This window comes from Passer domesticus, chromosome 9 (assembly GCF_036417665.1).
Source record: "Passer domesticus isolate bPasDom1 chromosome 9, bPasDom1.hap1, whole genome shotgun sequence".
Taxonomy (NCBI): Eukaryota; Metazoa; Chordata; class Aves; order Passeriformes; family Passeridae; genus Passer; species Passer domesticus.
Window position 1 is genome coordinate 32,131,346 of NC_087482.1, and position 107,167 is coordinate 32,238,512.

Consider the following 107,167-nt stretch of genomic DNA (forward strand, 5'->3'; position numbering starts at 1 on the left):
GTTAACCCTTCTGTCCCCGTGCCCCCCGAGCGGCTCTCCCGCCCCAAAGCCAGGCCTGACCCTGGGGCTGCCCCTCCTGCTGTGCTCCTGCCTGCCCCTCCTGCTGTGCTCCTCCTGCCTGCACGCAGGGGAGGGACAGGAGCCTGTCCCCAAAAGCAGCCAGGAAGGCAGGGGCCAGCCTCCAGGGACCCAGCTCTGAGACCAAGGCCTCCGAAGGTGTGTGAAGGTGATGGGCAGGGATGAAGGGCAGGGATGGAGCAGCAAAGACAGCCACGTATGCTGGTCATATTGGTGCTGAAAGATGAAAGAGGGATGGTGGAGGAAAGGGTGGAGAGGAAGAGAAAAAGGCAAGAAGGAAGCATGAGAGGGTGAGGAGAGAGATGCTGAGCTCTGATCTCTGCTTCCCGCACCTGGGAGCAATTAGAGCTACTCTGCCTGTGCCCCGCAGAGACACTGAAGGGATGAAGATGTGACAAAGACCAGGCTATTTTTTGCTGAGGTTACTGTCACTAATAAATGGAAACTCTCCCTTGACACGTGTTCCTGTTCCTTCCAGCGTCTGGGCATTTTGCATCCTCCTCCAAAGGCAGCCTTGCCGGTAGCAGCCTCACTCGGAGCTGACCCACACTCCCTCCAGGGAGGCCAGACTCATAAACAATTCTGTGAAATACAGCTGAAAGGCGTTGGGGGGATGGAGAGGCTCTGCAGGCACCCCATCCCTCTCCCCACACCATTAATCCAGCTCCAGTGAGGCAGCAGCAAGGCAGGGAGCTCCGTCCATAACCTGGGATGGAGGCTGGGGAGCGCAGCCAGCGTTCTGGGGGCTGCCTTTCCTGAGCCTCTCTCTGCCTGCACCACTGTGGCAGGAGATGGGGGAAAGGGAGCTGAAGGGGAGGCAGGGAGAGAGCTGGGTCCTTGCATCCCCACTGTGATCTCTCAGCACTGAGATAATTGTCTGCCGATGACAGCTGAGGTCAGGCATGACAGATACCTTGGGAAGAGCTCCTGGCTCCAAGACCTCCCTGCAGCAGCCCAGTTCAATACTGGGGTTCAGAGGTAATTTTCCCCATCTTCCCTAGCACAGGCTGTCTCTGGGTGGAGCCAGGTTGAGGCGATGACCCTTCCATCATCCCTGCCTTCAAAGGGCACAGGGCCCCATCAAACAGCCCCACTGGGCTGTGATCCCTGGAGAGGGACAGGGAGTGGTTGGGTACCAAGCCTGAAGGCTTGGAGCTCCCATGGGGTGTGATGAGAGCACCCAGGCAGGAGCAGTGCCCACCTGGGGGTCAGTGGGGTGCAGATGGATCTGGTTTTGCTGTCTACCCTCCCACAGCCCCAAAGGAGGCCTTTTCACCTTCCTCTCCCTGCTCCTTGCCACCCCATCCTGATGCACCAGGGATGCCTGGAGCACCAGGCAGCCCCACTTCATCTGCCACGGGAAAGGGGCTGGGCTGGGGGGTCCTGCAGCCCCCTCGGGTGGCTGGGAGGCCGGTGGGCACATCCTGGGGCTGGTGACTCATCCCCCATTCCCTCTGCAGTGGGGCTTGGCTCACCTGTGTCCCTGCTGCAGCGCTGAGTGGGGCAGGGCGGGAGAGCTGAATGCTGGGCATGGAGGGGCCGGGATAAGACATGGAGCCTGATGCCACCAACTTGGCACCTGCAGCAGCGAGCAGTGCCCAGGCAGGGAAGCAGGCTCTGCAGCACCCCCGGCTCCCGTCTCCGCGGTGCCGGCGAGGCTGACAGGATCATTACAGCCGCTATCTGGGCTCACGGGCTCATCCCTCTCCCTTTCGCCTTTTGCATAATGGATAGGCTGTGAGTAATGGGAAATGGCAGCCCAGCCGCGCTTGCTGGCAGCCCCTTAATGAAGAATATGGAAATCTCATCAGTCCAATCAGGCCAGCAAATGAAACTGCTTTCCCCCGCCGATGTGAGCAGAAGGCTAACGACCCGCGCTCCCCGGCTCCATCCCGCTCCCAGGAAGCCCCCCCTTCCCTTCTCCATGTTGACAAGTGAGCTGTGAACTTCATTTTTCTGGCAAGCAGAGCCCCAGCTCATCATCCCTGCTCCCCTTCCCCGGGCTTGGGCCAGCAGGAATACCTGTCCTGAGCCTTCCTCCTGCTCCTCAAGGGCATCACTCCTCACTCATGGTGGCCACCAGCTGGGTAGCACCATCTGCAGGGTCACCCATCCCAGCTCCTGGTCCTCCCTCGCATCCTCCTGCTGTGCCTGAGCCTCCCAGCATCAGCTTTGCCACAGGTGTATCAAGTCAGTATCCCGTGGCGGGGATGTGGCTGGTCCCCCAGCTGCAGTCACCTGGCACCACTGTGTCCCTACAAGCACTGAGGTCTGTTGGGCTCATGTCCATAGAATCCCAGCACAACTGAGCTTCATGGACTTGTGTCTTCTCCTGGAGTGACACCTGCAAAGAGCGACAGTGTGAAGAAACCACTGTTTCCTCTCTTGCCTCCCTTGTCCATCACCCACAGCCTTGGGCCTGGTATAGAGCACAGGTCCATCTCCACTCACCTCTTGCAGTGTGAACCACCTCTGAGCAAGACCTTCAGTCATGACAGCTGCACAGTGACACCTCTAGTTGAGTCAGAATTGGAGCATCTTCTAAGAAACTCTAACCCCCAGTCACACAGGGGCCACCCTGCCGAGCTGGCACCAGCACCCCCTACTCCAAACCCATCCCACTTTGGTGTCATCTGCAGATTTGTGGATGTGCCTTTTATCTCCTCCTCCTCATAAGCACCATCCTGGTCCTGAGCAGCCTACAAGTGCCTCCACATCAGGTCCCACAGGTTTTGCTGTTGCTCTGGGCTTCTAAGCTGTTGTCTACATGGAGCTATGAAACGCTGTCAGCTTGGCTACCATGGTGGCCTAGAACTTTGACTTGTGTGTCTGAGAAAGCCTGACCTTGTTCATAGTGGGGCACAAGACACGGTCAGTGCTGGGATCTCAGTCCACACTGGGATCTGTGCAAGGATGGTCACCATGGATAAGGACCTGAGGGATGCAGGTTCAGCTTTGCTTTGGACTCACTGCACAGGCTGTTTGCCCCAAATCTGCACCAAGACTTCATAGCTGGACTTGCCGAGTCCAAAATGTGGAAAAACTAGATGTTTGCACAGCAGCTCACACCAGCAGGTCCTGACCTCCCGGGCAGCATCCTCTGGCCTTTGCAGCTCTCCAGGCAGGGGAGAGCAGCAGCATCCTCCCCTGCATCTGTCTGCTCCATGGGCAAAGGCAGAAGGCTGGCAGGGAAACGGCCGCTCGCTGGTTTGGGGGAATGTTTAATTACTGCTTTTCACAGCCAGTGTGCAGCTCCTGAGCTGACGGTGTGCCTTGGCTATGAATTTGCCCAGAAACACCGAGGTGGGTATAGGCTTTAATAGAATCCCCAGCCATGTGCACACCCAGGGCATTCAGCCATGCACAAATCCCTTCCGTAGCATATGCTTGTGCTACAGCAGAGGATGCTAACTCAGGGCTGGAGGAAACCATTCGTTTCCATGAGTTATAAGATCATATCTGGAAAGAACTCTCGCAAGCCAAGATCAGCGCAGCGGCGGAGCTGGCGCTGGTCCCCGGCGCGGGCTGTTTGCACACACCAGTAATGATGTGAACGAGCGGCTGTTCAAGGGGCTGATCAACATCAAACCATTGAAATTAAAGGCTGAGGAGAAGCAGAGCCATAAACATTTATTGCAACACTCTGCATATCATCAGCTGCTGATTTGGAGGCAGTGGGAATGTGCAGCTGAAATAATAGGATTTATCGGAGCCTGAGATGAACTGTCCTTGATGGATGGTTGGAGAAGGGAAACAATGTGCCATCTCCAGCACAAGGCCATTCCTAAAATACAGCAAGGAGGTGGGGGGGCTGTTGCCTTTATTAACGCTAATCTCTCTCCATTTTAGAGCCCACACCAGCCATCAGACCCAACTGCAGCTGAATGAGGAAGCCAGCTTGAAGACAATGCGCTGGAATATCCCAGAGGACTGGAAATCAGAGTTGCGGTCTCTCAACGCTGAGTGTGTAATTTGCTGGAAAGTTGACACCCTTTCTGCTTTGTCTTGATGCCTTTTCCATTGGTTTGATCCCTTTTACATTTTTGTCTCTGTTCTTCAGACAGAAAAAGCAAATCTAGGAATTTTTTCACCTGCTCCCCCTTTGCTTCCCATTTTTTTTCTGTTGCTTCACTAACACTACTCAAGTTCATTAATAATGACACTGACAGTTTGCCTTTTAAAGCAAACTCCATCTCCTGTCACCCACCAAGGCAATGGAACCCCACCTTTGGAGGGGAAACACAGCTGCTGTGCTCCCCCAAAACAGCAGGGTAAGGCAGGAACCGATGGCACTCAGAGCTCAGCTGCTGTAATCAAATTGTCTCCTGTCACCTTGAGCACCCTGTAATGCTCCTACAGCTAACAGGCTGGGAGGAGGAGAGGGCTGAGAAAAGCAGTGTCAGAAGAATGTAGGAAGAGAATAATTTTATAGATTTTTTTAGTTTGGTGGGTTTGGTTTGGATTTTTTTTTTTTTTTTACATTGATCTGAAAATTGAAGTTATGGATTGTTTTTTAAAAGGGAACTTCAGAAAAAAAATCTCTCTTCCTCCCCCTCTCTCTCTCTTCTTGAAGTGATCCCAGGGAAATATTTGCAGGTAAAAGTCTCTGACTTAAAGATCATTCAAGGTGTTTGTGCACATCAAAGTATCTAAGAGGTAACAGGAAACAGGAGAAACAGGAGAAAAACCCAACTTGACTTCATCAAATTTACAAGCAAGATAGCTCTGGCTGCATTGAACATCTGCTGCAGGCCCCATGGAGAGGAACTGCCTCGTACCTCTCCTGGGAACTTTTGGACAAGGCAGGATGCAGAAAGTCCACTGCTGTGACAAACTGGCCCTAATTTGCCCTCTAAAAAGAATGGGGCAGCATTACAGCTAACCTTTTGTCAATACTCTGTGGCACTGACAGGACAAACCCAGCTGGATCAAGGCAAGAGGAAATGCAATGCTGTCACTGTCCCATCTGAGACATCCCTGAGAGCCCCAAATTTAGAGCACCATTCATACTTCACTGGTCTCTATACTACCCCCTCAGCACCAGCATCTCTGATAAAACAAGCCTCCCAGGAGCCTCTAACTTATTTTTCTTGCTCAAATGGGTTGCAGAAGGGACTTGCTTTTGTTTCCACCAACACAAAGCCGAAAAAAACCCTCAAAGCTACATCCGTATGGAATGTGGGTGGTTGGAGAAAAATGGGTTTCCTGCTGCTTTGTATGTCCTAAAGCCTATTAACTGGTACTCTGTCTCTACCACTTCTTGTTTTGCCTGACAGGTTAAGCCCGCGTTGGCTTGATGAGATATTCGTGGCAGAACTTTTCCTGTGCCAGCCTGACACAATTCCCACTCCCACAGTTCCGATGTCCCCCACGAGCTGCTCTTGAAGGCACCATTTGAAGATGTTGCACCACATCTTCTCACTGAGACCTCGAAGGGAGCCTGTAACCCTCTGAAGAGAGCTGTGAAAGACGTAGAAACAAAACTAGTTTCCTCAGGGTTGGTGCAGCGAGTGATGAAGGCAGGGGAGCAGGGACACCTAGGCAGAGATTTTCTCCCTGTTCAGCTGCTTTGGGCATTTGGCTTCTTGTTGCCCAAGTTCCTCTATCCTCAGTTGTGAGAACTGCAGTCCTCATTCCTGCTCGTGGTCCACAAGCAGCTCTCTTCTGCTGCACCTCCTAGCAGAGACCTGTTTGTAAGTGCACCTAAGCTAGCAGAGACCTGTTTGTAAGTGCACCTAAGCCTGCTTCCCCTACCTGCCCTGACCTCCTCTGTCCCACGACACAGAAACATTAAAAACATGAATGCTAACACTCCTGCAAATCCAAAAAAAGGGACGTTTTCAGCGTGGCTTCACATCTTGGGGTTGCTCAGGAGCCATTTTCAGCACTTCAAGTTGAAGTGCTTTTGAAAAGGAAAATCAATGCTGAGGCAGCATGCCCAAAAACGAGGGGTCAGTAGGCTGGCGTGGGGGAGGTGCAGGTGATGGAGGAGCAACGGGAGAGTGCCTCCAGTGTGTGATCCCTCATTGTGGCTGAGTCACTAACCCTAAACACATAAATCAAGGCCAGCTTGGGGATCACGCCTGCAGGCACGCTCTGTTTGATCCAGGAAGGCTCACTTCAGCAGCAGCTTTAGGAAAGACTGTGCCAAGGCTGCACAATGGGAAGGGCTGCTGTGTGTTTCTGTTAGCATTGACACATTTGCCCCATTATTCATGGCTGGTCTGCATTTTGCTTCCTCTTGGTTCCCAGCCTACTTTTTCACTGGGTTTTCATGCCTTTGAGGCAAGCAGCACTGAAATGGTGCCAGTCCTTTGTCAAGAGCCAACTGGGCATACCCTGGGCTTTAGTTTTTGCTGGCGACAGTCCCAGGAGAAGGTGCCTTGTGGTCCTCCATCGTATGTGTTGCCTCTCCTCTCTGCTGTCCAGCTCACTAATCAATTTTTAAATCTATTAGCTGATTTTTTTTAAGTAGACATGATGGAAGAGTAGGGGTCTCAAAGACAAGTGTTAGGAAAACTGGTGTCCGGACCTTTTTCCTCCATCTTCTTGCAGTGCCAGCTGAAGTGAAAGGCTATGATGCATGAGCTCACTTTTAATCAGGTAATCCAGCTGGGAGAGAGCAATACCATAACAATCCATTCAGGATTAAAGAAAAGCTTCTGGCAGTCCCTCTCACCATCCATAAGACATTCATTGTCTCTGCTATGAGCTGCAGGCTCTTCTCTGCTGGGCAGAGTCCCTCAGGATGGCCAAGCACTGGGACACTGCCCACAGCAGGAGCCACTCACTTCTCAAGGGGTCCTTATCCACTCAAACAACACCAGCTTGGGATTTATCTTCTGTTTATGCCCCCAGCAGAACTGAACAAAACCCAGTGGCCATCCTTCCCAGCATCCCATCTCTGCCCATGCCTTTGGCTTTGCTCAGGTGCCCTGAAAGCAGAGCAGGGTAACTGGGAAACACAACTGCGTTGCCAGGAACAGGTCCTCAGAGTCTTCTGCCCAAATTGTGGGTTGATTTGACTGCTCACAAGACACTATGAAGTTTGAAGGCCAGGAAGAGAGTGGTGCTATGGGGTTCTCCTCTGAAATGAGCTACCTGAACCCAGGCACACGTTTGGTCAAGTCAGGCTAGAGTTTCTCCAGGGTGGTTTGGCCACTGCTGAAGCTGCCAGCTGTGCAGGGGGAAAAAGGGAAAGATTTGCTTGCCTTTCCTCCATAAAGGCACCACTTGGTGTGTGTCTGCACTGCTTCTTCCCTGAAATGCAGTGCCAGGAAGGTGCTGCTGCTCTCCCAGTCACTGGCACGAGGAAAGCAAACTGGCTGTCCTTGGCATTTGATATAAGGCTTTCCACAAACACCAGCTAATGGGAATTCCTCACTGGTGTCCCTGGGAGTTTCAATATTGGATGTCAAGGCAGACTTTTGTCTTCTCAGCAGGCAGTTGGACCTGATGTGCTTAACCCTTTCCAGCCCAAACCAGAGGGCAAGGGACTGAGCATGGCAGGGCTTCAGAGTGGGCTGGGGTCCTGCTCCAGCTCCCTGCTGTGCTTGGCTGCTCCATGCCCTGGCCTCAGCTGCACAGCACTGCTGCTCCTGCAAACTCAGTGCACGTCCAGCTTTGTTTTATTGTCAAGGTGCCTCGGAGGACAGGGATCCAGGAGGATTACTGAATGCCTTGCAACTTGGAGCTGGCAGGCACACGGGGCACGCTGAAGGGTTTTGTTTGTGCCTGGTGAGAGCAGCTGTGGGCAGGAGTGGGTGAGCAGGGAAGTTACCAAAAGAGAAATAAGGAAACAAAAGGCGAGTTGGGGCAGGGGGGGTATGTTTGCATGGGGGAGGGCAGGAATTTCTTTTCTTTGTCGGAAAGTCTAAAGTGCCTTTCTTTAGTGCCTCGGTCGCTGCATGGGGCCTTGGTCAATAACATTCCTCCCTCACCCTGCGGAAGGAGACGGGCCAAGCAAGACACGGCTGAATGAAATTCCTCTCACCTCACCCCGTAAACATCCCAAGAGTCTGGCCCCATTATGGCTGGGTACAAAAGTCTGGGTCCGAGGCCGAACAAAAGGATGGGGAAGAAAGTGCAGGTTGCCAGGGCAACGCTGTCCAGGCTGCCTGGTTTTATCAGCAAGGGGCCTGGGTTTTCTGCCTGAGTTACGGGAATATGAGGCAATTTATTTCCACCACAAGACAGAGGCTTTAGAGGGCAGCGTGGTGAGGTCTGGCTTCGCTTTTGGTGCTCGCAGCAGGGCAGGTGAGGTGGGAGCAGCCGGGCAGTCTCCAGGGAAGCCCGGTACCCTGACAGCAAGCAGCATCCTGGGGAGCACAGCCATGCCCAGGGAGTGTCCTGCAAAGGTTAACACGCAGTGGTGACCCTCCAGGGGGTCTGTCCAGTCTGCTTTGCAGGGTGTGGGCTCTGTCCCAGCCTCCTCTGCAACACAGGGAGGCTGCTCATCCCTCTGTTCAGAGTCCATTCATCTCCCTTGACTGAGGATGGACTTCTCCCTGCTTGGGAATCCCAGTACTCTGGCAGGCTGGGTTAAATTGGGGAAAGCTGTTTTTTTAGTAGCTTGACAGAGAGGGTTTTACGGTTTAATTCAGACAGGTTTTGTTATTTGCCTTCCAGATGAAGGCATGGAAAACATGCCTTATTTCTAGGCCTAGTGTTGTCTGCACCAGAGAGGATCTGGTCCACGCCCAGAGAGCATCAAAGTTGCCTCTGACAGGTCTGGATTGCAGTGGGAACATCTGGAAGCCAGTGCCTGAGGGTCAGAAGAAGCAGGACTGCCAGGTCCCCCGGCACAGCATTTAGCAAAGCTAATGCAAAGCCTTAAAGCTCCCCGAGCCCATGAGGACTGGATCTGGGATGTGTTGGCCTCACGTTGAGTTCACCTCAGGGAAATTCAGTTCCAACTGGATTCATGTCCTCTCCTACCAGTTTTGAAACAGAAAACACAAGAAACAGAATACTCTAGAGACTAGGAAGCAGTATGGACAACACAGCAAACTGGCTGACCTAAATCTTAACAAAGGGTGTTCTGACACTAGGGAAAATATAATTCAGGCATCCACTTAGTACAGCAGCTCTACTGGGTAGCAGAGGTGTTCATGATGTGGCTCCCAGTCAGTCTGGAGAGGATGATAATGCTGGGTGTGGGGTCAACATGCAAGATAATAACAGTACAAAGCCTGAATGGTATAACAAAATGAGATACAGGAGTCAGACACATTGATGTGTTACAGCCAGGACAAGCAGGTATTTGCTTGGTTTCCAAACAAACCAAAAAGCCAAAAGGCAGGTGTGATGGCAAGGTTTCCAGAGGCAGAACCTCTTGCAGAAGAGTAAAAACCACACTGAATGCTGTGAATGTAGTGGCCATTCCTGGTTTGTTTGATGTTTTTACTGTGGGGCGTGGGGAGTGTGCAGAATGGGTCAGCAGCATGCAGAGACCTGGGACAAAACTTGCAGGCCAGCTCGGTTAAAGGGCTGGAGCAGAACCAGCTCGGCAGGCCGTGGAAAGCATTCGGCCGAGACAGCCTGCTCATCTCAATTCATCTAGACAAATTTCTAGACAAATGCGCCAAGCTGTGCTCAATGGAGTGACAGGGAAATTACTAATTAAACTGAAGATGATGGGATTAGTGGGAAGAAATAGAAGTCGGGCACAGAAGCTGTACCTCTGGACAGAGGCAGTAGCAGGCTGGACAGAGTTCACCACTGGAGTTTCTCTGGAATCGATCCTGGGATTGATCTTGTTTATTCTCTCCATGAATGATGTTGTCATAAGAAGTGGAAGCGCTTAGGTTAAGCCAGCTGATGACGCAGAAGGGGGAGGCATTGTGAATGCAGAGGAGACAGGAGATCAAACAGAAAGCAGCAGACAACCTTGAGCACGGAGACGCAGGAACGAGTTGAAATTCAAGAGCACGAAATGCAAGACTAATCACAGGGTTGGGGTTTTTTGTGCTAGACAGGGAGTGTGTCAGTTGGACATGACTGAGGAGGAGGTGAACTTCGTTGTAGCAGTCATGGGTGATTATGAACCACCAATGAGCTAAAGGCACAAAAAGGCGAACGAGACCCGAGGGGTTTGGGATATTGCCAGTAGAAGCAGGAAATTATTAATAGCATTTGCGAAGTACTGACAAGACCTCATCTAGCATTGGGTAGGAGTCCTGGACAGGTAGGCTGAATTGTTGCCAGAAGCAGTGCAGAAAAATTCTCCGAATATGATCAAGAGACCGGAGATCCTGTTTCACAAATAAAACAAAAGATGGAAGGAGTTATCTTCTCCATCAGTTTGCTGGTGATATCAAAGCACACCAGAAAACCTCAGTAATTAGAAAGCAAGGATCCTGACAACCCCAGACACCCCACGTCCTGTGTGTCCCGCCCATCTGAAACCACCTGAGCTCTTGCCCTCCACAGGATCTCTTTTGCAGAGAGACCCTTTGCAAGCTGCTCTTCCCCCTCCTCGCCTTCGTGCCTGGAAACTGATCCCCACTTCAACTCTAAATAGGCAAAAAGAAAAGGAAAGCCAGCAGACTGGGGCTTTTGTACAGCAAGGCAGATTAGGGGCCTCCCAGGGACTTGCAGCTTGTAAGAGGGAAGGGCTGGGAAATGAAGGGAGGTAGGGGGGTGATTCTGCTCTCCTCCACAGACAGTGAAACTCAGACCTGCCTTTGGTCTGCTCCTTGCAAAGTCTTTTTTGTCCACCTTCCTTCCTTTCCCCTCCCCGCATGACATTGTGGATCAGCTTTTGGGGGACTAGGATCTTTTCAGTTCCTGCAATGGATTTAATTCCTGAAACGTGTGTCCTGTTCCCCATTCCCATGCTGAATCAGCAAAGCATTCACCCAAACAAAAGCCAAATCTCCCTCCTAAGGGCAATCAGGAAAAGGGGTCCCTGCAGTGGTCTCAGGTTTGAAGACAAAAGGTTCCTTGGACTATAGACAAGCGGGTTAGTGCCACCATGGATTATAGAAACAGCTGTGGAAAAAGGATTAGCCACCACCTGTGTGACAAAGGCTACAGGTCTCCAGTCCCGGGGCCAGCAGGACCCATGCTTTGTGCTACCTGTCTGCCTGAGCTTGACTCTCAAGGTGCTTTCTTTATTCTCAACTTGCCCCCCTGAAACGCAAAGCGCTTAGGCTAGGATGAGCCAGACTTGCCTAGACCCAGGTTTGGACAATCTCAGCCTCTTTTAATTTGAATTGACCCATTCCCTCTTTCCTACAGCCCAAAGCCTCTTTGCCTGTGGGCTGCTGAGCACACCAAGGCAGAGCAATGCTGGGTGCAGGGCAAGCACAGACCCTGCCACTGCCACCCAGGCACTGAGCTGCCCCTCATGCAGCAGCTTGGCCTGCCATGGGACACTGGCTTTATTAAAGCTTCTTGACCTGAAGGGAAGTTGCTACACCTTTTAAGTGCTCTGTAATATCCTACTTGTTGGTGTGTCCATGCAGCACCCCATCCCTTTAGCCCTTCTGGGCTCAAGCTTTGTCCTCTGTAAAACAGCCATAGCATAGATCCATCCTCTGGTAGGGAACTTGCAAAGCTAAAATCATTACCAGTTTGGAAACATTCAGCTATTTTAGTGAACTCAATTGAAAAGCTTTTTAGGAGACTAATAATCCTACCTCCCTAGCAGAGATTGAATAATGTGCAGGAAATCCTGCCTCAGGCTTCGTGCACTGAACAACACCGTGGAAAACCTTGTGAGACTTTTGGCTAACAGGGAAAAGTCTGTCCAGTGCGTGGGATGGACGAGGGTCCTCTGGAAAATAGCTCAGCTGTGGAATTAACACAAAACTTGCTGCAACCAGATTGTTTTGGGCAGTTTCATGTGTATATGCATGTGTTGTTCTATAACAGTCACTTATACAGTCCTTTTTGTCAAAGAGTTTTTGAGTTAAACTTTAAACAAAAAGCCTCACCAGAAGGGTAATCCAACACTGGAACTGTCTGCCCAGGGAGGCTGAGAGGTCTCCATCCTTGGAGGCACTCAAAACCTGATGAGATGTGCTACAAATCAACCTGCTTGAGCTGGCTCTTCTTTGAGCCAGGTGGTCGGATGAGGTCTCCAGAGGCTCCTGCCAACTTCAACTGTTCCTTAATTTTTAAAAAGCTGTAGGAGGATGATTTAGCCTCTAAATTTCAGGACACAAGGTTTGCCATGGGAACTGACCATCCAGATGCAAAAGCACAGAGCCTGCAACCCCTTGAGCTGAGGGCAAGGAGACACCCTGCTACCCACAGAGCATGAAAAGCCTCTCCTCTTTGCTTCTTCCATTCAGCCAAGAGAAAAAGACAGCAGTGGTGGCCTGAATTATGGCACTTGTGGGTTTTTCCTGTTGCTGACAATAACGAGGGGCAGCATTAGTTTCCAGGCAACTGATTTGGTGTCCTTCCAAAGGCCTCTGGCAGTGGGGTTTCTCACTGAGGACCCTGTTTTCTTCCCTTCGCTTTGTAAGTATTACACGTTCACCTAAATTGTACTCCACTCTCCTGGTTGCAGGTTTTTTGACATCCTTGCCTTCGATTTTCAGATCCTCACAGTTCTTTTTTAAACACAGGCTCCCCTTGTGGAAACCCCCAAAGGGGGTGGATCTGCAGGGGCAGCAAGTGAGTGTGGCAGAGATTAAAAACTGGGCTGGTGAGGGTGGCAGAAGACACAGTGGTAAGGCACAGCCACAGAGAAGGGCATCTGAACTTGGTGCTTCTTGTAATCTGGAATGACAAGACTGAAGAAGAAAGACTGGGAAACTGGGATCAGCACACAACTTTGACAGTCTTCACGTCTACAAACCTAAAAATGCTACAAACCACTCAAAACAGCTTTATCTGAACATAAACAAGTCCTCACCTTGGATTGTGGTGCTACTGCAGCAGGACCTAAGGCAAGAGGTACCCACGAAGCTGCTAAATGACACAGCACATTCCCTGCTAAAACTGGGGCTACCTCACTGCTGAGCCTGAGACTCCTGAAGGAGAATAAAAACACTGGTCTTTACCAGATAAAGCTCAATAAAGCTGGGTATTTCCAAGAACAAAGGAAATTAAATTCTCCAGACTGCACTGTTGAAGTGACCCATAATGTTCTGTGGCCCAAGCCCGTGTAGAATTGTAGATATAATTCTTTTAGGCATAGAGACTTGATTTTTAGAATCAGAATATTTTTCCTGGAACTTTACTTTTAGTCTTTGAAATGGAATATTCCAGAAGAGAAAGGAGAACTTACAGGTTTCTAGGAATATCAGGGATCAACTGTTTCCTAGCAGAAGGCAAGCCAGGAGCCAAAGGTGACCCCAGTACAGGCTCTGCCCTCTCCAGTCAGGGGTTACACTCACATCCTGGGAAGAGGGGGAACTGGAGCTGGGAATCAGAATGTTCAGACCAAAACAGGGAAGCAGGAAACATACCATGTCATACAAAATGAAATGAGATCCAACAGGGAAGAGGAGAGGGAAGGTGGAGGGGGATCCATTATTCATGAAGGCAACAGTAGTACAACAGAGCTTGCACAGACCCATGCAGAGCTGGATAAGGTTACTGCAGAAACAAGGGTTGGTAATGGCATGCCAAAGCTCTGCTTCTTGGGTGTAGAAAGCAGAGAGGCATTGAGTCCTTCATTTTCCTTTCTTTTCCCTTCTTTTCTCTTTCTTTCCCTTCCTTCCTTTCCCATCAGACAATGCTCTCCTGGGGTATATGACATCAGAAACAAGCTTCCTTGGAAAGCTCTACTCATGGTCCTTTGAGGAAGATTTGGGAAGTTAGAAACCTGTACAGCACAGGAGGAGGGAGAAGCAGACCCCAGAAAGATGGCAGACAAGTGAGATCAAGGTTCTCCACCTCCCACCAAGGCTGATCCTGATTTCCTCAACAGGGAAACCTATCAGGGCTTGGTGCTTGTCTCAAATGACAGCACGTGTTTGCTATGGCTCTGTGGTTTCCCACAAAGCAATGATTTTTTTTTTTCTTCTGTTTGCTGCTTTCTTTCTTCTCCTTGCAACCAGAGCTGCTGGCTCCTGTCTGGCAGGCTGGCTGTAGGACACCATTTGCAGATGGATGGGGGAGCAGGTGCCTGTGTAATGCTGACTGATACAACATGGAGAACATATCCCAGCAGCTGTCCTGAGGAATTACACATCTCTGGCTGCTTGCACAGGGCTCTGGCTTTGCTCTGTTTGGCTTGGAAGCATCCTGAGAGTAAAGAGAGTGAGCCACAGAGCAGGACTGATTTGCAGAGGAAGGGCTGTAGCCTTTATAGCTTGTAGTGGCATCACCTGCAGTGGTTTCTGGGCTACTTAAACTGGGTATGATGGGCTCACTCTAGCCCTTCTTTCAGGCAACAGTAGTGGCTGTTACCTGCATCACTGTTACTGCTGGAACTCAATCAGGTGTGTGGGGCAAGGAGGGGATTGTTTCCTGGGCACTTGGTGCTGTGTATATACAACACAGGTGGTGGGTAGGACAAACAGTGGGGGCATTTTGCTTAAACTGGTACATTCCTGCTCACCTTTTGGTTGATGTGTAGGGGAGAGGCAATGGGGAGAGGATTATCTATTAAAAACACAATCAGATGTGGAATGTGAATATGGACTGTGGGCTATGATCCAGGGGGAAAAAAAATCCACCACTCACTGCAATGCTTTTGTTTTGCCTTGAGTAGAAGCAGATCTGAAATCCTGGAGGTGGTAGAAAATGAAGTATTTCCTACCCTGGGCAGCTTGTGCGAGGCAGAAATGTGTGCAGGCTTGTGCAGTGAAGGTGATCCCTGCACAGGCAACAGCAGCTGTAAGCTCATGCCAGCAGCGTGGTGGCCCTGGGATTGTGGCACCCTTGTAGGGCCACCTTGATGGACTAGAGCATGGGCTGAATCAGGCCCTTGTGCAAGAAGAGCTCTTCCTCAGCTGAGGGAGGCTTTGCAGGATCAGAGCCTGCTGGTGCTGCAGGAGGTGCTGACACCAGATCAGTGCATGTCATCACCAGGCTGTGCCTGCAGGGATGTATGGCTTGGGCACACTGGCTTGGATCACGTCCCGTGTGTGGTACTAGGGCTGCCAGGCACTGCAGCCAGAACATTTAGTGCTCACCTGGAATACATTGCACGATATATTTAGAAAGCCTTTTTTTTTTTTTCATTGTTTTTAATTGCATTCAGCTTTTTTGATATTTCTGCCGGTGGTCGGCCACATGGTTTTGCAAAAAAAAAAAAGCCACCACTGAGCAGCGTGTGGGCCCTGTGTCTGCCTGTGAGCCAGGTCCCATCTGGCTGTAATTACTAGCTTCACATCAGCAGAAGAGTGTAATATTTAAACACAAATGTTTGATGTTTGCATAGCAAACCTCAGGATGGAAAGCTCTTGATAATCAGCCTGCAGGGAGGAGGTGGGCTTGCTGCAGGTGAGCACTGAGGTGTGTGGGATGTAGCAAGACTTTGTGGGGTTTTATGGGGATAGAGAGAAGAGCAGCACTGAATTCAGAAGCCCTTCTTGCCTCGCTCTGGGCAGAAGCTCCACACAGCATTGCAATCCTCATTCTTAGGCTTTGGGCTACGAGCCACACTGAGCAGTGTGGGGCAGGGCAGATGACCCTGCCAGGGATCTCCCATCTCCTCCCACTCAGAAGATGTCAGGAGGTCACTGAAGCCTGACAAATGGTAGAGGAGTTCCTGAAATCAATACAGGCTCCTTGAGTAGTAGCCATCAGGATGAATAACAACCCTTGTTAGGTTTCAGCAGCTCAGGCACCAGCTATGCCTGGAGAGCAGGGAGCTGGAGCCAAACCCACAGAAACATGGACAATCTATTGCACTGGCCCCCAAAAATTGAGACCACAGCAAACGTTAGCCACCTTCTCTAGCAGAGATAAGATCCAACCCAGAGTACCCTTCCAAAGAACCTTCCCCTGCTTGTAGTGGACACAGCGTGACATCTCGTGTGTGTGGCACTTTGCCTCCCTGCCCTTCAGTCCCAATCCTTGGGGAAGGAAAACAACAAGCTTGTACTTCACCCTGCTCCAATTGGGACGACAAGTGAGAAAACGGCTTCGTCTGCTCCCAGGCACCTCTGGAAGGTGACAGACACATGTGCTGCCTGCAGCATCCTCTGTTTAGCATTAAGGTCCGTGCACACTCAGCCAAATGAGAGTCCTGGAGCTGCTGGCCCCTGTGCCACCTCCTGTAGGGTACACAGCACCCTTGCTTTGTTCCTGACAGAGAAGAAAATCCATGCCTGGAGATGCCTTTTGTTCATAATGCTATCATGGGGCTAGCAGCTGGCTCTTCCTGAGCTTGTCCAGACAAAGTTCAACCTGTCACAACTTGTCATTTTATAAGTGCAAGAGGCTAGAGCCTAGGATAACAGGATAATAATAGGATAACAAATGCCTCCTCACTGTCTCAGGGGGTTTGGGGACCTATTCTCTGCAGCTTGCACACCCAAGGTGAGCCAGCCCTACTGTCGTCACTGCCTCCAAGAAGCATTGCTCATCTCAACAAACTTTAAAGCTGCATCCTGACAGACCAAAATAAATCAATCAATAAATAAATCGTCCGTCTCGTCTACTGGATCCTGCAGTTTATTTCCTCGGCGCTGATGAAAAATAGTTGGATGCTTAGTAGCTTCATGAGACTAATTATGATAAACGGCCCCATCGCTGCTAATATCCGGACATTAATTCCCAGATGGAGCTGCAGAAAATGTCAGGAATGGAAATGTCAGCTCTCTAAAAGGACCTGGCAGGTATTGAAGTGGGGACTGGAACGTCAGCAGAGGAGGGAGCAGGGGGAGATCTGGGAATTAGCAGGATGTCGGTACACATTTGGAAGCTATAACTCCTCTCACTTGGTTGCCCAGTTCCTCACAGCAATGCCACAACCACAGCTTTCTTCACATTTTGCCTTCTCTGAGCTCTGCTCCCTGTACCGAGGCAAGAGATTGGCACTCACTAAGCAGGTAACAATTTCTTTGGGCAGAAGAAGCTCAGCCTTAAGCTTCAGGAATCTCCTTCCCACTGAGATCCCCAGAAATGTCACCTGCTCTGCAGGATGGACACGGGGTGTGAGGCAGACAGGCTGAGAGACAACAAAAGGTCACACCCAAACTCTGCTCCCATTCTCCTCTGGGTTTCATACCTGCATTCATATTTACATTCCTACAATTACCAGTTGAATACAAAAATATGATGGAAAACAGCAAAAAACTCTCTTGGGGTTTTTGTTCTGGTTTTTGGGGGGTTGTTTTTTTCTTTGTTTCTTTGGAGGGGGTTTGTTTGTTTCTGGTTTTTTGTTCATTTTCCACCAATGGTTTAAAATTGTTTCTTGTATTTAAAAGAGATTTTTTTTAGCTTGTATTTTTTATATTCCCTGCCAAGCGAAAGGTACTTCAAGGTAGATGGACCAGCCAGACAAATGGTATGAAAGCTCAACTACTGACAGCACTGTGTCAATGATGGCAGGAAGTCAGGCTGGCACCTGGTACAATAAATCAGCTGATGAACAAATTCAAGAAACTCTGTTTTGAAGCCATTTTGAATAAAAAAATGTTAGGTTGTCCTCTCATGGTGCAAAGACATGCATTGGTTTTGCTGCTGTGTTCGGCCTCAGTTGGCTCAGGCCTGTTCTGTACAGCATGTGAAACAGCGGCGTTCACATGATGATCTATTCCAGCTTTTGGCACATGCTTCCTAGTGGAAAAAATCTGAACAGGTTGGGGATTCCTTGATCAGATGCCAGTTGGTTGAAAGAAAGGCTTTTCACAGGAGTCTGTTGCTGTTTGTCAGCAAAGGCTGGAATTTTTGCTCAAAGCCAGATGATTTCAACATTTACCTGCTGAGAGGAGATTTAACATTGATCCTGACAGGTCTGGTTCAGACTGCAGACTTGAACCAGAACTCTCCACAGCCCCCCAGCAAGTTCTCTTGTAGTAGGGAGCCAAGATACCTCTGTCTCTCATGAAAAGCTTGAAGTTCCTCTGGAGGCTTCAGGAAAATTTTCCAGCCTTTCTATAAGGAGGCAAGTAATGGGGAAGTAGCTGCACCATATTTGCTGTGGAGCTACAAAGCTACAAACCTCCTGTGTATGTTCTGACAGATGACCTGTCATCTGCATGAAATCTGGCCATTGATCTGGTGGGACTTCTGAGGAATGTAAGGGTCTAGCTCCAGGGGGTTTGGGAGCCAGAGGATGGGATACTTGGGAGCACGATCCCTCTCTGGAATCAAGGTGCCTCTAAAGTACATTTGGGCTCTTCTTGGAAAAATCTCCCAACTTACTGGGAGCTTCCTGCTGACAAGCTCTTTCTGTCAGCAGCCCCATGGAGAACAAGAACATTGCATTTGAGGCACTTCTGGCCAAATCAGCTGAGACAATTGTGTGAAAATGGCTGCTGCAAGCCCCTCTGCCCACCACTGCTGAGATCTCATCACCGAGGCTTGTTTATCTTCTCCATCCCCACTGCTCCCTGCCTGCTCAGGCTTGGCCCTGGTGATCTTCACTGTCATCTTCCTCCTTCTGGACAGCCCCACGCTTTTTGTGTGTCTTTCCTGGGGCAGTAACCTCTGCCTGCAGATTCCCAGGGGAAGCCTTCTGGCTGGGTTAATGGTGTGATCCCCAACGTGAGGGAGCACACACTGGGGAGATGATGTACTGTGGCACAGTGGTGGAGGTGAAGGATAAAGTTAGCTAACAAGAATGTCACTATCAGAGCCAAAGTCTCTTTTGCTTTCTGAAGCAAAAACTGGCTGGAAAGTACAGAACCTGCAGCTACAAACTGTTCCCTGGTCCCAGCCTGACTGAATTCAAGGTAACAGCCTTGTGTCAAGAGAGCTGCTGAAAGCAGCAGGAATATAAAGGGAGTCTGGGTTGATATCACCTCCCCAGAATCAACCTGCCCCTTCAGGAGAAGTGCTGAGGCAACAAGAAGCCAGACCTTGTCCTGGCTCTCCCTGCTTTATGAGTTTCTCAGGGGTTTGTGTCTTGGGGTTTGATTTGAGGACTTTCTGTCAAATGTACTGTTAGCATTGTCAACATGTGGTGCTTTACTCCAGATTAATGCTGTGTCTTGTGTGTGGGAACACATGTAGGTGTGGAGACAGAGAAATCTAGGGCCTTATTCTCTAGTGGCCTTGTGCTTTAAAGATCATTTACACCTTCAGCAAAATGTGTGTGGGGTGGGTATGGAAACACTGCTAAATCTGATGGGGCCTGCCACCCACGGTAGGGGTAGGTGCAAGTGATGGAACAAAACAACCAGCACATCATCTCCAAGGTCCACAGAAGTCAGGATTTTTGCTATTTTATTCTTCCTCCCTTAACTAAGGGAAGGCTGTTTGTAGAGGCGAGTTTTGGTGTGATATGGGGATTTCTGGGCTATTGGATTGGGATAGATGCAGGAGAGCCAAATGAGTGAAAGTGCAGAGCAGGAAAAGTGGCTCCAACAGCTCAGACCACGTACAAGAAAAGCTGGGCTCTTCAATCAGAAAAGAGCCTCAGAGGCAGAACGAGCCACTAGCATGTTTCACATATGTCTCCTTTCCAGTGCCAGCTCACATCCTAGCACCTACTGAAACTGGTTTGAGTCTCATGTCTGGTAACCATGTGAGAGTTCTCTCCCTCCCTGTGAGTCCAGCCTCTGCCAACCTTTGCTCATGCTTTCACTCCAGTGGGGTGACAGGAGACAGGGAGAATAGTGTATTCCTTGTCCCAAAACAGCCTTGCACTAAGGAAAATACTGGGTCAGTCACTGACCAGTGTGTTTCAGCAGGGACTCAGGAACCTCCTCTTCCCAAGAACTGTTTTCTTGGGAACTCAGCATCAAATCTGTGGCCTCAAAAGAGCCCATGGAAGAAAAGGAGCAGTAAGAGGAACTGTCAGAAGAAAGACAACACTAAACCTTTCGTGCTGGCCCAGCTGGGGACAGGATCTCAGCTCAGACTGATATGAGAAGGTGAAAGCACAGAGATGCTCAGCTGTGCCATCACCACTGCCACTTTGAACCTGCCCTTTGCAAGTGGGTAAGTAACACATTCACCTGCCTGGTCTTCCTGGCCAAAAGGGGCACCCATGGAAGCACATCCTGCTGCAACACCTGGGAGCAAGGCTCTGGAGAACCACACAGGCCTTTAGAAGGCAGGTCAGGGAGGGGACCAGAGGCGGCAGTGCATGGACGGAGAGCAGGTGGCTCACACACCTGTTTGCTTTCTGTTCTGGCCTGGTGGGTTTGTGAAGGCCCAGCCAGTTGAATCAGTGGGGTTTTCACCTCCTGACCTGCTGAAGCATTTTGTGGTGAAAATTGAAAGCCCGGTCCAAAATGAAGCCCAGCTGACCACAGGAAGGGCAAGACCTGCTGTGAATCCCAGCCCACTGCAGGGGGTGAAGCCAGCATGAAACAGATGCATGTTTTTCCCATGCAAAGGACAACGGGGCTCCACCATTGTTTCCTCTCAATCAGAGAAGCCATCTGGGATGTGACTCCAGGGAACTCCAGCAAGAGCTGTAATTATATCAAACATAATTGAGGCAAGCCAGCAGCACTCCTTACTTAAGTAAAGCTATGAGGCCAGCAATATGACAGAGGACTTACACCTGGGAGTTTCTCCAGCATCCACTGCTTTCAGTGGGGCTGGGAGCAGCTCAGCACAGAGTGCAAACCCACCCAGAGACCTCCTTGCTGCATGGGGCTGATCCTCTGAACACCCTGGCAGCAGCTGAGCATTGCTGTGAGGGAGCCTGCTTATCTGGAGAAGCTTGTGTTTCTTGCCTGAGGCTCTGCCTGCCCCACCTTTCTCTGTCCAAACGTCACATCCCCTCACTTGCAAATTTTCGGATGGCACAAGTGCCTTGCCACCCTCAGCTACCAGGCCCCTTACCCCCAGCAGGTACCCAGGCAGGGAGAGGAGCCAGTGCTCTTGACCTGGCTCTGCTGCCTCCCATGCCATGTCCCCCATCCTGGTGCCTCTTTGCCTAATTCTCTGCCCCCACACAGGGTCTAGTGGGCATCCCTTGGGCCAGCCTGCCAGCTGTGATGTCCTGCTCCTCTGGCCCTGCTTTCTAGGACTTGCAGCTCTCCCAGGTGCACAGCTGGGAAGCAGCAGGATTTACTGTCAGCCTGGACCAGGCCAGCAGGCATTGGGGGTCTCAAAGGAGCTACGAAGCAGCCCCTGCCCACCCGCCTGCCACAGCTCTCCTCCTGCAGGAGCCTCCGCTCATCTCCTGTGTCATCCTTTCCTCCTCCTCCTCTGCCCTTTATACTCCTTCAGAGTAGATGTCTCATGGCTTGGGTTTTTTCCTCTGTAAATCTTTTCCTCTCTGCTTTTCCACCTCCTTCCTCTCCCCCAAAATAATCCAAACCTGTTCTTCCTCACTCCCCCACAGGGCTGGCACTGCTTGTCCCTTCCCCACCATCCCCTCTGTGGGGGACCAGCTTGTCAGGGCCTGTTCAATAAGGACTCAGTGCCACTTTTCCTTCTGTAGGGATGACATGTTCTCCAGGGCCAGCAGTCCCCCATCCCCACCCAACATGATCTTTTAGCTCAAGACTTTTATGGGTACACAAGGTTGATTTAAACAAGCCAAGGTGCAGCTCTACATCAGCACCCTGGCTGCCTCCACTCATTTTGGGGATGGGACAGAGGAAGGATCTGCTGGCCCTGCCTGGTCAGTGGCCGGCAGGGTTGGCAGGCAGCTGGTGTGGGAGGTGGCACGGGGACAGCAGTCACCCACCCCTCGCCTTCCCCCACTGGGGCTGTCCCCAGTATTTCCTTGCTGGGATGCCGAGCGCCCGGGGCTGGCAGCCCTGCAAGGCACGGCTTGCTGCTGGCTCGGTGGCACTGCTCCACAGCCGTGGCCTCTGGTGGCAGCTGCGCCTCGGCCCCAGCGCGGTGACTCAGTGGTGACTCTGAAGTGGCAGCGGCGGCTCTGTGCTGTCCCCGTGGGGGCAACTCCGCAGCGGTGACTCTCAGGTTGCTCCAGGCGCTCTGCGATGTCCGTGCGGTGGCAGCTGAAGCGGCACCGGGAGCTTTGCGGTGTCCCTGCGGTGGCTCTGGGGCGGCACCGGGGGCTCGGCACAGCCCCGCGCTGGCAGCTGCAGCCAGGCCGCGCTTCGCTCCCCCCCGCCTCGGGCGTGGCGTGGCCCGCGGCTCGGGCCCGCGCTGCCCCGCGGACCAGCCCAACGGCCCGCGCGGGGGGAGCGGCCGGAGCCTTCTGCCCGCCCCTGCTCCCGTGGCAACGCCTGCGGCGTCGGGGCGGACTCGGGCCGGTCGGGGCGGACTGGGGTCGGTCGGGGCGGACTGGGGTGGGTCGGGGCGGACTGGGGTCGGTCGGGGCTGACTCGGGCCGGTCGGTGCGCACCGCCCGCAGGCAGCGCTCCCGGAGCGGAGCTGAGGCTGCGGGCTCCGAGGAGGGGCTCGGGCGCTGCGCCGGAGGGCGGACGGGCGCAGGGTGGGTCGTGAGGGAGCCCCGCCGTGCGTTCAGCGCCCTGAGCGGCGGGCAGGGCCCGGGCTCCTCGGGGCACTGGGAGCGGGGTGTGCCCGGGCTGGTGCCCGGGGTGGGGCTCCCTGCGCTGCCCCACCCCCTCAGGCCGCCCGTTAACAGCCCCTGCGCTGCTGCTGCCGCACCCGCGGCCTTTCACACACCGAACCTACAGCAGCGTTTGTACACCCGCGCTGTGCTCCGCCAGTGACCGAACCGTGTTGGAGCCGGGGTGTAAATGCCTGGCGGGGTGTCCCGCGGCACCCAGGGCGGCTGCAGCCCCGGCCGTGCCGCCGAGCCCCCGGGTACCGAGCGGCACCGGCGGCCCCGCCTGTGCGGGCCTGCTCGCGGTGCTCTCCCGGCGGGAGGAGATGCGCTTCAAAACCCAGAGGAAAATCAATTTTAAAGCTCCGCAAATTGTTGGAGGGAATGGGGTGCTATAAAACTCGAAATTACTTTCGACTCTCTTTTTAAAGTGGAAGGGGTTTGAAGTGGGGGATAATGTTTAAAGCAGTTTGTTGAGAGCGCATCACCTTGTCTGAGCTTATATTGTAGGGCTTAAATTATAGGAAGAGGGAATTTCTGCATGTTGGTGTCCAGATGGTCTAGAAGCTGGGATTCTGGCTATGCACACAGATAGATGGATTTTAGATAAATGCTAGATTTCAATCTGCGGTTTTGCCTAGGGGTTAGATGATATTTAAAGTACTATTCTCTAGTTCTGTTGCATTTTTTAGCCATTTTAAACCTTATTTGAAAGAAAAGAGTCCCATTTTGTCAAAGCTTTGGATCAAAGAATTGAAGTAGAGGCAACAGATCAAAAAGCTCATACCAGACGTTGAGCAAGACATGTGGGAGTTTGACTCTTGGATGTGTAAAGCCTGGATTTACCAAGAAATTGTAATTATAGTTTTGCCACAATGACACACAGACGCTGTAACTAATGTTGTGTCAGCAGTGCCATAAGAATATGCTCTCACTTTGAATAGTTCAATTTAGCATAATACATCGTACCTGGTATATCTAGGAAACATGCTTTTCAGGTGTGAGGGAGCATGACTGAACTGGTGCAGGGATAGGTGTCTCAGCAGTCAGGAAAAGATTTTATAGCTAAAGCTGGGACAGCTTGGTGCCAGCCTGATGTTTGCCAGCAAAGAACAGGGAGATGCTCCCGGGTGTGCAAGGGGGGGAGAAGGGTTACTGAGGGGGGCAGAGAAGCTGCTTTCAGGAACACATCTCCCCTACTTGCAATGAGCTGGGCTCCTATTTCCTCCACCTTTGTGCTCCTCCTTGTCAAAGCAGAGCTTCAGTCCTGAGGAGAGTGCTCCAAGGAGGAAAGGACTGAAGGCTGTGAATGTGGCAGCTGTCTGGCCTCCTGCCCCCAGCTGGAGTGTGAGGGGGCACTGGGCAGTGTCACTGCTCTTCCTCAGGATCCCTCAGGGAATCCTCGAGCACAAGCTTTGTGGTCCCATCAGCAACTGCTGTAGCAGAGCTGGCTGAAAGCTCCAACTGCCCTTGTGTGCTCGCTGCAGGATGGAAGGTGTTCTCACACCATGCCAAGCTCTGCTGGCCTGGGATGAGGGTCTGGGGTCAGCCCTGGGTGGAGGGAGGGGAGGGCAGCCCTAGGTCTGCATGCTGCGCATTCTTTCAAGGCAGTTGGTGTTGGAAGCTTGGAAAGAGGGAACTTCTCTGCAGTAAACTTCTTGGCTCAGCAGTTAGGCTGAGTAAAAGAGAGAGGGTCTCTTCTCATCTTTGAAACCAGCCTGGAGACCATTCCTGAGAGGTGGATGGGGGCAGCCAAACCTCCTAGCTGGAGGCTTGCACTGAAGTAAGCCCCCCACCATGCTCTGGGAACCTCCTTGTTGGAAAACCCAGACACATCCCAGCAGCTGGGGTGGCAGGAGAGTAGGATTCCCTTTGTGCTTAGCAATTCTCCCATACCCACATCAGCTTTAGTGCTCTCAGACAAGCTGTTTTACTGATTTGTTTGGGGAATTGCCGGGAGAACTTTGGATGCCTGGTTTTGTTCTTTATTTTAAGTGGTGTGTGTCAGTTTTTTTTGCAATTGCAAACACCTTCCCTCTGAGCAGCTGGGAGAGCATGACGGATGTTTCTGATCTGGACACTGAGTAGGGGTTTGTTTTATTTTGACATAAGTGCTCAGGATGGACTTTACAGAGGTGTGAGTGGGCACACAGCAAGCAAAGTAGCAAAGAATTAGTCCTGCTGTGGGCCATGGGGAATGGATGCCCAAGATGGAAACTTGTCCATCATGGGCAGCAGCTATGTTATTTTGGCTCTAGGCAGAGATTGCCAGTCCTGCTAAATTGGAAATGTGCTCAGTCTCTCACCCCTGCTAAAGGTTCAGATGAACCTTGTGTCCTGGAGCTGGCTTCTTTAATTGGATGGTTTTAGGATTCTGGTGGTGAGAGGCAAAAGTGCAGCGAGTCGTGTTGGCACGCTGGCCCTGCTGCCAAGGAGAGGATGCTCAGGTGACACATCAGGAGAGGCACCGCAGGGGCGTTCCGCCTTGCTGCTGTTCTCCAAGCCAGTGCAGCAGGCACCAAAGAGTCCAGCAGTGATTCATCAGGAATCCTTGGATCTTGGCTGATTCCAATCAGTCCTGCTGGGCTGCTAAAATAGATATGGCCAGAGCATAAAATAGCTAATAAAAACAAAATCCTCCATGGAAAATTCATTCTTCAGGGTGTGAGGTTCCAGTTGCCATGCCAAAGCAAAGCTGAGAGGAGAGAGATTGGAGATTTTCTAGCTTGAAGGAGGGGAGGGGGTATTATTGATCTCATCTCCCAGGCCTTTCCAATCTGTTCGTTTACTCCATTTCACTTAAAAGATTCGCATCATGGTAACCTTGATTTATTATCTGATTTCTTTTTTGATTCAACCTCTCAAAATTGTGCACTGGCTTGAACCTGCAGTAATAAACCAGCACAGTTATTCCCTCTTATCTCCGGCATGCATGTAACGCTTTCTCTGCTGTACCCGATTCGTTCTCACAGACAGGCAGCAAGGTGAAATTCTGAAAAGATTGCCCTCTCTCACCAGGAGTATAGGGCGAGCAGAGTTTTCACTCCATTCAAGAGCAGAGCAGAGAGGGCATGGCAGGAAGGGATCTGGTGGCGTTGTCTCCAGGTCAGGATGAGACTCCAGACAAGTTCTGTGCCAGCTGTGGCCTTCAAGACCAGGCAAGGTCTTCCCAGAACTTATCTGTGGAAAGCTGGAAGACTCCTACTGCAGAGGCTTGGCTACCAGAAGTAAGAAAGGTCCTAGCAAGGGTGCAGGAGACAAACCACTAGCCAGGTAGGGCTGGATGAGGAGCCTGGGTCTAGCCCTGAGCAGGAATTGATCAGTAAGCTGTATTGGCCTTGGAGTACCTTTGAGAGATGCCATGGAAAGCTTTGACTCATAATTTATAGGAATAAGCTGCACAGGTATGTGTACATCATTATATCAGTGCATGCATGTGCAGGCTGGAGGGTTTTGTGTCACTTTAGCTGTTCTAATTAGTTACAATAGTCATCTCTGTGTTTAGACAAGCCTAAAACCAAGGGTTGCATTATCCTCCTGCCAGAAGTCTGAGAGCTGTTCTTAATTGGTATCTCTCAGTGCACAAAGGTTTTTATGAAATAAAGCTGTACAGCTGTGATATTTGCCTGGACTTGTGTCTCCCAAGGTGGAAGAGCAGAAATTATTTGTGAGCTGAGCAAAAATATCCCCTGCAGGAGGAGAAAGAGGGGAGCTTCTGGCAATATTTTAATATGTGTTAGGTGATGCTTAAACATCTGTCATGAATTATTTAAATGAAAGAGGCAGACTTACACCTGGGAGTAGCTGTGTTGATATCCTAGGCTGTAGCCTACTCCCACTGGAGTCAAGTGTGACAAGGTTTTTAAGGGATTTGGGTGCAGCAAAAGTAGTACTTCTCTCATAGTCCCAGTTTACTCAAATTCTCCTGGCAGCCTTTTGTACACTGCCACAGATCCAGGAAGCCCCTGCTGCTTAAGGAAAGCAGCTTTTCTTGTGTATACTGCTGGTTTTCCCACTCCAAAACCCATCTGGAATAATAAAGCGATCTGTTTCTCCAGGGTTAGTGAGCCATTGAGGCAGCCACATGAGTCTGATGGCCCCCAGGTCATGAAGGCAGCGGTTGGTATGGAACCAGGGGATGGAACTTTCGTGTTACCCACTCATTGTAGCAAGTCAAGGATATCCAGCACTGTGGGAGGGTGTGGAGGAGTGCCAAAGATACAGAGTGTGACAGGCTCAATGTCTTTCCACTCACAGGAAGTCCAGGGTTACGTCACAGCGTTGTTCTCCTGAGAAGATGGAGAAAGCAAGGAAGGAATTGAGGAATTTTCTGAGTAGGAGCCATCCTGGCACCAGCAGTGAGGCTTCTGCTGATGTCCCTACTCCAGGAACCTCCAGTAGCTCAGGGGTAAGTGCAAAGAGCAGTCCTTCCTCCAGCACTGTCCTGAAAGGAAAAGACTGATGATACAGCTGGAGTGGACATGTAGAGGCTTCACCCCAGGTCCTAGCCCTTCCTTTGCTCAGAGGCCTTTGTGCAAGACCTTGATCTTTACAAAGTGAGGCCATGAGGCTCATCCCGGTCAGAGTTGTGCTGCCTTCCTCTGTAGCAGTGACAGCACTGTCACGACTGCCTGGGTTTAGGATGCCAGTGTGGCAGGGCAGGCTTGTGGTTGTGGTGATATATGGCAGTAAAACCCTAATGACTGGCAGCCTAATCAGCTCCCAGACAGCATCTTAAGCTGACATCAGGCCACATGCTACTGGGAGATCCCCTGCCCCTGTGCACTGGGCTGAACTTTTCAGGTATTTGTGTCTCTGAGTCTTTTCTGACCATTACTCACAGTCTCAGTTGTCTCTAAAGATCTCTAAAGTCAGTCTTACAGTAACACTTGGTACCTCTATGATCCCCACTCACACTATGCCACCACTGTGTTCTGACACTTCCCTCACATTCCAGGGTGCTTCTGCTGGCCCCCAGGTGTCCCAGTCTTTGGTGAACCAGGCAGAGCAGGAGCAGCACACCCCTAAAGGTAAATACACTGAGAGGGAGGGAGGTGGGGCAGAAAACTGGGCCAAAACTGTTAAGTGGGCATGCTGGGAATTAGGCTGCTGCCTCTGGGTTCCTGCTCTGCTTTCATTTTCAGTGCTCAGGAATGGTACTGAGCTGCTTGAATATCCCATGAAAAGTGAATTTCATTTTGAGGTGCAGCAAAGTGATCTGAGTGGGTGGTAAAACCCTGCTTCCTTTTCTGCTGGATAGATCCACTTCCCCCAGGGTTCAGGGTGGACTATGCTGGTGCCTGTGGGAGTTCTGGTCCTGCTGCCAGGAGAACACTGAATTTGCATGTGTTCTTACTCTGCATGGAGCCAGCAGTGTCCCTTTCCTGTGAAAATCATGGAGTATACTGAGTTAGAAAGGACCCACAAGTATCATCAAGTTAAACTGCTGGTCCAGCACATGACAACCCCAAAAACGGGACCCGCCTGTGAAAGCTGTATTCAGAATTTAGCTATAGCCAAAATCATGGCCTTCCCTCATTTATTTATTCTGCACCCAGCTGCACCCCAGAGCAGATTGTTCTCCCTAGATGCAAGGGCTCTGTGTGTACAGAGCTGCTGGTGCCACCTGCTTACAAAAACTTGTGTCATGGATGCTCAAATATAGGAACAGAGAATGGTTGAAGTTTTGCCAGCACTCTCCTGGCCCCTAGAGCACTCCTGGGGATATGGATCATAGACTGGCAGTGGGTGGGAAGAAAGTGTGTGTGTGAGAGGATTTTAGAGAAAGATGGGAACTGTATATACCACCCTCCTGTGCTTAGATGTGACATTTATTTTCATGAGTGAGGACAAATGACTGCTTCCTCAAGTGAATCTTGACAAGCTAGACTCATCTTTAACAAGTGGAGACAGAACTCTATTTATGATCTGCTGCTTCTTCAAGGGGGAAGAAGCCATCAGGTTGGAAATGTAAATGCAAATGAAACACTAAGTATTGACATAAATAGTTGATAGTGCACAAAGTGCCATAATGGATGGTGCCACGGATTTGGCAACAATAAAGTGACTAAATTGGAACAGCTGTGCTCCTTGACAGCAAATACAAATCAGGGCCATTCTGTAAAGACCCCAAGCAAGACATGTACACAAGGCTAAAGAGCTGCATTTTAGGGATTCCTCAAAATTACTTTAAGAACCATGCAAGTGCTTAAAAGCACATTCATGCCAGGCTAGCTGCCCTTCCTGAGGGAGGGAAGCAGAGAGAGAGGAGCCAGTTAGTGCTTATTTCCTGTAGTCTCTAAGCAGACAATGTACAGCTACAAGGGTTGAGCCAGGGGCCATTTTAGAAGGACAAGGGAATGACCTCTTAGAGAACCCTTCCTGTACCTAACCATCCTGAAACATGCCTGGCTTTAGCATTATTGACTGCTCTGCACAATTGCTTTGAAACCTAGGGTCACATCCATAGCTCCAGAAGCACATGCAGCACAGTGAACAATTGGGTTCAAAGCTTGACATTCAAAATACCCAATTCCAAACCAGAACCTTAAGTTTCTCCTTGATGGAGTGTGAAAGTTCATCAAAGGAAAATCTCTCACTCCACTAAAATCTATTTTTAGTTCAATGCTTAGCTCTGTCTAGGGAATTGTGCTTTTTAAAGCTTGCATGCAATTACTTAATTTAGGTTAAGCTTCAAATTCCCAGTTTGCTGCTGTTCTATTATTTGCAACTTGTTTAGCAATATAAACAGTTTGGTTTATTTATGGGGTAAATGACATGGTTTAATTTCTGCCAGTTCTTGGAAATGTATACTTTTTTCTTAGTCCAAATTTCTCTTGAAATCGTTTGGCCAAATGGTGAGATTGTTGGCTGTTTAACTCAATTTTTCTCTCACACCATTACTGATGTGAGTGGGTGGTTTGATTGAGCAAAAGCTGAGAAGAGAGAGGTTTGTCCCTAAGTGTGAATAGGCACTTCAGGAGACAAAGATGACCTGTGCATCTTCTTTTCCCCTGTAATATTCATAAACCCTTTATCACCACCTTGACCAAATTCCTTTCAGCTGTGACTGACTCTTAGTCTCAGGGACCCCAGAGAGGCAGGGGGATCCCATCCCTTTCTGAGGATGATGGAGGCTGTGCATTAGAGACAGAAATTGCCCACTGTCATGTAGAGAGTCTGCAGCAAAGCTGGGAACAAAACAGAGCTCCTTAGAGCCAGGTCAGTCCCTTGGCTCCCAAAAATCTGCATGACAGTAATTCTGACTGGAGTTTTCCTCTATGCCATTATTTTCATACTGGAAAACCATAATCACATATTGTAGCAGGGAAAAAAAGGTCTTTCTTTCTGTTTCTAATTTGATGTCTGCTTGATTTCTCTTACAAATCTAGTGAAGTGACTTCTGCAGACAACCCAGTAGACAGCAAAGTCCTCCTTTGTGTGTGAATATAAAGCAAATTGATGCCTGGTGGTTTCAGGTGTGTTTCTCTCTGTTTCTTAGTCACTAAATTAAAGATGCCTGGAAACTTAAAAAGTCTCATGGAGAAGGAAATGGTTGGACCATCCACTGAGATCCTTGCTGAGTCAGATTTCCCTGAACAATCATTTAAGCCCAAGGTGCAGATGCCTTTCAAACGTGTTCCAGGGCAAAACCCTCGTAAGGTTGAAGTAGAGAGGTAAGTAACCAGAAGGTGGCTAGAGGCATCACTGTGGAATGGACACAGCAGATTGGGGTGTTCACTTTTGCTCTCGAGGCATAACATGTCAAAAATCCTTAAGAAAACCTTATCCTGTAAGGCAGCAGTCTCCAAAGTGGGGCATACATGAATTGCAGAGGATGCAGAAGACAATTCACTGGGATACAGGAAGAAAACATTGTTTTTAAATAGTGCTTATATTATCTTTTTGTCATCCTTTTTTAAATTTCTGGGTTTGTGTATGCTCTATAATGTATTAGTACCGTAGTACAGTATATAATTTATAGATTGGAGTAACTGATCTTTCTAGGTCACCTCCACTGAATTATTTTGTACTATAAATGAAGAAATAGACATGGATGCAATGTGTACTAAAAATGTTTTTACTGATGGGGTGCACAGTGAAAAAGTGGAGTTGTAGGCATGGGAATGCTCATAGGCACATTGAGTGGTTATTTCCTCTTCTGATGTAAACCAGGAGGAGACGGCTGTATCTCACCTTTGACATTGCTGAGCTCCTGGCCAGCAAGGGGATAGACTCCAATCAGCTGGTGCCAAGGCACTATGACCCTGACAATATGCCACCTATTGAGGAGAAAAAAGATACTGTGTTTCCCATCTACCTCCCATTAAAGGTAAGAGAGCACGTTTGGAACTTGTCATCTGTCTCATTGCTTATACCATAGGAGGTTTCTGAGGACACTTAGCCAGTATTGACACAACAAGCAGCAAAACAAGGAAATGCTTTGGAGCTGGCTCAGGCACTGAAGGGTCTCTACAAGATGCTGAGCATCTTTTGAAATGTGCCCACAACTTCTATCAAAACTGATAGTCCTTGAGAGTGCTCCTCACTGGCCTTTGTATGTCCAAAGGAAAGGTGTCTCACATTTCCTTCTGAATGCAGTATTCAGCAGTATTGCTGCAGGAAACCTCTCCAGGAGTTGGTCTGTTCTCCCTAGGAAAGGGCTGGAGGTACAAATACTGCTGTTTGGGGGAAAATTGTCAGCCAAATATCAGCACAGCTTTTGCAGCTGGACTGATTTTCATATTTTGTAGCCCATTTAGGAACTGCATGTTAATGTTTTCCTCTCATGAAATTTTTTGTTGGGTGTTTTCTTGTTTCTGGAGTAAATCTTAATTTCCCTCATGTCTTTGCTTTTTAGGTATTTGACAATGATGAATTTGACTGTCGAACTCCAGAAGAGTGGATGTCACTAGGACTGGAGCCAGGATCTTCTGATAGAAAGCCAGTGCCTGGAAAAGCACTTTTACCTACAGATGATGTACTTGGACATGGTAAAACTTGAATCAGTTCCTGCTCAAGCAGGGCAACACTAATGGTTACAGGCCCTTTCAGCAGAAGGGAACATGTAGATTCTGATGAGTGTAGCTCTGAAAAGCCATATCTCATTTTGGCCAGGCTCAGGCAGCCAGAGCCAGAGACCAGAGTTCTCACTGACTGCCAGTCCTGCCCTGGACTGTTTCCACTTTGTTAAAAGTTGCCTTTGCCTTTTGAATTTCTGTCAGCACAGACAAAATTTCTCTTTATTGGTGCATAGCTATCTTCATGGAGTTAGGGTGTTCTAACTCCTAGGGCACAGTATGTTCTGCCTGGATTTCTCGGCAAGTGCAGGATCAGAAGATGAGTTCAGACTACAGTGAACATACAAGTAGTAAACCTGGGCCAAATTAAGTGACATGGACATTGTTTTCCAGTCATTTGGAGCCTTCTCAATGAGAAGGCATTACTAGGTACAGTTGTACTGGTGTCCAGCTGTGGCTGCAGCTCACGTTAACACGTAATCTGCAGTAGCTTTAAAGCATGGGAACTGGCATCTGCAGCTCTGGAGCAGCCTCCAGAGGCTTGACTGTCTGCAGAACTGAAGCATAAAACATAAGCTCTGTGTATCCTTGGGCAGCCAGCACATGATGGCTGAGTTCTGCCTGCAGCTTTCTTGGGGAATACCACACCTGATCACTCCTCAGGTTGAATGAACAGCATAATGCTGTCCTGACCTGTATTGATATCAATATAAATACATACCTGTCTGGTGTGTGCAAAACTTTGAAAATTCTAAGGTGTAAGACCTAAGTTCATTATTCAATTGGTCGCAGCAGAAACTGTGAGATTGACTAAGATTCAAACAAGCAAATGGGTTTGACTGTAGCATCACCACTTGGATCAGGAAAGTCCATTTGCTGTAGCCTCCAGGAGAATGCACTAATCCTGTTTTAATCCTTGTCTCTCTCAGAGGACCCCAAAAGCCAGAAGCTGATCTACAAGTGGATTGATGTTGGTGTTCTGGATTATGACAAGGAGACAGACCTCTACTTGGTCCATAAAACAGATGAGAAAGGTCTGGTGCGTGACGAAGAAGGGAAACCCATCATCAATGGAGGAATAACTGCAGAAGGTGTGTTTCAAATAAGGTCTTTTGGGACATGTCATATAGTCTGAGAGCAAGTTCATTACCCATGCTTGTCCTAGCTGGAGATGGGAAGGACACCAAGAAGTCATTTAATGCCTTTCACTGTTATCTCTCTTGATATGTGTCTGTTAAACTTATCTGAAAAAACCTCCAGGGAAGAGAACTCCACATCTTAATTTGATCCTATTTGAGGTTTTCCCTTTGTAGACACCTTTCTTTTTATTCCTTCTCTCATCCTTCCTGCCTTCAAGAAAAGTAAAATGTTGGGCTTTCTGGGTCAATGCCATTTTGAAAGGGAATGTGGACAGATTAAAATGAAGTACCCTTGTCCTGAAAGCTTTAGAGATGCTCCTTATCTCTTGCTGTCCTCAGCTTTGGTCCTTCATTTTGATCTCCTTCAAGCAACCCAATTATCCTGTCTATCAAAAAGCTGCTGACAGCACTGCAAGCCATTCTGAGTTTTGTTTTCCCAGGAAGAGCTCCGTTGTTGCCGTGTCAGTACTGGGTGCCTCGAGTTTGCCTGCAGTTCCTGGCCGAGGACCCGCAGGTGTTTGCGGAGCGCGTGGCGTGCGCCGACAACCTGCGCAAGAAGACGCAGGGGCTGCTCATGTACCACCTGTACGTGGACTGCATGCCCACGGAGGGGCAGAACACCATCAGCGAGAAAAGCCTGCAGAGGATGAAGCGCCTGGCCATACAGACTCCCAAGCTGAAGGATGAGAAGAGGTAAAGCGTCGTGTTCGTGTCTGGGGGCTTAGCCTTCAGTCCATGAACATTGTGGGACTTTGGGGGCTACAGAAAAAGTGGCAGTGGAGGCAGGTCTTGAGCAGCCAGCTCACAGAGCATGGATCTCACCTGCCTTCCATCCTGTGCACAAGCACACCGCTCTGTTGCCCAGAGTGGCATCAGAAGGAGGCAGATGGCAGCCCCAGGGACACGTGTACAGGAGGGGTGGTCTGTCAGTGTTCCCAGCTGAAGTAGTTTCCATATGCAGACCTACCAAGCCATGCTTACACCTGCAGTTAAGTGGCCTTCAACAGCAAGAAGGTTGACAAAAATGGCATGGCTGACCTTGCTGTCCCCCTGTGCTTTTGAGGAACAGATCAGTCATTGCTGTACTGATCTGCAGACCACCCGTTATCTCCAGAGACCTGGCTGTTGTCTGCTGGTGACCCTTCTACTTATTAACAGCTGCTAAAACAAATCAAAAGAAGATCTGCACAGGGGAAGGCAAACAGAACAGGAGATCTCCACCTGAATATAATGGAGTGTCTCTTTGTGATGCAGTTCATATTGGGGAGGCATTTTAATGTCCCTGGCCTGATGAATCATGAGCCACTGATGGTCTTGCTGGGAATCAGCCGTGACTGATTGCCTTGCTCAGAAATAGGAAGGTGTGAGGTGCTGCATGGTCTGCTGGTCTGAACTGGAAAGTAGGAGAGTAATTAGTCTCTGTGAGCAGAACTATAGGGATAAAGAAAAGTACCCTGCCTGCTCGAGGTAAAGGATGATGATTTCCTAAGGCAAATGCAGCAGGGTTTTAGCACTTATGTGAGTGTTCTGGGTGAGGAAATGGACAACAAGAGGCATTCAGCAGGAGGCAAATGGGAGGCCAGCTTGGATAGCCCAACTTTTCCAGAACTGCCAGCTACTTTCTTTAGTTGGTGGTTATTTCTCCTTCCCTCTGTAATGTTTCTGCCCAGTGGAGATGTTGCTTTGGACTGAAAAGACACGTACAAAGGCTGCAGTCCTAGTCCTCACTCCCTGCTTGCCTCTGTCTTTAAAAGTCCAGTTGATACCTTTGCTGGCTGCTTCATTGTCTGCACAATCGCCTGATGTGTTGAGTGGCAGGTGGGCTTCTGGATTAGCAAATTTGGGTGGGAGGAAGAGAGAGGTGGAGTTTGCAGTAAAGCTACAGACATCCACATGCTCAAACGCCATGGGTTCTCACTGTTTCTGTGTCTTGTAACAGCATGTTAGACCAAATAAGCAGCCTGGAGAAAGAAGTGGAATTAGACTATAAGCACACCATGAACATGATCAGCTTTGACAGAGTCGTCGCTTCCAAACCCGATATGTTTTCTTTTGTTACCCTTCCAGACAAGGAGGAGAAGGAAGCACCAGAGAAAGGTAGGGGACACAGTGAAGCAGTTTGCATTTTTGTCTTTGATGGGATTCATGGTTTGCTGTAGGAACTCTCAGGTTCATGGTAATGATTAGAGCTCAAAAGGGGAGCAACAGGAGATTTTGTGAGACTTTTTGTATGTCTCCTCTTTTTTATGGTATATTTGCATGTTCATGTTACCTCAGTATAATATATTAGAACTCATCAGCTAAGCTGCAGTAACTCTGCAAGTGTGTACCCTTAATGGCACTGAATGTTTGGCAGTGTGATTGGCTTACCACTGTGCTGGAGCTGACTGCCTTGCCTTTGCTGAGCCCAGCTGGGAAATGCCTCAGATGTGGAAGAGGGCTCAGGCTCCTTTAGAGTCCCAAACCGGAGGAAAATGGCCCCAGTAAAAGATGGTGGGGGGGAGGGGAGCATATTTTGTGCATTTCAATCTTCCAAAAGCAGGAAGGCCTTGAGGTGCTTCACAAGTGGCCTCTCACAGATGAGATGACTCAGCTGTGCCTTGGAGCCTCAGTGGGAAGTTTCTTGAGTTCCAATGTTCTATCCCATGGAGACTTCATGAGCCAAAGCCTTGGGAAGGTCAGGCACCAAGGCAGCACCTCAGCCCCTAATGGGAGGCTGCAGAAGGTCTCTGCAGTGGAGCAGAGACTCCCTCTTTCATCCAGCCCTCTGCTGAAGCTGCTGCATGATAAGGCCTGTGCATTAGAGTAGTGTCCTTTTCACAAGTGCTTCCCAAAGGGACCTGTGCTCTAAAAACAGAAGCTGAAGTGGCTGTTGCAGGCAATGACATTATTTCTTTTTTTGGTGCTAGGGATCGTCTCTGTCCCAGACTATCCTTTCCATAAACGACAGAGAGAATTCAACTTTCTCTCACTCCTGACCAGGCCAGAAGCCATCCATCTCCTTGCACAGGTACAAGATGAGTGCAACAAGGCAGCTGTCCTGTCTCTGTTTAGCACAAACATAACCAAACTTGTCTCTCTGGAAGAATTTGAAGAGATCCAGACTCAGACCTTCACTCAGGTGAGCAGAGGAGGTGTGAGGGATGAACACATGGAGCAGGCAGCAGTGCTGTCAGTGTGTATTAGACAGATGCAGCAGCTGCAGATTGATCTTCTGGAAACGGATGAGCTGTCAAAGGAGACATCATGTTTGGGGCAGGAAGGAATTTTCATGTGCCTGTCAAATTTATTGGGATATGGGGAGAATGGGCTGAAAGAGTCATAGTGCCCTGGTTAGGATCAGCCAATGCTGACCATGGTCTTAGTCATGTGTTAAACAGGTGGCCATACAGGGCTGCAGCCCTTCTTTCCTCCACCTGGTTTATACAGAGACAGGGGTCCTGACTGGCACTCAAGTTTCTTTTTAAGTTTTTTTCCTTTTATTTCTTTTTCTTCATTTCCCCATCCATCTATCCAGCTGCAAGGCACAAGATTCTTGATTTCTCCTGAAACATTCAGAGAGATAATGCTTTTCTACACTCTATGTTCTTTATACACTTAATTAAATTACTCTGTTTGCAATGCCAATAGAGAGAGTAGGACAAAAATTTGCAGCTCCGTGGTAATTCCCACCTGAGGATCTTCACATCCTCTGATTGAGGGCAGCACATTGCACCCTGGACGTGGCCACATGGAGTAACTTGCACAGGGTTGCACACTAAATCAGTGGCAGAGAATGTGCTGGTCCTTCCCAGTCCTGTGCTGTTTCAGCTAGGCAGTGTTGTCATCCACTCAGTGACTAAGGTTCTTTTAGTACACACAAACAGCAAGCTGCCTGTGGAGCAGAAGTGACACTTGGTGGTATTTTAATAAATTAAAATACTGCAAACTGCTGCTGCCCTTGGCTTCTTCTGCTCTTTCTTCTCACTTGTCAAGAGAAGACAACATTCTGTCCTTTACGTGCTCATCATACTGTCTACACATCTTTTTGTGAGGGACCCTGACACAGGCAGCTCCAGGGATACCACTCTATAGAAAAGAGGAAGGAAAGGAAACACTGTGAGTAAAACAGAGAATAGAGCACTCCCACTTTTTAATATCAGGCTTTCTTTTTGTGGGTCTTCTGTCAATGCAGGAGGTATATGACCAGGTTTAGATGCCACATGTGTGTGGGGGTGGGGGGGGGTTGAGAGCTACTTTTAGCTGCCACAACCCTGAGAGAACAGTTTCCTTTCCCAGCAGAGAAGGCTCCAGCAGCCCCAGTTAGCAGCTCACCTTGCCATACTGTTTTCCCATCAGCGCGCAGAGGATTATCCAGCTTGCTTTTTTCTTTGCCCTAGGTTCAGGAGTTTCTCAAGGATACTTGGATCAATACCATAAAGACTGCGATTAAGAGCAGCCTTGAAGGTGCAGGCAAATGTTTCAACCTGGAGGAGAGTGACTGGGATGCCTACCAGGGCTCCAAGCTGTGCAAGCTGATGGAGCGCATCCGATTCATGCTTCAGGACTCCCTGCGCTACCTGGTCCAGAACTCCCTCCTCAGCTTCACCAAGTTTGTGCTGGATGTTTGCCAGAGTGTCCTGAATTGCTCAGAGGACATGGAATGGGGAGATGACATCACCAACAGTCCCTACGTGTAAGAAAAAAAGAAAAATAAGGGTTGGGAAGAGCAGAAAAGTGTAGTGTTGTTGTCTTTTTAACTACTGTTCTGCAAGCAAGCTTTGCTCTGTGTGGGGCCTTTAAGCTGGGCAGTTTTCCCTAATCCTCCACCTGACATGTTCACTGGAGTATGGAAGAAGGACACAGAGCTGGCTGCTCTGTTAGCACAGCTTTCCAGCTGCAGTTAGTGTTATGGAGCAGCCCATCAGAACCAAGGTCTGCTGTTTTGATGTACTGTTCTAAAAATCAGCCACCTCCAGCGTTCTTGGGGGAGCAAATTGTTGCTGCTAATTTTTTTCTGGATGCTAGGAAAAATACCAGGAGCATGGCTGTTTAATTCCATTCTTAGATGAAACCTCAGAATTAGAATCTGGCCTGGAATCTCTTACGAATACCAAATTTAGGTTATCACAGTGCCTAAAATTCATTCCATTGGATATTGATTTAAGGATTTTTGCTTTTTCTGGTATTAAAGAAGGAACATTTAGAAATGGAAAGTCAGAAGAAAAGGAAAAAACCCTGCCACTCACATGAGGCCTCTTACCTTTAAATCAGTGGAAGTCTTGACACTGACTTCAGTTAATCCTCAGCCAGGCTGGTCACATGCAAGATTAGAAATACTAATATAACTTCCAGAAGGTGCATTTTAGGAGTATATTGGAAATACTGAATGCCTAGTTTGAAAAAGACCTGAAGTTTTTCTGTAAAGCAGCTCCAATTCTCAAGATAAGGTTATGACTTTTGGGGATCCTGATATGTCATGATTGATGGTTCCTTCACCTTTGATAAAAAAGAGTTCTCAATGTCTTTACTGTTAAATTGAGAACACAGTGTTTTATATCTTCATCTGCATGAGACAGTCCTCTTCTCTGCTTTCCTTTCCTGTCCAGGAGGCATTTCAGTATCAGCACCAGAGCAATACAGTTGTGTATCATATTCTCAAAAAGCATCCCTGTTCTTTCTTATCTCTTCCCACCACAGGTCCCAGAGGAATCCACTTTTTGTGACAGACATTGAGCTAGGCAGCAGTGGTGTCCTCTTCAGGCCCTCTGTGGAGAATGTTGAGACATCTCTCATTTCTCTGTTTGACAACGGGATCCTGGTGACCCACAGTATCCCCCAGCTGGAGCAGGTGAGCACTTCTGCCCCACCAGGGATACAGCTGTGCACTGCCAGTGCATTGCAGCTCAGCACAGACACCCCTGAGCTTGTACTGAGGGAGGGAGGGAGGAGCAGCAGTGGGTACTTGGGAATTCAGTTAAATTACTCTGGGCACAGCACTGTGCTAATGCAGTTCAGTTCTAACAGGGTTTCTTCAATCTCCCCAGCCTTGTAGCTCTTTTGTCTGGTGGTTGTTTCTGAATTGGTTCTGCAGGTTCTGTGGACACATGGACACTCTGGTTGCCCTGAGTGTGTGGTGGCTGGTAAAAGCAGACTCAAAAAGGAAATAGCACTGTTTCCAATTCTGTTTGATGCAAGTCTCTTCTGCATATGCATCCTTCTGTCTGCTGCTGTGAAAGCCCTGTCTCCCTAGATCCTCATTCTTTGGGGAGGAGGGTGCATAATACTGATCAAACAATTCTTGACACAATGTAGGAGTGTGGACTGCAAGAGTTCCCGAAGGTGCCACCAGAGATTGCCTTGCCCCTCTCCTGAGGAGGCACAGTTAGCTCTGTTTGTCCTGAAAGACCTCTCTCCTTCCTCTTGCAGTATGTGTTGGAGAACATGGATATCACAGGCACCCCCATGCTGGAATCAGTGGGTTTGCAGGAGCCAAGAGTAGAAGAGCTGCGTGAGGCTCTGCGCTCGGCCATTCGAAAGGCTGGCATCCCCCTCCAAGCCTATGGCAGGAGATACGAGAAGTTCTTAGAGATAAATAACAATGACATCAAGTACTTCCTAAAGTGAGTGGCTTCTGACAAAACCCCTGTGACCCCAAAGACAAGCCTTTGTGGAAGCTGCTGTGTGGATGTGCTGATGTGAGAGTGTGGGGCTGTTCTGAGACACGTGCCTCAGATGCGAGATCAGGCCCCTGTCAGAGGCTGCCTCCAGTCATGGGTGACAGTCCATCCTTTTAGAGGACACTGGTGGTGGCACTGGGAATGTCTTCCTGTCTCTGACAGCAGTCACATTCCTGTCATGCTCGTCAGTGTAATTGGAGATATTAATGGCCCTAAAAATGAATCATCCTGTTTGAGAATCCAGTTAGCATACTTGACTCTGACCTCCTTCCCATAGTGTCTGCTCAGGCTGATAGCATTCTGTAGAAAGTAATGTTTTCTTTTGTTTCATCCTCATTGTTTTCATTGCCAAAACTCTTTGCACCTATTCTGTCTTTTGGCCTCTGTTACTTTAATGGACTTCTGTTTAGGTCTTACATTTTCTCCAAACAGTGGGAATGAAGCCCTTTTCTTTTTTCTTATTCCAGCTTAATCAATTTACAAATCCATTTGACAAATTCCTGTCTCTCCCCAGAATATACTGAAGTGCCTACCCTCCCCTGAAGTGCCTCCTGATCTTGCCCTGTTTACACTAGTGCTTTTATTTTGTCTCTCCCTCTCTTCTTTGGGTTTCCTCTTTCATCTTTTTTTTCTACTCCTTTTCTGCAGCTAAAATATCTGTGCTCTTATGCCACTCTGCACCTATTGTGTAAATATATGCCTTATTAATTTCATGTCTTGATCCTTTGAATGGACACAAACAGCCTGGATGCTCGAATATTCTTAAGGTCTACATGGCTATTTTTTTGTTGGTGTTTTAATTTACAGAGACTATGAAGAGCAATTTCCACCTACCCCGGAGGTGACAAAGATAGTAGACACATATTTGTCTGAAAAGGAGAGCCTGGACCACCTTCTACCTAGTTCTATTATCATTGGCCCCTTTCGAGTCAGGATAGAACATGTTAGGCTTAGTCTGTCTGATAAACACAAAGCCCTTGCCACTGCCATGTTGGACATGCTGGCTAAAACCCTCCATTCACAGGTGCAGAAAGTAAGTTAACTGGTTCAATGTATTATGTGTCTCTGTCTTGTCCTGTCCTGCTTTTGGAGTTGCTGTGTTTTTGTGAAATGACTAGAAGGCCATATTAATGGGGATATTTTAAAGGTCACACTGGGCTGATTATTTAAAACTGAAATTATCGAGGACATATGCAAACTCAACCAAATGAAGAATTAAATATATTTCATAAATTACATGCCTGAAAGCTGTAGCTCTTGGGATTAAATTCTTCAAGACCTTGCCATTTTACAGAGTATGTTGGTGGATTGAAAAGATCTGTCTAGTAGACAACTGAAAAGTCCTTCTGTTTCCTCTGAGGATAACTGGAATATAGACAACTGCCTCTGCCAGCTGATTGTCTAAATCTGTTATTAGCATCATTTTCACTACATACCTGCAGTTCCTCTTCCTCTTTGTTGGCAGTCTCATTCAGTTTGAGCTGCAATGAGATGATGGAAAAAGAAAAACCAGAACAGGACTGTGTACTCGTCACTTAGACACCTTCAGAATGGGAAGTGGGTGGATCAGGGCAGGTTTCCCTGTGTGTCTATTAGGAATTGGTGACTCTTTGATGGTCCTTGCTGTGTCCTGCTGCAGATCTGTGACGCATATGAAGTCATCAGCACCAAAATGCATGAGAGACCAGAGAACATTGAGGAGCTGGTTGAGCTGCGGGACTGGCTGAAGGGAGTGCCCGAGCAGCTGGCAGTGCAGGAGGTAGGGCAGGCTCTCCTTGGGACAGGACATCAGGGGAAGTGAGGAGGAAATTTGTCAATGCAATGTGTGGTGTCTCAGAAGCAGAACTCCAGTTTTTTACTTGCATGTCTTTGCGTGCAGTGCCACGAGATTCTTGGCTTTGTATTTTTATAATTCCTAAGATTTGTATTTTTAAATATACATATCATAAATTTAAATCTCTTTGCAAAACAAAATAGCAGTTAAAAATCTTGCCTAAAATACTTATATATGCATTTTGCTGCATTCATGATCCATTCTGCATTTGTGTACTGAATGGCTATCTTCTAAAAATGAATCCTCTTTTCAAGAAAATCTTTCTGCTACCCAGTGCTCAAATTGCTGTTAATATATTTTTTCTAATAGGACATTTTAGCACCGAGTTATTTCAAAGTTATTTGAAGTGTATGCCTTTTCCCAGCTGAACAAATGGGGAACAAAGGCATCAAGCTGTAAGCTGACTCGTCCATGCCAATGAGGGAACCTGGAGGATAACCTAAAACACTCAATTTCTGTCCAGCACTTTATCCACTAGGTCACACTTCTTTTCATTCCCATAGAACAGAGGATGATGATGGCATGATCATTCACAGAACAAGGGGTTGTAAATCCATTCCCACTGTTCACACGGCACAGAAGCAGCCCACATCACTTTAAGCTTGTGTGACTAACGCTCTTCAAAGGCACCTCATGAAAATGAGGTGTACACCAGAGACTTGGAATCAGCATGGTCTAAAGGTGTCTACTTTTTTTCTCTTTCTCTCACCCTGTGCAGCAACTGATTGAGGAAGTCATGGAAGATTACAAGGTCATGGAAGACTTCCTTTACAATCTTACCGAAGAAGATTTCACTGACAAGTGAGCACAAGGCATTTCTCCCACTGTCAAAGTGGGACTCTTCAGCAATTACCATTCTCAGTGCTTCAGGGGCCATGTGTCTATCAAGGGCTCCTGCAGAACTTTTAAGTGTCTCTCAGGCTATATGAGCACTGAATTCTTGAAATGAAGTTTGTAGACAAGAAGTGTGAGTTCATGCTGCCTTCTGGCCTGGGGCAAGGCAAACTGGTAGCTATTAACCTGTTTAACATACTAAAGCCCTTTTCTCTGGGTGGATTTTTTTTTTAAATTTTATTTTTGGGGTTTTTTTAGATACTTGCAAGGTCTCAAAGTGCACAGTTTAGGCTGTGCCTGAAACTAAATGAACGCTTCCAAGATAGGAACACTCCCAGGGTTTTCTTAAGACTAGGAAGAAATTTGAACCATTGTTGTTGCTGCAGTTCTTCTCCAAGCATCTTCCTTTTTGTTTTATTATTCAATTGTCGCCTGACTATGCCCTAATAGCAGAGTCAGCTCACAAACACAGCTACAAGACTTCTACAGCTTGCTCAGCCCAGGAAGCACTTCTCTTATGACATGTACTTGGTCCAGTATGTCTGCAACCTGAGTCTCTGCAGAGTGTTCCTAAAAGTAGAAACATGGGGTGCAAGGTGCAAAAGCCCCACAGAAGCTGCAGGAAAGCAGCTCAGCCCCAAGCCAGCTTGGAACAGGTATTCCCACTGCCACAGGCAGGACTGGTAGGAGATGGCTGCATCCCCAGGGGCCGGAGGGGTGTGACCTCCTGTGAGTGTAGTGTGCAAGGCTTGTACCTGGCATTGCACACAGGCTGAGGGTCCAAATGGAAGCAGTAGTAGGTGGGCTATGGCTGAGCAAGAGCTGAGAAACCTGCCTTGGCGTGAGCAGCCAATTTGTGCAGCCTTTCCTGGATCTACAGCACTCTCCCCAGGGCACTCTGCAGAATCCAGGGCTTCCCTGTATCTGGGTTACACTGGCCCCTCACTGCCCTGCTTTACAGGAGACTGGCTTTTTCAGTAGCCCTGAAAAGCCATAAGCCGAGACTCTGACCCCATTTTTTTCAGTTCCTTGCAAATACATTCAAAGACAGACATTCCCTCTGGATGCCAACTGTTATTTTGCTGTCTCCTAGCTTTTCAGCAGTGTAGTGGATTTGTTCCTTTTAAAAAGGCCCTCCACTTTTCCCCAGCTCTCTCCAGCTGAATAGCCTAGTCACAAGGACTGCATATCAACAAGACAAGCTGGAAAAAAATGTTTTGTTGAAACCACATGTGTTTCTGTTGTTGTAAAGCCTCCTTGTTTGGTGGGATTTGGCTTTCTCATTCTGTGATTTTCAGCATTTCAAACATATGCTCAAAAAGCTTGTCTCTTTGTATCATGTGAGTGCAGGTGGACTGCCATTTACTGGCCAGTGAAAATGTCTATGGACTCGGAGTCCGTTCGGCTCCAGCACATAGACGATGAGGAAAGATTTCGCAAAACGCAGATTTCGGATCAGAAGGCATTTCAAGAAAAACTGGAGGAAATGCAGGTATTAAACCCCTGACAGTGAACTGTCCATAGAAGGGCATCTTGAAGCTCTTGTGGTCAGCCAGGTGGGAAACTTTCAGATGAGATTTTACTCAGATGAGTTTTGGTGTAAATGTGTTGTTACCACCCGCCCTTGTTTTTTTCTGTTGGCTTTTTATTAAGAGTTTCCTTTTTGTGTGAAAGACAAGACTCTGCAGAAATACTCATTTTTCATTGATAAAGTGTTTATACAGTGTTCCAATTCTTGGTGCTCAAGCAACATGGGCACCTCCTTTTTCTTTTTTGTGTACTCAGCTCCCTGCAGAGCATCTCCTGTGATGCGCTGCCATCAAGGGGGAAAATACAGCATTCAGCCATGGAACTCATCTTGTGGGAAAAGACCCTGAAATAACTGCAGAGTTTTGGAGCTGCGATATCTCTGGTGCCTGCTAAAACAGTCTGAATTTTATTTTTTCCTCACAAACTCTTAAATTCAGGGGGAAAAAGCCATTTTAGAAAGGTGTAATCACTGACCTAGATTTTCTTGGAAACAGGTTACCAAAATTATAATACCCCAACACTGGATAAAAAGACCCAAACAAATAAAAAACAAACCCACACAAAATACTAAAGCAAAATCCAAACCAAACAAACAAACCCAGCCCATCAAAACAAAACACGAAATTTATTAGAGAAGCTCTCGTTATGTGTTGTTAAACAATTCTTGGAAACAAACTGAGTGACTAGTACAGCTATCATTTGCACTTTACTGGTTCTGTAGCAAATATCAGTGTAAATTCATCATCAAATTTGGGCACAGACTTATGTTCCTATTCCTTGGGCATTAAATATTGTCACAAAAAAGAGAAGCAGCTGGTCATCACATTTGCAGTTTCCTCCACCTGACCAGTGGTTATTGCTTCTCCTCACCACTTTCATCATGGTCTAAACAGAAATTAAATTGGTTAGGGGGAGGTGAAATCACGAGCATAAAAATCTTGCCTTTGAATGTAACAAAGAGCACACCAGGAAGCTGTTATCTCTAGAAGCAGCACTCAGCTTCAGAGTCCCAACTTGTGCCTGCCTTTTCCCTTCCAGCTGACTGTAGGTGGATTTTCTGTCCAGTCAGACGTTAACCAAGCCCACGAGCTGGCTGCAGATGCAAGGGATGTCCGGAAGCAGCTGAAGGAGCTCCAGGATATGGCAGTTCTCTACAACAACAGGGAAAGGCTCTTTGGCATCAAAGTCACTGATGTAAGTGTCAGGTCCTGTACCCACAGGACTCTGTTGGGATTTCTAGGTGGTAGGTAGAGCAAATAACGAGACATAGTTCCTCAGGAAGGAATGCTTCATGCTGTTTTGGTTTATCTGGGGAACTGCTCCTCGGTCCTGTACATTGGCTACACTGCTTCATCACTCCACTGGGCTGCAGAAGAGCTGATCCCAGGCAAACCTGGAAGGCTGCTCAGGGTCTGATATTTCCATTGTTTCTGTAAGAGACTCTAGATGCCCACAGTGAGATCTGAGGAATGTTCATGAGGAGAAATTGGTTGGGGAAGGTCTTGAAGCAGCAGTTAGGATGCATCCATTTCTCTAAGGCTGGAGGTCTATAGGTGTGAATGCAAGTGATTGCAGAGTGGGTGCTGGCAGCTGGCTGGGCTTGGAGCGTGGTGTTCTCCTAAAGCAACAGTTTATATAGTTGTAAACACTCATTTTGCTTGTAGCTACTCAGCTGCCAATGAGTCATTGTCATCCACATCCAGCCAAGTCTGGCTGCAGACCAGAAGTGGAGTTCACATGATGATCCTTTCCTACCCTTCAGTCTGTGGTTACTTCTCCTTCCCTGTAAGGAGCCAAGTTTTAATATGCTGATGGCGTGTGCTTTCACTGATGGTGTGTGGCCTATCCATCAAAATCTCCTCATTCTGCAGGAGAGCTTTGTAGAGGCGAGTGGAAAGAGTGCTTTCCATGCCACACACATGGTGCAGGCACAGCTCCACTGGATGTATGATGGCCTGAATGTGTCTAGCCCAGCTCTGCTGGTTGCTCTCCCTTGGAATACACATTATTGGCCCAGGAGAAGGTAGTCTGATATATCCTCTTGGAATACATGTTTTCTCATTGCTGGCTTCAGATTAAAAAAAGAGGTGGGGTTTTTTTGGCCTTTTGACATGTAGCTGTTGTTTGAAGGTAAATACACTTGTTGTTTACGTTGTTTTTAATTTCTTTCTAAAGTACAGTGGGCTGAACAAGATGCTTAAGGACTTCCAGCCATACTATGATCTCTGGACTACGGTGTCAGACTGGATAAAGTGGAATGAGAGCTGGATGAATGATTCTCTTCTTAAAATTGAGGCAGAAGAGCTAGAAAAGAATGTCAATGACTCTGTTAAGAGCATGCAGAGATGTGTGAAGCAGTTCAAGGATTCACCAGGTAGATGTACAGTCTGGGGAAAGGAAGTTGGTGCATATCAGCATTTTGATGTGAAGCATGTCACAGAGTGCTCTAAACAGGGGTTATCAGGATGTCACACATGTGTTAGAGACAGCTGGGAAAATGCTAACAAAGTTATTTTCTGCTTTTTTTTTCCTGAAACTGTGATGATTCACATCTAGATACTACTTAGAGGCTTGAAGTACCAGCCACCCTCTGATGTTGCAGTTAGTATTTACTAAGTGTGCATATATATATATATATATATATATGTGTGTGTGTGAAGTGCAATAATCCAGGCTAGTCACAGAGAGTTACTATATAGCCCACTGGCTAGACATGTGGGTTTAAGCCCTCATGCAAGTCAGGCAGCAAGGGAACTTGAATCTGGGTCTTGCAGGTGCTGTTTTCTTGGCCAATCTTATTTTCTTTATTGGCCAATGCATTTAATGGAAAGCCAGAAGAGGTCTTGATTTTGTTATGAATAAAATGAAATTGCAAAATCTGGAAATGATCTCTGCAATATAATAACAATTTTCCTTCTTGCCTGAATGTGTATGAAGTTTAGATGATTGCACTCACCCCTTGCAATTCACATGAAGGTCTTTTGACCATTTCTCCTAATAAAGCTGAAATTGAGATTTCAGTCATAGCTTAACTTGCCATTCCCTGATTCTCAGAGATGTGTTGGTCATTCTGTAGAGCTAATTCTAAAATCTCCTGCCAGATGGCTTAGATGGAAATACATTTTGCTGTGGGTGATTTTTGATTCATCCTTTTTAACTTGAACTTGCTCTTAAACAATGCCATGAATCAGCCCCAATGGAGGAGGTGATGAGTGGATGCATGAGTAACTATGAATCATTATGATAAACAGAAATACTAAGAATACCTGCTTGTGTTCGTTGCAATATTCTCTGCTACCTGGATATTTGTTTTGTCCTTGCATATCCCCAGCAGGGATCATGAGGTGATCACATCTTGCTGCAAGCACGCAGTGCAACCATGCAGGGTGCAATAAAAGGAGGCACATACTAATGCCAGATTTTGGAAAGGAGACAAGTCCCATATGCTTTACCTACCCATTGTCTTACTCACAGTAGCACAGCCAAAAATAAAAAGGCAGGATGTGAACAGTGTAGAGACTTTCTAGGATGCCCTGAGAGAGAAAAGCCCTCCTCCCTCACTTTGTCCTTCCTATGAGGTGGAAGTACATTTGTCTCTAGCATGGCCACAGGCTGGTAGGGCCTCTCCTGCACACTTTCCATGTCCAGGCTGGGATCCCAGCCTGCTTCTAGCTCCTTAGTGTCCATCTTCTACTGAGGGTGACCTGAGCTGTGCTGTGAGATAACTTAAAATGCAGGTTTATTAAGTGAATGTCTTGAAATGATGACTGGAACTTCCAAAATATCTACTGGCAGATGATCATGCTTCAGTCCATATCAAGAAGTTAAATTTGTCTGCCTCTCTTCTTCTGGTGAGCTCTAGCCTAAGGCACACTTCAGCTTAGCATGGGCTTGCCTGTAACAGGCTTTTTGTGGTGGGCAGATCTGCTTCTTGGGAGCAGGCTTGAATCCTGGCTTAGTGGCCACATAGAGAGCCTTCATATCCTCCTTACTCCAACCTGCCTTTTCCAGTGCTCTCACCTGCTGCTTACCTACCCCATACCATGTGACTACGTGCACATCAGGCTTCAGACAGCTTCTAGGAGTTCCTTAAGGCAACTTCCTCACACACTGCTGTTGCTGATTTTCTCCCTGTTGTTGTGTTTTTCTCCCTGAAAGACTGCCAGAGTGTCGCCATGGACTTCCGAGATAAGATGACTGATTTCAAGCAGTACGTGCCCTTAATCCAGGGGCTGCGCAATCCTGGCATGAGGAGCCGGCACTGGGAGATGCTCTCAGACCAGGTCAAGGCTGAGGTCCAGCTGGAGCCCAGCATGACATTTGGTCGCTGCCTGGAACTGAACCTGCAGGACCACATGGAGACTGTTCTCAAAGTAGCTGAGACAGCCAGCAAGGAATACGCCATCGAAAATGTGAGAAGAGAGGACTTGTTGTGTCTCTGCTTGCTTCTCAAATAGGTTTCTGTTGAGCTGGCAGTGATGGTGATGTGCCCTGGGTGATGTTCCTGTTGTCCCAGAGTGTTAGACACATTCTGCAGCACAAGTAAAAAAGGTTGCTGTCCTTACAGAAGGGAGCAGTGGCCACACAACTTCCACACGGTAGAAGAACTTATTCTGTCTTGTGCAGAATTTCAGTTGTGGCATTAACAGTACTGCTTTATGGTTATGTTGATCCACTGCTAGGGTCTCACTCCTCACTGTGGGATTAGTAACTGGTTAAGTTAAAATAAATTGATTGTCTGCACTCTGCCATTCAATGCAGAGGGATTAGCTGTGACTGGAAACAGAGATGGCAAATCCTTTAAACCAGTAAACGTGCAAGGAAACCTTTCTAGCTCTGAAGATTCATAGATTAAATAGTCTTTCAGCTTCAGTTCATCAGTTCAGATGTGATCTAAGATGGTCTTGACCTTCTGGCAGCTCTTGTTCTCTGAAATCTCAGGCAAGTTCCCAATGGATAGTTCCCCTTTTGTCAAAGCTGTCATTAATCATAGTCATTAATAAGCCCTTTTCTGGCAGCCTCTGTGCATCTAGAGCATGAACAGGCCTGGAGGTGAAATTGCCATTTTTTCCCCTTAAGGTGTTTGTTTCAGCACTGGTGTAGAGGTGTTGAACCTGTGGGCAATGCAGAGGAAATGTGCTGTTGCTGACTGTGTCGTGTATAAAATACAGAGCTGCAGTTTCCAGTGCATTCCAGGAGTGAAAATATGTAATTTTCTACAATGTGGCATTAAGAGAGTTGTGGAAACTGGGATAACCATTTGCAGAGGTTGTATCTGAAACTTAAATTGCTTGTCCCTCTGTTCCAGGCACTCAACAAGATAGAGGCTGAATGGAAATCTGTTTCATTCATTGTGGTGCTTTACAAAAACACCAAAACCTATATTCTGAAAAGCACCGATGACATTTCTCAGCTCCTAGATGATCATATTGTCCTGGTTCAGAGCATGTCTTTCTCACCCTTCAAGAAACCTTTTGAGGAAAGAATGAACTTGTGGGAAACTAAGCTGAAGATGACACAGGTACTGGTTTTTACCCACACACGTGTGGTGGAGGCAGGCAGCTGGGCCATGCTTGGACATGGACACTGTGCACTTGCTGCTGGGAACTGGGAGGGCAATTGTCAAGACAGTGTCAGTCTTTAGGGAAGAATAGGGCCTCTGAAAGTCCTCTGACTCTAGGAAAGTAATGCAGCCCTTTTGCTGCCTATTGCAACGTGTTTTGGTGGGGCCAGAGCTTGCCTATTGCTGTGAGAGATGTTACTGGTCTCTCTAATCATACTGTACCAAGTGGACCGTAGAGATTCTTACAGACCCTGTGAAATCCATGCTAATCATCCACATCTCAGTGTAGGAAAGCACATGGGAGACTGCTGTTTAAGCAGGATATGCCAGACTGTGCCAGCACTTGCTCATCAAACCAGGAGCACCCAGCAGGACTGTGACAGCAAAATAGCGGTGCTGCAGGAGGAAAGTTCCAAAACTTTTGGAAATGGGAGTGCTAGGAAATTGTTAATGATTTGGAAAGGAAATTTCAGCTCCTGAGCCTGTACGTAGATTTTAGAAGTATGGAAGGTGTAAGTACTGCATTGTCTCTTTTTTTCTTTCTTTCTTGTTTTTTTAAAACATGTTCCGGTGCACAGTTTGAATGGTTTTGTTCAACAGGTTCATAGCATGGTGTCCTGATATGCTTTTCTTGCTTCCCACTAGGATGTCCTAGAGGAGTGGCTGAACTGTCAGCGTTCTTGGCTTTACTTGGAGCCAATCTTTAGCTCAGAGGACATCAAAAGACAGCTCCCCTTGGAAAGCCAGCGCTACAACATTGTGGATAAGGATTGGAGGCTTGTCATGAGCAAGGCTAATGCAAACCCTGAGGTATGTGCCTTGATGAAAGCCAGCGCAGGTATCTCAAACACCTTGGAGCTATGCTCACACAAGGACTGTGTCTTTGAGTCATTGTTTTCATATTGGTGTGGACATGAGCAGCACTGTGTTAACTGTATAGCCTTGCCCAGGGCATTGTGCTGGGTCCCTTCTCTTGGAACTTGGCCTTTTTTTCTGGTGTCTGAATGGACAGAGCCATTCCCTGTAGTGCCTTCTACCAAGTCTCCACCCCATCAGGTTCCTCCTCGTCAACACACAGACTCCCTGCCTCTTAATGACTCTTGTAACCTGCAGTGGTTGTAATCCATAAGGTAACTCCTTCAATTCCTCCTCAAGGCTGATTCTCTACGTTGTTTAGAACAATTGTTTTTGCCTATTTTTGTGTCCTGGTGGCCGTGCTCTGCTCTCTTCTGTTCTCTAGTCTCCACTTCACAGGACTCCTTCACTTCTTGTATTCCATATTACAAATGCTGGTATTTAGGGGAACCCAGAAATGCTTGTCTCCATAAGGGCTGTTTACCCTCCTTACCCACAAAGCTTGCATCTCTCCAGATCCCTGAGAATTCCTGTGAATGAGTCATTTAAATCCCATCAGTAACATCACTGGGCTACCCAATTATCTCCATTGCCTTATCTCCCACATGCTCAGAATACTGATGCTTCCTCTGTTACACATTCTGTTGTAGGTGATTTCTCTGTGCCCGGATCCAGAGCTACTGAAGATGCTGCAAAAGTGTAATGAACTACTTGAACTTGTGCAGAAAGGGCTGAGTGAATATCTGGAGACAAAGAGAGCCGCTTTTCCCAGGTAACCCCAAATTTCACTGGCCTAGATTGCACTCCCCTCTTTCAGAAAATATGAAAGGAGGGGCTCACTGCACTTCATTCTGCAAAAACCACCTAGGCTTAGGATTTATGCATGGCCTGCAAGCATAAGCAAAGCTGTGCCTTTCAGTGCTGCCATCTCATGGGGAGAAAACAGGCACACACAAATGTGGTGAGTTAAGGGCAGTCTGGTAGCATTGTTGCATATCTGTGCCTCAGGATTTATGTAGAAAGGGTGGGGTAAAATTAAAACCCCCAAGTAACTTTGTCTCTTATTCCCTGAAGGAAGACTTCTATTCTTTGATACTCATATAAACCCTCTTTGCTTGGAAATAACTGACTTCTGCAGAGGGAGAAGTCTGTCTCTGCAGAAAGGGAGAGGGCTGGATGGTGGCTGCTCATCTACACAAATACAAAGAGATCAGTGAGCAGTCAGAAATTGTCTTCAGCAAAACTTGTTCCCCATCATGCCAGCACTTAGCTCTTGCTGCTGCAGTAAACAGAGCCTCTCCTCATACTTCCCTCTGTGTTTGTAGGTTCTACTTCCTTTCAGATGATGAGCTGCTGGAAATCCTGTCCCAGACAAAAGATCCCACTGCTGTACAACCTCACCTCCACAAGTGCTTTGAGAACATTGCACGGGTAGGCACAGCAAGCACACGAGTGGCTTGGCCCACCTTTGGGAAGCTGTGTTGTGGGAGCTTGGAGGCCTTCTGAGTTCTGGAGGAATGTTCACATTCTGCTCTCTGGAAATGTGTCTCCTGGGAACCTTTACCTGTACATAGGCATTGGAAGGTGCTGCCTGTTCTGAGTTGGGATTCCAGCAACCTCACTTTAAACATTTCAAAACTAGGAATCTGCCCATGAACTGGGTACCCTTGGTTGTCCTTCACACAATGGGGGGAAACAGGCATCTGCAAAGGGTGACTTACAGAAATTCACTTAGATAGCCATCCTAGGAGGGGAGGACACTCTCTCTGGAGATGTGTGTCCATCTCACTATGAAGGCCAGGAGAAATAGCTCTGACTTAGCTTTCTACTCACAGGCACCTTGTTAGGATAGAATCCCACTCCTGCTGACAGCCCCAGAAGGGACAAGGACTGAACAAGACTGAGCTGATTTAAGTTTCTGCCTTCATCCCTGCTTAGGAGCTGGAGTTAACCTGGCTATTTTTCCTTTTTGTTATTCCTAATAGACTTCAGACTCCATAGCTAGTCACAGCTCGAACCACCACAATACTCAAACAGTAAAACCAATCTCCTAGTCATTAGTTTGGAAAAATAGAAAGGAAATTGAACTGGAAACATGGTGCAAAGCCATTGGAATAAATAAGGGGACTTTCAGTGATATGCTGGGGCACCGGAGAAGCTGTTAAATTTTTACTCTTAAAACCAGGCACTGTGACATCAAGGGAAATTATTTGAATCTACAAAATTGAGCAGGAGTCAAGGGTCTGAATCCTAGACAGGCAATGAGAAATGTTCATCCTACCTATAATTTGATTTGCTTCACTCAAGTCACACCAGCAATGTGAATCTCTTGTTTTCGTACAATCGTTTTCCATTATTTGGAGAGGTCATTTTACACGTCTGTCTCACACTTTATTATCACTACTGGCAACCAAGTTTGGCACTAGGTTTATAATGAGCAAACACTGGTGTAGGCTGGCTGTCCCCCAGGGGCAGGAAGGCAGGGATAGAAAAGAAATCCTCCACTCATATCTCCTGTTGTGCTTCTTCCATTAGCTGAAGTTCCAGGAAAACCTACAGATCACACACATGTACTCTGGTGAAGGAGAAGAGGTGAAGATGTTTTCTGCCATCACTCCCACTGAGAATGTGGAGGACTGGCTGGTGGAAGTGGAGAAATCCATGAAGGCCAGTGTTCGGGACAACATAGAAAAATCAATTGGTGTTTATCCAGAGGTAAGAGTTCTATCACAGACTGGCAGGTCTCTGATGTGTTGGTCCCAGGCTTGCCATAGAGGTCACCAGAGGTGGGGCTGATGAACTTGGGATCTATTCTATTCTATTCTATTCTATTCTATTCTATTCTATTCTATTCTATTCTATTCTATTCTGTTCTGTTCTGTTCTATTCTATTCTATTCTATTCTATTCTATTCTATTCTATTCCACTTTCAAAACACAGCCTTTAACAGAGTTTTGTGCCTGTAAGTGCAGAATGGGCAGCTAGGCAAAAAGCTAATGCTCCAGCAGAATGCAAACCCTGCACAGTTCCTCACAGCTTTCCTACAGCGTGGAACAGCCCTGTATGAATCCATATCTCTTCATCTCTCCAGACTACTTCCTTTTTGTAAGGATCTTCTGCTTCAGCTCTCATGTCTCATGCAGTGTGCCAGGGGCTGGTACAAGTAATCAGGGCACATGAACTGTTGGTTTCAGTCAGTGCATAGGGGATACATCATGGCTCTGGTTTCTGTATAAAAGCTATGCTGGTGTAAAATTGAAATTTCTAATCTAGGTAGGGAGAAAGGCTGAAAAATAAAGAGGCCTCAGATATTTCTGTTACTTTTTCTTATTCAGACTGAAAATTTGAAAGGAGGAAAGTTAGAATAGGTCAGAGGAGGGGAAACATTCTTTTGGGTCTCACAGTTTTCTGCTCTTCACCTGCTAATGGTTACTTGTAACTGGTTACTGCAAGTGGCATAGTGGAGAGAAGGTACATGCTGTACCCAGTGCCTGAAGGTGATTTCTTCGCAGCAAGTGAAAGGGAAAGAAAAGGAAATCCTCTTACACAAGAATTCAGTGCTGATTTGTTAATCATGCCTCTCAGAGCAAGAGGACATATAAATAAATAAACAAATAAACAAATAAATAAATAAATAATTGTCTTACCACCTTTTCTCCCCTTTCTCACACCTATTTTTTTCTTTTTTAAGACTCCACGTACCAAATGGGTCTTGGAATGGCCTGGCCAAGTGGTCATTGCTGGCTGCCAGATTTTCTGGACAAAGGAAGTGTCTGAAGCTCTGGAGGCTGGAGATTTGTCCAGCAGGCTTTACCCACAGCTGAGTGCTCAGGTATGAAAATGAATGTAAGGGTGAGATTTTTCCAGAGGGAGACTTTTCAGTCATCAGACCTCAGACAAGTAATAAATACAGCCAGGACAATACTGGTGAGGAAACAGAGACACGGTTTTGCATAGCACTGTTCAAAACAAGTGATAAAACAGGTTGTCTACTTAATTATTAGGGTATTTGTCATAATAAACCTCAAATATTATACAGGAGTGATAATATGATCACCACCTGAACCCTATAACAAGGTGAAATATAACTTCTCTGGGGTTACCCAAGAAGCCAAAGGTGAAGAACTGAAGTGATGGACAGTGGAGAAAACTGCATCCTTCATATCTAATCACACCTAATACCTGAGACTTATTAGCTCTGCACTTCATAGTGGCTCCAACTCTTTCTTTTCACCTGACCATCGTAATGGTGTAGGCAAAACTCAGCTCTGAGCCAGCCCTGAGTAATATTTGCTTTCTGAGCAACCATTTGTATTTCTAAAAAGAGGTAGAAGTTGCCTGAGCACAGCATATGATCTGAGACTCAGCACGCCCTGAGTTCGATTGTGTTGTGGTACAGAGGATTGCTTCAGGGTACTTTCCTTTTGTTCCCCAGCTGGGAGATTTGGTGGCCCTGGTGCGTGGGAAGCTGTCCAAGATGCAGCGAGCAGTGCTGTCAGCTCTCATTGTGATCGAGGTCCACGCCAAGGACGTGGCAGCAAAGCTGGTTGAGGAGAATGTAACGAGCATGAACGACTTTGAGTGGATCTCCCAGCTCAGGTGAGAGAGCACAGCTGCTGAACCTCACCTGGCCTCCCTGGCCAGGCTCCATTCTCCTTACCCCTCAGCTGTGTCCATGGCAAATGGAAACAGGCGTATGAGACAGATCTAGCTTTGCTGGCATTTTCTTTGTAAGGCAATGTGAACTAACCCATGTATGTTTCACTGTGAAAGGCCGTGCTCCTGCCCAAGGGGTGCAATGCTTCATCCCAGGTCTTGTAAGAACTCCAGACCACCCTGTGGTGGTACTTTATCCTTCCTGCTCTCAAGAGGGAAATCCCTTGACAATCAGCTCTCCAAACCTGCAGGCTGTAATCTCATGAGCTGCTGCTTTGTCTGCCAGGCAGTGTTTATCTTTCTGATGCCATGTTCACTCACCATTAGATACTACTGGACAAGGGGAGACCTGTACATCAGAGCAGTCAATGCTGAGTTTATCTATGGCTATGAGTATCTGGGCAACACTGGCCGTCTGGTTATCACACCCCTCACTGACAGGTAAAGAGATATTGCTTTCTGGTTTTCTGGGTAACAAATGCACTTCTTTTTTTTTCTTTTCTTTTCTTTTTTCTTTTTCTGGATGAAGGGGATTAAACCAAGGATCTGACCATGCAGGTCCTACATCTTAATGTATGTAAATAGAATCCATTTGTACAGTAAAGGACTACTTGAGACAAGTGCACAGGAGCACCCTGGCAGTGGTTGCTACTGTATTCTGTGTGGTCAGTGCTCAGACTGATTGCTTGCACTCTCCTAATTCTTAATGTAGTGCTCTCATTAAAATGCCCACCTGATAGCTAAGGAGCTCTTCTAGAAACCAGGCAGTACTCTAGAATATGCAGCAGAAATAATAGTTTTACCCTTTTGTAACTGTCCTTTTTCTGCAGAATGAATTTGTAGCCAGTGGCAGAAGGATTTATCCATGCAGACCCCCGTGAATACTAATCAAGGCCGCATAGCTCTAACTCCTTTGCAGAATGCTGCATATCTAAGCAGTTTTGTAGAATAATGAATGATGGATTCCTCCTTGTCTCCAGCTGTATAGATCATATGTCTCCTTGCTGAAATCAGTAGTACAAATACTTTTCTTTGTCATCTGGTCTCTTCTTTGTTGTAGGTGTTATCTGACACTTACAGGAGCTCTGCACCTGAAATTTGGAGGAGCACCTGCAGGACCAGCAGGAACAGGCAAAACAGAAACAACAAAAGATCTGGGCAAAGCACTGGCAATCCAAACTGTAGTGTTCAACTGCTCTGACCAACTTGACTTTATGGCAATGGGCAAGTTTTTTAAGGGACTAGCCAGGTACAGTGAAATGCTGAGTGTCATTATTGAGGGATGCTGTACACTGGGAATTGGTGGGTGTTTTTCATAGCACCCCAAAAAAAAACAAGAAAAGACCTAGCAAGGGGGTTACTGAGTTCCAGAATAAGCAAGGTTAAAATTCCAGCCAGAAAGGAGGAACAGTTGATCCAATTATAAAAAAAGAGATAAAAGGAGATCCTTGTTCATTTAAGGCAAAATTGAAATGCTTTGCACTAATCCACAATGCACTAATCCACCTGTGCAAATGTTTGCAGCTTTGGCCTTTATTTTAATATCATCCATGTTGGACTGAGATTCAGCCCACAAGCTGCTTAATCTTAAGAAGAAGAGAATCTGCTGAGAGTATTCAAAATTGAGCAGCCAAGAGAGACTGTTCTAAGCCCTGAGGGATCCTCTCAGAGAGGCTTCTCTCTTCTCTACATTTCAAACAGAGCTGGTCCAATTAGTCTGTTGCACACTGGTGAATCTGAATTAGTTACTCCAACAAAAGCTGATATTCTTTTCTCAGATGTTTTCTTTGTAAGTAATTTAACTTCTTTCTTAAGGCTTGCCTTGTGGCAAGATCACCTTCCTTATATGCATACTTCCAGCTTTATATATAGTTTTCCAAACTCTGAAAAATGGACTTAAGCATTGTCTAAACTGTATCTGCTACACTTAGAGCTCAGGTACAAACCAGTAATTCAACATGATATCTCTTTAAAGCTCAAATGTGTAACATGGAGAATTTGTCCCAGGATAAATATAGGATTGGATACTGCCATGGGCACTCATCACATGGCCTGGGATGCACAGTCAGGGTGTCCACTGAACCAGGACACAGTGGCTGTGTCACTGTTTGCCATGGGACATCAGGGCCCTTTTGTGGTCACTACCCAGTATGTGGATATATACCTTCTAGATCTAGCTGAACTTTTGACTGCAAGTTTGCTCCTGTGTGGTGTTCCTGACTCCCCTCATTCTTCCTTCCCTGCCCAGCTCTGGTGCCTGGGCTTGCTTTGATGAGTTCAACCGCATCGATATCGAGGTGCTGTCTGTGGTGGCCCAGCAGATCACAACCATCCAGAAAGCACAGCAGCAGAGGGTATGTAAGGAACATGTGGATGCAAAGGCAGGCAAAAAAATCTCCACTTGAGCTAGTTCAGGCAAGCCCTTGTCTCTCCACACACCTTCAAGCTTCACTACTCAGGGGCAGCTCTTAACAGGCATCCTTGAGCAGAGGTTTGAACAATGTCCTAACTATGGCACATCATATCAGTCCATTACAGTCAACATCCTCAGGGGAATTTTTAACTTCACCTTAGTCTATGCTGCCAGAGTTGCCCACACTCTCACAGGCTGAAGTACCTCTCAGCTTGAGCTGTAGTGCCAGCAGACTTCGGTGTGGGAGACACTCTGATACAGATCCACTGAGCTCATCTAAACTGGAGCTGTGATAAAGGCAGTCAATGTTCTGACATGAATTGCTCAGCACCAAATTTGTCCAAATGCGTTAACCAAGCTTTGGTGGATTCACAAAACCCAGGATGTGCAGAAAAACACGTATTGGTGCACACAGAGTTGCACTGTAAAGTGAATTGTTGTGAACTGTTGGCTTTAATGGAGATTCAGCTGTCAGCCAGTCTAGCAGCCAGCCTCTGCTTTGTTCTCTGGAGGCTCAGAAGGTTTAAGACCTGAATCTCCTTGACTTTGGCTTGGAATTAGAAACTTGCTCTCCGTAAATTCTTCTGCATTACTTTATCCCCCATCTGAAATCACTACCTACACAGCTTTAAAAAGGATTTAGGTTTCTCTTTGCCCTCTTTGCCATGAATTAATTCAGGTCTGATCTCTAGTGCAAAATAAATGGGAAGACGTTTGTTTACAGCTGAAGGGATAGAAGTCTGTTCAAGAGTTTAAAGGAAAAAAAAAGGAAAATTTAACCTATCAGTAAATCTTCCACAAGCCCAGTCTTTTATACAGGAAAAAATATTGGTGGTAATACTGGGTTCCTGCAGTGGGACCAGATTGAGTCACTACTGTTGTGGGCAGCTGTGTGTGTTTGTGCTTTATAATTTAACAACTTAAAGCTATTGTTCTCCTCTTGGAAGATTCTGCTACATTATTTAGTTTGCAGGTCAGACTCTGTTCTTTGAGGATGATCATACTTTTAATTTTCCAGGTGGAAACCTTCATATTTGAAGGCACAGAGATCCCACTGGTCCCATCCTGTGCAGTCTTCATCACAATGAACCCAGGGTACGCTGGGCGCACTGAGCTGCCTGATAACCTGAAGGTAAGGAGGGCAGGCTGCACAGAAAGAAAGAGGGGCAATAAAGGTGCTGGGTGCTACCTGGACCCACCAGTGTGTCCATGACAAGAGTTAGGGTGTGATCCTTTTGAAGAGTCTCCAGAATCACTGTGAGATTTGAACCACATGTGTAAGGAAATGGCACTGTTCAGATTGCAGTCTGCAGGGATGCTGCAGTGACAGCTGCCAGGCACACTCATGTTGTGTCCTCTAAACAGTCTGGAATGGATACTCAGCCTTTTCAGTTTGCTGGGAAAAAAACCAAGAAACTGCAGTGTTTTGAACATTGTGTTGGATTCATACGTTCCAGGCTCTCTTTCGTCCTGTGGCTATGATGGTCCCAGATTACTCCATGATTGCTGAGATCTCACTCTACTCCTTCGGGTTTAATGAAGCCAAAGTCCTTGCAAAGAAGATCACCACAACATTCAAACTACTGTCAGAACAGCTCAGCTCCCAGGTAGATGTCTTAATGTCCAAGACTGTTTTTTAAATGTGAGACTTTCTCAGCCTAGGCATGAAGTACCCGGATGGTTTTCTTGGTGCCTTGTGACAGCATATCTCAGAAAGGTCACTACACCCGTTCTTCATCTTACTTCTTTCTTTCTTTCTAACTCTTGTTTCTGCTCCTGTGGCTGGGCTTGGATTCACCTTAAATCCTATTTAGGATTACAGTGGCAGGACAGTTGAGCTAAACAGCCCTGCCTGCTTTTCCTTCCATCTAGGATTTTTCATTGTGTACTTATTGTCATCTTCCTCATGCATAGACTGTACAGCTGAGGACTAATTAGTTGTTTGAAGGATACTGAAAATAGGATTGGATGAAGAAAGAATTGTTCTGAAGGCATAACTCTCATTTTTCTTTTCTCGCCTGCTAGCTGAGTGCATGCCTAAGTTTACTTTTTTAGGTGGTGCTCCTCTACTTGATGATATTGTTTCCTCTGCCTTTTTCAGGACCACTATGACTTTGGGATGAGAGCTGTGAAGACTGTAATCTCAACAGCTGGCAATCTCAAAAGAGAGAATCCTGATATGGATGAGGTAAACTTGCTTGTACTTTACACTGCCATAGACTTATGGGGCCTTTTCTGCAGCCTCATACAAGAGGAAATATCTCTGAAGTCCTGAGTTCTCAAACCCTTGCAGGAGCTGATCTGCCTGCGAGCTATTAGGGATGCCAACGTACCCAAATTCCTGCAGGATGACCTCAAGCTCTTCAATGGTATTGTCTCAGATTTATTTCCGAATATCAAAGAAACCCCTGTTGATTATGGCATCCTGGAAGAAGCCATCCGCAAATCCTGCATCCAGGCAAATCTGAAGGATGTTGATGGTGAGGGGAAAGTCTCTCCACAAGCTCCCTCTGGACCTGGGCTTTTAGTCCAGCATACTGCCCTGAGAAAGAGATATATTCCCAGACCCACTCTGCATCATCTTCCTGTACAGGTTTTGTGACTAAATGCATCCAGCTGTACGAGACCACCGTAGTTCGTCACGGCCTCATGCTGGTGGGACCAACAGGTTCTGGGAAGACAAAGGTATGGGTGAGACACTGTGCTGGCCCCACCTACCTAGTGATGCAGGGGTTAAGTTTTACAAAAGATCCATACTGGCATTTAAAGCTTCTCTCCCTAGAAGTGAGGGCACAGAGATGCTGCCTGTAATAATTTATAGTCATGGGGAGGTATATTACTGGTTCATTTTTGAGCTGTGGGATTAGAGTGAAGCTCATTAGTTCTGCTGCACATGTCTAAGGCTGAGACATACTTTGACCTCTCTAGGTGCTTCAGGCCTCTTGCACACAAGATCTAACTTCCTCCTCCACTGCATATAGAGTACTTAATTTCTGTGCTTTTATTTCAGCCAGGCATCTCCATACTATGATATTACCCTTCACTATGTCTCTTTTCTCACTGCATTTGAATGCAGTTGCTATGAGAGCAAGTGGCTTTGTTGTTTTGGAGCCATGGCAGTGAACTCTCTGGCTGTCCTGCCTTTGCAGAGTTATGAAGTCCTGGCAGCTGCAATGACATCACTGAAAGGTCAGCCTGCAGCCAGTGGTGGGAATTACGAAGCAGTCCAGTACTTTGTACTGAATCCCAAATCCATCACAATGGGCCAGCTTTATGGAGAATTCAACTTGCTAACGCATGAATGGTAAAGTACAAAACCTTCTTTCCTTTCTTCCAGACAGAAAAGACTTTTCTGGTCTTGAGCGTCTTCTCTCCAAGGCTGAGAACCATTTAAGGGTGGTGGCATAAAACCAGAAGTGATCAAGTCCTTATCCCCACCAAGCTACAGCAGCCAGTCACGGCGATTTAAGCTGACATCCCTCATTGTGCACTTGGCCTGTCTGCCAGCACATGCCCAGACAGTTCCTGCAGCTCAGCTCGCAGCATTAACTGCAGAACAATAATTCAATAGCTTTGGAGCACATGTCCCTGCTCCTAAGATACAGCAGCTTAAAAACACTTGCTTTGCTTCTGAAGAAAAGTGACCTCTGTACTGCGCACTTGAATTGTTCTGTATAAATACTCTGGTATCCTTGAGTGATGAGGAATGACTTTGAGGCATAAAGAGGAATTTCATTCCTGTTGCCAGGGCTCCTGCTTGCTTACATGGTTTGGAAACAAGAACCAATAGCCCACTTGCCCTCTTTATAGCCTGGTCCTACTGCTTATGTTTCCATATGTGACCTGAGGTTGACTTTGCAGCTCACTTTATCCATGAGCTAGGATGTGAGAAGCAGTGTGAATCTCCCTTTGGCCCTGTCAGCCAGAACTTGTCTCAGGGCAAAGCTAAAGACTGTGTTCTGTAAAATGAGGGAAACTAAACATATATAAAACTAACTACGCCTGGGAAAAGTGCAAGCCAGTAAACATCACTGATGCTGTGACCAGAGCTTCCCAGCTTAGGATGTGGTACATATTTACTGAAGGACATTTTATAGGAGCTGCAATTAAGCTCAACAGTTTATTTATGATGTGACTCTACACGGGCATGTCAATGTGACAAAAAAGAAAAATACAGCAATTGTGTAAAATATATTTACAGACAAATCCATCTGCTTTAATCAGCTGAGCTTTAGAACAGACTGTTTTCCCTTGATCTCAGTAACAATACCCTGGAATTCACTAGTAGGACTATAAAAATAACAAATAATTATTTAATAGCAGGAGTCAAGTCCAGGATCTGAATGGAAACTGTGCTCAAGGTTTCCATGTACAGATTAAATTCTTGCTGTCAACAGCCAGCATTCCTTGTGTCTGTTCTCCTGGTCACCAGCTCCAGCACCACCCGGGTTCACAGGCAGCTGAGGATGGGGAACTTCAGTTATAAAGAGGGTAGGGTCATGCTCTTTAGCCTGGATTTATCCTTTTAACCTTGAGAAAAAGAGAAAAAGAGGCACCTCCAGAGAGCAGATAATCTGCCTGTGGCTTGAACTGGATGCTAGCAAGGCCTCTTTACTCTTCACTGAGGACAGAGATGTTAAAGGGAAGCTTGACATTTTATAGTTAAATGGCACAAATTCCAGATCCTGATGCTCAAAGAAATTGTTTTGTGGTGTCACTCAGGCTGAGATGTGTCTCAGTAAAAAAAGGAATGAGGTGGACCTTTCTGCAGCTCATAGATAAGGGAGACACGTGAAGCAGGATAAGATTGCCTTTTGTGGTGGGAACTTGCCATTTATTTCAGCAAAAGCAGAATGGGCCAAGCCCTGCCTTCCTCCTGCCTTTCAGGACAGACGGGATCTTTTCCACACTCATGCGTCGGGGAACCGTGGCCGCTGACTCCAACAAGAAGTGGTACATGTTTGATGGGCCAGTGGATGCTTTGTGGATTGAGAACATGAACACAGTACTTGACGACAATAAGAAGCTGTGCCTCAGCTCAGGGGAAATCATCAAGATGACTGAGGTAACTCATCCCTCCCACTTTTGCTGCCTGTTGTCTATACTCCTTCCTCCCTGCTCTGAAATACATTTCAAAACTGAGCAGGTCCTTATCCTTTCTTTTCTCTTCTAATTTCCAGGGCATGACCATGATGTTTGAAGTCCAGGATTTGGCTGTTGCCTCCCCTGCCACAGTCTCCCGCTGTGGCATGGTTTATCTGGAACCCAGCATTTTGGGGCTGGACCCTTTCATTGAATGCTGGCTGAAAAATATGCCAGAAGTCATGCAGCGCTTCGCACAGCAGCTGGCATCTCTCTTCAAGAGATTCCTCCAGGTGAGCTGTTCCAGCCTTTCCATGTCATCTTGAACATCAACCAGCCCAGTCTTGTCAAGGCCTGGATCTAAATGCCATTGTGGGAACATTTCCTACCATAATATCTATCATGGAAACTTCTCTGTGAATTTTGTGGCTTTAATAGAGGTTACTCACTGATCTCTGTAGATGTGACTAAGTCTTATTGGTCATTATAGTTGGTTTTATTTCATTTTAAAATTATCTTCTGGACAAAACCATCCCTAGTGCAGTTCCACAGCTTAGAGTGGAGCCCCTCCAGGGAGACGGTTGTACAAACAAGTCTTGTTATTTTTACTCTGCTGATAAGCCATTATTTTAATGAAGAACCTGGAGCTACAAAGGAAGGCTCTAAAGGGAGCAAACCATTTAACAGCAGTGATAGCACAAGATACATGTAACTATTGCACAGAACCAAAAGGGAGGCCCAGAGGTTTCTTGGTGTTAAGACTGAACCAAGGAACTTGTCTTGCTTTTCTCCAGTAAAAAATGGTGGTACTTGGGATGCAGTTGGAAATGGCAGCATTCTCAGTCATGGTCTCCCTGCTAAACATAACATGATGGAGGTGAACAATAAGATATAACCAAAGACAGCTGTGCTGGATGCTGACACTGAGCTGTCCCTGCCTGTCTTTCCAGGAGGCCATCGACTTTTTACGAAGCTCTGTGAAGGAGATAATTACTTCTACAGACAGTAACCTCACAATGAGCCTCCTCGTGCTCTTGGAATGTCAGTATCAGCCCTTCGTTCCCATTAAGGTAGATTTTGCTACCTCTATCACTGTTACTTGTGTCTGTAACTCTTAAGAATGCTAAGTCATGGAAAGGGTTAGTCACCAGAGAACAAGATGTTGGTGCAGAAAGGTCATGCTGTAGCTCATCTGTGTGGCAGCAGGTAATACAGCATCCAGCAAATCACAGGTAAACCTGGAAGGATTATGCTCTGCCCACTGAAGGAACACAAGATAAGCTCCATGCCTACCAGGCTGGAGGGCAGAGGTTCACTTTTATTTATAGCAGAGGGAATTGGAGAATGAGGGGAAAGCAGAGATCAGAGCTGAGCAATGATGCACTTCAGATTGCAGGTCCTTTGAGGATTAGTATTGAAGAAGGCTGGACAATTTTCAAATTAAAAACATAAGACTAAATTCTTCTCCCATCTCCTGTTGAGGAACGTTAGTTCAGCAAAGGGAGTCTCTCAAGTACACCAATGAAACAACAAATTTTAATCCACATAAGATATTAACAAGGCCTGTGAAAAACTGGCTAGAAAAAACTACCTAGAAGCTGAATAGAATTATGAGCAAATTAAGAAGAGTCTGGGGTTTGTGTGCTGTAATTATACCTGAGAATTTTTCTTCTGCTTGTCTCTGGTTCTAAGGGATTGAAGACAATTCCCCGGGAGAAGACTGCTCGTATGGGAGAGCTGATTGAACCTTGGTTTATATTTGCCTTGATCTGGAGTGTGGGTGCTACTGGAGATTCTCTAGGTCGTGAGGCCTTTAGCTCATGGCTCAGGAAGAAGATGGCAAAGGAAAGGGTGAGTAAAGGAAAAGCAGATCTTCTCTCATTATAGAGAAATTAGTAGTGAGGAATGGCAATCAGAGCTGAATGCCTGGAGGCTTTGGATGGACTTCCTGTTGCCATCTGGTGTGCCGCTCTCTCAAAGGGACCCCTGGAGCTGGAAGTTCTGGGAGAGACCTGAGCCCCCTGGCCTGGGTAATATCCCATTATTAAAGTCTTCCTTGAAGTAGTGCAAATCCTCCTGTGAATTCAGCTGAGTGGCAGCCAGGTTCACCACAGCTTTATTCTCACAGATCCGGTTGCTGTTCCCAGAGGAAGGACTGGTTTATGACTATAGACTGGATGATGCTGGCCTTAGCGGTACTGAAGAGGATCTGGATGAGGAAGTCCGTAAAGAGGTGAAATATTTAACTTTTAATTCGAAGCTGGGTAATTTAGGAGGAGGGACCAGGAAGCAGCACAGTCCTACAGGATTTGGTAGGGTTCTCTCATTAAGGGCAAAGAAGAAAGGCCTATAGGAAGCAAACAGAAATGTTTAAATCAAAATTAAGCTTTTCCTTGAATCAAGAGGGCAGTTTCTTGCCTTCAGAGCTGTGAACCAGCTCTTTCAAAGCTGAGCCAAGAGCTGGTCAGTTGAGACCTGGGTGTCTCTGTCAGTGCTCAGAAAAGTGAGGCATGGCACAGGTGTGGCTGCTGGAGGACAGGGAGGAAATCATATGGATAGATCTGTCTGTGTTAGAAAGCAGTGAACAACAGCAGAAGAGCTATGTGCAGCAGAGTCTGGAATAGCAGCAAGGCAGATAAATATTCCACCTTTTTCACAAGAGACAGCAGTGTAGGGCATGTCAGGGTCATCTTGACTGACAGTCACCAGACTCTGGGCTAAAAGGAATTTTAAAAGGAGGGAAAATGCTTCCCCTTCCCGAAATGAAACAAAGAACCCTAGATGACTGTCAGGTGCTTAACAGAAAGTGCCAGTGTGGTCTCAGTGGGAGGGCAACATGGGGTGGTCAGGAAAGTAGATTTTCTCCTGTGTTCTCCAGCACTGCCCTGGCAGAAGCTCTATCTCATTTGGTATAGTGGCCTCTGGGAGGCTCATCTGCAGCTTCAGTCTAGCACAAAAGATCCATATCTTTTACAAGTAGAAAACCTCATGTGCCTCTGAGTGCAACGTGGGTGATGGCACGGAACAGGAAGACAGGAGCCCAGATAAGCCCCCTTTGGCCCTCTGCCATGGGCAGAATTCCTATTCTTGCAGATATCACAAGTGCTCCATCCCACTTTGATCCCAGTTCTCAGAAGGGAGGGCAGGTGTGTTGCTGCTGGGGCAATGACCTCTAAGTCTCTGGCTCTGTCTTTCCCAAAAGTAATGAGTCAAACACTCCCAGCATTTCCATACAGAAAGGTAAGGGTGGCAAGACTTAACAGAGGGGCTGGAAACCTGAATTTCTCATCAGAATCTGAGCTATTACACAAGGAACAGTGACAGGGAAAATAGCAGACATAGTTTTCCTTTTCTTAGAAGGGATGGATGCCTGCTCTAAGCAGACTTCAATCTTTCAGGTGCACTGGGAGGTGTGGCTGGATGCTACAGCAAAGTTCACCATGGTTCCAGACACCAACTTCTGTGACATTATTGTGCCCACGATGAACACAGTCCGAATGGCCTATCTGCTGCAGCTGTTGCTCACCAACTATAAGCCGGTACGTGCCCAGCCTTGTTTTTGAATTTTTTATTCAACCTCTTCTTCTCCCAGTGCAGTCAGAACTTAACAGCTACCTAATACTATGAGATTATTTCCCACTTCTATGGATTTGTACTTCTCTGCTCCAGATCTGTGCTTAAGCACTAAGAGTTATCCATTCAGTCCCCAGGCACCATGCCAGCACCCCAAAGGGATATCAACACTCAGTTGTTAAATCAAAATGCAGCAATTGCTAGATAGCCCATCACCATCCCTCTCTACCTGTTTCCTACAGTTCCATTTCGTACTTGGTTGGATTCCATCTGGTTGGATTCCATCCACACCAAGAGATTTTGGTGTTGGGCAGCTGACTTTATTGAAGAAGCAAGTCCAAGAGTCCTCTCCCAACCTTCAAATGCGTAAAAGAGCAGTAACCTGCCTTTCCTCCAGTCAGTGTCAGAGTTCTGGGAAACACAGGCTGCTTGCCCATGATTATGCTGCATTGCTGATTGTGGTTCTAGGTTCTCTGCATTGGTCCCACTGGCACTGGGAAGACTCTCACAATTGCAGACAAGCTTTTGAAGAACTTGCCTAACAAATACATCGCCCACTTCCTGATGTTTTCAGCACGCACCTCTTCTAACCAAACCCAGGATCTCATCGACAGCAAACTGGATAAGAGGCAAGATTCCTTCTGTGTGTGCAAAGGCAGTATCCCTGAGCTCAGTGTTTCTATCAACCTGACTATTTACTTTTACCCCAAGATCTGAAGGGGCTCTGAGCATGTATAGCTGTGGATAACATGTAGGACACACAGCACATCTGAGCTAGGATTGTGAGAACCAATAATAGCTTGTTATAATGGGAAGAAATTGAGAAGGATTAGTGAGGGTCGGTAAAAATTGCTCCAATTCTAGTTATTCCAGAAATACTACATTTCACAGCACAGGTGTTTGCAAACCCTGGTGTGGGATCTTTACAGAAAGTGATGAAGGGAGAAAATGTGGCTGCCCACCCGCAATCCCACTCCCCACAGTAAACAGCTTCCATTTCACCTCCCTGGTCAGCCACTGAAGTTTCCAACAGATTCATGGGCTCAAGCTTTGCTTTTATTTGCACCCATTTACTCCTTGGCGTTGTGAATAAGTAGACAAAATTTCATTTGGAGAGAAGCCTGCCTCGAACATTGCTCCAGATCTTTTTGGTGCAAAGGCCCATACAAAGTAGTGTATCAAGTGTAAGAAACAGCTGAAACTGTTGACTCAGGAAGCACCCAGAGGAAAAAAACCATGCATTTGAATCAAATTAGAAGTGCCTTTCCTGTGTCCTGACACGGGTTCTGTCCTTGCAGGCGGAAGGGAGTGTTTGGGCCTCCAGTTGGTCGGTATTTCATATTTTTTATCGATGACTTGAACATGCCCATGCTGGAGCAGTATGGAGCTCAGCCACCCATCGAGCTGCTGCGGCAGTGGATGGACCACCACGGCTGGTACGACCGGAAACAGATCGGTATGACCCAGATCCTTGGCCAGAGCTCTTGGCAAGGGCTGGCCTGTTAGATATGTGTACCTGCCGTGGAGATTTGGGGTGAGGGTTTTTAGCTACACCTCAGCACTCATTCCTGATTTTGCACTCTCAAAGGTACTTTTAAGAAGCTGGTAGATATTAATTTTGTGTGTGCCATGGGACCTCCTGGAGGGGGAAGGAATCCTGTCACTCCACGCCTCACTCGCCATTTCAACTACCTCTCCTTCACTGAATTGGATGACAACAGCAAGAGGAAGATCTTCTCCACCATCCTTGGCAGCTGGATGGGTAAGTCCTGCAGAAAACTTCCATCTTCTCCTCATGTTGAAAGTCACCTTGATGGCATTGGAGTTTGGAAGGGAAACAATTAATACTGATGATCTGATCAAAGTGTTGAATGCGTGAACTTGCAGAAGTCACTCGAAGATACTTTAGGGAAAGTGTTTTATGAGGCTTAGCAAACAGAGAGCTCATACCCTATTTAGTCTCAGGGCCAAACTCTGCTGGTGCAAAACAGCAAACTTCAGCTTTGGCTTTCACAGTTGCAATATGCTGTCCTATAGCCTGGGCCTTTCAGAGAGGATTTTGTTTGTGATGGGTGATGCAGATATTCTTAACCTCAGCAGGTAAAGCTGGAACTAATTTTTTTGTCTTTTTTTTAGATGGATTGCTAGGAGAAAAAAGTTACAGAAATCCAGTGCGTAAGTAAGAGCAGAAATATGAGAGAGACTGTGAACAGAACACGCTGGTGAGCACAGCATGGCACAGCTTACCTGTGCATTCAGCAGACAGACACTTGTCCAGACAACAGCCTTCTGTGGAAGCAGAGCCTTCTGTTACTCTCCATCTGCTGCAGCCTGTGGACAGCTGAGCAGGGTGGATCTGAGCATGGTGCTACAGCCACCATGAAAAAAGGGTTCATTTGGAGTGAAATGAGTCCTCTTATACTTGACAGGGTGGGAATTGAGGATCATCTTTGCAAATATGCCCTCATCTGCAAATCTGCCAGTAGAAAGGAGTGAGAATAGTCAGCTATGGGAGAAGCAAAGCAGAGCTCTCTGAGTGCTTACAATATTCAGAAGCACCAGTACCTGACTGTGATCTCAGGGGCACACTGAAACAGCTAGCTGTGATTTAGAAAGAAATTAAAGGATTTTTGAAAACATGCAAAAAAGTGCAAAATGCTGGGGTGTCATAGGGCTCTACTTCTCCAGGAGTGTTTGTAATAAACTTCATTGGGAGAAAAAAATAATTATGCTCTAAAACTGGCAGTTGTGTTTAAATCTTGCCAGACTATTGCATAAGAAATTATTCTCAGTGGCTTTGCATTTGCTGAGCATAATGAATTGCAGGGGGTTTAGCTAAGAGGGCACTCACACCTTCTAGCTTAAAACTAGCTGAGATTTCACTGCGGGAGTGCAAGGAAGGAGAAGGAAAGCCTGTCTGGAATATTTCAGGTAGGCATCAATTACCTGTCTGGCAGTGCCTGCTCTGTTCCTGGGAGGCATAAAGTCTTCACACCACAGAATGACTGTAAAGCATTCTTCCACCCCCAAATCTGGTTCACATTAGTTGATAAACCCATTGGCAGCTGTCCACTGCAGTGAGCAGGTGCTTGGACAGGTCCCTCACTGTCTCTCAGAAAAAAGCAGAAAAAAGTGTGTTCCTGCCCAAGTGCTAGCCAGCACCTCTGCCACTCAGTGCCACCTTCCTGCACTGCAAAGACCTTCTCAGCCCAGAGTTACCATCTTGACATCCTCTCCAACTACTTGTGTCTCTGCAGCGGGAGCAGATGCAGTGAAGGACCTGAACGAGCCCTTAGTCAATGCCACCATCTCCGTGTATATGACCATCACATCCCAGCTGCTGCCCACACCAGCAAAGTCACATTACACCTTCAACCTGAGAGACCTCTCAAAGGTGTTCCAGGGCATGCTCATGGCTGAGCCTGGCAAGGTTGAGGTAAGTACTCCCATCAGCACAGCCCTGCCACCCAGGGCAAGACCAGAACTCACAGAATCACAGAATCACTGGGTTGGAAGAGACCTTCAAGATCAAATCCAACACAGCCCCAACACCTCAACTAAACCATGGCACCAAGTGCCACATCCAGTCTTCTTTTAAACACATCCAGGGATGGGGACTCCACTTGTCCCCAGCCAGATCATTCCAGTACTTTATCACCCTTTCTGTAAAAATTTTTTTCCTAATATCCAACCTATATTTCCCTTGGCACAGCTTAAGACTGTGTCCTCTGGTTCTGTCAGTGCTGCCTGGAGAAAGAGACCAACCTCACCTGAGTACAGCCACTTTTCAGGAAGTTGTAGAGATTGATAAGGTCACCCCCGAGTCTTCTTTCCTCCAGCCTAAACACCCCCAGCTCCCTCAGTGGTTCCTCACAGGGTTTGTGTTCCCAGCCCCTCTCCAGCCTCGTTGTCCCCTCTGGATGTGCTTGAGTGTCCCAACATCTTTCCCAAACTGAGGGGCCAGAACTGGACACAGCACTCGAGGTGTGACCCCACCAGTGCCAGGTACAGGGACAGAATGACCTCCCTGCTCCTGCTGCCCACACTGTTCCTGACACAGGCCAGGAGCCATTGGCCTTCTTGGCCACCAGGGCACACTGCTGGCTCATGTTCAGCCGGCTGTGACCAGCACCCCCAGGTCCCTTTCTGCCTGGGCACTGTCCAGCCACTCTGTCCCCAGCCTGTAGCATTGCAGGGGGTTATTGTGACCAAAGTGCAGGACTGGGCACTTGGACTTACTAAACTTCATCCTGTTGGACTCTGCCCATCCATCCAACCATTCCAGATCTCTCTGCAGAGCCCTCCTATCTTCCAACAGATGGACACACGCTCCCAGCCTAGTGTCATCTGCAAATTTATTAATTTACTCAATGCCCTCATCCATGTCATCAGTAAAAATATTAGATAGGACTGGCCCTAGCACAGACCCCTGAGGGACACCACTGGTGACTGAAATGTTCTAGGTGAGGCCTCATTCACAGGCCTGCAAACAGGCTGCAATTTCCCATTGAAGATGCATTTTGGTATTGCTCAAGGGGTGTGGTAGCCTCCCCTTTGGCTATTGCCTGGTACCAGTAGCAGGCAGATGTCCCCTTCATCACAGTCCTTCCTTGGCAGGTGAGTGGCCACAGGGAGTCAGTAGGACACAGACCATCCATTCAGGGCTAGATGGAGCCATGGGGGATCAGACAGGGACCAAGTAGGGGCAGAGGTGTTGTCCTGTTATCTGCTTCTACCCCTTCAGCTCTCCTGAGGACCTTGCTGTGGCTCCAGTCTGGCTAGTATAGAGACTGAATTATGACAGGAAGTACTTAGGATCCTAAGTTCTGTAGGTTCTGTGCTATCAGCCAAATGAAAGGATCTTTCAAAAAACACACAAGAAAATGGTACAAATTAAATCAAACTTGTGAAAGATAAGAACAAATAACATAAAATTTAAATATCTCAAAGAAAGCCCGACATATGGACAAATAGAGGGGGATAAACTGATGCTGTAATGAGCTCTCTGCAAAGCAGCTGTTTTGACAAGAGTTATTTTTGAGAGGAGAAGGGAAAGCAGCTTCCTCCACCCAGTTCTTTCTCTGCTCTAGTTGCCTTGTAATGGGAGTGGAGCTGGCCACATGCTGGGCAGGAACCAGCTTTGCTGACAACAATGCTCATAACACTTCTCTGCTTCTCTCATGGGGGCTGTTTTGCTGGGATTTCCTACCAGAACAAAGAGCAGCTGCTGAGATTGTGGTACCACGAGAGCTGCCGGGTCTTCCGTGATCGCTTGGTCAGTGACGAGGACCGCACCTGGTTTGACAACCTGATGACAGAGAAGATGGAGGAGTTTGGCACCACTTTTGAGGAGGTCGTTCCCACCCAGCTAGTTCTGTTTGGAGACTTCATGGAGCCACGTGCCAGTGTCAAAGTGTACCAAGCAATCGACAGCCAGGATAAGGTAAGGACCCTGGGAATCACGTTGGGAACTACGTTCACATCTTCTCAGTCTTCTACAAACAAGGGAAAACAGTAATAGTAACAATAGTGGTGCTTTAATTAGAGGCGTCTGAAACTACAAACCATCCCAGGGGTCTCCTGTGGAATCCTACCACATATATGAATAGTGGCTGTATTTGTTGTGATGGGCAGTTGAGGTGGAACAAGCTGTCTCTGCATTGCAATGCTAGAGGCAGCCTGCTATACCAAATCTCCCAAATGAGTCACACTTGGGACTGAAAAGTGAAATTTGCTGGAAAGAAATGGCACATTACCCCCAAACAATACTACTTTCACCATTAAAGACTTCACAATTGACCTTTACAAGTAATTAATGTTACTGCCAGACTCCCTGTTGGAGAAGATACTGGGAGTACTTGGATAGTGGTAATTAAGCAAAGGCAATGAGTGGTGCGTTTTGCACTCATTATCAGAAACAGATGATTATTCTGTTGTCTCTCCTCTTGTGATAGCTGTGTGACAAGGGCTGGTAATTAACTGAGCTTTCCAACCCGTTTTGTAGAGTAGGTAGGTCTGTCCCCCACCAAGGTGAGCACAGCTGAGACAGCCAGACAGAGAGGCAGCTGCACAGTTCCCAGTGATACACACAGGACTTAGGCAGGGATCTCAGTGCTGTATGAATTCCAGCTGGTGTTACTTTCCCAGCTTCACAGTGATATTGCTGAGGGGGTAGGATCCAATCCCAGATGTCTTCATGCATCATCTCCTTCTCTGGTCTGAGGGTGCTGTTGAAGAGAGCTCTGGGAAGGGCAAGAGAAACTGCTCCTGCAGCTATTCCATGTGATGGCTGGACTGGGAGAGGAGTGTACTCATCTACAGTCAGTGTTGTTTTCTTCCCCAGCACCTATGCTTTCCAGCCAGAATCCTAACCACAGGATTCAGCAGCAGGCAGTGGCCAGCTGTAGAGCAAGGAAACTAGCCCAGAGGGAGGCCCTGGAGCAGTATGGATCAGGCAGCCATAAGCTCTTTTATTTTGAACTACACCCTGCTGTTTCTCGAGGTAAACAGCACAGTTGGGAAACAGCAGACTGTAGTCACTTGCCTGAGTTAGTTTAAGGTCACCATTGAGCAGCTGCTGCCACCACCACTAACTAAATTCAGCCCATCCAATGGCAGTTCCTTAGGAGCCCAGAGGAGAGCTGCTCCCAGACTCTGATAAGCACCAGGCTCTGCCCTGCCCTGCTCCTGGCTGTGCCGGCAGACAGTAACCACACACACACAATTGCTTTTGTCTGGTAGCCACAACTGAGTGTTTCTGCCCACAGCTGAAGCTGGTGATTGAGGAATACCTGGAGGAGTACAATCAGAGCAAGACCCCAGAGCTGAAGCTTGTGCTGTTCATGGATGCCATTCAGCACATCTGCCGAATCAGCCGGATCCTGCGGCAGGCTCCGGGGAATGCTCTTCTCCTGGGGGTTGGGGGAAGTGGGAGACAGTCGCTCACCAGACTGGCATCTCACATGTAAGTAAAGCACTCCCACCTATGCATGTAATGGGGAGCAGCTCCATTGGGGCTGCCTTCACAGAATCTCTGCCCTTCTCACTGCCAGTTACATGTTTTTCTGGCTGCTGACTCCTCAAATGAGTCAAGAGCTAGGACTCAGTTAACATGCACATCTGCACTGGGTTTCTGGCTAGCTCAGGTATCTCTGCTTTGTGTGAAACATGCTCCTGGGTTGGTGGCTGTCCTTGGTGCACAAGGACAAACGTGTGCTCGGGATTCACTGTAGAACAACTTGCTTGAGTCCTTTCACCCTGAGTCCACAAGACATACTGGGAATTGACAGAAGAGAATGTTTTAATTTGATCTAACTCCGCAGGTTTCTTTTTCCATTAGGGCAGAATATGAATGTTTCCAGATTGAACTGTCCAAAAATTATGGCATGACTGAATGGCGAGAGGATGTGAGGAAGATCATGATGATGGCAGGCCTTCAAAATCTACCCAAGACCTTCCTCTTTGTAGACACACAGGTACAGGACTATTAGCATGGTGGATTCCATCTCAAAAGGAGTAAGAAACACATCTCTGAGGTCAATAAATTCCCCTACAGGGTATTAAGGAACTTGACAAAACCAGACACAACTTGAATTTCTTCAGTAGCCCATATTCATCATCTTATAAAATAGCCCCAGGGAAACTAGAGGTGGTGCATTTATTGCTAGAGGGTCTGTAGAGCTGTCTGTGAGTGGGTGGATTCTTCTCTTGCTGAAGGAAGCTTCCTTCAGCTCCATCCAAAGGTTTGGTGGGTACATAGATTTTAGCTGTCTGAAACTAAGCAGTACTGGCCACTGATATTGGAAGTCCTAAGTAAAATGATTCTTTCCCTTTTCAAAAAGAGAGTAGATTTAGGACCTTACACCTGCTGGTTCCACAGGATAATGCTGGCTGTAAACTGTAACTTGCTAATGAGTAGGCCAATTTCCACTTCTGGAATCACAGTTATGTTCCCCATAGGCTTTTTTACTGCCTTCATTATCATAGGAACCATTCCCTTGTGGCAGAGCCCTAAGCAGTGAGATGAGCATCCGTCAAATGCTACTTGTTCTTGCAGCCTTTTGCCTGCAGTGAGAAGCATATGTGGGAGCAAAGGGGCCCAAGAGGATGCATTTAGTCAAGGAGATGGATGCTGTGTGTTTCTGATGTAGCAAAGGTGGAGAGGTGAATGTAGCACTGGAGGGAGATCATCCCACAGCCTGTGACACATCCCTACAATTACTCTGTCTCCCACATTGATAAGCTTTATTTTAATAATGAAGTGTTCTGTGCTGGAGGAATGAAGACCTGGAGCAACCAAGGTGTCTGGGGTCTTGCTGCAGAGGCAGGAAAAAAGAGCCTGAGCTCAATTTGTCTGTAAGGAGATGGGGAATGGACAGAAGGATGTTTGTTCTCAAACACATCCTCCTACCCCCAAAATGGCTGAAATATGGCTGTTTAATTGGAAGTGCTGGACAAGAATCAGGATGTGCCTTTCTGGAGCCAAATCATCACAAAAATTGTTTCTTATAACTGAGGCTGAGGGCTGTATTTATGCAGAAATTATCTCCATATCATGTGAGACATGACTGCCTTCTGACTTAAGAAACTGCTGTTTTTTGTGTTTGTTTTTTTTTTTACCATTCATTTTTAGATTAAAAATGAATCCTTCCTCGAAGATATCAACAACTTGCTCAACTCTGGTGACATTCCCAACATTTACAGTCCTGAGGAGCAAGACCAGATCATGACAGCTATGAAGCCCATTGTTCGAGACCTGGGGCAGCAGCCCACCAAAGCCAATTTGATGGCTGCATACGTGGCACGGGTTCGCAGCAATATCCACATGGTCCTGTGCATGAGGTACACTTCAGGCCTACACCTCCGTGCTTTTAATGCTAATTATTCCCTCCTTATCCTTTCCCTTCCATCACTGTGTAATGGGATCTTTATTTCCAAGCCCCAGTCCTTGGAGAAGGAGGGAGAATTGGAGTGTGGTTTGCATAACACCTTCCCCTAGGACTAGAATTTTTTTTTTTAACACTTTGCTGGTCTCAAGATGAAGTTTGCATTTTTAAAGGGTATGATTATGTGTGATTCAGATTAAACACAAGGTACCTCCTCCTCTCTGCACCACTGAGCCATTTGTTACAGACATATCTGGCTTGAATTTGGGGCTCAGTTGCTCATGTTTACTCGTTAATCCAATGCATAGTCCATAACCAGCTTGCTCCCTTGCAGGAGGGATACCAGAAGGTACAGGGCATTCTCAGTGCAAGAACAAGTAGAAAAATCAGGGCTATGGTTATAGTTTGGTGATGGAATCTCTGCACACACCTGCTTGAAATAAACTTCAGAGCACATTTATTTGTTATCCCTAGAGAAGCACCCATAAAATGTCACCCTACTACCCTCTTAATACTTCCAGAATATCCCAAGCCAAGGAAAGAGCTCAGACATGCACCTTTGGGCTCACAGCTCACTGCCTGAACTGCCATTCCCCTTTTCCTTCCTTCCCTGGGTGTATTTCTGTCCCTCTTGCTCCACAAAGTATCAGGGTGGCTCTGTGGAAGGAAAGGTATTGCGTCCTGTATGCAGAGCCAGCTGTAACACGTGTTCTGTGCACGCCTTGCCCTCAGCCCCATCGGAGAAGTGTTCCGTGCTCGCCTGAGGCAGTTCCCCTCTCTCGTGAACTGCTGCACCATTGACTGGTTCAATGAGTGGCCTGCTGAAGCCCTGCAGAGCGTTGCCTCCTCCTTCCTGAGTGAGCTCCCACTCCTTGGCAGCGGCAATGAGGACATCAGCGGGATGGTACGTGCCACACGCGGGAATGCTCTGCTCCCGTGTGTTCAGTGTGCTGTGTCTCTGCATGCACCAAGACAACAGCGCAGGGCACGCCTTCAGAATTGTCCTACCCTGCAGCAGAAATGTTCCACGGCAGGATCATTCAAATGCAGAGCTGCATTTGAACTGTCTTGGCCATTTGTCAGCCCTCTGTGGCACTAAAGCCCCCACACACATAAGCTCTGCTGTGACTGTATAGTTTGGTTCTTCATAAGCACCTTGTGCACTCTCTGGGCATCACATAGATTTGCCTTTCACATGTTAAGTACTGAATGTTTCTTTCCTTTGTTTCCTTTCCCCTTGTAGATTCAAGTGTGTGTAGCAATCCACCTGAGTGTGGCAAAGAAGTGCCAGTTGTTCCTAGCAGAACTGGGCAGACACAATTATATCACTCCCAAAAGCTACCTGGAGTTCCTCAGCATCTTCAGTTCCCTCATTGGAAAGAAGCAACAGGAACTGAAGACAGCCAAGAACAGGATGCAAAGTGGCCTAGACAAGGTTTGTCCCTTATACCCAAGAAAGTTTTGGGGCCACCCCTTACACATTCTGAGCAGCATATTTATAGGTGCAAAGGTGCAGTGAGATGTCCTACACATGTCCTGTGCAACAGGAAAAAACTCAGGCTAAAATAAGTGAGAACTATGCTTTCTGCCAGAGCCAGGCTTTCTGAAGGTCTGAGTCTGTAACAGCTCTAAAAGAATAATGATCCCCAGTCTTTGGGGACCACAGACCTCTGTGTAGCTCAGCTCTCAGGATGTTTCTTATTAACCTTGAAATTGAAAGCCCTCTAACAGAAACATTGTTCTGCTGCCTCATTGCCACGAGCTTATGAAGTAATGCCCAACATGTGCAGGCAACATTAGCACTGCTGGTTATAAGCACACCACAGTGTCAGATTGTTGCTTAAGCAGGAACCAGGGCTAGACCTGTGCTTTGCACAGCCCAATGCTTGGCAGAGAGCACCCTGCAGAGCAGCACAGCCCTTTCCCAGGGCTTTCCATGGCTGCTGCCCCTGCCCTTAACTCTGCTTTGCTCCCATAGCTCCTGCGAACAGCAGAGGATGTAGCGAAGATGCAGGAGGAGCTGGAGTCCTCCCGCCCTCTCCTGGCACAGGCAGCCAAGGACACCGAGGCAACCATCGAACAGATAAAGGTACTGCTGCTGGGCAGCCCTGCACTGTCTAACTCTGCTCAGACTGGACACAGGCTGAAGGGGCCAGGGATTGTGCAAAATCCTGCTTGATCAGAGGTGAAAAGGGCTCAGATTGGCACGGCAGATATTTGTGCAGAGCTGCAGTGACAGCACAAGCTGCCTCCGGCTGGGGTCCTGCTCTGCTGCTGGTGAGCACCAGTTGTTGCAGAGGCAATGGCTCCCACTGTCTGAAAGCACCACCCAGGGTCAGTCAGCCGAGCTCCCAGACCCTTGCATGCACAGTCCAGCAACACTAACACAATCCTGAGGTGGCCTGAGCAGCTCCTTGTTGTGTTGAACAGGATCATTCCTCCACATCCCATCCCCAGGGAGCTGATCCAGCTGCAAACTGCCCCCCAAACCTCAAGAACCATCACACAGTCACTCAAGCCACTTCAGAAGAAGGAACTGTTCTGTGTTGGCTGTCACTGCCTTCTCTCCTTGTGTTCCTCCCTGCCTGTCTCCTGCTGTGGGGTGGCCACATGGGGACAGTGAACAGGGACACTAATATACAGCTCTGCATGCAGAGTGGAAAGAGTCTGCAACCACCTCAATTCCCACACAGCAGATAAGGATTTGATTATATTCCACATTATGCCTCCTGGTAGTGTTTTAACCCTTGGGGTATGCAGAAGTGGCAGTTTTAGAAACAAACCCCTAAGCATATCTATCTTTCTGTTCCTCCATCTCCCTACAAATTTGCATACCTATGCATCCTCTACTTGTGCCAATAGGAAAATGGGCAGAGCAGCTAATTCCTGCAAGACTAACATCATTTCAGGCACAGCCAGAGCTGGAGCTTGTGGATGGTTTATACAAAAACCTTCTCCCAGTATGGTGCAGGAAGGGCATCCCCTGCAGCAGTTAGGTCCCTGAGGTCTGCTGGAAGAAGACACACAAGCTGCCAGGACAGCTGTAATCTTTCCTAGCAGTGCCAAGCCAAGCTCTGCCTCCAGCACCCTTCTGAGGCTGTTTCTGTTGCAGGTGGACACAGCTGTGGCTGAGAAGACAAGAAGTGCTGTGCAGGCTGAGGAGGCAAAGGCCAATGAGAAAGCTCAGACAGCCCAAGCCATTGCAGATGATGCTCAGAAGGACTTGGCTGAAGCCCTCCCAGCCCTGGATGCTGCTCTTGCCAGCCTGAAGAACCTCAACAGAAATGATGTTACAGAGGTAACTGTGTCAAGGGAGAGGGTGGCAGAGGTTGGTCTGGTCAAGGACAGCATCTCCTTGCAGCAATTCCCTTTCAATAGGCTTGCAATATCCCCAGTCTTTTCCTCCATCCATCCCCTGGGCAGCTTCTCACCTGGGAGCTTCTCACCTTCACTCCTTCAGATGCAAATTGAAGGGCAGAAAGGCAGTGAGTGGCCCCTGGGTGTTTCCAGCATGTCCTGGAGAAGCTGTGGAGGAGGGCTCAGTCCACATACCTGTCCACAGGGGTAGGCAGCAGGTACAAGCAACCCCAGGTAGTGACTGTACAACCCAGGGACAGAGCTGGCAGCACCCTGAACCTGCAGGCTCTTTGAAAAGGGATCCACCACAGGCAGAGAAGAGGCAGCAGGCTGAATTCAAGGAACACTGGCTTGAAATAGGTAGTGAGAGAAAGAAAGGTGATTCTGAACCTGCAAGCATCACAGCCAAGACAGCACACTCAACAGATTTCACCACACAGGGAGAGGCTTATTGCTCTGCAGTTGTGAGTAACAGACCTTTTTATTCTCCCAAAAACACACCAAACCCCTTTCCTCAGAAAGTGGGGAAAGACACAGACAGTGTTGGTCCACTTGCCCCCAGCACCCATCCTCTTGTAGAGCTGCCACAAGAAGTGTCTTGTCTGTGCAAGGCTTCCAATGCCACAAGGTGCATAAATTTCTTACACATCATCTAAACCGGCCTCCAGAAACTCTGTATTTAAGGATTAAGTCCCTAGTTTCTTTTAAATCCAGCTGCCAGGTCATGACCCAAGTAACATGTCACCAGAGCAGAGACCACCAGGATGTGCTCCGAGTCCAGCATTAAGGACCCAGCCCAACCAAAAGAGGACACCACTACTGTGGCAGGGAGCAAGGATCCTTTTGACCTACTCCTTTCCATAGGGCAGCTCCCTCTGGGGTCCCTTGGAGGAAGCTGCTGCCTGCTTCTCCAGCCCCTCCACCTCCTCCCTCAGCCGGGCCTCATGGCAGTAAAAATTCACGTAAAGGCTGCGCTCTGCCTGCAGGCCGGGGCTCTCCAGAGACCTGCGCTTCACCTCCAGGTCACTCAGGAGGTCTGCCAGCTTCTGGTAGAGGTCATCCTCCATGACAGACAATTGGTTCATCAGCTCAGAGAGCTCCTAAGGGGCAGAGCCCAAACTCATGTGAACATGGAGAAATAAGGGGATCTTCCTAATGCCTGTGGAACAGCTCAGCCCCCCAGCTCTGGCCTCCAAACCCTCCCAATCCAAGGAGCAGAGGTGGCTTAATGGGACACCTTGCCTAAGGCACCCTAGTCTCAACACTGAGCAGCACATTTGAGACACAGTGAGAATCACCTTTGTCCCACAGCCAGCCACTGCCTCACTGGAGGGTTTTTGGGACAAGGCAAGGATCAGGCCAAGCTCCCCTCCCGCCCTGTGGCTGAGGGGCAGCGAGGTGTCCCCCCTGCACCCAGGGAGGATGGCAGAGGGCCCCAGTGCTGACCTGCTGCCACCCAGCAGGGCCCAGGGGAGGGGAGCGCTGCCTTACCGGCAAGGAGAGCTGCAGCTGGTTGGAGCTGCTGTACACCTGGTGATAGAGCACTTCCATGGAGGACTCCAGGCCAGACACCTGGGGCATAGGAGCTTCCAGCTGGGCTTCCAGTGCCCTCTTGTCCTGAACCAGCTGGGACCACTTGGATGCCAAGGCTGCATAGCTGCGGAAGGGCTGCTTCTTCTGATCTTTCCCCATCAGCATGTCCCAGAACCTGTGAGAGGGGACAACCAGCCAGAGCTGTGAGGCAGCACCAGTAGTGAGCAAGAACAGGGCTCTGAGGCTGTTGTGCACTGTAAGACTGGGATGCAAGCTGATGTGTGTCAGCAATGAGAAGACAGCCACTCCTGGTGAGTATCCCATGTCATGGAGCTCTAGGAGGGTACCATAAAGGAGCAGGCTGGCTCAAGAGCCAGTGTGGGATTTCTCTTTGGCAGACACCAGCACCAGCTATTCCAAAACTGTGTGGGGAAGACTGAGAAGACCCAGTCAATGCATGACACCTAGTCAGAGAAAGGTTTTGCTCTAAGGAGCTTGTGGTTTCTTGTGGCCCAGTGCCCCTTCTCCATGGCTGAGGACTTGTCTCTGCACTCTCTACCTTAATATTCTAGAAAAAACTTCTGTTCTCTGTACTCATTCCATTCTCCAAGCCCATACTATGCTTCATCAGAAAGAAGCAGATCTTGGGAATTTCACACCACCATGGAGTCACAGTGGCTCTGCACCAGCAGAAGAGCACTGCTAGTCTATCTGGTAGCTTGGGTCTGCTGCCTGTCTCGGCCATTCCCACACCACTGTCCCCACCTAGTTTGTTCTTCAAGCTTAGGCGCTTACCGTACAGCAGTGACGTCTTTGGGTTCTATCCATTTGTGTGGATGAACCTTCTGGGAGGGCCTGGCACCTCTGAAGTGGATCTGCTGCTTCTGCAGCCTGGTCTGGGATTCCCTCGTGACTGTTTTGATCTTCTCCAGCCAAGCAACCTTCTGTTCCAGCTCCTTTCTCTCCCATTTTAGCTGGAGCTCCAGCAGGTCCAGGTGCCTTTGCTGGCTCAAGAGACATGCAGCCACCTGCTCCTGCCTCCTGGCAGTGTTCTGGAGCCGGGCGACTTCCAGGCTGAAGAGCTTGTGCAGGATGGGCAGGCAGAGGCAGCGGGCCTCTGCCTGCAGCAGGGGCAGCAGCTGGTGTGTCAGAGCGTGGCTGATGTCAGACTGCAGGGCGTGAACCTCCCTCTGCAGCACGGCATCCTGGCTCTGGAGCTTGGCCTCCACGGCCTGCTGTGCAGGGGACACAGACAGCCTGGTGACACGGCGCTGCCTGGCTCTGCCACCCCCTCCCAGCTTGTCAGCTGTGCTCCTGTGGTCAGCAGGACCACATAGGATGGTGGAGGAATGGGGGCACTGGCCTATCTGCTTATCCTCAAGAGCTTCCAGAGTCCTCTGGGCGCACTCCAGCGCAGCACGGGCACCTTCCACTTTTGCTGCTGTGACTATAACCTCCCTCTGGGCACAGATATGTGCTGTCTCTATTTGGCCCAGCTCCTTCCAGAAGCTGTCTTGGTCCTCCAGCAGCTCATCTTCATCAGTCCCAAGACTTTTTGGCATTGTTGTTTTCTTGGTGTCCCTTCTCTCTGTGACTTTCTGGCTGCCATCTCTCTCCTCACTCTCCATGCTCAACATGTCTTTCTCATTCCCTCCCTCCACTAGGAGCTCTGCCTTTGAGCCTTGGACCAATTTTCCCTGGATTGGTGGTGCCACTCCCCGCAGTGTTTTTGTGCATTCTTGATAAGGAGCTCCTCTTCTTTCTTCTGGTATTTCACAGTACGAGTCCATTTGTGTCTCAGCCTCCAGCCCTTCCTTCAGGGTGCTCTCTCCCTCTGCACTTGCTTCCCAAACATCTGGAGCCTGACCACTCTCTGGTAGGACGTGGTGGATGAAGCTCTCACATGCATCAGTGATCTGTTGTTGTTGCTTCAGATAAGGAGCAAGATCCATCTGGCACAGCAGTGTTGGCAGCTGGCCCATCCCCATGTTCTCAGGACACTCTGACACCTCCTTTGCAGCCTTGCTGACCTGGCTCAAGACAGCTGTGGTTTTGAGTATCTTTGCTTTCAAGTCCGTATGAGCCACCTTCAACTCCTGCTTCACCACTTTCTCCTCCTCCTCCAAATACTTCTGCTCCTGCTGCAGCTTGTTTGTCCAAGCCAACAGCTTCCTGTACCTCCAGAGCTGGAGGTCACGATGGTGCTTCAGCTCCTGGAGCTGCTGATGCAGGGCCTCTTCAGAGGGCCCCTCATCCACTATCGAGCTCGGGAGCTGCAGGACCGGGCAGCACTTCTGCAGGGCCTCCTCCGAGGCATCACCTTCCAGGATGGGTTTGCCTGCAGCCAGCAGGGCCTCGTAGGCCTCCACTTCAGCTGGGCTCAGCACGTTCTCCTCACCCACCGTGCTGCAGAACCACTCGAGGAACTGCTTTGCCTCAGGACAGTCAAAGAGCCACTCAAAGTCCTTCTCACAGAGGGTGTCTGCGTGGGGGTAGATCAGCCTCAGCTTTGCCATGAAGTCTGCTGCTCTGTTGACAGCGTCCAGTGGGAAGGCCTGGGAATACCTCCAGCTGAATATGGCAAGGATGGTCAGTATAGAAGGGAAAAAGCAGGAGTCATCCTCAGAGCTCCTGACACCCACAGTCATCCCAAGGGTGCTGCAGCAGCACTCCTAGGTGCCTGTTTGAGGGGAGACTCGAGCAGTCCCTCCACAAGTGCTGAAGACAGCTCATTGCTGTGGTGGGGTACAAGACAAATGGGAGACCACAGAACAAGGGAGAAAGCCTGCCTGTGTCCCATTTCCATACAGCCTTCTCCCTAGGACCATACAGATTTATCTCCTTTGCCAAAACATATTCAGCCCACAGGCACACTATTACTACAGTAGCAGAGCATGCTTTTTCAGCCTATGTTTAGTTTGCTCCGTGCCCTTTCTGATAACCAGTTCTGATGAATTTCCCCTTCAAATACCTCTTGTCCTTCCTGCCTCTGGTCCCAGTCTCCTCTGGCCCAGCTGAGGGAGGGATGAGCACCCCATCTCCCAGAGAATCAGGTTAATCCCCTGTTTTCCATTTGGGCTTTGCAGGTACGAGCCCTGCAACGGCCTCCCCCTGGTGTGAAGATTGTGATTGAAGCTGTCTGCATTATGCATGGAAAAAAGCCCAAAAAGGTGGCAGGAGAAAAGATAGGCACCAAGGTGGATGATTACTGGGAGCCAGGCAGGGCCCTTCTCCAGGACCCAGTGCAGTTCCTGAACAGCCTGTATGATTATGATAAGGTAAGCAGTGGCAGAAGGGAGCTGTGATTGGGATCAAGTATTGCCTCACAGATATTCTTCTCACAGCAGTGACAAATTGAGCTCCTTGTGGGCAACACCCTTCAGCACCACCAAGGACAAGAGTATATTTGGGCTGGAAGCCCTCATGTGAGTTGGGTGCACTGTATTGCCTTGGGCAATGGGCCCCAGACACACAAGTCTTCACATTCTGTCCCCCTGCTCTTTTGTGGGGAGGAGCTAGATAGAAGTGGGAAAGGATATACCCAATCCCACAGTTGTGGGAAAGGATTTACCCAATCCCACAGTTGTGGCTCCAAGACCTCAACATGCAGTGATTTGATTCCTTTTGCTCCAGTGTGATGCCTTGACCATCCTGTCACATCCTGGGATGCTGCTACCTTTGAGGGAAGCCCTTAGGAGATAATTGATGAGCATGCTAGAGATCTGACTGAGGACAGTCTCCTTCTCTCGCACTGTTCTCTGCAGGACAACATTCCAGACAGTGTGATCAAGGCCATCCAGCCCTACATTGACAATGACGAGTTTCAGCCAGCTGCCATTGCCAAGGTCTCCAAAGCCTGTACCTCCATCTGCCAGTGGGTGCGTGCCATGCACAAGTACCACTTTGTGGCCAAGGTCGTGGAGCCCAAGCGGGTAAGGAACTGTGTGACCCAGCTGCCTTTGGTGTTCAGGAACACAGTACCAGCAGCTCCCTTCTGCAGGAGGTGCTGGGAATCACTGCATTCTGCAGGTCAGGATGTAATACCTTTGTCATCCAGGGATTGGATTGACCGAGATATTGAGATATCAGTAGCTAGCACTTATCAGCAAGAGCTTTTATGGGAAACCAACTCTTGCTTCAAGATCTCTGCCTTTTGGGGGAAGAGCCTGACCACATGCCCAACATACTCACTGTTTCCTTGTGCATCTCCCCAGCAAGCCTTGCGGGAGGCAGAGGAGGACCTGCGTGCCACCCAACTGATCCTTGACGAAGCTAAGCAACGCCTGAAGGAGGTTGAAGATGGCATTGCCACGCTGCAAGCCAAGTACGAGGCCTGCAAAGCCAATAAGGAGGAGCTGGAGAGGAAGTGTGAGCAGTGCCTGGAGAGATTGGCCCGTGCTGACGTGGTAAGGGACAGTGCTAGCTTCTGTCTGCTTATATGAGGAAACTCAGTTCCAGATCAAGCAGCACAGTGGTGAAAACATCCATGTGCCTGCAGCTCATAACAATCCTAGGCTGAAGATACTTGGCCTGATCTCAGCAGCTCAACAGGACTGGAAAGCTAAGCTAGCCAGGCACTGATGTAAAAAGCTGCTGTCCTCCTGTGCACAGCTTTCTCAGTTAACAATGGGTCTCCAGGACATCTGAGAGCAGCTCAGTAATCCTGGGCTTGAGTTCTTAAAGCCAAACAGAATTCAGAATATGTCAGGGGCCACCCCAACTTCTGGTCACTAAAGTCACCTGCAGCATTACCCAGAGAGCAGCAGGTCCAGGACACAAGGTTAGACCTCACAGCAGCTCTCACATGTGCATCTGATCCCACAGCTCATCAACAGCTTGGCTGATGAGAAGGTGCGCTGGCAGGACACTGTGGAGAGCCTGGATGACAAAATCAACAACAGCTCTGGGGACGTGCTGGTTGCAGCTGGCTTTGTGGCCTACCTGGGCCCTTTCACAGTAAGTGTGCAGTGGTCAGCACTCAGTTTGCAGCTCTGCTGTCCTGGCCAGGGAGAAAGGAATAGGACACAAGGGTGCAAGATCCCTCCAGGATCTCTCTCCACTTGTGCAAGAGGCTGCAGAGGGCCCATTTAAATGGGAACAGGAGGGTTTAGATACTCACAGCAGACTAGCTGCAACTTAAAGAAAGGCTGTGATGGTGTTTCTCATGGCAGGGAAACTACCGTGCAGCACTGTCCACGGAGTGGATGGAGGAGCTGGCTAAAAATGACATTCCTCACAGTGAGGATGCAAGCCTCATTAACACCCTTGGAGACCCCGTGGAAATCCGTTCCTGGCAGGCAAGTTTCAAAAAAACCCAAACCAAACAATACTTGAGGAAGAAGGGGCCTCAGGTGAAGACTAAAACAGTCAGCTCAGCACTCACCAGGATCCCCTGGACCAAAGGGGCAGGCCCCCACACCAAGCAGCTGGATAAAGGCCAAGTATTTCCACACTGCAGAACTGGAATTGCTGCCAGGACTGGGCAGCAGCAAAAAGGGCATCAGCCTTGATCTGTAAGGCTCGTCCTTTACAAACACCAGGCCCAGATCCAAGCTCTGGCCATAGCCTGCCCAAGCCTGACCCCACATCACAGCCCCATCCCAGGGCTTGGCTGCTGGCAGAGGTACCTTCACCACCATCCCCTGTCCACCCGCTGGGAGCTCTCAGGGGCCAGGGCAGCCAGGGTTTCTCTCTGGTCACCTATGTGCACTACCAGGTGTCCCAACAACTTTTTCTGCCCTGTTAGATTGCTGGTTTACCCAACGATGCCCTGTCTGTGGAGAATGGGGTAATAACCCGATTCTCCCTGCGCTGGAATCACTACATAGACCCACAAGGACAAGCAAACAAGTGGATCAAGAATCTGGTAAGAGCTGTGAGGAGGAAAGCCAGGTATGCCAAGATAGGGGAAACAGCTTTCTGTCAGGAGCTGTGCAGAGCAACCTCAGGCTTGGGGCTCTAGAGCTGCAAAGCCCCATGCTGTGCCAGCCCAACCTAAGCAGCACCAGACAGTCTCCACATCCACCTTCACCCCAGGTGGATTTCCCTTCTCAGGGAAAGCAGCACAGGGCAGGAAGAGCCCTCATGTAAGCAAGCAAGGCAGCAAGCAAACACATTCCCACTCTGATGGGTGTCCACTAACATTCTGGGAGCCTTCACCTCACAAAACAACACCAGCATCTCCCATAATGGTTTTCAGGTTTCAAGGACAGAGGGATCAGGGTGTCATTACCTGGCTGCTGAGTGCATTCCCTCCTGCCAAAGGGCTGAAAACACTGACCACCACCTTTAAAGGATCAGGCAGAAGCTGAGGCAGCTGCTTCTGCTTTTCTCCCTGAGAGCTTTTCCCACCCACCTGTTCTCACTTTGTAGGCTCTGCCCTGAATTAGCAGTGTGGGGCTCCAGAGAGGTGTGGCTCTGTGAAGGAGATTGTCCCTATTTACCCCCCCTTTTCTGCTACCTCATTGAGCTGTCTCTAGTGCCTGCTGATGTGGGATAAATTTGCCAAAATACCCAAAATCTAGCTGAGCAAGAAAAGATATTATTTCTGCTGTCCCAAGGAGCTAAATCAGACCAGTGAGAGGTGTACTGTGGACCAGAGCTGGATATGAAGGTGGCAGGACACCACAGAAACCCTGCCCTCACCTGCTGCCTTTCAGGAGAGAGAAAACAGCCTGGAGGTGGCCAAGCTGAATGACCGGGACTTCCTCTCCACTCTGGAAAACACCATTAGCTTTGGGAAGCCCTTCCTGCTGGAGAATGTCGGCGAGGAGCTGGATCCAGTCCTTGAGCCTGTGCTGCTGAAAGAGGTCTGGTGTCTCCCCTTGGCAGGGAGGGCAGTGGGTGCCTGGCTGAGCTGTAAGGGGCCAGCTGGCCAGGGTGCCATGGGGTGGGGTGTGCTTGTAGGTCTGCATGGACACGTAGAACTCACATGGATGAGTGAGTCCCATGCCTTGGCCAGGGCTCCAGCACCCTGACAGCCTCCTGCATGTGCTGGTCTTCTGCCAGCAGGCATCTCTGCCTGGGAGGCAGGGCCATGAAATACAGCTGCTGTCTTCATTTCAGACACTTAGTTCCACAGGGAAGCTTGGAGCTCCTCTGTCCTGAGAGCCTTCTGACTCTCCTGACTGCAGAGCCCAGGGCAGAGCAGGATGCCTTCCCTCACAAGAGGAGCCATCCCAACCTTCCTGTATTTGTCCTTCTTTGGTGCAGACCTTCAAACAGCAAGGCAGCACCGTGCTGAAGCTGGGGGATACAGTGATCCCCTACCATGAGGATTTCAAGATGTACATCACCACCAAGCTGCCCAACCCTCACTACAGCCCTGAGGTCTCCACAAAGCTCACCCTCATCAACTTCACCCTCTCACCCAGGTACCTGCTTTTACCCCATTAGTTGCCCATGCTGCTCAGCCTCATCCTGCAGTCCTCAGACCCTCGGGCATGTTGTCCCCTCACCTGCCACCCTCACTTGCATGGCTTTTGTTGTAGTGGCTTGGAAGACCAACTGCTGGGAGAAGTGGTGGCTGCAGAGCGGCCTGACTTAGAGGAAGATAGAAACCAGCTGATTGTTAGCAACGCCCAGATGCGTCAGGAGCTAAAGGTGATAGAAGACCAGATCCTCTATCGGCTCAGCACTTCCGAAGGAAACCCTGTAGATGACTTGGAGCTCATCAAAGTGTTGGAGGCATCCAAGCTGAAGGCAGGAGAGATCCAGGTCAGAAGTGAAACGTGCTGTCCCCCCTGCAGCTGGGCATTCTCTGCCAGCACTCCAGTAACCATGACATTGCTTCTGTGCTCCAGGCCAAGGTGGCAGTGGCAGAGCAGACAGAGAAGGACATCAACATCACCCGCATGCAGTATGTGCCTGTGGCTGTCCGCTCGCAGATCCTCTACTTCTGTGTCTCAGACCTGTCCAACGTGGACCCCATGTACCAGTATTCACTCGAGTGGTTCCTCAACATCTTCCTCTTGGGGATCCGTAACTCTGAGAAAGCAGGTGCCTGCCCAGAGCAATCCTCTCCTCTCCTCTCCTCTCCTCTCCTCTCCTCTCCTCTCCTCTCCTCTCCTCTCCTCTCCTCTCCTCTTCTCTCCTCTCCCTCAGCCCACATCTGCACCCAGTCTGCATGTGACAGCAGCATCTGTCCTTCCCAGGCAGGGTGTGGGTGTGCCTCTGTGACCAGGAACCCAGAGGTGACACCCTCCACATCCCCATGGCACCTGCCATCCTTGTCTGGTTGTTGCCTTTTTTTCAGAGGAGGTGACACAGCGGGTGGAGAACATCAACAACTACATCACCTTCAGTCTCTACTGCAACGTGTGCCGCAGCCTCTTCGAGAAGCACAAGCTCATGTTTGCCTTCCTGGTCAGCGCCAGGATCCTGATGAATGAGGGGAAGATTGATATGGTGAGCAAGTCACCTCAGTCCTGGAGGGGATCCCATCAGGGCAGCTCAAGCACAGCCTCTTCAGCCCCTAGAACTGTGTGCTGAGTGGAAATGGAGCCTTGATCCCTGGGGTTAGCAACAGGCTTGGCAGCCTGCTGGACAAACACAGGGCCTCTGTCTTTATTCAGCTTTCAAACTGTTCTCTGTGTCTACATGCAGAGCTGCCTGAATCCCCTGCAGCTTTTGCCAGTTTGCTGCCAGACTGCTGCAAAGGTTAATGAGTTCAGAGGGAGCAGGCAGGGGTTAGCAGAGAGTGGCAGCTGAGCAGTCGCTATGTTGATCTCACCAGACCCTCCAGCTCAGCTACTCCTTGACATACGCATCTGGCAGGAGAGCAGCCAGAAGGATACTATGGGATTTTAATGGGATATGGCACCCTGTGCCATGGGCTCAGGTGGATAGGCTATTATCCATGACCAAATCCTATCCTGCTCCCAGGATGAGTGGCGGTACCTGCTTTCAGGAGGGGCCATAAAGGAGATGAAGGACAACCCAGCTCCAACCTGGCTGAACGAGAGAGCGTGGGGAGACATCCTGGCCTTGAGCAGCTTGAAGAATTTCTCTGGCTTTGACAATGATTTTGCAGACAGCCTTGAAGGGTTCAGGACCATTTTTGACAGCCAGAGCCCTCACAGGCAAGTGTCCCCTGCTTTGTCAACTTAGGTCTACTGCACAGGACATCCCTGGGAGAGCAAGAGGAGCTGATACAGCCACAGTGCCAGCTCTGCTCCCAGTGCAATGCCATGCAAGGGAAAGGATGAGGCACTGCCTTGCCTCCTCAGGGGTGACCATTGCCTGAGGCAGAGCCTTATCCCAATGCCTTATTCCAGCAGCATTTCCTGCTTCCCTAATGGAAGCAATTCTGGCTTGCCTGCTGATGGTTTCAGAGCTACAGACAACCTCAGCTAAGGGACTGGAAGGTCCTTGTCCCTTATGAATCCCCAATGGCTGCTGCAGACAACTTGGGTACTTCTTGTGGAATGTGGGATCTGGCACATTCCCCCAGAATGCACCTAATTGATTTGCAGAGAGCCTTTGCCTGGGAAGTGGGAAGATGAGCTTGATGCCTTCCAGAAGCTGCTGGTTCTGCGGTGTCTGCGTGGAGACAAGGTCACCAACGCCATGCAGGACTTTGTGGTGCAGAACCTGGACCAGCGCTTCATCGAGCCACAGGTGACCCCCCAAAGCAGGTGCTGCTGGGACAGGAATGGAGCAGGAGGCCTCAGGCTTGTGACAAATGGGCCACCAATTGCAGTGAGGGTGTTCGTGCCCCTCTACAGCCACAGTGTTCCTCCCACAGCTGGGAAATACCTATGTCTGGGTTGAGGGATTGCCTTTCTGATGCCCACCAGTTAAACCACACTAGGAGGGGGCAGATACTGCACGTGTACAAGGGAAGGGTTTGAATGACAAATGGGAAAGTGGTTTATGACCTGACCATAATGCAGCAAGAGGAGAGCTGTACGTGGTTCTCACTGATCATGTTCCTGGCCTTGGCATCCAAGAGGACACTGGAGCCTTGGAGGAGAGCTGGAGGCCAGGAAGGTTGAGGAGGTGCTGAGGTGTGCTCTACTACAGCCTCTCCACTCTAACCAACTCTCTATTGCAGACCACAGACCTCTCAGTGGTGTTTAAGGAGTCCACTGCCACCACCCCCCTGGTGTTCGTGCTGTCCCCAGGCACTGACCCAGCTGCTGACCTCTACAAGTTTGCTGAAGAAATGAAGTTCTCACAAAAGCTCTCTGCCATTTCTCTGGGCCAAGGGCAGGTAAGCTGTCAGTGCATACCTGGAACAGCAGTGTCCTGGCACGTGTATCAACCTCGCCAAGCTCCAAGTAGGTCAAACACTTGCAGCACTATGAAAATACCCTCATGCCCCAGGGCCCTTACTCACCAACCTTCTGCTTGTTACAACCACCAGCCTTGGGGTGGGAGCTGCAGCAGCTCCCACTACAGTGCCCTCTAATTTCCCAAATTCATCTGCAGTTCTTCTATTCCCTCCAGCCTTCCTCACAGGCTTGTAAAAGCTGTAAAAAACATTGCTGTGCCATCAAACAGCAAAGGTCCAGCTGAGCCATGGGGGCAAAGCCAGGCCATAGCTCTGGAGAGATGTCCTTCCAGCCAGCTGCAGGGAGCTGCCTCTGTCCTGCTCAGCAGAACACAACGTGCCATGGGAAGGGTCTCTGAGCTCTCCCCTGCTGCCTCTGCAGGGCCCCCGTGCTGAAGCCATGTTGAACACTGCCATGGAGCAGGGCAACTGGGTCTTCTTCCAGAACTGCCACCTGGCCCCCAGCTGGATGCCTTCATTGGAGAGGCTCATCGAGGCCATTGACCCCAGCAAGGTGAGATGTTTCACTGAGCCCACTCTGAGGATAGCAGGCAGGAGGCTGGAGCCTGGGAGGAGCCCAGCTCTAGGCTCATCCATAGGCTCCTTATAGGACCAGAGGGTCACTGCAGGGGCAGCTGCAGGGGCTGTGCCTGCACCCTCTGAGCACTTGCTGCCTTCTGGACCTCCAGGTGCATCCAGACTTCCGCCTCTGGCTCACCAGTCTGCCAAGCAACAACTTCCCTGTGTCCATTCTCCAGAATGGCTCCAAGATGACCATCGAGCCCCCCCGTGGGGTCAAGGCCAACCTGCTCAAGTCCTACATTAGTTTCAGTGATGACTTCTTGAATTCTTGCTCCAAGGTAAGACCCAGATTGTGCTTTGGCTTGCTGCCCCCATTCTGTGCCTGCTGCAATGTATGCTTTCCACCTGGATGTTGCTCCTGTCCAGGTATAGATCTTCCTCCCCATTAGAGAATCCATCTGCTAAAGGAGGTGTTTCTCATAAATTCACATCGGTGAAGAGCCACTTGGAAGTTTTACTTTGAGAAACAGAAGCAACAGTATTTCAGAGTCCTGGCATAAGGCACTTGCAGCTCTCTTTAAAGCAAGGAGTGAGCCATGGCCTTCCCCAGCACAGCAGCACTGACTGAGGTTTCCCCCTCTCCAAGCTCCAGCTGGCACTCCTGAACATTTGCTCTACCAGGTCCCAGTGGGACCCGACTCTCTCCAAGGACATCTCCTCCCAAGCTGAGCAACTCTCCCTGCTTCCCACAGGTCACAGAGTTTAAATCCTTGTTGCTGTCACTCTGCTTCTTCCATGGGAACATGCTGGAGAGGAGAAAGTTTGGGCCTCTGGGGTTCAATATCCCCTATGAGTTCACAGACGGAGACCTCCGCATCTGCATCAGTCAGCTGCAAATGTTCTTGAACGAATATGCAGAAATTCCCTACAAGGTGAGAGCTGCCCCTCCTGAGGGAACAGGCTCATGATGCAGACATGGATCAGAACCATGGTGGGGTCTCTTGCAGGTTCTGAAATACACAGCTGGGGAGATCAACTACGGCGGCCGCGTGACTGACGACTGGGACCGGCGCTGCATCATGAGCATTTTGGAAGATTTCTACAAACCTGAGGTTTTAAGTCCTGACTTTTCCTATTCCGAATCAGGTATCTACAAGCAGATCAGTACCTCTTCTGATCTCAATGTAAGTACTCAAGTCACAAATTGCAGCTCATAGATCCACGGGGATTGTCACAGTGGAAAGGGGGGGTCTCTCCTCTCTGAAACTCACTGCATTTTCAGGTCCTTGGGGGAATATAAGTTTGTAAGAACCTAGGGATTTTCAGCTGGTCTTGGTCTCAAAGTCTGTGTGGATTCCTCTCCAGGGCTACCTCCAATATGTCAAGGGCCTGCCTCTCAATGACATCCCAGAGCTCTTTGGTTTACATGACAATGCTGACATCACCTTCGCTCAGAACGAGACCTTTGCACTGCTGGGGGCCATTGCACAGCTGCAGCCCAAGACCATCACACTGGGAGGCCGCAGCAGGGAAGAGGTGGGTGCCCCAGTGCTGACAGTGCTCTGGCAGCCAGTGCCCAGTGTGGGCAGTGACCACAAGCACCAGCTCTCAGCAGGTGCCACCCTGGGTGCCAGCGATGGCACTGCCGTGCTGGCGTTAGCTCTCCCTCTTCTCAGCGGCCATGGGGCTGGATTAGAAGGATTCTGCCACTTGCTGCTTTCCTTCCAGATTGTGGAGGAGACCTCCAAGGACATCCTGGCAAAGCTGCCTGAGCCCATGAATTTGCAGGAAGTGATCCAGAAATACCCGCTGCTCTATGAAGAATCCATGAACACAGTGCTGGTGCAGGAGGTGATCAGGTAAAACCCCTGTGGGATCACGTCCCAGGAAACAGCAGAGATGTGCAGGCCCCTGCTGCCACCCCACTTTGGGGAACCTCAGTACTGAGCACAACAGTGGGGCTGGCAGTCACACTAACAACTGTGTTGTCCCAGCCAGGACCTTTGGCTGATTCTGTCTCCATCTGTAACAGTCAGCAGTTTAGGGCTGGAGGAGCAGCTGTGAGACCCTGTTGGAGAGGATTGGGGCTGGGAGTTACATGGAGGAGCTTCACTTGTGTATAAAGATCCACATCCCCTCTGGGCTGGCAATGGGTGATAAACCACTGCATGGAGTCACTCTGCTCCCTCTGCCCTTTCTCTGTAGGTACAACAAGCTCTTGGAGGAGGTTGCCTTAAGTCTGAAGGATTTGCTGAAAGCTCTCAAAGGCCTGGTCGTGATGTCCTCTCGGCTGGAGCTGATGGCCAGCAGTTTGTACAACAACACTGTTCCTGAAATATGGAATGCCAAGGTATGTGTCCCAGCCAGCCCAGCTGCCTGCCAGAGCTCACCCAAACCAGAGGAATGGGTTATCAGCTGCTGCTGGACTGGGCTGTCTCCCATGGAGCTGGCTCTTGGTCCCCTGGCACAGAGGTGTCTCCTGCCTAGTGCAGCTCCCAGTTGTTGCCAGCCCCTGGGCCCTGGGCAGCTCCCAGCAGCTGGGGCACAAGGTCTGGGCTGTCCCTGACTGCATTCAGCACCTCTCTCTGTGGTGCCCCACAGGCCTATCCCTCCCTGAAGCCGTTGGCCTCGTGGGTGAACGACTTGGTGCAGCGGATTGAATTCCTGCAGAACTGGATCAGCCACGGGATCCCCTCTGTGTTCTGGATCAGTGGATTCTTCTTCCCCCAAGCATTCCTCACTGGGACACTGCAGAACTTTGCCAGGAAGTCTGTCATCTCCATCGACACCATCTCCTTTAGCTTCAAGGTCAGTAAATCAGGTGGAGAGTCTGAATTTATTTGGAATCTCCTGCTAGAAAGCCACAAAGGCCCTGACCTGCCCAAGAGGTGAAGCCACCAGGCTACCCAGCTGCCTATGGCTCCATCATGCTCTCTGTGCTTGGATACACTACCCACCCACATTGCCAGACACCTGCCCAAGGCTGGCAGAGGCTTCTGCTCCCAGACCTGCTCACTTCCCCCTCCATCAGCTCTGTCCCTGCTGCCCCTCTGAGAGCTGTGGCACGCTCTCCTTTGGCAGCGCTGGCTTAACCAAGAGCTGCCTAAGAGGCTTCTTGGGGCTGAGCCGCCAGGGACACGCCCTGAGCAGGGCCCGGCGGCCCCTCCCCACGGCAGGTCATGAAGGAGTCGGTGAAGGAGCTGACGCGCCAGCCCAGCGTGGGCTGCTACATCCATGGCTTGTTCCTGGAGGGCGCCCGCTGGGACGCCGCTGCGGGTAAGCTGGAGGAGTCACGCCCCAAGGAGCTCTACACGGATATGGCTGTCATCTGGCTGGTGCCTGAAGCCAACCGCAAGCCTCCAGAATCGGGCTCCTACCTGTGCCCCATCTACAAGACTCTCACTCGCGCAGGTACGTGCCCTAAAGGCAGACTTCCAGAAGCAGGGCAGCTGCAGAGCAGCCAGGAGGGGCAGTAGGGAGTTCCTCCTGCCATACACGGGCACAGAGAAGGCACTGTTGGCAGTGGCCGGCCAGGGAGAAGATTTCTCCTGCTGTGGTTGAAGAGATGGAGCAGCCAGGCACCGTGGCTCTGCAGCAATGCCCATGGCCAGGCTCTGCTCAAGCCCACAAGCCCACTTCCCCCAGTGATCTGGCTTGGGGTGGGGACAAGGGCGCCTGCATGGGGTCACTTGCCTGGTCAGTGGCAGCAGCAGCACCCTTTCACCCTTGCCTCCCCCATCACAGGCACGTTGTCAACAACGGGCCACTCCACCAACTACGTGATTGCCGTGGAGATCCCTACGGACAAGCCGGAGAAGCACTGGATCAAACGGGGCACGGCCCTGATCTGTGCCCTGGACTTTTAGCCAGAAACACAGGGCTAGCCCAGGAACCCACTGCAGCTGAGGGCCTGAGCCAGGCTGCTGCCTTCCTCTCCTCCTTCTGTTGAGGTGAGTCCTGCCCTTCCCCCATTGAGGTGTGTCAATAAATGGAGCCTGGTATTGTTGCACTCCCCATGATTACTTCAAATCTCTACACCAGAGAAGAGCTGCCAGCAGGGATAACAGGGCTTGGAGCTGGCACGTGGTGCTCCCAGCCCCACTGCCTCCCACCCCCTTCCTCACACGCCTCTTCCATGGCTGGCCATTACAGGATAGCTTTATTCCTTCAGACAGATCCATTATTTACAGCACTTGATATTACACACAGCAAGAGACAGAAGGATTTTCTTTCCTTCAACAAATACCAAAAGAACTGTTTCATTTCATAGTCAAGATCTGCACACATATTGAAAAAATTCAGTCCTCTCCTGTGGCAGCTCCACCCCAGGACAGTGCTGGGGAGCAGTGCTCACCTCTGATATCTCAGAGCTCCTGGGGGCTGGCAGGAGGCAGTCAGGCTGTACCAGCAAGCTCTGGTTAGCAGCCAGCCAGGGGAAAGAGATCTGGGCTCCCTCTACTGCTGCCCCCCTCCCATTGCAGCAACCAGCCACATCTTCCCCTGGCAAGAGGCTTTACCAAGCCACAGAGTGCACCCTTGTACCATGCCCAGCATCACCAAGGCCCCCATATGCACCTAGTCTGTTCATAATTCATGGGGTTTCTCTGGGGCCTGGGCCTGGTGCAATTCTGTGTGACCCACAGGCATGGCCAGAGCCACAGAGCTGGTCCCAAGGAGAGCAGCCAGGGAAGCAAGAAGCACAGGCCAGCCCCAGCACTGCCACAGAGGGCTGGGGACAAGGTCCAGCTCCACAGACGAGCCTCATCCAGCAACAGAGCTGCCATGGCCCTCTGGGGAGCCAAGCTACATGGAGAAGGTGTCACCACCCCCAGGAGCTCAGCCAGCACCGGGCACTGGGCAGTGCAGTGTGGGTTGGTTGCAGAAGCAGCTCTGTCCTGGAGCCACCTTGCTAAGAATGGCCAAAGTCTGGGTTAGGACCAAAAATCAGTTTGGGGAAAGGAGGGAGAAGATAGAAAACACACATGAACAGCCCAGGGAAGCACAGAGCTGAAGGCCCAGACACAGGAGGACACAAGCCACAGCCAGCTGCAGCCAGCCCCGCCTCACAGGGGCATTGCCAGTGCTCCCACAACGCCAGCCCCAGCCACGTGGGCTCCTTCCCTCCGGTCACAGTCCTCAGCCAGGGCACTGAGACAGAGGTGACGACGTCTGGCTGCTGCCATGGCATGGGCAGGCAGCTGAGCACTCCACCCTCCCTTCTGCTGCAGGGACTCCTCCAGACAGGTTCTTGCCTTTCACAGCTTAGGCGCAGAGAAAAACCCGATTTCCCTTTGTCCCAGGCTCCGCCTGGGCAGAGGGCTTGTCACTGTGGTCCCTCTTCCTTGGGCAAAAGGTAACATAGATCCAAGTGCCAGTGCCCAAAGCCACAAAGCCCAAGTGCTGTTTGCCAGTCTTGGCTCTCTGGCTACTGGCGCTTGGCTTTGTAGGGGCGGGAGCGTTTCCGGCGGTCCGGCTTCCTCTGCTTGTGCAGGCGGCCGATGCTGACGCCCTGCCGCCGCCGCACCGAGATGTTCTGCTCCACGAGGCTGGCCAGCATGCCTGCAGGACAGCACACACACGGGCCTGGAGTGCTGGCATCACCCGTGCCAGAGGGCAGCCCTGCCCCTCTCACTCAAAAGCCATCAACGGGCACCTTTTGGGACTATAAACTGGAAGGAGAAAGAAATCTGTGGCTCCCCAGATGGAGCGTCAGCCTGTGCCCCAGGCCTGGCTTAAACAGGGAGCCAGGCAAGGTGAGCAGCCCAGGCTCCCAGCTGCTGCTCCATCACACTCAGTGCAGCTTCCCCAGCTGACCCACACCCTCTGCCCCATGAGGGCAGCTCACCTTCCTGGGCCAGCATGGATATGAAGGTACAAATGAACTCGTCATAGTTGTGGGTTCTCCTCTGGTCATCAATCTACAAAGAGACAAATCCATGAATAATCCACAAGCAGAGGGCAGGGAGAAGGGAGAGTTCAAGGTTAACAGGGGACAAAGAACTGGCATGCCTGGCCCAGCACAGACTAGGGAGACTGAAGCAGGAAGGGATCTCCTCCCAGCCTATCTTGGGCCAGTGTAAAACTGGGACTGTCTACATCCCAGTTCAGATGCCAGTATGTTCCACGAAGAGCAGCTGGGAAAAGGTGAAGGTGGGCAGGGAAGGTATCTCTGCTGACTCTCCTGTGCTGAACATCAGTGCTGATGTTCATGCCAGCACTGTATCACCCTCCCCCAGGCTGCCAGTGCTGGCCCAGGGCTGTGCTCTGTCCTGGTAACAGCTCTGCCCCAGTGGGCTGTTTGGTAACAGGGAAGAGACTCTGAATGCTCCTCATTGCCATTCTCAGCTGGACCACTCTCCCTCCATTTTTACATAAAACCATCCCAAACAAAAGCCTTTGGGCAGCTGAATCAGTGCAAACAAGCCAGCAGCACACCTTGAATTTCTTCCTCTTCTCTACCTCCTCCTTCAGGCAGGCCTCATAGTTTGCAATCTCTGCTTCCACACACTTGAGCAGTGCCAGCAGCTCCTACCAGGATCAAAGAGACCAAACATGAGCACAGACCCAACCACAGTCCAGGAGCCAGCAGGGTAAGCTGGCATGTGCTCATCTCTGTGTTAGGAGAGGGATGATGCATCAAAGGAAAAACACTTGCCAGGGGAAAACAAGGAGATCAGTTCATTGTAGGGGATTCACTATGGCTAATCCAAGGGGAGGTGGGTTCTGCCCCAGCCCTGAGGTTCTGGGACAGGGGAAGGGCTGTCTGTGTCTCAGAATCCACCCACCCCAAGGGCCTGATTCCCCTCAAAAACAAAATCTGAAGACTTCCCTTTGGAATAGCAGTTTCTACCCAGCTCTCCTCCAGGCAGCCCTTGGTGCCCTTGTGCTGCCTGAGCCTGCTCCTGCCCCTAGCTGGAGGGCACAGACAGGCTGTGAAGGTACCAGTGGTCTGGGACTAGGGGTGCAGGGTGTCACCAGCTCCTGGCCCAGAAGGGAGCACAGCAAGCTAGAGACAGGGTCTGTGCCCACTACCAAGGGAAAGGTCCCCGAGATGACGCAAGGCACAAAACCTGCACTGCCCTGTGCCTCGAGGCACGGCTGCGACGACACGCGAGGGGACACCGTGCACATGCAGTTCAGTCACTGCCAGCGCTGCTGCGCCTCCGGTGAGCTCCACGTTCCCAGGGCTGTCGCAGCACAAAACTCACCTTGGGAGAATACTTTTCCCCCCCAGGGTGATCACTGGTCCTGCCAAGTCCCACCTTCTCTTTGCTGTCACTGGCCTCACTGCCCTCCTTCTCCTCCAGTTTGATCGCGACCGGGGCTTCTTCACCGGGTTTGATGGAAGAGGGGGAGTTTTTCCCATCTACACACAGGGGAAGAAGTGTTAGCAGCCACCACAAAGGACTGGCATCACCCCCAAAGCCAAAGGACACTAAAGCAGGCACTTGCCTACAGCAGCCAGCGGGCAGAAGACGCCGTCCTCAGTGAGGTGCAGCAGCCCAGAGCTGACGATGGGCCCCAGGTCCCTGACGGCGCGGTTGTAGCGCATGCAGTCGACGCGCAGCAGCCCGTCCTCCTCCCCGAAGAGCACCTTGGAGATGTGCGAGGTGACGGGGCTGGAGGGGCGCGTGGCGCTGGCCGAGCGGATGGGGGAGCGCAGCGGCGAGTTGAAGGCGCTGCCGATCTCGGAGGCCGTGTCCGTGCTCTCGTTGCTGGGGGTGGGCGAGGGCTGCGAGTGGGTGACCACAGCCACGGCGGCACCCCCGCCGCTCGTCTTGATGGACAGGGGAATGGAAAGGTCCTTTTGAGATTCCTTCAGCTTCTCAGCCAGGACATTGATGGTGTTGGGCTGCAGGACAGAGAGCTGGCCATCTGCAGCCCCTGCCACGTGCTCTTGCTTCACTTGCCCTTTCCTCTTGTACCTGCCCAGAAACACAGCAGGGAAGGTGAGTAGATGGTGGAAAGAGGTGGGTGCCCGCCAAGGGCACTGCCAGCTCTGTGCTCAGCAGTCCAGGCTGCCTGCTGGCATGAAACAAGGTCTGAAACACTTCAACATCACCCCTAGCACCACTGAGCCACTCAGCCCCAGGGACCCCTACACTGCTGGGGGGCACAGGGTACTGTGTACCCCCTGCTCTTCTTCCAAAGCCCCCAAAGCTCCTTTGCTGTGACTCCAACTTCCTGGCCTCAGCACTGTGGAACCAAGGTTCCTCAAAGCCCCAAAGCCTGCTGCCAATACACAGTTACTCTCAGGGCAGCTGAAATTCAGTTGGCTGTAAAGAGCTACAGAAGGACATTACAAAACCCAGTGAATGAAAAGTAAAATAGCAGGTGAAGAGAAGAATGCAACTATCAAGATCTAAGGAAGGAGGTTAGAGAATCCTCACTGACAGTTCTGCAAATGTCAGCACCCAGCCCTCCACCCACAGCTCAAGCTGTCACCTGATGGCTGAGTTGGTGTTACGAACTTCCTCCTCATCATCTTCATCATAGTCATCCTCATCATCCGAGTACTGCTGGTGCTGTCGGACTGGGACCCGGTTGCGACCCACTCCTGCTGCAAGGTCTTCCTCCTCCTGCAACACACCACTGCTGAAGGCCTGCTGGCAGCAGGGCAAGGAGGAAGAACCCAGTGGACTCATCCTGGGTCCAGCCCAACACCAGGACTTGGCTCTTTTGAGAGGAAACAGGGACCCTTCCCCATTTTTGTTCGGCTTGCCCACATTAAGGTAAACCTCCTTTGTCAGGTCAGTCTTTATTTACCCTCTCCCCTCCCAGCCTGGGTTGGTGCTGGGCCAGGCTGGCTGCATGGCAGGGCCAGGCTTAGGCCAGCTGACAGCTGTGGTCCCACAGAGGGGATGGAGTGCAGGCAAACAGCTCAGCTTGAATCAGGTGTGCTGCTAGCCTGGTGCTCCAGCCTACCTGCATGGGGGACTTGGCGTAGTTGTGGTTGTCCAGGAAGGCTGGCAGTCTCTGCACAATGGGGTTGGGGTTTGCTGGAGGGGCCCCATTGATGCCGCTCGCTGCTGTCTTTGGCACCGGTTTGGATTTGCTGGGTGGGCTCTGCGTGGCCGTGGGGTGGCCCTGGCTGGTGGGTTCATCAGTGCCATCTGCCACACAAGCACAGCACAGCCTTTCATCACCAGCACTGTCACCTTTTACTCCATGTCCTCTACCACCCCTTACTCACCCAGGTGAGAGAAGAGCTCTTGCACTCTCCCAGACCACAACCACCTCCACCTGTCACCGGTGTTCCCAGGCTCCAGCCCTCCCATTTTCAAGCTTTGCACCTCCAACACAGCCCCAGGCACACAGGCATCACCATACTCCAGCACAGTGCACGTGGAGCAGGGCTCACAGAAAAGAAAGTGAAGCTGACAAGAAGACAGTCCCAAGCCCCAGGTCAGCCAGCTGTTGTCACCACCCTGTGCTCACTCCATGGCAGGCTAGGCTGGCAACACTGCTGGTACAAGGTCCTACCTGCATGAGCACTCTCTGGAGTCACGGTCTTGCTGCTGGCTGGCTTTGCCTCTTCAGCAGGCTGAGACTCCTGAGACTTCTGTGTCTGGATCAGCTCAGGCTGAGTTACTCGGATAAGCTTTAAAGCAAATGACATAGAAACTGCATGCTGGACCAGCAATGACCCAAACCACATCCTTCCCACTCAAGCACTGCAGAGCTCATGAGGGTGCACCAACACCATGTGCCCAGGTACACAAATGACACAGGTGAACCACCTCCCAGGTGAGCAGCAATGGCCAAGAAGTGAGGCTGGCTATGATCTCTTCCCACAAGATTTTTCCCAGGGCCAAACAAAACCCCTAAAACTAGGGCCCTGGCACCACAGGTGGATGCCCTGAAAAAGTCTATTCCCTCTACCAGCCTTGCACCCCCTCAGGGCCTGGGCTGTCCCACCTGCTGTAAGGCCTCCAGCACAGTCTGGCGGTTCATCTTCAGGATGTGCAGCTTGGACTCGTACTTCATCCTGCGGTCAGGCACCACGGCCATCAGGTTGAAGCGGATGTCGTGGTACGGCTCCCTGCAGGAAGGGCAGCAGCCCTCAGCCATGGGATCTGTCTGGTCACAGCCCCATCCCCACCTCCTGCCCAGGCATTTAACACCAACACACCCAAGGCTTCTCCCCAAAACCAGGTCAACCTCGCAGAGGCCAGTGAAGCATTACAAAGTTTCTTCAGCTACCACACAAAACACTCGCAGAGTCACGGGCTAGCTGAGGTGGGAAGAGACCTATGAGACTCATCTGCTCCAGTCCCTGCTCCAGCAGTATCACCCAGAGCTGGTCACAGGACAACACCCAGACAGCTTCTGAATAGCTCCAGAGATGGAGACTCCATCTTTAGGCAACCTATGCCAGTGCTGTCACCCTCATGCCCAAGCATCCCGGAGACCCAGCTCAAGACCAGAAGCAACACTCGTTCTCCTATGGACTTGAGCTAACACAGACCTAACCAGGCCACTCCTAACACTGTGCAGCATTTGCAGGGACTCTGCATCACACAGGGAATGCATGCTCTGCAGGCAAGAGAAGGCAAGGGGCAGAGCACCTGCACCTCTCCATAGGCAACCTCCATCCCCACTTCCACCACCTGCCACTCAGAAACCACAGGACAAATAATCCAGGGGAATATGGCAAGGGGCCAGTGCTTTCCCCACGGGCCAGGACATTACCCTGCAGTGGCCAGGCCAATGCGCTCCATGATCACTCTCCTGGCTTTGTCCGTCCATTCCTCGTCATCTGCCCACGGCCCTGGGATAACAAGACAGCTGCACTTAGCAAAGCAGGCCATGCTTAAGTAAACAGGTACATGAAGTGGGTACCTCACCAAAGGGACTGACAGAGAGAAACCTGGCAGGGATAAATAACTGCTTGAATGACAGAACTGAGGGGTCAAGTTGTAAGAGAAGGGAGTAACCTGGGCAGCCCAGTGGGATCTGTTTGGACCAGTCTCAACACACAGCGGTTATTTGGCAAAAGGAGAGAGCAAGGAGATAAATTCTCCTTCCTATATGAAGTTATTTCAGAGCTGAAGGACCTTATGGCCCTGAGCAACTGGGAGGAAAATAGCAAGGCTGGAAAAACACAAGCAATGCATTTAGAAATAACTGCTTTCTAGGCACAGTCCCCAGCACACAGGCTCCAAAATTAGCTGTCAAAACTCAGGACAAATCTGGGAGCCAACACTAACACCAGTTAACACTAAGAGGCAATGAAAAACAATACATTTGGACACACCAGGGTGCTATTCACCTGTGCCAACAAGCAGGGACAGGTGGCTCTTACCGTGGTCAATGGGATAGACCTTCAGGCCGTCCAGCTCAAAGAGGCGTCCCTTGATGGGGACATAGCTGACAAAGTGAAAAGCCTCCATGGTCCGCACTGCGCTGATCCCGTTCTGCTTCTCCGGCAAGTGCCGTGGCTCTGGCCTGCAGGGGAGACAGGCCATGGAGAGTCTGCCTCCTCCAGACAGGAGGAGCAGCTGCAGACAGCCCCCACTCACCTGGCATGGCTGTTGTGGGCCTTGGCCAGCTCCGGGGCGTTGCCGATGGCATAGCCTTTGCTCTGCAGCCAACAGCAAGAGAGAACAGCTGAGAAGTGACAGGGAACAACTGAAATGCTTCACCTTCCCACTCCTCCCTCCATCTACCACAGGACCAGGACAGAAACCCTCAGGCACATCCTCTACTCTTCTGAGTTACAGGTAAAGTCCGAGATGAAAAAAGCACACAATTTCTACTGAATAAATTACAGCTGGAGAAAAACAGACTCCACAATAGGTCTGAAGGGAGGGGGACTTTTGATAACAGGGAGTAACATGACAGAAGGCTCAGAGCTGTGCCCAGCCTAAAGGGGATCAAGGCTCTGAGCAAGGCATGAGAGAGAAGAGGCAGTCCTGCTGCAGTCTGCAGCCAGAGAGGCAGGGAAGGAGCCAGCTCATGAAAAGCATCATCCCAAGAGGGGAGCAAGAGGCAGAGCCACCTGTGCCACCCCTGCACAGCCCTGCCCAACCCTGTCCCTACCTCAGGGCTAAAGCCTTTGGTGAAATCCTTCATGCGGCTCAACGTGGGGCCCAGGTCAACATTGTTGCAGTTCAGGAGGACGCTCAGCAGGGCATGGGTGGCACAGGAATTGGGTATCAGCTAGAGAGTAACACAAAGACCAACTTAACCAGCAGGAACAAGGCAGCCTTTCAACAACCCCCTGTTGAATAATCAACTGAAAGTACTGATGCAAGAACCACCAGCACTGCAAGAGCTGATCTTGCACCTGACCTCAGCTCTCACAGGAAGGAGGGAAGTCAGTGTCACTGAGTGAGCCTCACCATGCCCCATGAGCATCTGCTCACAGTGCAGGCCGCAGTCTCCCAGCCCTCACTGGATTCCCTCCAACCCGGAGCTCAGGGAAGACACTCCCAGGAAGGAGGAGCTGCCCTCATGACCAGCAAGATCAGTGCAGCCTGTCAGCAGCACAGGAGGTGTCACAGGAGACACCCCACACACACTTTCCCCGGGCTGGAGCCCACCTGGTGAGCAAAGAACATGTTATTGACGATGTCATCGTCGATCACCGACGTCTCGTCCACCAGCGTGGAGACCTTGCGGCGCGACCGGCGCTCCTCGATCCACTTGAACAGGAAGATGAACCCGTACACGGGGCTGCAAGAGGAGGCAGCAGCTGCAGAGCTCTGCAACAGCCACACCAGAGGGGCTGCTCTGCCCAGCACCACAAACCCTCTGTTTCACAGCACAGCAAAGACAGAGAGGAAAAGCAGAGGGACCAGGGCTGTCTTTCTGGCAGTGACCATCCCTGCACAATCCCCCAGCCCGACACCACTGAGGCCACTCCTGCACTGATGCTCCAGGCTCAGCCTACAGTCAAGCTTGAAAACTTTGGGGACTGACAAGTGTAAAGAGGCTGAGGACACAGAAATGAGAAAATCCCCTCTGGACACTGACTGAGTGCAGAACAGTGCCTGGCCACTGAATGACCCTCCTTTTACACTTACCATGGAGTCATTCTTGAGAGGAATTCAGCAATGGCTTTTAAGAAGCTACAGCCTTTTGAGTACCTTTTTTACAGTACCAGGACAGGGAGAAAGCTCACACTGCAACCACACCACCTCTCCATGGCGAGAGGGAGTTGAACCCCTTGGAGGATGTTCCCGAGCTGCCCCAAAGCTGAGGAAGCCCTCCAGGTGCATCACTCACAGCTCTGAGCCCCATGACAGACAAGCTCACACAGGCCCCTCTGAACACCTGGCCAAGAGTTCCCACAGACCACTCTGCTTAGCACAGCTCACACTCTCAGGCCTCTGACTCACCCTTGGCATTTGCTCTGCAGATCATAAATCTCCTCTACCTGCACTCCCTTGACCCCTGCAGACAAAGGAGAAAAGCTGGTGTAAGGCCCACCAGGAAGGACAGGGCAGTGTCAGGCACAAAAACGACTTCTCAGAAAGGATTCCAGGACTTACCAAAATCTTCAACCAGGAGTGTGAAAAGACCTGAAAGGAACAAAACCAACAGGTTACTTCTGGCTGAAGAGAGCAGAGAGGAAATCCACTGTGATCATCCCCTGAGAGTCCCACGTGGTCCCAGGCAAGGCACAGGCAGGAAATCCAGAGCAGAGTGGCACCAGGATCACAGCAACCCCAGCAGTGCAGCTGCTGGGCTCAGAGGTGCTCCAACCCCCTTCACCCCTCCATCCCCACTCATCATCCTCTTCCTCAAGGGAACCTGAACAGCTCTTTCCTGCCAGAGCCCTCTGCAGATGGCCTGCCAAGGGAGCAGAAGGAGCACCCAAGTGACACACACACACTTGTAACCAGAGAGATAAATGACTGACAACATCACAAGATACTTTAAAAAAAATATCATTTCTGTTCATGTTAGTGAAAGCCAGTGAGGGGAAATCCAGATCACAGCAGCAGGGCTGCAGGGAAGTCCAAAGGTTGAAAGAAGCTCATCTTCATCTCCCTGTCTCTGGGGGAACCAAATCCAACAGCCTGTCTCCAGGGGCTACAGAATTCAGGAGGACATAACCAGGGACACAGAGACAGCCACAAGAAAACAGGGATTGTCAGCCATCAGCAGCTGAGCAGCAGCTGCCACTCTGGGGCTGAAGCAAAGGCAGTCAGCCCTGTTTTCAGGCAGTCACTCTGCATGTGGAGTAAGCGAGTTCGAGACTGGAATAACAAATCTGCTTCTTTAGCTCCCTTAGAAAGGCTGCTGAAAGCCTGGGAGGAAGTCCAGGGAATACCAATAAGAAGGATTAAATCCAGAGAAACATCCCTGTAAGCAATGGATTTAAGGCCCCTGATGTATGTGGCTCAATTAAGAAGAGCCCAAGGGGCTTCCACAGCAAAGTTAGAATGATTAAAACAGGGAGGAAACTCCTGGGAGCAAAAAGTCTTCACTAATTTAGCAGAAAACATTGTATTTCTTACAAAATGGTCAGTGAGAAGAAATAAGCTGTGGAAATAACATGCTTCAAACAGTGGGAGGCCAGGCCACTACACCAAACCCCATCACCTTCCTGGTCCCTTCCAAGCCCACGCTTTTCTCTGGCACTTTTCAGTATTTCATTTTACCTCAGCACCCACAAGAGGCACAGCCCTGCTGCTGGCACCTCTCCTGGAACACCCACACCACATGAGATGGACACATTCTGCTGTCCACGCGCACACATAACACCATGCCAGCAGCCTGGATGTCCCCAAGGCTCCCTTCCCCACCCAAACCTGGATCCACGACCCTTCCTGACCAGTAAAGCACCCACAGATTCCACCCCAAGCCCCAGGCAGAGCCACTGGGGAGACATTCAGCTACTGGGATGTGCTGGAAGCTGAGAGCAGCACACAGGTCACTGCTGACATCTGTCCCAGCTGCCACACAGCCAAAAAAACCTGCCTCTGCCCAGACTGACTGTCCCCCAAGCAAACAACCTTCCTCCCAGCTGTGAGAATCCAGACCATGTCCTGGGAATCATTTCAGCCTTTTCCAAGTACCAGTAAAGAGAACAAAGAGCAGCAAAACTGTGGGTGACTGGGACACCGAGAGCAGACAGAATCCATTGCTGAGTGCAAGGCACAATAACTCCAGAGGTCACATTTCCTCACCCACAGCCCCAAAACTCACCACCCATCCTAGAGAGCAGCTCCCAGCCTTGCACAGGGCAGCCCCATCCCACACCACAGCGACTCCGAGGGGTAAAACAGCATTTCAGACACCGCCAGCTTCGGCCCTGAAACCCCAGCCCCTGAAAGAGCCCCTCAGGGCAGCGGGAAGGGAGCACCCCTGACCTCCTGCAGCTCCTCCAGCACCCGCCCTGCCCTCCTGCACCCCGCATCCCACCCCCGAACTGCACCGGGGCACCCACAGCCCCCCAGACTGCACCTGCACACCCCATCCCCGCAGCCCCCCAAACCCCACCCGTGCACCCCGAACCCCGCCCGTGCAGCCCCGCCCGCCCCCAGCCCCCTCACCCGCCCCACACGTCCCCCCCGCCCAGGCCCCGCTGCCCGTGCGTCCCTCCGGGCCCCTCCGCCGCCCCGCGCTATGCCCCGGGCCGCCCGCCGCCCCGCCCTCCGCGCGGTGCCGTGCCCCGCTCACCGGGGTCGCTCTCCAGCTCCAGCCAGCCCTTATTCATCTTCCCGCGGGCCGGGCCGCGCCGCCATCGCCGGCCCCGCCGCGCGCCCCGCCGTCGCTGCCCGCGCGGCGTCAGCGCGCGCCGCCACGTCACGCGGCCGCGACACGGGGACACGTGGTGGCGGAGGGGCGGGAATGGCCCGGGAATGGCCTGGGATAGCCCGGGAATGGCACGGGAATGGCACGGGAATAGCCCGGGAATAGCCCAGGAACGGCCCGGGATAGCCTGGGAATGGCCCGGGAACGGCCCGGGAATGGCACGGGAACGGCTCGGGAATGGCCTGGGAATGGCACGGGAACGGCTCGGGAACGGCCCGGGAATGGCCCGGGATAGCCCGGGAATGACCCGGGAACGCTCGGGAATAGCCCGGGAATGGCCCAGGAACGGCCCGGGATAGCCCGGGAACGGCCCGGGAATGACCGGGAAATGGCCCGGGAACGGCCTGGAAACGGCCTGGCATGGTCCTGGGAACTGCTCCGAGCAGGGCCCCGGGGATGGCCCCGCATTCCCTGGACACTGCTCCGAGGGGAGGGGAGGGCCCGGGGCTCTTGCTGCTGCCGGTGCGTACTGTAACGTTGGCTGTTCGCAGACCTTCAGTTGGATTTCACCTGTGCGGGGTTAAAGCCCCTTTGTTGTAGGGACACGGTTTGTGCTCCTGCTGTGAGTTAAGCCCGTGAAACAGCTGGTGCGGGCGTGCCTGTGTTAAACTCCCTGCTGGGATGGGGTAACCCCAGTGCACACAGCATGGGCACATCTGGGCAGATGTGCCAGCACCGGCACGCCCGCCCGAAGGCAGTGTGGGACGGGCCAAGCTGGAGGTGATGACAAAATGGACCAAAACCACAACCAAGGGACACACTGCTCTGAAAAGGTGGAACCGAGGAGGAGCCATGCTAAACAGTTCTTGGAATATGTAAAATAGTTCCGGGAAAGGTTTACTATGCATAATTGTTTATGAATATGCAACAGGCTGATGTCATAGGAACCGTTCCTAAAGGGAGTTTCCAAAACAGGAGGTGTGCTCTTGGCTGAGACACACCCGGCCCCAGTAATCTTTGCTCTGTGGTCTTTGTCTCCTACTGGCCTTTATTAAAGTTTCACAGGAGGGTGAAGGTGTTTCTCAGGTTCTTTCTGGCGCAGGGGTGCACGCAGGATGGGTGCTGGAGTTGATT

At 49.6% G+C, this 107,167-nt stretch overlaps 3 protein-coding genes and 1 long non-coding RNA gene across 7 annotated transcripts; 2 read left to right on the top strand and 2 right to left on the bottom strand.

The window, feature by feature from the left end:
• The first annotated feature begins 262 nt into the window (after positions 1-262).
• Positions 263-7,639, top strand: LOC135307901 (uncharacterized). Its single transcript, XR_010368497.1, has 3 exons — positions 263-1,056; positions 3,928-4,041; positions 5,355-7,639. It is a non-coding gene; the product is annotated as an uncharacterized LOC135307901 (long non-coding RNA).
• Positions 7,640-22,282: 14,643 nt separating this feature from the next.
• Positions 22,283-94,334, top strand: DNAH1 (dynein axonemal heavy chain 1). 3 transcript variants are annotated; one of them, XM_064432475.1, is made up of 79 exons: positions 22,283-22,356; positions 26,855-27,005; positions 27,555-27,627; positions 30,099-30,273; positions 30,773-30,929; positions 31,458-31,590; positions 32,547-32,708; positions 33,197-33,449; positions 34,696-34,853; positions 35,666-35,877; positions 37,136-37,431; positions 38,436-38,586; positions 39,165-39,358; positions 40,223-40,448; positions 41,055-41,174; positions 41,968-42,050; positions 43,434-43,575; positions 44,652-44,807; positions 45,789-45,987; positions 47,772-48,025; positions 48,922-49,134; positions 49,822-49,986; positions 50,682-50,803; positions 51,357-51,462; positions 52,567-52,746; positions 53,723-53,863; positions 54,467-54,630; positions 55,015-55,128; positions 55,748-55,936; positions 56,936-57,041; positions 58,119-58,232; positions 58,558-58,707; positions 59,202-59,288; positions 59,394-59,580; positions 59,694-59,785; positions 60,250-60,404; positions 61,988-62,165; positions 62,281-62,475; positions 63,133-63,252; positions 63,875-64,033; positions 64,311-64,415; positions 65,581-65,721; positions 66,224-66,384; positions 67,054-67,211; positions 67,344-67,517; positions 67,892-67,930; positions 69,013-69,191; positions 70,968-71,198; positions 72,523-72,719; positions 73,095-73,230; positions 74,388-74,596; positions 75,373-75,544; positions 75,884-76,075; positions 76,619-76,729; positions 77,753-77,938; positions 82,617-82,808; positions 83,295-83,462; positions 83,745-83,936; positions 84,355-84,486; positions 84,702-84,827; positions 85,277-85,396; positions 86,190-86,339; positions 86,743-86,903; positions 87,021-87,246; positions 87,333-87,528; positions 87,785-87,936; positions 88,414-88,614; positions 89,008-89,148; positions 89,585-89,743; positions 90,186-90,317; positions 90,493-90,663; positions 91,078-91,257; positions 91,333-91,509; positions 91,691-91,861; positions 92,054-92,184; positions 92,531-92,675; positions 92,927-93,133; positions 93,502-93,736; positions 94,070-94,334. In XM_064432475.1, the coding sequence occupies exons 2-79, from the start codon at positions 26,895-26,897 to the stop codon at positions 94,189-94,191; spliced, it is 12,570 nt and encodes a 4,189-aa protein (XP_064288545.1). In that variant the 5' UTR covers positions 22,283-22,356; positions 26,855-26,894; the 3' UTR covers positions 94,192-94,334. The 3 variants fall into 3 exon arrangements, with proteins under 3 accessions (XP_064288545.1, XP_064288543.1, XP_064288544.1); XM_064432473.1 differs by lacking the exons at positions 22,283-22,356; positions 89,008-89,148; positions 89,585-89,743; ... (8 more) ...; positions 93,502-93,736; positions 94,070-94,334 and adding an exon at positions 22,387-22,396 and having other exon boundaries at positions 88,414-88,653; XM_064432474.1 differs by lacking the exons at positions 22,283-22,356; positions 89,008-89,148; positions 89,585-89,743; ... (8 more) ...; positions 93,502-93,736; positions 94,070-94,334 and adding an exon at positions 22,449-22,522 and having other exon boundaries at positions 88,414-88,653.
• On the bottom strand, positions 78,455-86,116 carry LOC135307903 (HAUS augmin-like complex subunit 3). The gene is made up of 4 exons (XM_064432476.1): positions 85,763-86,116; positions 80,326-82,101; positions 79,489-79,705; positions 78,455-79,097 (listed from the first exon to the last, which is right to left on the bottom strand). Exons 1-4 carry the CDS (start codon positions 85,777-85,779, stop codon positions 78,846-78,848), a joined length of 2,262 nt encoding a protein of 753 aa, XP_064288546.1. The 5' UTR covers positions 85,780-86,116; the 3' UTR covers positions 78,455-78,845.
• A 131-nt stretch (positions 94,335-94,465) lies between the features above and the next one.
• BAP1 (BRCA1 associated protein 1) lies at positions 94,466-106,085 on the bottom strand. 2 transcript variants are annotated; one of them, XM_064432478.1, is made up of 17 exons: positions 105,959-106,085; positions 103,822-103,851; positions 103,669-103,723; positions 102,871-103,003; positions 102,368-102,487; positions 101,848-101,909; positions 101,631-101,773; positions 101,018-101,096; positions 100,244-100,367; positions 99,809-99,926; positions 99,251-99,438; positions 98,771-98,904; positions 97,778-98,250; positions 97,588-97,691; positions 96,761-96,853; positions 96,171-96,243; positions 94,466-95,884 (listed from the first exon to the last, which is right to left on the bottom strand). In XM_064432478.1, the coding sequence occupies exons 1-17, from the start codon at positions 105,993-105,995 to the stop codon at positions 95,751-95,753; spliced, it is 2,100 nt and encodes a 699-aa protein (XP_064288548.1). In that variant the 5' UTR covers positions 105,996-106,085; the 3' UTR covers positions 94,466-95,750. The 2 variants fall into 2 exon arrangements, with proteins under 2 accessions (XP_064288548.1, XP_064288547.1); XM_064432477.1 differs by having other exon boundaries at positions 97,534-97,691.
• Positions 106,086-107,167: the final 1,082 nt, after the last annotated feature.

Coding starts and splice junctions, on each gene's coding strand:
- BAP1 (XM_064432477.1), bottom strand. CDS start 105,995: ATGAATAAGGGCTGGCTGGAGCTGGAGAGCGACCCCG. Junction 96,854..97,533: donor GGGAAAAGTATTCTCCCAAG/GTGAGTTTTGTG, acceptor TGATCCTGGTAG/GAGCTGCTGGCACTGCTCAA. Junction 96,244..96,760: donor AGAAGAGGAAGAAATTCAAG/GTGTGCTGCTGG, acceptor GTCTCTTTGTAG/ATTGATGACCAGAGGAGAAC.
- LOC135307903 (XM_064432476.1), bottom strand. Junction 79,706..80,325: donor AAAGACGTCACTGCTGTACG/GTAAGCGCCTAA, acceptor CCCCTCTCACAG/GTTCTGGGACATGCTGATGG. Junction 79,098..79,488: donor AGCTGCAGCTCTCCTTGCCG/GTAAGGCAGCGC, acceptor TCTGCCCCTTAG/GAGCTCTCTGAGCTGATGAA.
- DNAH1 (XM_064432475.1), top strand. CDS start 26,895: ATGGAGAAAGCAAGGAAGGAATTGAGGAATTTTCTGAGTAGGAGCCAT. Junction 52,747..53,722: donor CAATTGGTGTTTATCCAGAG/GTAAGAGTTCTA, acceptor TTCTTTTTTAAG/ACTCCACGTACCAAATGGGT. Junction 64,034..64,310: donor AGAAGATGGCAAAGGAAAGG/GTGAGTAAAGGA, acceptor TTATTCTCACAG/ATCCGGTTGCTGTTCCCAGA.